The 115,368-nt window shown below is 39.8% G+C and overlaps 3 protein-coding genes, 1 long non-coding RNA gene and 1 pseudogene across 4 annotated transcripts; 4 read left to right on the forward strand and 1 right to left on the reverse strand.

Annotated features, from left to right (window-relative positions):
- Positions 1-20,072: 20,072 nt before the first annotated feature.
- Positions 20,073-24,200, forward strand: LOC105488794 (NLR family pyrin domain containing 10). The gene is made up of 2 exons (XM_011753225.2): positions 20,073-20,609; positions 22,177-24,200. Exons 1-2 carry the CDS (start codon positions 20,321-20,323, stop codon positions 23,928-23,930), a joined length of 2,043 nt encoding a protein of 680 aa, XP_011751527.2. The 5' UTR covers positions 20,073-20,320; the 3' UTR covers positions 23,931-24,200.
- Positions 24,201-51,478: 27,278 nt separating this feature from the next.
- LOC105488726 (olfactory receptor 10A3) lies at positions 51,479-52,423 on the forward strand. The gene is given in 1 exon segment (XM_011753068.2): positions 51,479-52,423. A coding segment is annotated over 1 exon segment (945 nt).
- Positions 52,424-59,769: 7,346 nt separating this feature from the next.
- LOC105488728 (uncharacterized) lies at positions 59,770-101,662 on the reverse strand. The gene is made up of 3 exons (XR_011610324.1): positions 101,423-101,662; positions 86,626-86,802; positions 59,770-60,134 (listed from the first exon to the last, which is right to left on the reverse strand). It is a non-coding gene; the product is annotated as an uncharacterized lncRNA (long non-coding RNA).
- LOC105488727 (olfactory receptor 10A6) lies at positions 73,994-74,938 on the forward strand. Its single transcript, XM_011753069.2, has one exon. The coding sequence runs from the start codon at positions 73,994-73,996 to the stop codon at positions 74,936-74,938; it is 945 nt and encodes a 314-aa protein (XP_011751371.2).
- A 10,549-nt stretch (positions 101,663-112,211) lies between the features above and the next one.
- Positions 112,212-112,308, forward strand: LOC112427878 (U6 spliceosomal RNA; annotated as a pseudogene).
- The last annotated feature ends 3,060 nt before the right edge of the window (positions 112,309-115,368 follow it).

Raw genomic sequence — 115,368 nt, forward strand, 5'->3', positions numbered from 1 at the left:
AAATGATATAATGAACATACATTACTAACTAAACTAAGAACTATAACCCTTGTTCATTTAAAAAATAATGAACAGAACCTACTACCCAAACCAAGGACTAGAACACTAGCAACAGCTTACATTCAGTGGTATGCTAGTAAATGTTTAACAACTAGCCTCTTGGTTCCAGTATTCGCCAATTTCCATGGGTAAATACTCCCACCATAGCTGATTTCAAGCTACCAGTGGTTTAACAATGGGCTCTCAAAAGTCCTAAAAATTTAACAATTGGCTTTTGAGACAATATGAGTTATAACCACCAATATTTCACTGCCTTACTGCCCCACCCTTAGAAATAAGTACTCACCTGAATTTTGTATCTATCATTTGCATAAAGTGATAGTTTTATTTCAAATATATATGTATGACTAAACAATACATTGTTGAATTTTGCTAGTTTTTGAGCTCAATATAAAGCATATCATACTGAAAGTTGTAATCTTTTGAACTTACTGATGTGTATTCATGTTGTTGCATAGAACTGCAGCTCATTCTTCATTTTCACTGATGTATGACAGTATTTTGTATAAGTATACCAAAATTTATTTTCTATTTTATTGTTGGTGGACATGTGGCTTGCTTAAATTTGTTGATATTATGAAAATTGGTGCTTTAAACATCCTTTTATGTATGTGTTCTTGGGCACCTGGGAGTCAGTGGTATGGGCTGAATTTTGTCTCCTTAAAATTCTGTGTTGAGTTCTAACCCCCAATATGACTATATCTGAGATAGGGTCTTAGGAGGTAATTAAGGTTAAATGAGGTTGTTAAGAGTGGGGCCCTAATCCAATAAGCCTGTGGCCTTATACAAAGAGTCTTTCTCTGTGTCTCATGTGAGGACACAACGAGAAGGTGTCCATGTGCAAGGCAGGAACAGAGCCCTCACCAAACCTGACCATGCTGTTACCTGCTGTCAGACTTCCAACTTCCAGAACTGTGGGAAAATAAACTTCTGTTGTTTAAACCACCCAGTCAGTGATATTTTGTGTCTCATTTCAATGTGTGGGTCTGAACAGACTAAGACAGCTGGGTTGTAAGATATGTGAATATTCATACTTACAAGATAACGCAAACTTGTTTTCCAAAAAGGCTGTTCCAATTTACACGTTTTTCTAACAGTATATAAAAGTTCCCATTGATGAATAAACTGTCATGTTTTAGTTTTTCCCTCAACTGGGAAAAATGGATGGATAGTTAATGGTATCTATTTGTGTGTTTAATTTCCATTTTCCTGATTACTAATTAGGTTGAAATCTCTTCATATGTTTAGTGGCCATATATATTTGAATCCTATTTAAAAAATCTCTCTGTATGCTTTACTATTAGGTTGTTTTCTACTAGGTTCTATAAGTTGTTTTCTATTTATTATTTATTTTTGAGAGGGAATTCTTTATTTTTTTTTAAAAGGACTTCAGTACATATTTTTATACTAATCCCTTATCAGTCATAAATGTTACAAATATGTCCTCTAACTTTTCAGCTTTTCCTTTCACATTCCTTAAGGTGTCTTTTGAAGAACAGATCTTAATTTTAATATAGTTAAATTTATCAATACTTTATCTTATGGCTAGGACTTTTTTGAGTCTGGTTTAAGAAATTCTTCCTATTTGAATATCAGAGACAGGCATTTTGTCTACATATTTTTGATGTTTTTTAAAGTATTGTTTTAATCCTTCAACCTATGTGGGATTTTTAAATTCTGTTTTTTGGAATGCCCTTCCTTTCCCTATTCATCTACTGTGCCATTAAAAGAGAAATACAATTGTTCACCACATAGTGATGTTTAGGTCAATGATGGACCACATATAGACAGTGGTCCCACAAGATTATACTGGAGCTGAAAAATTCCTATTTCCCAGTGGTGTTGTAGTCATGGTAACATCGTGATGCAATACATTACTCACATGTTCGTGGTGATGCTAGTGTAAACAAATGTACTGTGCTGTGAGTTACATAAAAGCATAGCACATCCAGTTAGGTATAGTACATAACACTTGATAATAATAATAAACAACTATGTTTCTAGTTTATGTATTTACTCTACTATACTTTTTATCATTATTTTTTACAGAATATGCCTTTTACTTATATATAATAAATTTAACTGTAAAACAGCCTCAGGCAGGTCCTTCAGGAGGTGTTCCAGAAGATGGGATTGTTATCCAAGGAGATGACAGCTCCATGCACGTTACTGCCCCGAAGTCCTTCCAGAGGGACAGAATGTGGAGGTGGAAGGCAGTGATACTGAGGATCCTAACCCTGAGTAGGCCTAGGTTAATGTGTTTGTGTCTTAAACCAAAAAGTTTAAAAAGTTAAAAAAAAATTAAAAATTTAAAAATAGAAAAGAGCTTATTGAATAAGGAGATAAAGAAAATATTTTTGTGTAGTTGTACATCGTGTGTTTTAAGCTAGGTGTTTTTATGAAAGAGTCAAAAAGTTAAAAAAATTATTAAAAAGTTTATAAAGTAAAAAAGTTATAGTAAGCTAAAACCTAATTTATTATTGAAGAAAAAAATAAAAAAAAAAATAGTGTGGCCTAAGTGACCAGTGTTTATAAAGTCTACAGTAGCATACAATAATGTCCCAGGCCTTTACATTCACTTACCACTCACTCACTGACTCACCCTGAGCAACTTCCAGTCCTGCAAGCTTCATTCATGGTAAATGCCCTATACATTTGCACCATTTTAAAAAACTTTTATACCATGTTTTTATTGTACCTTTTCTATGTTTAGGTACACAAATACCATTGTGTTATAATTGCCTGCAGTATTCAGTACAGTAACATGCCGTACAGGTTTGTAGCGTGGCAGCAATAGGCTATGCCACAAAGTCTAGGTGTGTGGTAGGCTATACCATCTAGGTTTGCGAAAGTACTCTATGATGTTCACACATCAACAAAATTATCTAGCAATATCTCAGAATGTGTCGCCATCTCTAGTTTTAGAATTAATTTTGAAACCCGGTAGAGCAGGTCCAATATTATGTTATCTTAATTACTTTAGTTTTAGAATATATCCAGGGCAGCCTCTCCCTTTTGTCTGCCATCTTTTTCTTCAAGTATTTTGGTTAGGCCGGGCGGTGGCTCACACCTGTAATCCCAACACTTTCGGAGGCCAAGTAGGGTGGATCACAAGGTCAGGAGATCGAGACCATCCTGGCTAACACAGTGAAACCCCGTCTGTACTAAAAATACAAAAAATTAGCCGGGCGTGGTGGCGGGCGCCTGTAGTCCCAGCTACTTAGGAGGCTGAGGCAGGAGAATGGCGTGAACCCGGGAGGAAGAGCTTGCAGTGAGCTGAGATCGTGCCACTGTACTCCAGCCTGGATGACAGAGCAAGACTCTGTCTCAAAAAAAAAAAAAAAGTCTTGGTTATTCTTTACCCTTTGCTCTTTCCTGTACATTTTAGGATAAGTTTGTGAAACCTGATGGATTAGATTGCATTGACGCTAAAGACTTACTGAGCTGAACTGATATTTTTGTGATACTCAGTTTTCTATTCATAAACAAAAGCTATAATTCATCTTTCTTTATCTTTTTATTAATAACTTCCAATTTAATTTTGGTTTTTTTTCAGAGAATATATCTATACAATACCTATTTTTAAAAATTAATTGTGTCTTACTTTATAGCCAAGTGTGTTATCAAGTGGTCCAGGTGTACCTTAGAAGAATGTTTATCATTTAAATTTAGGACACAGAACTCTATAAGTCTGTTATGTAAAGCTTGCTAATTCTGATCTTTAGCCTATATATAATTGATCTTTTTTATTTGTTTGACCTAGCAACAATTGAGAGAGGAAGGTTAGTATCTTCTCAATGTAATGATGGAGTTGTTAGTTTCTCTCTGTAACTTTGTCAATTTTTTTTTTTACCACATATTGAGTACTTTGAATCTAATTAGGTTATTATATGCTTAGAATTGTTAAAATTTTCTAGTGAATTGGACCTTTACCATTACGTATTGATTGTCTTCAACCCTAATGATGCTTTTGTCTTTTTTTTTTTGAGAGGGAGTCTTGCTTCGTCACCCAGGCTGGAGTGCAGTGGCACGATCTCGGCTCACTGCAACATCTGCCTCTCGGATTCAAGCAATTCTCCTGCCTCAGCCTCCCGAGTAGCTGGGATTACAGGCGCGTGCCACCACGCCTGGCTAATTTTTTGTCTTTTTAGTAGAGATGGGGTTTCACGGTGTTAGCCAGGATGGTCTCGATCTCCTGACCTCGTGATCTGCCCCGCCTCGGCCTCCCAAAATGCTGGGATTACAGGCATGAGCCATTGCGCCCGGCCGATACTTTTGTCTTAAAGTCTATTTTGCTGAAATTAATATAGCTACATCATAGTCACATGTAGTAGTGTGTACCTGTAGACCCAGCTACTCAGAGGCTGAGATGGAAGGAGGGCTTGAGCCTAGGTGTTTGAGGCTGCAGTGAGCTATGATTGCACCACTGCACTCCAGCCTGGGCAACAGGGTTAGCCTGCCTTGAAAAATAGATAAAAATAGACTGGTTATATTTCAGGACTATACTTTCTTCCTAAAATGTGAATTTCCTCTTTTGTCTGCTTCTAAAGTGGGATAAATGATCTGTTTCTTTGTTTGTTATCCTTACTAAACTCTACATCTTTTCAGGCAAGGATCACGTTGTTTTCATATTTGACCTTCTAGTACCTACCTCATAGTTTATTTATTTAAAAATAAATAAATAAAAATATATATAGCTACACTAGATTCCCTTTGATTAGAATTTCCTCACATATATTTTCCTCATTTTTTTGCTTTCAACCATTCCATATCTTTATGCTTGAGGTGTAACTCTTATAAACACATATAACTAAATATTTAAACTATTTGATCTGTTTCTCTCTTTGCTTTGGCAAGTCTAGTCCATTTGCATTTCCTATGTTGAGTATTTGGACTAATTTCTTACATTTAATTTTTTTTTTTTTTTTTGAGACAGAATCTCGATCTGTAGCCCAGGCTGGAGTGTAGTGGCGTGATCTTGGCTCACTGCAAGCTCTGCCTCCCGGGTTCACGCTATTCTCCTGGCTCAGCCTCCCAAGTAGCTGGGACTACAGGCGCCCACCACCACACCCAGCTAATTTTTTGTATTTTTAGTAGAGACGGGGTTTAACTGTGTTAGCCAGGATGGTCTCGATCTCCTGACCTCGTGATCTGCCCATCTCGGCCTCCCAAAGTGCTAGGATTACAGGTGTGAGCCACCGCGCCTGGCCAGAAAAACTCACTCATTTAATTTTTGATTTTTATTTGGTTCACTTTTCTGTGTTCTCTCTTATTTTTTATTTTTGTATTTTTAGTAGAGACATGGTTTCACCATGTTGTCCAGGCTGGTCTTGAACTCCCGACCCCAAGTGATCCACCCAACTTGGCCTCCCAAAATGCTGGGATTACAGATGTGAGCCACTGTGCCCAGCCTCTGTGTTGTCTTCATTCCTTATATTTGGCCTTTAAATGGGGTTATTGGTTCATTGCATTTTCTTATTCTTCCTGTTTACTACTTAGGAAGCACGTATTCCAATTTTAGTGTTTTAATTATAGCTCTTGACTGTATCATGCATTTTTTCATATTTGTTAATTGTTTATTTGTCAAAACAAACTATTCATTTGCCCACATATTCATGTTTCACAGTTCATGAACATAGGCTAGTGACAAACTCCCATGGAACACAATCCACAGAAATTCTTTACATTCCAATATCACTTTGCATTCTGAAAGATACCAGCCTTTTTCATCTCTTCAAAATCGTTCGTAGAATTACAATTTCTGCAGAAATCTGTATATGCCTTATTTCATCGTTTAGCCACAACAAACTTATGATAGTTGCAACTCCTAGGACACAACAAATGCTGCAACAATATGAAATGGCAGATGCTTGGCCAAAAGGCCAAAAACCTTGAGGTTTCATCAAGGCACTGGAAGCTATGATAGTCACGGTGTTGCATCATCCTCTACAAGTTCTTTCCAGACGATAGAGAAATAGGCATTGCTATTGCACCAGCTGCATGCAGGTGCAGAAGTTATTATGCATTTTTAATGCATTAACTCTGTTTAAAGGACTGCACCAATTATGTTACAAGGGCTTTAACATGCTTTCACTTTGGTATTTCCCATTCTGATTTATACGCTGTTGTTCATTATTTCCCCTGGGTGGAGGAACTAGCCACATGATGTAAACACTATTACTATTCTTTTTATAAGGCTAACACCCAGTGTGTTTCAATCTGCTTACATGTTTACCACTTTCTCTGTACACTGTTTCTTCTTGTCTTTCCAGGACAAGACTTTATTCTAAGACTTTTTTTTTTTTTTTTTGAGATGGAGTCTCACCCTGTCACTAGGCTGGAGTGGAGTGGTGTGATCTCGGCTCACTGCAACCTCAGTCTTCTGGGTTCAAGCCATTCTCATGCCTCAGCCTCCTGAGTAGCTGGGACTGCAGGTGCACACCACCATGCTCAGCTAATTTGTTTTTTAAAATTGTTTTAGTAGAGACGGGGTTTCACCATGTTGACCAGGATAGTCTCAATCTCCTGACCTCATGATCTGCCCACCTCAGCCTCCCAAAGTGCTGGGATTACAGGTGTGAGCCACCACGTACGGCCTGTTCTAAGACTTTCTTCTGAAATGTTTTCACCTACTTGAAGTACAGCTTTTTGTATTTTCTTTAGAGCAGTTCCCTTGGTAGTCCACAGTTTTAAAAACTGTGAATGTGGTTTGCTTTCATTCATTCATTCAGTTTTGTTTTTTTTTAAGGACAAGTTTTCGCTGTATTGCCTGGGCTCAAGGGAACCTTCCACCCCAGCCTCCTGAGTAGCTGGAATTGCAGGCACATGCCAACGTGCCTGGCTTGATTTCATTTTTGAAAAATAGTTTTCCTGGATATACAATTCTAAATTAGCAGTTGTAATATCTTAGTACTTTCAAAACATTCTGCCATCTCTGGCTTCTTTTTTGCCTTGTTGTTTCTTGGTGGTCCTTTCTTTCTGGATGCTTCAAGATCTCTTAGTCTTTAGAGTCTACAGTTCCATTGTGATGTATTTTAAGGTGGCTTTCTTTCTATGTATTCTGCTTGGGATAAATTGTTCTTTCTGGATCTGTAGGTTTATGGGTTTTTTTTTTTTTTTTTTTTTTTTTTTTTGTGAGACAGAGTTTCTGTTGCCCAGGCTGGAGTACAGTGGTACGATCTTGGCTCACTGCAACCTCCGCCCCCTGGGTTCAAGCTAGTCTCCCACCTCAGTCTCCCGAGTAGCTGGGATTACAGACATGCGCCACCATGCCTGGCTAATTTTTGTACTTTTAGTAGAGACAGGGTTTAGCCATGTTGGCCAAGCTGGTCTCGAACTTCTGACCTCGGGTGATCCGCCCACCTTGGCCTCCCAGAGTGCTGGGATTACAGGCATCAGCCATTGCACCCGGCCCATTTGCTCTTAATATTGCCTGTCCTGACCTTATTCTCCATGTCTTTTAAGCTTTCATATTTTCAATCTCCTATCCATTTATGCTGCTGTCTGGATAAATTCTTTGGCCATAGCTTCAGCTCTCTAATTCTGACTTCAGCTGCTATCTATTCTGTATATTGAATTTTAGATTTCAATAATTATATTCTTCATCTGTAGAAGTTCTATTTTATGTTTTTTGTTTTTATATAAAAGGATTTTTTAAAAAAAATCTTTCTATTTTTTCTTGTTTCTTATAAGCTTATTTTCGTAATTACATCCTTAAATTTTAAAAACATTTTCATGTAACATCTATAATTCTTAGTGGTCTGAATCTGTGTCTCTTCTTTCTTTTTTTTTTTTGAGACAGGGTTTCACTCTTGCCCAGGCTGGAGTGCAGTGGCATGATCTCAGCTCACTGTAGCCTGGACCTCCCAGGCTCAAGTGACCTTCTCACCTCAGCCTCCCGAGTAGCTGAGACTACAGGCATGTGTCATCACGCCTGGCTAATTTTTGTAGAGATGAGGCTTTACCATGTTGCCCAGGCTGGTCTTGAACTCCTGAGCTTAAGCAATCCACCTGCTTTGGCCTCCCAAAATGCTGGGATTACAGGCATGAGCCACCTTGCCTGGCCTGAATCTATGTTTCTTGTTTTTAGGTATTTTTACTCAGATTTTCAAGGCTATGAGTTCATTGCTTGGTTTATGAGTGGTAGTTGTTGAGGCCTAAATTGGGGAGGCTTTCCCCCAGAGACAGTTTGCTTCTCTTTCTTCTCTTGGATGGAGTCACTTTAGACTTTTTAGAAGACTTTGACTAAGAAAGGGTGGTCATGTAGCTTTACCACCTCTCTGCAGTTCTGAAGTTCTGATACTCACATCAGTGTTACTAGAGAACTCTGGCCTCAGGCACACCTCTTCTCTCCCTTCTTCCCTCCCTGCAAAGCTGGCTGCCTGCTACCCGTTTTTCAGCCCCCAGGTGCCCCCTCTGCAGGCTCAGCTCCTGGCCACCTCACCCTGGCAATGACATTCCTTCCCAGGCTCCTTTGTGGTCCCTCCCTGATTCCTATCCATAAAGAAGTGTGTCTCCTCCCTACTGGCCTTGGACATTCCGGGACTAGCTCACAATGATCTGTTTGGTTGCTGGAGTAAGTGGTCCTTGCAGACTTCTCTTAGGTTTGTAAGATTAACAGTTTAGTTATCAGAGCTCATTCTTTTTTTAATTAATCAACATTACTGAGGTATAATTTATAATACAACAAACTGCCTCCATTTAAAGTGTATAGTTCAGCCCGGGTGTGGTGGTTTACGCCTGTAATCCCAGCACTTTGGGAGGCCAAGGCAGGCAGATTACCTGAGGTCAGGAATTTGAGACCAGCCTGGCCAACATGGTGAAACCCTGTCTCTACTAAAAATACAAAAATTTAGTCGGGTGTGGTGGCACATGCCTATAATCCTAGCTACTTGGGAGGCTGAGGCAGGAGAATCACTTCAACCTGGGAGATGAAGGTTGCAGTGAGCCGAGATTGTGCCATTGTACTCCAACTTGGGTGACAGAGTGAGACTCTGTCTCAAAAAAAAAAGAAAAAGGAAAAAAAGTGTATGTTTAGTGAGTTTTGAGAAAGTCTTGGCCTATGTATCCACCACCACAGTCAAGACATGGAACATTTCCTCACTTCAAAAGTGCCATGGGCCCTTTTGTAGTACTCCATGTCATATCTGGCCATGGGCAACCACTGCTCTGCATTATGACAGACTAGTTTTCGTATCGTAGAATTTCATATAAATGGAATAACAAAATCTGAATTCTTTTTTTTTATTTTTTATTTTTTTTACAACCAGTAGCTAAGAAACAACTTGAATTCTTTGTGTCTGCTCCTTTCACACAGTACAATTGTAAAATTTATCAATGCATTGTGTCTATCAATTGTTCATCACTGAGTAATATTTTATTGTATGAATGTACTATAACTTGTTTATCCAGTCACTTGTTGATGGATACTTGATTTGTTTCAGATTTTTGACTATTGTGAATAATGTTCTTTGGAACATTTGTGTAGAAGTCTTTGTGAAGACATGTTTTCTTTCTTCTGAGGTAAATACCTAGGAGTGGAATGGCTAAGTCATAGGATAGGGAGTGCTTAACTTTGCAAGAAACTGTCAGATCAATTAGCTCAGTGTGATGGTGCATGCCTGTAGTTTCAGCTACTTGGGAAGCTGAAGCAGGAATATGGCTTGAGCCCAGGAGCTGGAAGCTGCAGTGAGCTATGATTGCACCACTGCACTCCACCCCGGGCAACAGAACAAGACTCTGTCTTTAAAATAATAATAATAATAATAAACTGGTTGTCATATTTTTACATTCTCACCAAAAGTGAATGAGAGTTCTGTATAGAACTCATTCTTGAGATTGAAAGGCATCTGAACATGCCACACCAAAATATGCCACTTAAGCATGCTGATTACTTTGATCTGAAGGGAACTGAAAAACAGCAGATTCAGAAAGGGTTGTCTGCTCTTCCCATTTCTACCTAAAAGCAGGGCATAAATTTCCCATGAGAAAGGTTTTCCTAGGAAGTAGAGAACATTCTTATCACTGGAGATGGGAAGTCAATGCTGAGATATGTTTGCCAAGCAATCCTTCCTGAAGTAACCCTTATTTTTCATTAGTTTTCCCCATATACTCGCTAGTTACTTTCCCACAACTTGCTACCCCTAGAATTCCATACATTTTCCTTTGCCTTGTCACTTCTCCAAACATTTACAGCCCTTGGTTAAAATGGTATATAAGCCTTTGGGTCTAACCACTTCTTTGGAGTTTTCACTTCTTGTCTGTGAAGTCTTTGATGCTATGTAAAATTGTTAACATCAAAGAAAATTTGTATGATTTCTCCTGTTAATCTGTTTTTTGTCAATTTGATTTGTAGGTCTTAGTTAAAGAACCTAAGAGGGTAGAGGAGAAGTTTTCCTTTCCCTACAAGGTAAAAAAATAAAAAAAGTTTAGAGAATGATGGCTTTTGCCATGATTGCCACAAGGAGAATGCTGGGCTGGAGAGATGATACGGTGTCTGGAATCACAGTGCTGTATAGTATTCCTTTATCTCTCTCTCCTGCTGGGCAACCCCCAAGATTTAATTACCACGGGGCTTCTTGCTCATGTGTACTGTGCACTTGGATGCAATAAACCATTCACTTACAACCTTACATCACAATGTGGCTCTGATGGATCCTGGCCAACACTTCCTAATCTCTGCTTTCTATCCCTGGGGAAACTGACTTCTTTTCCTCCAACTTCAATTCCATTTCTCATTTATAGATGTTGCCTTTCATGTCAGAATCTTGCTCTAACTTCCAACCTCTCTGACCAGATTTCATGGTCCTCTTCCTCTATTTGGCTTCTTTGGGTAATCCCTCCCTGGTTTCATCTCACCATAGGCCCTTTTATTGCAGTGCAGGCTGCACCCTCATCAAATTTCCCTCAGTCCTGTGATCAAGCCCTAGGAAAGCAGTCCCAAGCAGGCCACAGCACCACCCTCCAGCCTGAACACTGAGATGGATCTGAGGGCCGAAGCCTTATCTTTCACCCCAGGGACTTAGGAACATGCTATAGAAAGCAGCCATCAGAACTGTCCAGATGACCACTGTAATTTTTTTATGTGCTTTGCTAGCCTGCCTGTTCTCCTTACTGCCATCTTGCTAGCACTGGCTATGCCACTGGGGGAGTTTGAAGGCCTCCTTCTTCTTGAAGGTGTGAAAGGAAAATAAAGGTATTAGAAAACTGCATTCAAGAACACCTGTCAGAGTCCTATAGCTGATTATAAAAAACATCTTTTGAAAAGGATAAAAGTAAAACAACTGTGGATGACAAGTCTTAGAACAGTCATAAAGACACAATTGACAAGGAAATTTGGTTGCTTTGGTGGCATACAACAATTTTACATAATAGTCATAATTGCTACTGATAACGTATGCTAAGACATATCAGAATCACAGGAATTTCATACAATTCAGGAACACATACTAATAACATGTTTATATAAATATATTTCTAATAACTTTGGAGACGCTAGAATAGAGGGAAAACTTCCAAGACTCCCATGGGGAGCTTAAATGTTCATGAGTATCAAACAGAATAGGAGTTAACTCCATGGACTGAACTAATAGAAGACTAAAATAATCCTTTTATGACATTTTGTTTAAAACGTTGCTGATTCTTTGTTTTTCAGCACCAAGAAACTTTTCTTTTGCACTTTTTACAGCTTTTAACAATTGAGTAAACTCCTATAAACAAAATTTGGACATATTTGTCCCTACCTGATTTCTCAAAAATTTGGAAACTACTTGTGAATATTTTTAACTTATGGCAATATAGTCATTTGCGTAAGTGCAATAAGAATCTGTTTTCTTTTGTAACAGGACAAAATTGGAGACACAGGTTATTTTACCAAGGTTTTGACTGGAATGGTATGCTTTCAGATACAGATGCCTTTAAGGAATCAAAGTTGACTTACAGAGCCAATGAGAGCCCCTTGGGAAACTGGCCCCATACCTTGTCTACACAACCCCTGTACAGGTTCATAACCTTTTGAAACCACCTTTGCAAAAGTTGTGTCAGTGAGAAAAGTATAACGGTAAGCTAAGCTAACCCAACCCCCATCTTACCTTTCCCTTAATTATTCCTGGGCTATTGGGCCAAGCTAACTTTGGAAGACATTTAGGCTATAGTTACATGGTAATAGGCCTTGCCCCAAACTCAACTGCTTTTGTAACACTAATGAGATGCCGTCAGGCTGGGAGAAGGAGAGGAACCTAAGTCCTGCTAAGGTGCAGACATAAATGATTGTTAGCCATTATTCTGGAAGTTATAAGATATGCTACTTCTCCAGTTACTGCTGCAGATAACACCATTATTGTAGATTGGCCTTTTGAGATACGTTTCCAGATTTTTTTGCATGTCTGATAACCATGGCTCCACCTGGACCAACAAACTCACTCCTGTGGCTGCACCCAGAAGCAATTTGGTGGGCAGGAGGACAGCTTTGACCTCTTGTGATTTTGTCTCCACCCCAACAAATCAGCAGCAAGTACCTGTTACCTGGCCACCCCCACCCCTTCTCCAAAACTGCTTTTGAAAAACCTGTAACCTTACAAGCTTTGAATGAGATGATTTGAGTACAAACTTCATCTCCCACCTGGTGTGGCTGGCCTTGTGTCTGTTAAACTCTTTTTTTACTACAGTGCCATGGTCTGTCTTTATACAGTGGGCAGGAAGAACCCCTAGGCAGTTATACTGTGGTAAGCAAAGAATATCACTTTCTGATAGTCCCAGGAGCCCCAAGTTTTCTTGGGAACTCAAGGTGAGGAATTCACCCAATTAATACAGGTATTTGCAGGCAGAGGCTAGACTTAAGCCATTAAAGTCGAATCTGATATTCCTTATGGAATAAAGTTCCAGCAATGCCAATTAAAAAAAGAGGAGCCCATATGGCAAATAATTAGTCTTTCTGACTTTATGAAAATATCCCAGCCGAGTGTGGTAAGATTAAAACTTATTTTGCAAATGAATTTGTCTTATGACTTGTCTTTAGTGAAAATAGGACTGGAGAGAGAAAAATTATGTTTCAAAATAAACTATAGTACACCTGTTAGAGTCTAGTCTTGCCTAACTTTTTTTGATTTTTATTATTTTCTACAGTTTGGACTGAATTTTAAAATTTTCCTGGCTACAAGTCTCCAAAACAATGTTTTCAATATTTTTTCTCCTTTTTTTTCCCTTTCCCCCCATTTTTCCTGATTTGAAATCACTAAAAATTAAGCCGTGCTTTCTTAGAGCTCTGTGAACAACTTCAGAAGAAAATAATGGCAGCCTATTTACATACCTAAACCACTTTCATACCTGCCTACTGATGTATGGCCTTCAGAGTAATATGGCCTATATCAATTTTTGAGGATTGTTCTTCACTGTTTGTTTGTTGTTGTTTTTCTTCTTTCCTCCCCCTATTTTCTCTTTGTAGGATGTGTGACTTTACAACCTGCTTGTTTCACATATCCATGTGAAGAGATCACCAAACAGGCTTTGTGTGAGCAACATGGCTGTTTATTTCACCTGGGTGCAGGCGGGCATGAGCCCGAAAAAGGAGGCAGCAAAGGGTGGTGGGATTGTCATTGGTTCTTATAGGTTTTGGGATAGGTGGTGAAGTTAAGAGCAATGTTTTGGGGGCAGGGGGTGGATCACACAAAGTACATTCTCAAGGGTGGGGAGAATTATAAAGAACCTTCTTAAGGGTGGGGGAGATTACAAAGTTCATTGATCAGTTAGGGCAGGGCAGAGACAAATCACAATGGTGGAATGTCATCAGTTAAGGCTATTTTCACTTTTGTGGATCTTCAGTTGCTTCAGGCCATCTGGATGTACACATGCAGGTCACTGGGGATATGATGGCTTAGCTTGGGCTCAGAGGCCTGACATTCCTGTCTTATTATATTAATAAGAAAAATAAAACAAAATAGTGGTAAAGTGTTGGGGCAGCAAAAATTTTTGGGGGTGGTGTGGAGAGATAATGGGCAATGTTTCTCAGGGCTGCTTCGAGTGGGATTAGGGGTGGCGTGGGAATCTAGAGTGGGAGAGATTCAACTGAAGAAAGATTTGGGTGATATTGTGGAGTTGTTAGAAGGAGGATTTTTCATATGGAATTATTGGTGATGGCCTGGATGCAGTTTTGTATGAATTGAGAGACTAAATGAAAGACACAAGGTCTGAATAAGAGAAGGAGAAAAACAGGTATTAAAGGACTAAGAATTGGGAGTACCCAGGACATCCAATTACAGAGTGTCAAAGGGGGTTCAGTGTAATTATTTACTTGGTTGGTGAGTTTTTGGGCTCTATCCTTGAGTTGTTTTTTATGTTGTCGTATACCTGGACAGATTGATTTAGGTAAAAACAACATTCTTCGTTTAAAAATAAACAGATTCTTCCCCCCCTTTTTTTTCTTTTTCTTTAAAAAAAATTTTTTTTTAAAGCAGAGAGTAAGTCAGGGCCTCCTTGAATTTGGAGGAAAGAGAAATGCAAAGCCAGCAATTGTTTGTTAAAGAAGGATTAGAAATGGCTAGGAGAGAGTGAGTGAGATTGATAGTGTGGTGGAGATAGCTGGGGAGAGGTAGAGGGAACGAGAATAAGAGTAAATATAAAAGTAAAGAATAGGACTTCATCAGGGTGAAAGTATTGGAGTGTACTTTGTCACTGAAGATCTTCTATCCACTTAAAGAGAGACTTAAGGGTGGCAGTTTGAGGTAAAACCAGGAGCCACTAAATACCAAGAGCCTGAGAAACTGCTTGGGTGATTTGACTAATAAAGGCTGGTCCATTATCAGACTGTATAGAGGTGGGAAGACCAAACTGAGGAATTATGTCTGACGGAAGGGAAGAAATGACCGTGGTGGCCTTTTCAGACCCTGTGGGAAATGTCTCTACCCTTCCGGTGAAAGTGTCTACCCAGACATGTTTCCTGACTGAGGCATGTAAATAAAGTCAATTTGCCAGTCCTGGGCAGGGTCAAATCTCTGAGCTTGATGTGTAGGGAAGGGAGGGGGCCTGAACAATCCCTGAGGAGTAGTAGAATAGCAGATGGAACACTGAGAAGTGATTTCCTTAAGGATAGATTTCCACAATGGAAAGGAAATGAGAGGTTCTAAGAGGTGGGCTAGCAGCTTGTAACCTACATGGAAGAGGTTATGAAATGACAATAGAATAGAATGGGCCTGTGAGGCTGGAAGGAGATATTTTCGTTGGTCCAAGAACCATTTGCCTTGTGTGGGAAGAGATTGAAAGGTGGAAGTTTCAGTGGAAGAGTAAGCGGGAGTGACCGATGAGAAGGAGAAAAACTGACCGTGAGGGATAGAAGTTGGAACGCTAGCTGCTTCTCTAGCTACCTTATCAGCATAAGCATTGTCCTGACCAATGGGATCTGATGCCTTTCGATGGCCCTTGCAGTGAATGATTCCAGCTTCCTTTGGAAGTAAAGCGGCTTTGAGAACAGTTTTTATTAAAGAGGCATTAATGATGGAAGACCCTTGTGTGGTGAGGAAACCTTTCAGCTCATAAAACAGCATGGTGGTGAAGGATATGGGGTCAGTATAAATATTGACACATAGTCCCTTTACAAGAGTGAGGGCCTGAATTAAGGCAATGAGTTCGGCTTGCTGAGAGGTAGCAGAGGGGGGCAGAGCAGTAGCCTCAATGATAGATGTGGAAGATACTATAGCATAGCCTGCCTTTGCTGGTGTGTGGCGATTAGGCCTGGTGGAACTGCCATCAATAAACCAAGTGTGAAAAGGGTGAGGAACAGGAAAGAAGGAAATATGGGGAAATGGGGTGAATGTCAGGTGAATCAGAGAGATACAGTCATGGTGTGACTTTCTATTTTGTTGTCTCATTTTTCTGATACCTCTCTGTATCTCTTCTCTGACTCTTTACTCTTTTGATCTCTTGCTATTCCCACCCTTGGTTTCTCTTTCTTTCATCTCCTCCCCTTCCCTTTTTTGGGACTCAGTTGCTCAGTTGCAATTGTCAGTGTTGTCTGCAGCCAGGCCAGGGGGGACAGGCAGGGAGGACTCATTTCATTTCTTGCCTCCACCCTCCAGTTATAGTTGGTTCCATGCATCTCATTCCTTCTTCCTTCAGGTGTGATTCTGAATCTGGCACAGTGGTCTCCAAACCTGGTGCCTTCGCAATAAGTGGCCTTTCTGCTCTCTGTCACCCCTGCTACATAACTGTGTCTCACTCTTTTATCTTCCCATCTTTGTCTCTGGTCCTGGTTCTTGGCAGTCTTGTTTTTGTTGCTAGCCTTAGCTTGGTCAAGGCACTGGGAAAGGCCAGTCCCATTCCTGCCTGTTCCCCTGGACTCTGGGGTACTCCCTGAGCAATGGGCACAGGAGGCCTTGGAGGAGGAGGAGAGGTGCCCAGGAGGGAAGGCTTGCAGTGGCCTCCTCAAGGCATTTCCCCTCCTCAACCACCCCTGCCCTCTCACTCATGGGAGATGCTCTTACACGTACTTCACAGAGCATATTGAGACTCAGACATGACCACGCTTATCTTCTGACCACAAAACCCACACACCTGGCTTTCTCTGCCAAACAACCTCTCTCACTTTCCTCAGGAATGAATGGATGTTGTTCCTTCCAGCCTCCTGTCAAAGGCCGATCTTTTGCCTTTGCTTCGAATCCTGCCCCAATCCCCATTCTCCATTCCCTCCTCTGGTGCTTGCCTTTCTCTTCTGCATCTCTAACCTGACCGCTCTATGGGAGGCTTTGTGTCAGCATCCAGGTACATTCCGCCCTTTCCCATGTTAAAGCAAACAAAACCTTCTCTGGACTTCTCATTTTCCATTTTACCTCAGGACCTTTCTCATCACTTTTGTTACCAAGCTTCCAGAGAGATTTGTCCATGCATGTTAACTCCATGTCTTTACCTCTTACTGTTTCTTTGCTAAGTTAATTTTTATCTTGTCAAAGTAATACATGATTATGGCTTCTAAAATCAACAGGCACTAAAAAGCTTATGCCCTGGAACAGTAGTCCATTCCTCTCCTGATGCCCAGTCTCTTTTCCCTGAAACAATTATTAATACATTAGATTTTAACTATTTCTTCTTATATCTCTGCATTTTGAAGTAATACATGTACTGTATATCACTACCTTTTGATTCAACATTTTAGGCATTATCTATTGACTTCCTCTTCTAGTACATTCCATGGACCACCATCCTTTCAATATAATTATATTTTAAATTTTAGTTGGAGCAATGTTCAGTGATTACACTATGATTTCTATGCAAACATTATTCACACTTGAGTGTTGTAGTTTACTGTTATATTTCCAATTTTATTTTTTTGTTTCTCCTCTTGCTAGCAATTTCCTTATTTTACTTTCATTTATCTGGTTTTCTTGGAAGTTACTGCTAGCTTTTTCCACCTTCTAATAGCCTCCAAGTAGGCTCTTTTAGAAAGCCAGTAGCATCGCTAATCTAGCAAGTCTTTTTTCTTTTTTCTTGGAGACATTGTTTTTGGAGAAACCTGTTCTCTTTCTGCCAGGACTTTCGGGGATCCTCAGCTCTCTAGGTCAGAGAACCAGCTGCCTTCTGGGAATTTGTTTTTCTCCTTTTCTTTTTTTCTTTTTTTTTTTTTGAGACGAACTCTCACTTTGTTGCCCAGGTTGGAGTGCAGTGGTGCAATCTCAGCTCACTGCAACCTCTGCCTCCTGGGTTCAAGCAATTCTCCTGCCTCACCTTCCCGAGTAGCTGAGATTACAGGCGTGCATCACGATTCCCAGCTAATTGTGTATTTTTAGTAGAGACAGGGTTTCACCACGTTGATCAAGCTGGTCTCAAACTCCTGACATCAAATGATCCACCCACCTCAGCCTCCGAAAGTGCTGGGATTACAGGCATGAGTCACTGTTCCTGGCCTGTTTTTCTCCTTGTTTGAATTCCTATTTCATGGAGCTCCTATCTTCTTCCTTTTTCATTCTCCAGTGATTTCAACAACTTAGAGAAATGGTGACAGTGCTTCAATTCTTTTGTCTCTCTGGTCAAACTGCACCAGCCTAGGCTGGGGTTAAGTGGTAGAGGAGGGGTGTGGGTTTCAGGGAGGGACGTGGGAAGTCTCCTGGGCTCTTTTTCTCTTGGTGACAGAATAGTTCATGCCTTCCACCTCTCCCTTGTTTCTCAACTTCAACATTTGAAAAAATGAGGCCAAGTTTTCCACTGGTGAGCAATTGCCCGTCCCATTGACAGTCATCCCACTGACAGTCAGTGGGTGGTTCTGCTTCACAGAGGCTTGGGGCAGGTGTGGAGGGGCCCTTCTGTTTCAGGCCTACATATACTAGGAACTGTTAGGTATCGAGCTGTAGCTGGTAGGTACCAGCACCACCAAACAGAAGTTAACTAGTGAGTATGGGTTAAGAGAGCCCAGACTTGGACCTGTAGAGCTGTCTGACCAGGAAAGGGGATCTGTTTCATCTCAGTCCCCAGGCTTTGCTTACTGGGCTCCTGGATCAGGGAGCTGAGTTCTCCCTGCCTCACCTCCAGCTCCCCAAGTCTGAACTGTGGTGAGCAGCCTAGACTAGTCATCTTCTTGGCAGGTCTAGTGTTGTCTTTTCTTTCCTGAATTATTAAATAGCTTTACCAACATCAGAAATTTGCAGGGAAGCCCTGAGTCTTACCATGCAGCCTGAAGCTTTGCTGTAAATTAATACTGCTTTCACAGGCCTGCTTTTCCAAACTGGCCTATGACAACCAAAGTCCCATGTATCCTAACATGTTCCAAACATTTTCTTTCTCTGTCGGAATGTAGTCAAAATGTTGGTATTTGAATCGCAACAACTCTCTGTGTTCCCAAATTCTCTTTTGAACACTCTCAATGATGAACGTGACATTGTACTACTGAGATGGGTTCACTATGGGCCTTAGGTCACAGGTGTATTTCTGGATTCTGAAGGCTTTCTATTAATTGTTGCTTTTCTTTTCCAAAGACTGCCACCTGGACTACATTTTAGTTCTGCATTAGAAACACAACTCAAAATCCTGCTTGCCCTTCCCTGCTACTTTAGTATTTACATATGTCTCCAGTTTCTGGTAACATTTAGCCTAACTTCCTGGTTCCTGATTCTGTCTTCTATGTCTTTATCTTTTGAGTTTTTTCTGTCTCTCTCTTCCACCCAGGGCATAGATCACAGTTTAAATCCTGCCTCTTTGCCCAGTGGCCTAGCTCTGGAAAACTCTGAAAATACATTTTTCTCTGACTGCCAAATTTCTCATGTGGATTAGTACCTGAGATGATTTCTGAGATGATCAAAAAGGATATGTAAATCACCTGGCACAAAGTGATTTACATGTGACGGTTCCTCTTCGTATCATTATCTGGATTTGTTTCCTTATCTGAATTAGGAGACTTCTAGCTTTGCAATCCATGTGTGATTGAGGCCAGCAGGCTGACGTGTGAGCCTTTGAGCCATTGAGTGTAGATTTTTTTTTACCTTCTTGCCGTACCACAGCACTTCCAGCAAATGTGCTCCAGCTCTCTATAGATTCACACAGCCAGGGACAGGCTCACTTTTAAAACTTAAAACTTGGCCAGGCACAGTAGCTCATCCAAGGTGGGTGGATCACCTGAGGTCAGGAGTTTGAGACTAGCCTGGCCCACATGGTGAAACCCCATCTCTACTAAAAATATAAAAATGAGCTGGGCGTGGTGGTGGGCGCCTGTAATTCCAGCTACTTGGGAGCCTGAGGCAGGAGAATTGCTTGAACGCGGGATATGGAGGTTGCAGTGAGCCGAGGTCATGTCACTACTCCCTAGCCTGGGCAACAGAAGGAGACTCTGTCTCCAAAAAAATAAAATAAATAAAAACTTAAAGTTTTTTTTTCTTAATCCATCTATCTAAGGAGGCATACAGAGCCTAATAAAGAATGTGTGTGAGAAGGAAAGAGGAAGGGAGCGGGGACAGAGAGAGAGAGAGACAGAGCGTCTGAGAAAGAGAGAGAGAGAGAGATTGAGAGATTAACACACCCACATACCTTCCTACCCATTTGCCAACACAGTCACGTGTCATCTGACAAAAAGGCAGTGGGGAATGACTAGGAAAATTCCCGTGCTCTTTCATCTGCTTGTCTTTCTTGGAGCTTTGCACATGTATCTCGTCTCTCCCTGGCCTCCGCTCTGCAGCTTGCCAAGCCCCCAGAAAGCAAGGTGGGCCTCTCAGCAGTGGACCTCTCCTTTTGCCTCCTTCTCCAGGTGACTGGTCTGCTGGTCTGGACTTGATCTTTTCCCCAGATCACCATGGCCATGACCAAGGCCAGAAACCCCCGGGAGGCATTGCTCTGGGCCTTGAGTGACCTTGAGGAGAATGATTTCAAGAAGTTAAAGTTCTACTTACGGGATATGACCCTGTCTGAGGGCCAGCCCCGACTGGCCAGAGGGGAGTTGGAGGGCCTGATTCCAGTGGACCTGGCAGAATTACTGATTTCAAAGTATGGAGAAAAGGAGGCTGTGAAAGTTGTCCTCAAGGGCTTGAGGGTCATGAACCTGTTGGAACTTGTGGACCAGCTCAGCCACGTTTGTCTGCATGGTGAGTGTGGACCGGGGAAGGGGAGGGCAGGATGGCACTGGGACTCCCCTCCCCCCATGGCATTTGCAGAGCTGCCTGTAGCCTGTAACTTATGCCTTCTGTCACCTTGCCCTCTAGTCCCCAGTGCCCCAGAGTCCTTGGTGGTCTCCACCTGAGGGTTCCAACAACTGTCAGGAGGGGGATTGAGCCAAAGCTGGGGATTTAAGAAAATACTAGTCTTTCTTCCCCACCGCCTACCTCCAGTTGCAGTGGCAGAGAAGGAGAGTCTGAAGAAAGGGGCTTAGAGACTGGGAGGGTGTTGGTAAAGGGATTTCCACTAACCAGAAGAAATAGCATCAGGATGTAGGAGTCAGACCTGTCCCTAGCTGCTTCCTGGCAAGCAGCTCAGGCTGCTTCTAAGTCTTCTGTGCCCCTGATCTCTCAAGGAACCACACTACAGAATGGGTGGGTGTGGCACCTCATGGCCTCCTGGTTCTTCCTGTGGGTGCCTGGGGGGAGGGAGGGATCTTTTGGTGCCTGTGCTCCCTCCCATAGGCTCCTTTCATGCCTGAAAGCTCCTCTGCTACATACAAATGGGAGGGTTTCATGGACCCAGAGTCATGGCTCTTGCTGAGAAGCTGGTTTATCTTTAGTATTTGGCTTGTCCTTTCCCAAGAACAGGCTTATTTTAGTCCCTTTTGTGTTGCTATAAAGCAATACATGAGACTGGGTAATTTATAAAGAAAAGAGATTTATTTGGCTTATGGTTTGGCAGGTGGTACAAGAGGCATATTGTCAACATTGGCTTCTGGTGACGCCTCAGGAAGCTTTCAGTTATGGAAGAAGGCAAGGTCAGAGCTGGTGTGTCACATGGCAAGAGAGGGAGGAAGAGAGAGGGGAGGAGGTGCCAGGCCCTTTTAAACCACCAGCTCTTGTGTAACTAATAGAGCAAGAACTCACTCATTACTGTGGGGAGAGCCCCAAGACATTCATGAGGGATTTGCCCCTATGACAAAAACAACTCCCACTAGGCCCTACCTCCAACATTGGGGATCACATTTCAACCTGAAATTTGGAGGGGACAAACATCCAAACTATATCAAGTCTCCTATCACTTCACCATCCTCAGACATCCCTTTCCTTTCCCCTCTCTTTGTCCTCACCTCTTCACATGGAGACATTTCACATGAACACTCAGACATTCATGCATTCTCACACAGGCATTTTGCACTTACATGTATTCTTACACACACTTGCTGATGCACACTGACATACCTTCCCTGCACAACAGTACATGAAGGTCCATGAACACATTCCATGAGCACATGTGGATACCAGCATTCATGCACAAATATCTACACACAGAACACACCCTTGCACACTCAGATGTGTATGTGCATACTATGCCTGCACACACACACTCATGCACACATACAGTGGCCCTTCCCCATGAAGCCAGAACTATAATCTCAGGGAGATCCAAGTTGGAGACATAGAAGAAGACTAATGAGCAGAGTCAGTTTGGAGGGGCCATTCTGCCTTTTAAAATTCCCATTTCACCACCTAACATCCCATTTGTTTGGCTCAGATTACAGAGAAATATACCGAGAGCATGTGCGCTGCCTAGAGGAGTGGCAGGAAGCAGGAGTCAATGGCAGATTCAATCAGGTGCTCCTGGTGGCCAAGTCCAGCTCAGAGAGCCCAGAATCACCTGCTCACCCTATCCCGGAGCAGGAGCTGGACTCTGTCATGGTGGAGGCTCTATTTGATTCAGGGGAAAAGCCCTCCCTGGCCCCATCCTTAGTTGTGCTACAGGGGTCTGCTGGCACTGGAAAGACCACTCTCGCCAGAAAAATGGTGTTGGACTGGGCCACTGGTAGTCTGTACCCAGGCCGGTTTGATTATGTCTTTTATGTAAGCTGCAAAGAAGTGGTCCTGCTGCTGGAGAGCAAACTGGAGCAGCTCCTTTTCTGGTGCTGCGGGGACAATCAAGCCCCTGTCACAGAGATTCTGAGGCAGCCAGAGCGGCTCCTTTTCATCCTGGATGGCTTTGATGAGCTGCAGAGGCCCTTTGAAGAAAAGTTAAAGAAGAGGGGTTTGAGTCCCAAGGAGAGCCTGCTGCACCTTCTAATTAGGAGACATACACTCCCCACGTGCTCCCTTCTCATCACCACCCGGCCCCTGGCTTTGAGGAATCTGGAGCCCTTGCTGAAACAAGTACGCCATGTCCATATCTTAGGCTTCTCTGAGGAGGAGAGGGCGAGGTACTTCAGCTCCTATTTCACGGATGAGAAGAAAGCTGACAGTGCCTTCGACATTGTACAGAAAAATGACATTCTCTACAAAGCGTGTCAGGTTCCAGGCATTTGCTGGGTGGTCTGCTCCTGGCTGAAGGGGCAGATGGAGAGAGGCAAAGCTGTCTTAGAGACACCTAGAAACAGCACTGACATCTTCATGGCTTACGTCTCCACCTTCCTGCCGCCCGTTGATGATGGGGGCTGCTCCGAGTTTTCCCGGCACAGGGTCCTGAGGAGTCTGTGCTCCCTGGCCGCTGAAGGGATTCAGAACCAGAGGTTCCTATTTGAAGAAGCTGAGCTCAGGAAACATAATTTAGATGGCCCCAGGCTTGCCGCTTTCCTGAGTAGTAACGACTACCAATTGGGACTTGCCATCAAGAAGTTCTACAGCTTCCGTCACATCAGCTTCCAGGACTTTTTCCATGCCATGTCCTACCTGGTGAAAGAGGACCAAAGCCGGCTGGGGAAAGAGTCCCGCAGAGAAGTGCAAAGGCTGCTGGAGACAAAGGAGCAGGAAGGGAATGATGAGATGACCCTCACTATGCAGTTTTTGTTGGACATATTGAAAAAAGACAGCTTCTTGAACTTGGAGCTCAAGTTCTGCTTCAGAATTTCTCCCTGTTTAGCGCAGGATCTGAAGCATTTTAAAGAACAGATGGAATCTATGAAGCACAACAGGACTTGGGATTTGGAATTCTCCCTCTATGAAGCTAAAATAAAGAATCTGGTAAAAGGTATTCAGATGAACGATGTATCATTCAAGATAAAACATTCAAATGAAAAGAAATCCCAGAGCCAGAATTCATTTTCTGTCAAAAGCAGCTTGAGTCATGGACCTAAGGAGAAGCAAAAACATCCTTCTGTCCATGGACAGAAGGAGGGCAAAGATAACATAGCAGGAACACACAAGGAGGCTTCTACTGGAAAAGGCAGAGGGACAGAGGAAACAGACGAGGAAGTTAGGTGCAGTGGGATGGGAAGCAGAGAAATGGCGACAATCACGCTGAAGGATTGGAGGAATGAAGGGGTGAAGGGACAGACATGAATATGGGGAAAGACAGAGTTAAAAAGGATGGAGAGAAGAGAACAAGACTAATGGGTACTAGAAGGAGTGAAGGACAAAGGAATGATTAGAAAAGAGAATTAGATTCGAGAAGATCAGAAGATATAAACATAGGACCTGGGCAAATGTGTAATGAGTCCTTAGGAACAGCCCCACGCACCACCAAGGTCTCTAGTACCCTCCCCAGAGGCTGTTTATAACTTCCTACAGTATAGTGTACAGTTTCCATAGCTCCTCTTATATATTAAAGTTGATGACCAAGCATTTGATTCTGACATTTGACTCTTTCCTAGACAATAAACTATTTCCTGCTTATTTCAGAGAAGGCTTCTGGAAACATTTCCAGGAATTATTTTTACAGCCTAAAGCTATAGGGATACAGACATGTAAGAAAGGCAAGGATTATACATTTCGAATTCATCATGCTGTGTCCAGACCTGTGCAAAATCCTGGCATAGAATAGTGTGTAGTAAAGGTTTATTGAACGTATGTCTAGGGATCTCTTTGTCCTTAATCTGAAATTAAGATAAGTTTATATAATTAAAGATTTTGATACATGGATGTTGGTATTTGGGAGAAGGAAAGGATAAATTTGGAGTTACATACCAAGGCTCCACCAGATGAAAATAGTGCCTGACTGTGGGTTTCACAGGCAACAAAAGCAAATGTAACACAAGAACTTATATTGGTGCTATAAGCATGTCAAAATTATGCAAGAGATAATATAACATTTATGGGCTAGAAATAATAAATATAAATTACTTACAGTCATTATTGCTAGTTGAATATGCATATAATATCATTGATGTGAGAATCAGTGTGTTTTACTGGAAAGATTAGGAACACTGGTTCTAATAAACCTGGTTCTAAATATTGGATCTAAATACTGGATCTGCCATTTTCCAGTTATGTACCTTTGCTCAATTACTTATCTTTTCCAAGCATCAGTTTTTAAAAATTTATAAAATAAGAATTGTAATATTTATAATTTGGGAAAATATAAGGTTTAGACCTACTGCTGCTACTGCTACTAGAGTAGCAGAAACAATGATGATAATAAAAGCACATTTTAGAGCTCTTCTTGTGTGCCAGGCTTTGGGCAAGCATTTACATACACATACAGTTTAGTTTTCTCCCATTTTAAAAATGTACATAAATGTTCTATTGTGTCTTGGCCTCTTTCTCTCAACGTCTAGTTTTTTTTTTTTTTTTTGAGACGGAGTCTTGCTCTGTCGCCCAGGCTGGGGTGCAGTGGCCGGATCTCAGCTCACTGCAAGCTCCGCCTCCCAGGTTTACGCCATTCTCCTACCTCAGCCTCCTGAGTAGCTGGGACTACAGGCACCCGCCAACCCGCCCGGCTAGTTTTTTTGCATTTTTTAGTAGAGACGGGGTTTCACCGTGTTAGCGAGGATGGTCTCGATCTCCTGACCTTGTGATCCACCCGTCTCGGCCTCCCAAAGTGCTGGGATTACAGGCTTAAGCCACCGCGCCTGGCCTCAACGTCTAGTTTTTATATGTTACATATAATGTTTCCATAATCATTTTGAATGTCTTTTTCTGCACATATATATTCATTTGTGTTGGATATACCTAGAACTGGAATTTCTGGGTCAAAGGATATGTATGTCTTTGGCTATAGAAGATAAAAGTGAACAATTTTTCAAAGTGATTGTATTAATCTTCTTTAATAAATAGTGTGTAAGAGTTACCACTATTCCAAATCCTTGTCAACACTTAGTATTGTCAATCTTTTCATTTTAGCTATTCTTGTGGTTATGTAATGGCCTCTAACCATGACTTTAATTTGCATTTTTCCTATGAGTAATGAGGTTGTCTATGCAAACCTTTATTGGCTATTTAGATATACCCTTTGGTGAAATGACTATTAATGTTTTTTATTCATTTAAAAATGTTAACAATATCTTTCATGAGCATATATGCAAAAATCCTCAGCCAAATATAAGCAAATTGAATCCAACAGTGTATAAAAAGAATTACATATTATGACCAAGTGAGATTTATTTCAGGTATATAAGGCTAGATCAGTATTTTAAAATTAATGTAATTTATCACATCAACAGGCTAAAGAAGTAAAATCATATGATCATATCAATAGATGCAGAAAAACATTTCCAACATCTATTCATGATAAAAATTCTCAACAAATTAGGAATAGAGGGGAACTTCTTCAGTTTGATAAACAACATCTACGAAAGCCCTATGGCTAAAATCATACTTAATTGTGAGAAAGTAGATGCTTTCTCCATAAGATTGGGAACAAGGCAAAGATGCCTTTTCTCACTGCTCCTATTCAACTTTGTGCTGGACATCCTAGCAATGCAATGAAAGAAGAAAAGGATGCAGCCATAAAAAGGAATGAGATCATGTCCTTTGCAGGGACATGAATAGAGCTGGAGGCCATTATCTGTGGCAAATTAATGCAGGAATAGGCAACCAAATACCACATGTTCTCACTTATAAGTGGGGGTTAAATGATGAGAACACATGGACACATAGAGGGGAACAACACACATTGGGGCCTATTGAAGGCTGAAGTTTGGGAGGATCAGGAAAAATAACTAATGGGTAGTAGGCTCAATACCTGGCTGATGAAATAATGTGTACAACAAACCCCCGACACAAGTTTACCTATGTAACAAACCTGCACATGTGCCCCTGAACTTAAAATAAAAGTTAAAAAAAGAAGAAAAGGAAATAGAAGATATAGTGATTGGGAGGGAAGAAATAACCTGTCTTTGTTCACAGATGACAAAATTGCCTATGTAGAAAATGTCAAAGAATTTATCTTTTTAAACCCTCTGGAACTAATAAGTAATTATAGTAAGATTGAAGGATACAAGGCTAATATGCAAAATTCTATTGCTTTCTTAAATACCAGCAATGAACACAACACCATCTACCTTAGCACCAAAAAATACTTACATATACACCTAATTAAATATGTGCAAGATATCTATGAGGAAAATGACAACACTCTGAGGAAAGAAATCAAAGAAGCTGTAAATGAATGGGAAGATTTTCCATGTTCATGGATAGAAAGACTCAATATTGTTAAGATGTCAGTTTTCCCCAACTTGATCTGTAGATTCAATGCAATCCCTATCAAAATTCCAGCAAATAACTTTGTGGACACTGATAAGCTGATTCTAATGTTTATGTGCAAAGGCAAAAGACTCAGAACAGCCAATAAAATATTGAAGAAGAACAAAGTTGGAGGAGTGCTGCTATCCAACTTCTTCCTACTATAAAGCTACAGTAATCAAGACAGTATGGTATTGTTAAAATAATAGAGAAATCAGTGGAGTGGAATAGAGAACCAGAAACAAACCTACACAAAAATAGTCAATCGATCTTAGACAAAGGAGCAAAAGCAATTTAATGGAGAAAGTTTACTCTTTTCAACAAATGGTGCTGAAACAACTGGACATCCACATGTAAAAAAATGAATCTAGATGTAAAATACAAAAGTACTAATATAAACTGCTAGAAGACAATATGGGAGAAAATATAGGTGACCTTGGGTTTGATGATGCCTTTTAAGATATAAGACCAAAAGCATGAATCATTAAAAAAAGAATTAGTTGGCTTCATTAAAATTAAAAACTTTTGCTCTGTGAAAGACACTGTTAAGAGAATGAAAAGATAAGCCAAAGACTGGGAGAAAATACTTGCAAACACATATCTGATAAAAGACTGTGTAAAAAAATATGCAAATAGCTCTTAAAACTCAATAATAAACAGTCTACTTAAAAAGTAAGAGGCTGAGGCTGGTGGATCACGAGGTCAAGAGATTGAGACCATCCTGGTCAACATGGTGAAACCCCATCTTTACTAAAAATCCAAAAATTAGCCAGGCGTGGTGGTGCGCACCTGTGGTTCCAGCTACTCGGGAGGCTGAGGCAGGAGAATTGCTTGAATCCAGGAGGCGGAGGTTGCAGTGAGCCAAGATTGCACCACTGCACTCCAGCCTGGCAATAGAGTGAGACTCTGTCTCAAGAAAAAAAAAAAAAGTGAGTAAAAAGATTGGAACAGATAGCTTATTAAAGAAGATACACAGATGGCAAATAAATATTTGAAAAGATGCTCAACATCATATGTCATTAGGGAATTGCAAACTAAAACCACGATAAGATACCATGACACCCCTGTTAGAATGGCTAACATCCCAAATCCTGGCTACACTAAATGCTTTTTAGGATGTGGAGTAATGGGAGCTTTATTCATTGCTGCTCAGAATGCGAAATGGTACAGCCATTTTGAAAGACAGTTTGGCAGTTTCCTACAAAGCTAAACATAGTTTTACCATATGTAAGATCTAGCAATTATGCTCCTAGATATTTACCCAAGTGAGTTGGAAATGTATGTCCACATAAAAACCTGCAGATGAATATTTATAGCAGCTTTATTCATAATTACCCAAATTTGGAAGCAACCAAGATGTCCTTCAATAGGTGATGGATAAGCAAACTGTGATACATGAACATAATGGAATAGTATTCAGTGATAAAAAATAAATGAGCAATTAAGGCATGAAAAGATATGGAGGAGCCTTAAATGCAACTACTAAGTGAAAGAAGCCAGTCTGAAAAGGCTATGTACTGTATAATTCCAAATATATGATCTTATGAAAAATGAAAAACTATGGAGACAATAAAAAAATCAGTGGTTGCCAGGGGTTCAAAGAGAGTCAGGGAGAGATAAGTAGGTGGAGGCACAGGCACTTTAGGATAGTAAAACTACTCTGTGTGATATTGTAATGATGGAGTCATGACATAAATTTTTCAAAACCCATAGAGCTGTACAATACAAAGAACGAATCCTAATGTAAACTATGGCTTGTAGTTAATAATAGTGTGTCAAAATTGGTTCATCAATGATCACAAATGTGTCACACTAATGCAAGATGTTAATAAGAGAAACTTTGTGAGGGAGTGGTGGTGGTGGAGAGGGTATATAGGAACTTTCTGTACTAAAAACAAGTTTTATTGAAGTATAATTGGTTTAATACAATATATTGTGCATATTTAATGCATAAAATCTGACGAATTTGTACATACACATATATCTGTGAAACCATGACTATAATCAAGGTAAAAGACATAACAATCACCTCCAAAAATTTTCCCGTGTCCTTTTTTCTTTTTTTTGTGTTAAAAACACAATAAGAAATTTACCCTCGTATACATTTTTAAGCACATAATACAGCACTGTTGACTATATGTGGGAATTCTGTACTTTCTGCTCAATTTTTCTTTAAGCCTAAATTGCTCTTAAAAAACTAAGGAAATCGGGGCGGGGCGCAGTGGCTCACGCCTGTAATCCCAGCACTTTGGGAGGCCGAGGCGGGGCAGATCACGAGGTCAGGAGATAGAGACCATTCTGGCCAACACGGTGAAACCCGGTCTCTACTAAAAATACAAAAAATTAGCCGGGCGTGGTGGCGGGCGCCTGTAGTCCCAGCTACTCGGGAAGCTGAGGCAGGAGAATGGCGGGAACCTGGGAGGCGGAGCTTGCAGTGAGCCGAGTTCTCACCACTGCACTCCAGCCTGGGCAACACAGCGAGACTCTGTCTCAAAGAAAAAAAAAAAAACAAAAAACAACAAACAAACTAAGGAAATCGGAATAAAGTATGGACTTTAGTTAACAAAAATGTGGTTAACTTTACTGATATATAGGATATTAAAAAATATTCTAGGTATTAGGTCATTTATCAGTTAATATGTGTTACACATATCTCTTCTTATTTTTTTGGCTTGTTTTTTCAGTCTCTTGATGCCTTTCGATAAAGGAGTTCTTAATTTACTCATTTTTTCTTTTGTGATTAATAATTTTATTTTCTGTTTAAGACATTTCCTATCCTGAGAATATAAAATAATCTCCAATATAAATTCCCAGAAACTTTATTGCTTTACTTAACATATTTAGTCTCGTAAACCACTAGGAAGTAATTTTTGTGTATGGTGTGAGATAAGTTTTATTTTTTCCCAGTGATGATAATCAGGTGACCTAATACTATTTATTCAAGAGATCAACCTTTCTCCACAGATCTGCAGTATCATCTTCATCATAAATCAAGTGTACATAAATCTCTTCTAATCTCTCTATTCTTTTCCATTGATCTATCTGTAGATTCTCATGGCAAACACCAAGCAGTTTTTATTATGGTAGCTTTGTAATAAGTCTTGCCACCTGGTAGTGGAAGAACAACAACTTTTCTTCTGGATTTTTGTGGCTATTTTAGGTCCTTTGCATCTATGCTTAAATTTTAGAAGCAATTTATCAATTTCTAAGAAAAACATTAGGATTTTAGGGTTTTGATCGACATTGCACGCAATCTATAGATCAAATTTGGGAGGACGGACAATTTTATAATATTGATCCTTCTAATCCATGTACATTGATTGCATATAGCTCTACTTTTTATATACATTTGATGTCTCACAGCAATATTTTGTAGTTCATATCTTTCGATGGAATTTAATACAATTCTAAGTATGATTCTTAAATTTTTATTTTCTAATTGTTTTTACAATTAGCTTTTTATCAATCTAACTTTTTTGTACATTGATCTTGTATACCATCATTTTCCCAAATTTACTTATTTTTTAATAGTTTAAGAGCAGACTTTTTGGACCTTATATTGACACATTATGTTGTCTGCAAATAATGACAGTTTAATTTCTTCATTTCTAATCACTGTACCTTTAACTTATTTTTGGTGCAAATTTTGTTTATCTGTAGATTCTGGTCTTATTTCATTAGACTTTTCTTGAAATTTTTTTTTTTTTTTTTGAGACAGAGTTTTGCTCTTGTCACCCAGGCTGGAGTGCAGTGGCGTGATCTCGGCTCACTGCAACCTCTGCCTCCCAGGTTCAAACAATTCTCCTGCCTCAGCCTCCTGAGTAGCTGGGATTACAGGCAACTGCCACCATGCCCAGCTCATTTTTGTATTTTTTAGAAGAGATGGGATTTCACCATGTTGGTCAGGCTGGTCTTGAACTCCTGAGTTCAGGTGATCCACCCGCCTTGGCCTCCCAAAGTGCTGGGATTACAGATGTGAGCCACCACGCTCGGCCTTCTTGAATTTTAAAAAATAATTTTGCTGGGTGTGGTGGCACACACCTGTAATCCCAGCACTCTGGAGGCTAAAGTGGGAGGATTACCTGAGTTTAGGAGTTGGAAGACAGCCTGAGCAACATAGCAAGAGCCTGTCTTTAAAAAATAAATGTATACATACATGTATAATTCTGTATTTCTTCTTTAAAGAGATCAATTATATACATTGGATTTTCTTGGTTTGCTTTCCAAGTCTAAAACTTTTTTGTAGTCATTTAAACCTTTTATTTTCTGTTTTATTTTTCTTGATTCTATTTTCTATTTATTGCTATGTTTTGGCAAAGAGAAGTTATCACTAAAATGGTGTCCCTATTAGAACGATTAAAGAGGAGTATGCAGGAAACGTAGGTAGGACATCTGTTTCAACCTGTGCATTGGTGACCAGTCTCTGAGTTGTGCGTTTGTATCGCCCCTGTATTTGTGTACTTTAACAATTGTGTAAATAATAACTTCATAATGTCTTCTAAAAAAAAGTCTGTTTTCCTCTTTAATGGTTCTGATAGGGGCAGCATTGTAGTAATAATTTCATTTGTTATTCAATATCCTTTATGAACTCTGGTAGCTAGTATTTTATAACTTTCATTTTTTAAACTATATATTTCCTTAATGCTTATATTTGTGCTTTGTACTCTTGTTTTAGAGGAGCAGTTTCTTCATAAGTATTTAAAATTATTGGCTTTTCTTTTTGGCCACAATTTTTATTGGCTTCATAGCAACATTTTTATAGTCAGTGTTCTTAATATGCTATTTCCTCCCTGAAACTTTTTTTTCTTATAGTTTCTGCTTCAATATCATGCTGTTTCTCTTTTGATTATTTCTCACATTTGAACAAGTTAAGTTCTTTCTGTACTTTTTTTTGCAAAAAGGTTTTCTGGAGGAAGGGCTAGGGTCATTCAAACCAGCAGGGATTCTCTTGGTTAACACTAAAGTTCTTTAGAAGTTTGCTACTCAATATGTGGTTTGTGGCCCAGCCGCCCTGGCATCATCTGGGGGCCTGCTAAAAATGCAGACTCTCAAGGCCCACTCCAGATCTACTGAATTTGAATCTTCATTTTCAAAAGATCCTCTGGTGATTCACAGGCTCATTGAAGTGTGAGAAGAAAGAGGGCTTTCTTTTTTGTCCTTAATAATTCTTAATCTTAGGTGAATGCTATGACTTTGAGTCTCAGGAGTGAGGCCTTTTCAGTGATTTTACTTCTCTCCTACCAACAGATTTCTTTTGCTTATTACTTGGTGTTTCTTAGACTGATTGGGGGTGGGAAAAAGGCTTTTTTGGTTGTTTTTATGCATTATTAGTCTTAGGCAGGTGTTATCACCCTGAGTCTCAGGAGTAGGGGTTACCTTGACCCTGCCCTAAGAATAGGAGACATCTAATAGTATTGGTATGTGATCCTGGGCCCAGAACTTTTTCCTTCCCCTATTCCAGGGGATAGAAGATATTTTTTCTTTTACCCTTCCTTGGACTGCAATGTATCTTTACTTGTGCCCTAGGGTGACAGTTATATATAGTAATACATATAAATGGCTATTACTAAAAAGTTAAAACACAACAGATGCTGGCAAGGCTGTAATGAAAAAGGAACACGTATATGCTGTTGGTGGGAATGTAAATTGGTTTAGCCCCAGTGGAAAGCAGTTTATAGATTTGTCAAAGAAATAAAAATGAACTACCATTCCACCCAGAAATCTCATTTCTGGGTATGTACCCAAAGGAAAAGAAATCATTCTACCAAAAAGACACCTGTACTCATATGTTTATTGCAGCACTATTCCAATATCAAGACATGGAAACAACCTAGGTACCCATCAATGATGCATTGATAAAGAAAATGTGGTACATATACACCATGGAATACTACACAGCCATAAAAAGAATAAAATCATGTTTTTGGCAACAAAATGAATGCAACTGGAGGCCATTATCCTAAGTAAATTAATGCAGAAACAGAAAACCAAATATTGCATGTTCTCACTTATAAGCGGGAGCTAAACCCTGGATGCACACGGACACAAAGATGGGAACAACACACACTGGGACTCCAAAAAGACGAAAGGAGAGAGGGGGGCCAGGGCCGAAAAACTTCCTATAAGGTGCTATGCTCACTATCTGGGTGACAGGATCAATAGAAGCTGAAACTTCAGCATCACGCAATATACTCTTATAACAAATTTGCATGCATTTCCCCTGAATCTAAAATAAAAATTAAAATGAAAAAGAAATGTATGAGAGTTCTAGTTGTTCCACATCTTTCCTAAAAGATGGCAAGATAAGTGTCTAGGGAACATACTCTGCTTCCACTATCCCAACTTGCATCACTCTAGTATATATTTGGGGTGGGAAGAAGAATTTGAATAAGGTATTAGGTTGGATTTTTTTTTTTTTAATTTAATTTGAAATGGAGTCTTACTCTGTCACCCAGGCTGGAGTGCAGTGGCGTGATCTCAGCTCACTGCAAGCTCCGCCTCCCAGGTTCATGCCATTCTCCTGCCTCAGCCTCCCGAGAAGCTGGGATTACAGGCACATGCCACCACGCCTGGCTAATTTTTTTCTATTTTGAGTAGAGACAAGGTTTCACCGTGTTAGCAGGATGGTCTTGATCTCCTGACCTCGTGATCTGCCTGCCTCCGCCTCCCAAAGGGCTGGGATTACAGGCGTGAACCACTGCACCCGGTCAAGGTTGGATTTTTAAAGAGATTAAATTCTTAATAGTAGAATGAAACTAGTCTAACAACTAACTAGCTGAAAATATACATAAGTCTGCCCAAGATGTCATCAAGAGAAATACTATGCAATGAGAAAAGGATTTTTTAAATGATCTAGTTGGTAATAGTTATTGGAAGAAACAAAACCACCTCATGCTCCAACAAGTTAGAATTTCTTGGTAAAAATTGCCTGTAGTTGTTGAGTCTTCTAGTTTTTAAGTCTTGCATTTTTTTTTCTAATAGTTTCTTTGTCTTTCTGTGTTGCATTTTGGGGATACAAACTTAATTTTTGCTATTGTGGCTGTAATGAAATTAACGGTCCTTATTGTGAAATCTCACCAATGCCAGAGCTTATATACATGAAATCTTCATTTATGGGCATCATTCTAAATCTTGTGATTTTTTTCTTGCTAAAATTCTTATCATATAATTGTCTTGTATGGGTACAACCAATATCACTTATTACAAGTGAAATCTGGCTACTCCTTAGAAAATAAGAAACTTAAATCTCTGGCCTACTTTCTGCTCATATCTCTGCTGAATCTGTTGAACCACAGCTTGAGATCTAAAGGGTACTTAGGAAACTGGAGAAGAAAGTGGTTTTACACACACTGTGGTGTTATTTGGTTGTAGGCCACTGCACACAATTTGAATTTGTAAAGATAGAAAGGACTGTGTATTTTGGCAATACCATATATCATAGACATTTCTCCAGGTTAGATCATTTGGTCTAGTTCATCCTTTTAAGTCACTGTGTAATACTGGGTATCACACTATTTATACAACAACACAGTATTTGTTGGCTATCAGTTTCAATTTTTTTGCCACAACAAACTATGATGCAATAAACAGCTGTATGCATATATGTCCCAAGGGGTAGAGCTGGATCAAGGAGTAAATATACTTTTAATTTTAACAGATATAGTATTAATTTTAACAGATATATAATTCTACATTACTTTCTGAAAAGTTTCTACTTTACATAAGCCTGAAGATATACTCAATGCCACCGTCTTGGGAAAGCACCCAGATACTGCTAAATAGAGACACAGGATTTTCATTTCTGTAGCTAGAAACTTATCTGTGGATGAGTTGGGAAAATTGGTTCAAATTTGGGAGGGCCAAACTGGGAACCATCAGATTCTAAACTCCAAATGGGAATACACTCAGCCATTTAAGGGAATAATTCAATTTGCTTTGTATAACCTGAGAATATGTTAAAAAAGAAAATTTTATGGGACATCTTTTTGTTGTCAATACACTGGATGCTCACTGGAGATCCATTTCACATGATGCTAAGTCACATAGACTCAAATTAATTCAAATCAATTAATTGTGCTTTTTGTTGTTGTTCATTTATATCTCTGTTCAATTAATAAATCTACTAACTGCCTAATTACCTTCCACCAACACAAGATAGGCATAGGGGCTTCAAAACTGAATAACCCCTGCCCTTGAGGGACTCACAGTCTGTTGTAATCACGGGATCTAAATGGCCACTGAATCCAAAGTTTTACATGTATCTACTTTTACCTGTATCTAAGACCAGGCTGATAAAAATAAGTTTGAGCTGTCAACATATGCTTGACTATGGGATGATTTAACAGGTGTATTGATCCATTCAGTCTGTAGCCAGTCCAAATGGAATGAATTTATGACTTTGCCCGATTGCCTGGGCAGGTGGATAGTGTTCTTGACCAGATTGGCTCTAATCACACCTTTGCTCATTAGACCCACTTTTTTGTTGAAACAGCTTGAAGTCAATTTTCCTTCATTTTGAAGATGACATTATCATTTCCATAGGAGTAGGGATAATTATGAGACATTTATTTCAATCAAAATCAATTCATTTTAACACCTAGCACAATAAAAAGAGTAGTAATTTTGAAACACAACTCTGACAGTTTTATCTGTGGAAAATATTTAAAAACCTATTATAATTGGGGAAAAAATCCTAATGAACCTACCAGGCTTGCATGCACACCTCTCCTAATCATCTCTGTCACTCTCTTCCTCACTCTTTGCTCTTTGGTTTTTGTAACGCATTAAGCCCTTTCTTCTTCATGTTATTTTATCTCTCTTGTTCTCTTTCTTTTGTTATTATCATAATGAACAGAAAAATGAAATAGAATAGCATTCTAGAAGTGGATACGAGCCTAAAGAGTGTTAATCTAATTTGTCTGCTTTTGTAGACAAGGGAACTAAGGCACAGGAACTTCAGCTGTACTTCAAGGTGCTATCTTTGGTGAGAGAGGTGCTTCCGGGGTTTCAGCGGTTATGTTTAAAGCAAAGGTGCAGAGTCCCACAAACCCCCTATGCAGGGGCTTCAGTGCCTGCTGGTGTTGCCGGGAGCCAAGCATTCATATTTTTTTAACTGTTGTAGATTAGGTTCTGCAGGAAACACTGCAATAGAGATTAGTGTGCAATAGGATCAACAACTGTGGAAGAGAAGGAAAGAAGGGCAGGATTTAGCAAAGAAAGAAGCTGAGTTGTGAGGCAGACTCCCTGAAGGCTTCAATGGACTGAAGGCGGGGATGACCCTTCAGAGATGTCCTGACCTTCAGAGTGGGGGCCAAGCCCTTATCCTCTGCCACTGATCAGTTAGTAGATACAGCTGCCCCAGGTGAAGCAGTCCTTTTAGGGGCTAACAGCTCAGGGCTTTCTGGCAACAGCACTCCCAAAATCTTCATTCCTGAAAATTCTTCATTCTTGAAGGTAGATCTGGACAGCTTAACACATAGGTCACCAAACTGAGGTTTTCTTAGAAACTCTACATCCCCAGGGATGTTAGAGATGACCTCTCCTTCACAAATTGATTTGCCTGTTCTTTGAAGGCAGTCCCTTATCTTAAGATTCTGCCATTAAGCCTCCTTAAGATGAGGACACAGATTATGCTCAGAATCTCAGTCTTACTGCCGTGGCCCTGTTCCCATCTTCCCACATATTCTGGCTCCTCACTATTCTCAATTTTCAAAGCTTTAGCCTTCTGTTTTCTTCTTTCAGGACTACTTTTTCCCCTGAAGTCTCCTCTGTCCTTCAAATAAGTTGTTTCTGAATGTATCAGCTCTAGCAGCTGTCAGTGATTCCCAGACTGGTCTGAATACAAAGGTGAACCAGGCTTAGAACCATCAAAATGTACTGCTTTACTCTGCCTTCTCTCCTGTCACCACAGATGAGATCTTTGCACTTCTGTTCAAGACAGAAGAGCTCCAGATCTTATCCCTTTATACCTACTCAATCTATTCCCTTCCTTTCTTTTTGTTATTTTCCAGCTTTATTGTGGTGTGATTGATGAATAAAAATTGTGAGGGTAGTATATCCTGCTGCCTACTGGACTTTTCTACTTGGTTGACCTCAAACTCACATGTTTCAGATTGAACTCATCATCCAATCCTCCATTTTGTCTTTCAAATTTTGCTCAGTTGCTTATGCCAAAACTTAGTTGTCACTCTTGCCTTATTCTCTTCTCCCAGATTTCCATCAATCACCAATCCAATTGCCTATACCACTTAATTTTTCCGAAGCTTACCCACTGATCACCTGGTTAACTTTAACAGCCTCCTCAAATCCATTCTCCCTACTGCTTCCACAGTCAAGTTCCTAAAAGACAAATTTGAGGAAGGAATGAAAGAAACTCTGCCCTAAGCATGAAGTTTTGCAATACCAGGCTGACGCTTAGAGATTACTGGGGGTTGGTTCTCTGGGGAGAGGTCCCTTAGGGTCCCTATGGTTTTAGGGATGCTACCTTAGGGACCCTCAATTGTGATGTTCCTGGAGGATTTTATAACAGAAATTTACATTCTTCTTGGCAGTGATAGATATATTTATATTTCCATGCAAAAGAAAAGAGGGACTCTGTCAGAGAATATAAAGCATAAGCTTCTTTCTCTACCCTGGGGGATAGGAAATATTTAAAGGACATGTATAACTATAGAGACTTTCATGTCTAAAATATTAACTGTTTATGTATTATACTACTCCTGTGATGACCCTTACCATCCTGCTCTCCAAAGTATAAATCATATTACAGTGTCCGAAGGGAATCCTGAAAGGCAAGAGCATTGGGTATGCCTCTTCCTGGTAGAATACTTCATCAATTGTATTTTTAAAAATATTATATATATTTGGATTTTGATGACAGCAAGATAGCCCTCTAGAAGTCCATAGTGCTTGTCCTCCCCATCCCCCACAAAGACAGCCAAAGCAATAATTAAACCACTATAAACCACTATATTTTGATAAAAATAACTAAAGGAGAGCACCAAAGTTTATCAAAGGAGCCACAGAAACCCTGGGTGGGCACAGAAACTCAGGAGAGCCACACAGAGAACAGAAGGAAACACCTGGCCCCCATCACCCCATTCGCCAGCTGGGATCAGCTTGGAACCAGTAAGGACTTCTCCTTGCAGGGAAAAGGCAAGCAAGGTCACCTCAAAAGCCCTCATCAACACCTTGGACACCTATAGTCCTCACTGTTGCAGACCCCTGCAGTCCTCACAGGCACTAAGCCCAGCTAAGAGAGCTGCCTGGAGTCTATAGCTATACCTGTGCTCCCCTCTGTCACCAGTGGAGTTGACACTGTGCCCTGTGTCCCAGCCCCTGTCTCAGCCCCTGACTATGGCGCATGCAGCTACGCATTACAATGCTGTGTTGAACCTGGGAATACTGCTGGAGTGTGTTTTGCTTTGGGGGTGAGTGACCACAGCATCCATTAACCTCTGGGGCTCCAAACTACCCCTACCCAGTGGCCCAACCTCTCTAACTGGTGAGCAGCTGTACCTACCCTTCCCGTTTGCTGCTACACCTCACCCCTTCAGGCTGGAGTTGAAGCTGCATACTCCTCCCCACGGAAACAGTGCTTTGGCAGACCTGCTCTATCTACTCTTCCCAGTCGCTGCTGCACCTTCCCCCTAGGAGCCTGAGCTAAAGCTGCTCGCTCACTCCTGAGGAAACGTTGCCTCTACAGAGCTGCTCCAAAAACCTCTCCAGTTACTGTCTTGCTCTGCTCCACAGGACTTGAGCTGAAGCTATGTACTACCTCCCAGGGAAACAGTGCTTTGGTGAAGTCGTTCCATATACCCTTCCCAGTTGCTGCTGTGCTCTGCCCCTCTGTGTGTGAGCTGAAGCAGTAACCTGCTTCCTGGAAAAACAGTACCTTGACTGCTCAGAGCAGTCATGCCTCTCTGGAGCCTAAGCAGAAGCATGCCCTGCATCACAGGGAAATGGTGCCTGGACCACCCAGAGTGGTCAAGCCCCCCATTCCTTAGTTGAAATGACACATTGCCCCTGAGGAATTGGTGCCTAGGCTGAGTAGCTGTACATATCAAGGCTTAGCTATATTAGTACCCTGCATCCCAGGGGAACAGAGCAGTGCCTGAGCTTAGACACTATGTTCTAGAGACCAAACAACTCAAGTACCCTGCTTCCCTGGAGCTGGACTAGCCTCCTAGGGCATGAGCTGCTGAGACACCCCTCATTCCCAGGAAGTTGAGTCATCACTGTGCTGCTCCCTATCTGCCAGGTCAACAGCTGTGATCCACCATTCTGGAGTCTGTGCTGTCACTACACCTGCCTCACAGAGTCTGGGATACTCCCACCTTTCCAAGGTCTAGAATCACCACCACATGATTTCTCATCCCTTGGGACCTGAGTTGCCACTGAACCTTATTGGTTCTGGTTCCCAAATTGCAGCTGGACCTTGTTCCCTGGACCAAAACCTCTGAAGCACCCCTTCTTCCCCAGAACTAAGCCAGTGTTATGTCCTAATCTCCAGAGTCAGAGTCATAGATACAACCTGGCTTTCTAGGCCTGAGCTGCTAGGGGGTGCTTCAGAGTCACAGATACTGTTGGTAGTCTATATCCAACCCCACTACAGAGGGTGAACCTGCACACCAAAACCCGAGTTGGTCGCACAATAGATTCCTGAGACCCTGAGCTTAGTACTCCAGCTCCACAGATGCTCTGAGCACATGCAACTGGAACCGAGCACTGCTACAGCTGCTTGTAGGCCATGTCAGACCTGACACCAGGAGGAGATACTTCAGCTACCTCTCCCCATTATGGGAAAAATGAGAAAAGGAGGCCCTCCAAAGCCCTTGATACAGAGTACCTTAGGTGCTTAAGTAAGTAACCCATGCCACCATTGCCACTGCCACAAGCTTCTACAGGCCACATCACTGAGGCACCCACAGTTATTGCTGATGTTGATTGCAGTTGAACAAATTGCACAGAGACTACACCACCTACATTTACTCAGAACCAGAGTCACCACACCTTTCTCAATAGCCACACAAAGACACAACTGCAGGTGAAAGTCCTTTTCTATGAAAGCCCCTCTATAAAGTTTGGAAGATGCAATTTTTCCACCAGATACAGAGACACAAAAGACATGAAAAAATAAGGAAATATGAGACCACCAAAGGAACACAATAACTTTTTAATAACAGGCCTCACAGGAAAAAAGATCTATGAGTTGCCAGAAAAGGAATTCAAAATAATGATCTTAAGGAAACTCAGTGAAATACAAGAGAATACATATAGAAGATTCAACAAAATCAAGAAAACAATTCATGATATGAATGAGAAATTTAATACAGTGACAGATATCATAAACAGAAATCCTGCAGCTGATGGATTCAATGAATGAAATAAAAAGTACAACAGAGAACTTCAATAGCCAGACTAGATCAAACAGGAGATTGAATATTGAACTCGAAGATCAGTTATTTGAAATTTCTCAGTGAGTGAAAATAAAAATAAAAAAATAAAAAAGAATGAAAAAGGCCTATAGGACTTATGTGACACCATTAAGCAAACAGACATTTATATTATGAGAGATCTGAAAGAGATGGGAAAATGCATAGAAAACCTATTTAACAAAATAACAGTTAAAAGCTTTTGAAGTCTTGGGAGAGATATGAAGACCCAGATCCAGTAAGCTCAATTGCCCAAACATATTTAACCCCAAAAGATCCTTCCTGAGGCACATTATAGTCAAACTGTTAAAAGTCAAAGATAAAAAGAGAATTATAAAAACATCAAGAGAAAAGCATCAAGTCACACATAAGGGAATCCTCATTAGACTTACAGCAGGTTTCTCTGCAGACACTCTACGAGCAAAGAGACAGTCATATTTTCACAGTGCTGAAAGAAAATAATTGGTGGCCAAGAATACTCTACCAAGAAAAGCTATCCTTCAGAAGTGAAGGAGAAATAAAGTTTTTCCAGACAAGCAAAAACTGAGGGAATTCATCACCACCAGACTGACCTTTCAAGAAATGCTCAAGGGAATCCTACAAACATTGATAGGTCCAACAATACCACCATCATAACACCCTCCCCCCTCCCCCCCACCAAATCGTTGCTGACAAATTGTTGCTGATCCCATTGCCTGCTGATGACACTTACTCTGTTGCTTTGCTTCTTAGGTAACAGACTCATAGGAAAAAAGATAATTTCTGTATATCACACTTTCCATTTCCCACTTCAAGGGTTTCAGTGGATGTTTATTTTTCTTTTTTGCATGACTCAGGGGACTGGGACGTCTGTGTAGGCTTATAACAATGCCTTTACAGTCAGGTTCTCAGCTTGTTCAATGAAGGGATTGTCAGTTCTGAGAAGACTTATTCATTAATAGAGTGTGTGACTATTTACTCCTTGACTTATTTTAAGAGGGTAAGTATATCCCTTTTCCCCTCACTCTTGGACTCAGGAATCAGTTCCAAAGGTATGCAAAGCCCTTGAAGTGATTTATTTATGGACTTCCCTGTCCATGTTTCTATTTATTCATCCTCTCTTTCACAAACATTTGAAATCCTGTCTCATTTATGTGACACATTCATGTCCAGGACTATATATAACTATTTATCCTCTACAATATTTATGATTTTGCTCCATTCATTACATCCTAGTTCTACTTCTGTCCAGTCCATCTTGCAAAAATAAGTAATGTAACTTTGTTGTTTCTCAGCTTTCATCTCACCTCCTTGTATTCATATAATAATTTAAAGTATAGCATGCTTTATGTATAGAGCATTTGTGTGTTGAATCACCATCATTCTTTGACCTCCTTCTCCTATAAATAGTACCTTCATTTCCCTTGGGGAATTTTTTTTAATTAAACATTTTCAGGTATGCATAGTTAGAATTGATGCTGTACCTGCTTATAGTATAGGATGCCATGAAAATTGCATATTAGGTAGCATTTCTCATCTCATTCACAGCCACAGTGTCTGGTTTATAGGTAGATACTCATGTAATCCCACCATAGTAAATGATATAGGAGGGGTTCTTGGATTAGTTTTTGCAAATGAAAACCCTTTCCTCAGGATAACTGGTACATTGCCCACTGGATACAGAGAAGATCTATTCCTAAGTGTTGTTAGCAGCCTTATTGCCACTAAGGGGAAAATATTCATTGAGAATAGAACCTACTCTAGGAAAGCAGAGATGAGAAATATAGAAATAAAGAAATCCAGGTCCTGGCAACATTATCTGAGTTCTGGATAAAGCCAAGCCTGCAGATTCATTCATCCCTATACTTTGCTGGAACTGAGCTAATAGTTTTATTGATTGCTCAAATCAGTGTGAACTTAACTCTGAGTCCTCTGATTGTTACATATACCTTGTGAAGTTAATAACATTATCTTGATTTTATTAAAAAATAGAGCCAGAGAAGAGACATGATGCTCAAAGTCATATTAGTTCAGATGTTTTGACTTCAAGTTAAAAAGTTTCAACTATAAAATTATCTGAAAGACTTTCCCCCCAAATTTAGTATTTCTATATTACTACTAGAAAATTTAAGTTTTGGTATCTCCAGACTTTCCACAAAGTAACTTCATTTTACTTGCCACAACACATTTCCTACCATTGTGCAAGCTGTCTGTCTTGTCCAATCAGATTCTCTGTCCAAATCACTCTGCCTTTACTCACGCTCACATTCTTTTCTCCCTTCTCAATTTGTGCCTATTTATTAACATTTATTCAGTCTCTGCTTTCATTTCTTAATGGGGAAGATCTTGGTGGAATTGGGTCTCTCGTGTGAAGAGGTGTTAATTCCCAATGGAAATCTGGAAGAGCCGTATTCCAAGTTTGTGCAGTGGAGCTTCCTTATCCCCATACAAGAGAGTCTGTATAAATTGTGTGTAAGTTCTCCAGAGAAGATTTCTCTCAGGGCATACAATTTAATGCAGTATAATCTAAAATCAATGCATTGAATCACTAAGTTGTATTTATGGAAGTGCTTTTTAATTGAAGAGGTAACACATAAATGGGATGAAAATCAGGGACAGTGAATAGAAAAGGATCTGAAGATTCTGCTTTGGTACTTGTTGGTGAGTTTGCCATCTGTAGTTATCCTCACTGTTAATTGGAGGTACTTATCAAGTGATAACTCAATGCTCAGGTAAGAAAGTCAATTGCTGTGGCCTTCATATTCACATAAAAGTTTGGACAGTAATTAGATCTATAAATGGTTTGCTTGCACAAATCATCAATTCTTAAAGGTATGTAGTTGAGGGAGTGGGGTGAAGGTGGTCAGAAATAAGTCTAATTGGGTAGAAAGACGAAACCCTGATGAGGGAGTTATTTGCCCAAGATCATACAGAAAGTTAATGCCAGAGCCAGTAGAACATGTCAGTGAGGTAGCTAAATTAGCATTATGTTGTTTTATGTTAAAGGGAAAAGATGGAGCATTTCAGCTCAGCTTAAAAAAATTACTCATGAAGGTAGTAATTAAAATTTGTTTTTTTTATTTTTTTATTTTTATTTTTTTTACATTTTTTTAAAATTTATTTATTATTATTATACTTTAAGTTGTAGGCTACATGTGCATAACGTGCAGGTTTGTTACATATGTATACTTGTGCCATGTTGGTGTGCTGCACCCATCAACTCGTCATTTACATCAAGTATAATTCCCAATGCAATCCCTCCCCCCTCCCCCCTCCACATGATAGGCCCCTGTGTGTGATGTTCCCCTTCCTGAGTCCAAGTGATCTCATTGTTCAGTTCCCACCTATGAGTGAGAGCATGCAGTGTTTGGTTTTCTGTTCTTGTGATAATTTGCTAAGAATGATGGTTTCCAGCTGCATCCATGTCCCTACAAAGGACACAAACTCATCCTTTTTTATGGCTGCATAGTATTCCATGGTGTATATGTGCCACATTTTCTTAATCCAATCTGTCACTGATGGACATTTGGGTTGATTCCAAGTCTTTGCTATTGTGAATAGTGCTGCAATAAACATACGTGTGCATGTGTCTTTATAGCAGCATAATTTATAGTCCTTTGGGTATATACCCAGTAATGGGATGGCTGGGTCATATGGTACATCTAGTTCTAGATCCTTGAGGAATTGCCATACTGTTTTCCATAATGGTTGAACTAGTTTACAATCCCACCAACAGTGTAAAAGTGTTCCTATTTCTCCACATCCTCTCCAGCACCTGTTGTTTCCTGACTTTTTAATGATCGCCATTCTAACTGGTGTGAGATGGTATCTCATTGTGGTTTTGATTTGCATTTCTCTGATGGCCAGTGATGATGAGCATTTTTTCATGTGTCTGTTGGCTGTATGAATGTCTTCTTTTGAGAAATGTCTGTTCATATCCTTTGCCCACTTTTTGATGGGATTGTTTGTTTTTTTCTTGTAAATTTGTTTGAGTTCTTTGTAGGTTCTGGATATTAGCCCTTTGTCAGATGAGTAGATTGCAAAAATTTTCTCCCATTCTGTAGGTTGCCTGTTCACTCTGATGGTAGTTTCTTTTGCTGTGCAGAAGCTCTTTAGTTTAATGAGATCCCATTTGTCAATTTTGGCTTTTGTTGCTGTTGCTTTTGGTGTTTTAGACATGAAGTCTTTGCCCATGCCTATGTCCTGAATGGTACTACCTAGGTTTTCCTCTAGGATTTTTATGGTATTAGGTCTAACATTTAAGTCTCTAATCCATCTTGAATTAATTTTCGTATAAGGAGTAAGGAAAGGATCCAGTTTCAGCTTTCTACTTATGGCTAGCCAATTTTCCCAGCACCATTTATTAAATAGGGAATCCTTTCCCCATTTCTTGTTTCTCTCAGGTTTGTCAAAGATCAAATGGCTGTAGATGTGTGGTATTATTTCTGAGGACTCTGTTCTGTTCCATTGGTCTATATCTCTGTTTTGGTACCAGTACCATGCCGTTTTGGTTACTGTAGCCTTGTAGTATAGTTTGAAGTCAGGTAGCGTGATGCCTCCAGCTTTGTTCTTTTGACTTAGGATTGTCTTGGAGATGCGGGCTCTTTTTTGGTTCCATATGAACTTTAAAGCAGTTTTTTCCAATTCTGTGAAGAAACTCATTGGTAGCTTGATGGGGATGGCATTGAATCTGTAAATTACCTTGGGCAGTATGGCCATTTTCACGATACTAATTCTTCCTATCCATGAGCATGGTATGTTCTTCCATTTGTTTGTGTCCTCTTTTATTTCACTGAGCAGTGGTTTGTAGTTCTCCTTGAAGAGGTCGTTTACATCCCTTGTAAGTTGGATTCCTAGATATTTTATTCTCTTTGAAGCAATTGTGAATGGAAGTTCATTCATGATTTGGCTCTCTGTTTGTCTGTTACTGGTGTATAAGAATGCTTGTGATTTTTGCACATTAATTTTGTATCCTGAGACTTTGCTGAAGTTGCTTATCAGCTTAAGGAGATTTTGGGCTGAGACAATGGGGTTTTCTAAATATACAATCATGTCATCTGCAAAGAGGGACAATTTGACTTCTTCTTTTCCTAACTGAATACCCTTGATTTCTTTCTCTTGCCTAATTGCCCTAGCCAGAACTTCCAACACTATGTTGAATAGGAGTGGTGAGAGAGGGCATCCCTGTCTTGTGCCAGTTTTCAAAGGGAATTTTTCCAGTTTTTGCCCATTCAGTATGATATTGGCTGTGGGTTTGTCATAAATAGCTCTTATTATTTTGAGGTACGTTCCATCAATACCGAATTTATTGAGCGTTTTTAGCATGAAGGGCTGTTGAATTTTGTCAAAAGCCTTTTCTGCATCTATTGAGATAATCATGTGGTTCTTGTCTTTGGTTCTGTTTATATGCTGGATTATGTTTATTGATTTGCGAATGTTGAACCAGCCTTGCATCCCAGGGATGAAGCCCACTTGATCATGGTGGATAAGCTTTTTGATGTGTTGCTGAATCCGATTTGCCAGTATTTTATTGAGGATTTTTGCATCGATGTTCATCAGGGATATTGGTCTAAAATTCTCTTTTTTTGTTGTGTCTCTGCCAGGCTTTGGTATCAGGATGATGTTGGCCTCATAAAATGAGTTAGGGAGGAGTCCCTCTTTTTCTATTGATTGGAATAGTTTCAGAAGGAATGGTACCAACTCCTCCTTGTACCTCTGGTAGAATTCAGCTGTGAATCCATCTGGTCCTGGACTTTTTTTGGTTGGTAGGCTATTAATTATTGCCTCAATTTCAGAGCCTGCTATTGGTCTATTCAGGGATTCAACTTCTTCCTGGTTTAGTCTTGGAAGAGTGTAAGTGTCCAGGAAATTATCCATTTCTTCTAGATTTTCCAGTTTATTTGCGTAGAGGTGTTTATAGTATTCTCTGATGGTAGTTTGTATTTCTGTGGGGTCGGTGGTGATATCTCCTTTATCATTTTTAATTGCGTCGATTTGATTCTTCTCTCTTTTCTTCTTGGGTCTGTCAATTTTGTTGATCTTTTCAAAAAACCAACTCCTGGATTCATTGATTTTTTGGAGGGTTTTTTTGTGTCTCTATCTCCTTCAGTTCTGCTCTGATCTTAGTGATTTCTTGCCTTCTGCTAGCTTTCGAATGTGTTTGCTCTTGCTTCTCTAGTTCTTTTAATTGCAATGTTAGAGTGTCAATTTTAGATCTTTCCTGCTTTCTCTTGTGGGCATTTAGTGCTATAAATTTCCCTCTACCCACTGGTTTAAATGTGTCCCAGAGATTCTGGTATGTTGTATCTTTGTTCTCATTGGTTTCAAAGAACATCTTTATTTCCGCCTTCATTTCGTTATGTACCCAGTAGTGATTCAGGAGCAGGTTGTTCAGTTTCCATGTAGTTGAGTGGTTTTGATTGATTTTCTTAGTCCTGAGTTCTAGTTTGATTGCACTGTGGTCTGAGAGACAGTTTGTTATAATTTCTGTTCTTGTACATTTGCTGAGGAGTGCTTTACCTCCAATTACATGGTCAATTTTGGAGTAAGTACGATGTGGTGCTGAGTAGAATGTATATTCTGTTGATTTGGGGTGGAGAGTTCTATAGATGTCTATTAGGTGTGCTTGCTGCAGAGATGAGTTCAATTCCTGGATATCCTTGTTAACTTTCTGTCTCGTTGATCTGTCTAATGTTGACAGTGGAGTGTTGAAGTCTCCCATTATTATTGTATGGGAGTCTAAGTCTCTTTGTAAGTCTCTAAGGACTTGCTTTATGAATCTGGGTGCTCCTGTATTGGGTGCATATATATTTAGGATAGTTAGCTCTTCCTGTTGAATTGATCCCTTTACCATTATGTAATGGCCTTCTTTGTCTCTTTTGATCTTTGATGGTTTAAAGTCTGTTTTATCAGAGACTAGTATTGCAACCCCCGCTTTTTTTTGTTCTCCATTTGCTTGGTAAATCTTCCTCCATCCCTTTATTTTGAGCCTATGTATGTCTCTGCATGTGAGATGGGTCTCCTGAATACAGCAGACTGATGGGTCTTGACTCTTTATCCAGTTTGCCAGTCTGTGTCTTTTAATTGGAGCATTTAGTCCATTTACATTTGAGGTTAAGATTGTTATGTGTGAACTTGATCCTGCCATTATGATATTAACTGGTTATTTTGCTCGTTAGTTGATGCAGTTTATTCCTAGCCTTGATGGTCTTTACATTTTGGCATGTTTTTGTAAGGGCTGGTACCGGTTGTTCCTTTCCATGTTTATTGCTTCCCTCAGGGTCTCTTGTAAGGCAGACCTAGTGGTGACAAAATCTCTAAGCATTTGCTTATCTGTAAAGGATTTTATTTCTCCTTCACTTATGAAACTTAGTTTGGCTGGATATGAAATTCTGGGTTGAAAATTCTTTTCTTTAAGAATGTTGAATATTGGCCCCCACTCTCTTCTGGCTTGGAGAGTTTCTGCCGAGATATCTGCTGTTAGTCTGATGGGCTTCCCTTTGTAGGTAACCCGACCTTTCTCTCTGGCTGCCCTTAAGATTTTTTCCTTCATTTCAACTTTGGTGAATCTGGCAATTATGTGTCTTGGAGTTGCTCTTCTCGAGGAGTATCTTTGTGGCGTTCTCTGTATTTCCTGGATTTGAATGTTGGCCTGCCCTACTAGGTTGGGGAATTTCTCCTGGATGATATCCTGAAGAGTGTTTTCCAACTTGGTTCCATTTTCCCCCTCACTTTCAGGCACCCCAATCGGACGTAGATTTGGTCTTTTTACATAATCCCATACTTCTTGCAGGCTTTGTTCATTTCTTTTTCTTCTTTTTTCTTTTGGTTTCTCTTCTCGCTTCATTTCATTCATTTGATCCTCAATCGCTGATACTCTTTCTTCCAGTTGATCGAGTCGGTTACTGAAGCTTGTGCATTTGTCATGTATTTCTCGTGTCATGGTTTTCATCTCTTTCATTTTGTTTATGACCTTCTCTGCATTAATTATTCTAGCCATCAATTCTTCCACTTTTTTTTCAAGATTTTTAGTTTCTTTGCGCTGGGTACGTAATTCCTCCTTCAGCTCTGAGAAATTTGATGGACTGAAGCCTTCTTCTCTCATCTCGTCAAAGTCAGTCTCTGTGCAGCTTTGATCCGTTGCTGGTGATGAGCTGCGCTCCTTTGCCGGGGGAGATGCGCTCTTATTTTTTGAATTTCCAGCTTTTCTGCCCTGCTTTTTCCCCATCTTTGTGGTTTTATCTGCCTCTGGTCTTTGATGACGGTGATGTACTGATGGGGTTTTGGTGTAGGTGTCCTTCCTGTTTGATAGTTTTCCTTCTAACAGTCAGGACCCTCAGCTGTAGGTCTGTTGGAGATTGCTTGAGGTCCACTCCAGACCCTGTTTGCCTCGGTATCAGCAGCAGAGGCTGCAGAAGATAGAATATTTCTGAACAGCGAGTGTATCTGTCTGATTCTTGCTTTGGAAGCTTCCTCTCAGGGCTGTACTGCACCCTGTGAGGTGTGGGGTGTCAGACTGCCCCTAGTGGGGGATGTCTCCCAGTTAGGCTACTCAGGGGTCAGGGACCCACCTGAGCAGGCAGTCTGTCCCTTCTCAGATCTCAAGCTGCGTGTTGGGAGATCCACTGCTCTCTTCAAAGCTGTCAGACAGAGTCGTTTGCGTCTGCAGAGGTTTCTGCTGCGTTTGTTATTGTTTACTGTGCCCTGTCCCCAGAGGTGGAGTCTACAGAGACAGGCAGGTTTCCTTGAGCTGCTGTGAGCTCCACGGTGTTCGAGCTTCCCAGCAGCTTTGTTTACCTACTTAAGCCTCAGCAATGGCGGGCGCCCCTCCCCCAGCTTCGCTGCTGCCCTGCGGGTAGATCACAGACTGCTGTGCTAGCAATGAGGGAGGCTCCGTGGGTGTGGGACCCTCCCGGCCAGGTGTGGGATATGATCTCCTGGTGTGCCTGTTTGCTTAAAGCGCAGTATTGTGGTGGGAGTTACCCGATTTTCCAGGTGTTGTGTGTCTCAGTTCCCCTGGCTAGGAAAAGGGATTCCCTTCCCCCTTGCGCTTCCCAGGTGAGGCAATGCCTCGCCCTGCTTCAGCTCTCGCTGGTCGGGCTGCAGCAGCTGCCCAGCACCAATTGTCCGGCACTCCCCAGTGAGATGAACCCAGTACCTCAGTTGAAAATGCAGAAATCACCGGTCTTCTGTGTCGCTCGCGCTGGGAGTTGGAGACTGGAGCTGTTCCTATTCGGCCATCTTGCTCCGCCCCCATCTAAAATTTATTTTAATATATAACTGTGCTTTATCAGCTCCTTAAAAGTTGTCTATGTTTAGTAGGATATTCTAAATTTTCTCATTTTACAAACATACTTGGTTTTATAGGCCTGGAGCTGAAAATGTAGTTTTGTCTATTAAAATGATACTTAGGTGCTTTTTTTTTTTTCTGCCAAGTCTATTTTAGGAGGTTTCTTATATCCAAAATACTTTGTTATAGTTAATACATATATTTGGTTTTTAATATCACTATGGTCAGACTCAGTAAATCAATTGCCTTTTCCTCTCTGCGAATGTCCTAATAACATGAAATCAAGATGTCTTCAACTCGCTGTGTCCTTCTCTCCTCCTGGTTTCCTCTTGTCCCATAGTAAAATGCTGCTGATTTTCGAAGCATCACACGAAGGCCAGTTTAGAGCTCCATTCTAATACTAAGGTGTCATTGAATATCTTCTATTTGAGCAAGGAAGACTTCCTTATGCTTTTTCTCCTCTGCCTAATGGACCTTCCACCCCTGCCATCTTGTGATTATGGTTTCCCACCCTCACTGTCCATTCAGAAGTAATGTTTCCCTCATTTACATTCCTAAAGCAATTGTTATCACTCTAGTTCCCCTTAAATGTCGGCCTGAGAAGTGGGCGTTATATTCTACTGATAAGGGGAGACCCTGAAGGTTCTGGGAGGGAAGGTGATATTATTTTGTCAGAAATTTGAGGTACAGATTGGAGGAAGGGGTATAAGACATGGAATAGCCAGTTAGTTTCCGTTTAATGGTAGAGGAGGTGAAGGGAGAGGAAAAGAGGCAGTGAGGTGGAGCAGTGTCAGTGGGAATGGACTTGTGAAGCCAGGAGGACTCTAGATTTTAAAGACATGTGGGCCCTGACAGTGAAGGGAATACTGGGAGACAAGGATTTTTGATCTGGTTGAGAGAAGATAGAATGAAGTTGCTTTGCCCTGAGAGGGGTTCTGGAGGGGCAGTTGGATTGGGAAGAAAATGGTCATCTCTGCATGGGACTGGCAGGCCCAAAGTGACTCAGGCAGCATGTGTGCTGCCTCTGTGCCCACCACCACTATTCCATGTTCCCTTCAGCCCAGCTCCCATCTGATTGGAGTTGAGGCCTTGCAGCCTGCAGTTTGCAGCCTGCAGTTTTCTATCAACAAATGAAGGAAACACCTATGTCGGAGCCAGCAGGGATCATTCTCCTGCTTCCAACCCATACAGATGGGAACCCAAGTGCAGGAGAGGCAGAGACCCATCTTGGAGACAGTGGCAGAGTTAGGACTGCAGTCAAGTTCCAGACTAGCTCGCAATCCAGGTGTAACCAAAACGCAGGTTCAGTTGCTCTTTGCTTGCAGAATCCAATTAAGGGAAGAGGTATAGGCTCCTGTCTTTAAGGACACTGCTTCACTCTTTGGGGAGAAAGCAGGGGCTTTTAAAGGGGGACCTGGCATTAAGAGAGGGGAGAGAGAGCAACCTACATAACAAAGATGTAGCCAGATAACATTTACTGCTATTTTGTACTTTAAAAAACAAGATTTCTAAACCAAAATACTTAACTTCTTTATTTGTATTTTAAAGATTCACTATTACAAGCCATTGGCCATTCTTCATAAGAACCAACCTGAAGTTCTGTCAAAATGAGCTTGTCATTACATCTGCCGTTAAGAATTCCAGACTCAAACTCACAGCTATGGGATTGTGACTTCATACTCGATATACCAGGTCCATAAAAACAATATTAAGGTTCAACTACTGAAATGAAAAGACAAAATCAAAGCTGTGTGGTTGAATTCATCCTCCTGGGCTTTTCTAACTTTCCTGAGCTCCAGGTGCAGCTCTTTGGGATTTTCCTAGTTATTTATGTGGTGACCTTGATAGGAAATGCCATCATTATAGTCGTCATCTCCTTAAACCAGAGCCTCCACGTTCCCATGTACCTGTTCCTCCTAAATTTATCTGTGGTGGAGGTGAGTTTCAGTGCAGTCATTATGCCTGAAATGCTGGTGGTGCTCTCTACTGAGAAAACTACGGTTTCTTTTGGGGGCTGTTTTGCACAGATGTATTTCATCCTTATTTTTGGTGGGACTGAATGTTTTCTCCTGGGAGCAATGGCTTATGACCGGTTTGCTACAATTTGCCATCCTCTGAACTACCAAGTGATTATGAACAGAGGGGTTTTTATGAAATTAGTAATGTTCTCATGGATCTCAGGGATCATGGTGGCTACTGTGCAGACCACTTGGGTATTTAGTTTTCTGTTTTATGGCCCCAATGAAATTAATCATCTGTCTTGTGAAACCGCAGCAGTACTAGAGCTTGTGTGTGCAGACACCTTCTTATTTGAAATCTTTGCCTTCACAGGCACCATTTTGATTGTTATGGTTCCTTTCTTGTTGATCCTCTTGTCTTACACTTGAGTTCTGTTTGCCATCCTGAAGATGCCATCAACTACAGGGAGACAAAAGGCCTTTTCCACCTGTGCCTCTCACCTCACATCTGTGACCCTGTTCTATGGCACAGCCAATATGACTTATTTACAGCCCAAATCTGGCTACTCACCAGAAACCAAGACACTGATGTCACTGTCTTACTCACTGCTTACCCCTCTCCTGAATCCACTCATTTACACCTTGCGAAACAGTGACATGAAAAGGGCTTTGATAAAATTATGTCAAAGAAACGTGGTTTTACACACAGTCTGATTGCATGAGAAGTCATGTGATATTTGGCTACTACCCTATTACACTTTATTTAAATTTAATAAAGGGTGAAAACAGATTGCATTTCTTGGTATGAATACATTAAATTCGTTTTTTTATTTTTATTTTTATTTTAAGACATGGTCTTACTCTGTCACCCAGGCTGGAGTGCAGTGATGCAATCTCTCCTCACTGCAACCTCCACCTCCTGGGTTCAAGTGATCCTCCCACTTCACCCTCCCGAATAGCTGGGCCTACAGGCATGCACCACCATGCCCGGCTAATTTTTGTATTTTTTGTAGAGAAGGGGTTTTGCTATGTTGCCTAGGCCAGTCTTTAACTCCTGGGCTCAAACAATCTGCCTGCCTTGGCCTCTCAAAGTGCTAGGATTACAGGTGTGAGCCACTGCACCCAGCCAATTTGTTCAATTTTTAACATTTGAAAATGTATCAGGGAATCTCTCTCTTTCAATAAAGAACTGGTGTCACTTGTTTTTAATAGATACATATGTTTTCATAACATGTGATACAACGGTTTATTCATCCATTTCTCTATTGTGAACATCCAGGTAGCTACTGGATTATTGTCATTAAGACAATGCTTTAAACACCTTGTTCCATATGCTTACATGTACTGATGTCTATATATCTGTTTGTTAGATTTAAGTGGGACTGATGGGATGAGGAGTGGGTGTGCTTGTAAATTTTACCAGCTGTTGCAAAATTACTTTTCAAAATGATTATAGTTCTTCAGACTGGCCTGAAGGCCCACTGTACTTTGGTAACAGGGTAGAGCTTTAAGAGACCAACAATAGATTGGTGAGGTTTTTATTTTTGGACTGAAAATTTGTTCCATGGATGAGTAAAAAAAAGTGCATCTATTTTGGGGGACCCAGATGGTTCTATACTTGATAGACTCACTGAGCTTATAATCCAAAAGTAAATTTCTCATGATAGTTTTCCAAATATTTATCCAATATTGGTCACTAGAGATCTACCTGGGAAGTTTTCAGAGTTCTTACTTGATAGTATCATTTTTACTTGCAGAATACTGTTTTCAGAGACTTTTGTTAAATTTCCATTTGTGGGAAATGGGAAATGGGAAATGTCCTACAAAATTTCCTACAAAGCCCCCAGACACTTTGTTTAGAAACAATGACTCATGCATTTTTTTGTTGTTGTTGTTCATTGTGGAAATCCAATGCAATTAATTAACTAATTGTGCTTATTTTATATCATATGTGAACTATATTACTAAGTGTGTGGCCTTTCTCAGAATGTATAATTTCACATTGCAACCTTTGGAATATTTCATGCTTATAGAATAGAACGGAGGGAGAATGAAGACAAGCACCTAAATTGAAGTAGGACCTTGTGGGAGAGAGTCCAGTGAGTTCCCCTGCCAGTGAAGGAGTTGGCCATGGAGTGTTTCTTGACTCTAAGCTCAAGACCTCATGCACATGGCTTAGAAACACGAAAGGAGCTGCTGCTGAGTCTTCCCCTCTTTGAACTGTGTGTCAGTTTGAAATATAGAACTTGAGACTAAAATAAAAGACTGTGCTGATTGTTTTGTGACTGCATTTATATTTGCCTTGTTAGTATTAGCTACACTTTGTAGATCCCAATCTCTCCCTGTTTCATATAGGCAGCTTATTACCTTAAGCTTTCCTCATATATTTTAATATGTGATCTGTTTAATGTTTGATTGCCATATTTCATAATAAGCCCTAGGAGGACAGGAACTATATTAATTTGTTCACCACTGTGCATCATCTGCCTAACACTGTGCCAGGGACAGAGTAGGTGCTTTAGAAAAACTTTTTAATTAATAATGAGAAGACAATCAGAGGCAAGATGTTAGCTTCAAGATTTGGAGCAGATTCAGGGTGGGTTAGGCATAAGACTGAAACAGAGAGAACTGGTAATGGAATAGTGCTCATGTGGAAGCCTCAGGAGGGTTCTGAAAATAAGTGGGTGGAAGTGGTGGTTTAATTGATTCCTTCTTGTGTGTATGCCTAAGTTACCTTAGTGCTCTGTTTGTTGCATGCACCCTTCAGATTATCTGCCCAGTCTCAATAAGTGGTTTGACCAGTTAGATTCCAAGACCTTGGGCACTTCTTTACATGTTGGTGTAGTCAGTTACAAGGGATGTTCCCTTTTTTGTGAGTCCAAATATGATATATTCATAATGAATTTCCAGTATCTCAGGGTTAGCAGTAAAGGTAGTAGTATTTCAGGGAACATCTAATATCTGATTCTTCCTGTAAGATACACAGTAACTGGCAGTTTAAAATCTTGTTGAATTCTCCAGATGGGAGGTCTCTGGCTTTTCAGGTAGTCCTAAGCACCACTTCCCAAAGTCAGGAATGCTGTCCACATTCTCTTTTACTTTATTATTTTATTTTATTTTATATTATTTTGAGCAAAGTCTTGTTCTGTCGCCCAGGCTGGAGTGCAGTGGCACGATCTCGGCTCACTGCAAACTCTGTCTCCTGGGTTCAAGACATTCTGATGCCTCAGCCTCCCGAGCAGCTGGGATTACAGGCATGTGCCACCATGCCTGGCTAATTTTTGTATTTTAGTAGAGATGGAGTTTTGCCGTGTTGACCAGGCTGGTCTCTAACTTCTGGCCTCAAGTGATCCACCTGCCTTGGCCTCACAAAACGTTGGGATTACAGGCGTGAGCCACCACACCCGGCTCACATTCTCTTTGCATTTGAAGTGAAGTAATGATCCGTAGTCCTTGGATAGTCCCTGGGCTGATAGTCAACTGAAAATATGAGATCAGTGACTTTTGAGAAAGAAACTTGTTATTCTGCGGATCTCTTTAGCCATATCTCTCTATCTATATGCATATCTTACCTCTCTGTATCTACCTATATCTATCTATATCTATAAATAGATGAAGATATATACAATTTCATTCAATCTAAATATAATGTAAACAATTTTTTGTTTGTCAAACTTCTAGGTCTTAAAACCATACGTTTGTGACACAACACTACATCTAACTCCTGGGCTGAATGATGGTGGTGGGCTTATTGTGGCTTGGGTTGTTGGTGGTGGTTCTAGTTTTTAAAATTGTTTGTGCTATTTACTTTCCAAATATGGGCAAGTAGATGACTTAGAGTTAATTTTTGAGGGATATCACCTTGTTCATTAAGAGGTTTATGACTGGGTGTGGTGGCTCACACTTGTATTCCCAGCATTTTGGGAGCCTGAGACCGGTGGATCACCTGAGGTCAGGGGCTCAAGACTAGCCTGGCCAACATGGTGAATCCTTGTCTCTACTAAAAATACAAAAATTAGCCAGCTGTGGTGGCATGTGCCTATAATCCCAGCTACTTAGGAGGCTGAGGCAGGAGAATCACTTGACCCTGGGAGGTGGAGGTTGCAGTGAGCTGAGATCGTGCTATTGCACTCCAAACTGGGCAACAGAGCAAGACTCTGTCTCAAAAGAAGAGGTTTATTGGCAAAGTAGGGATTCTGTGTTTTTTTGTCCTTTAAGTTTTGGTCATACTTTATTGTCCAACCTAGTTTGGGAAGGAACATCACTGATTCATTTTAAGACTTTAACAATCATTTTGAGTAGGAAAACTGGTGGGAACAAATTTTAATTAAGTTTTTATATTATTGTTCAGCAAGGGAATTATTGCAATTTTTCTGACAGCTTCAAAAAATATTTTGAGTAAAAGATAGTGTGATATTAATTAAGATTAGGTATATATATTCTGCTAAATGTAAGGGAGGTCTTATAATTTTTGTATATTATTTAGGAATATGCCATACATGCATATAACCTTGTGATAATGAGACTTAAAAAATATTTTGTGATGGTTTAACACACACCAGCTTATTTTTTTTCCTGAGTCTTTATTACATATTAAATTTGGCTTAAACGCTTGAATCACTTATTGTATTAGATTCATATCAAATAAATTGATTTTATGTTTAATAAATTAAGAAATAAGATTATGTTAATTCTAAATGTGTATAGCTGTATTTGTATTTTGGCTATTCATCGATTTGTAATGTCTTTTGAGGACACAGAGAAACATTATATTTCAGGAATGGTGACTTGGAATTATGTGCCATGGAGGGAAATGCAGTGGCCAATGCAATTATTCATGAATTGAAATGTCCAGGAGCAATGAGGGGTGATAGTCATAAGGAAAATAGAATTATATTGGTGCTACTAAATTGCATTGATCTTCAGATAGATAACAAAAGATGTGTGCAATTTACAAACCATTGAAAACAAAATGGTGAAAGCCAGAGTCTTTCAGTAATTCATGAAGAGATCCTCATCTCTCACAATGGGCAAGCTGAAGAACAGTTAGAGTTCAGTAAGTCACAGTGGCTGAACTTCAGTGACACCTGCATGTTTACTCAAGGCAGGTATGTTAAGCCAAAGCTGGAGCCAGAGTTGGAAAAATCTGCACTCCATCTGCATCGGATCTGTCTGTGTTTGTGTCTCTGTTTAGTGTTATTCCTCCCTCCAAGGGTGCATTTGGCATGGCCTCCATCAAAGACCAGGTCCGTCTTACTGTCAGAAGCCTGCAAGATAAACTGCTCCCCTCCTGCTAAGGGAGAAATGGTTTTCAACATTATGGTCCCTGATTTTGTCATCCTCTTTGGGATTCTAGAGTATTTCCCATACTTGTGTCAAGCTTTATGGGGGAAGAAAGCATGCGAATTCTTTTGTAGACTATCTGGGACTCCAGCTGGTTACATATGATGGCCCATTTTGGTGCACATTTTAAACGGATGGGCAAATTACAGTAAGGAAAATTCAGAGCTCAAGTGGTTAAGCTGCAATTATAAAGTTCAGCAGAGTCTTCTAAAGCTGTCTCTATATTTCTCTCTTTTCTTTTCTGCTTGCTTTGAATCTGCTGTTATTAAGCTACTGGTGTTGAGTTAAAACTGACTATTTAAAGGTGACGTAAAGATTTTTAAAATAAGTTTAGTCAGTTCTGGCTAAAATAGGAACATTAGAAACTAATTTGAAACTGAAGGAAAAAAAAAGGTAGAGGTCTTTAAAATAAAAACTGCTAGAAAAACTACTCAAATTCTGGCCCTCAGCTTTCTGTGAATTATCTATTGGGGCAAACAAAGTTTAGCCGTGTAAACAAGTTCCAATATCATCAGACATAACTTGGATCCAGCTATCTTTTATAGATTGGTGAATTTGTATTACTATCTTACGGCTAGAGTTCTGAGGGAAAAGCTATTGGATCTTCATTTGTGCATGTGTTTAAGCATGTTTAGATATGTTTGTGTGATGTATGTGTATTATCTTCCATGTTGTGTTGGCATGCTACCAAATTTACTTATAAGTAAATGAGTACACATAAATTAAATCCAAATGCTTTTAAAATTCAAATAAATCTTTAATAAATAAACTGGTTTAAAAATCAGTGGTAAAATAAAAACAAAAATGTCTTCAGAATCATCAGTACACATTTGTGTCTGGGTAAATGAGTTTTATATCTGCCTCTGCTAGATTTTTTAAGGTGTCAGAGTCAGGCACAGAGGTTATGAGACTGTAAACCCAGCCCAAAGCTGAGTAATCTTTATTTGTGTGATTCTTTTTTTTTTGACAAATAAGACTAATTTAAGATTGTTGGTTCATTGAAAACAGCTGAATCTTGTGAGTTATTAGCAAAATGACCTTGTGTTTAAGGTTCTTACTTAGGTATTCACCTAATATTCAGACTTAAAAAATGACTAATGTGGAAATAACTTTAAATAATGATTAGCTTTGTATAATGTCTCAGTTTTCAAAAGTAAAAGATAAATTGCTAAAAATAAAAAATTGAATACATGTAAATGAGGTAAGTGCTTGTAAGTGGACTTTTCATGTGATTTAAAATCTTAAAATTATTTTAAATTGAATAATTGATACTCATTGGGTGTCTGGGTCATTTCCAATTAAAAAAAGATTATGACATGTGAAAACATGTTTCCAAAATTGTGCAATAGTTTTATTTATAAAATGCTAACATCTGATATAGAGTTCAAGATTTCTTGTTTCCTAGGTTTTCACTAAAATGTAAGGTAACTAAGAATAATAATTCTAATTAGTGTATAATTCTGTAAGTTATTTTCTTATTGAGAACAAAACAATTTTATGCAATTTGGAGGTTATTTGCAAGCTATTTATTTAAAAAGTAAAAAATCAGTAAGTAGGGAAGAATGATGTGAAAAAAGTTATGAATATGAAGATATATTTTTGGTAAGGAAATTTATAGAGAAATGATAATAATTTTATGTGAAAAAGGATCTTGTATGATAAATTTTTGTCCTAAAGTAAAATGACTGACTACTTAGAAAAGAAGGAAGTACACCACTAGTCAGAAAGTCCAAGCATGATAAAGTTCATGAAGGGGACTTTAAGAAGTTTGTATGTGATGACTATAATTAAAATGAAATTATTTATAGTAGTCTTTCTAGGATTGATCTCCTATGTTAAAATAAGATTTTTAAGATACTTGTTTGTTCTTAATGATATTCCAAGAAATTTTGTTTTTAATTCTGTAATGTTTCTTTTGAAAACTTCTCAGATTCACATCTCAGAAGATCAACTTTTATTGTGTCTTGACACTTTCAGCTTTTTCTCCCTTGGAAAAGGCCTGAGATAATAACTCTCCTTCAGCTTTTTCATCAGCTCCTATAACCTTTTCCTACAGTTCTAACAGTTGTTATGGCCTAATGCTGATATGTTTTATCTTGAAGGTTAAAAAAAAAAAAAATCAATGTTTTCTTCCAGTATGACTTGATTCTGTATTCTTGGTTTTTCTTGACATGTCTAAAATGTTAAATGTAATCAGGAAATTTCTTAGGCTGGTCCTAAGAGTCATATATTCCCCTGCCATACTTATAACCTTGAATACACTCTTCCTGTGTCCGATTGCTGCAGGAGAGGCAAGTCCCCAAAAACTGGGGCTTAGCCCAAGAGGGTTCTTGGCTTCACCCAGGAAAGAAATCAAGGGTAAGTCAGTGTCATTAGACAGCAATCTTTTATCAAACGGCACTGCTCCTTGTGGAGCAGGGCTAACTCACAGATAGTGTGCCCAGAGTGGTCAATGTATGAGCTCTTAGAAACTGTATTTATACTCACTTATACCCACTTTCAATTACATGCAAATTAAGGAGTAGGTCCATGCAAATTGAGGTGTGGATTATTTATACCTATCTATGAAAGGGGTGGTAACTTCCGGGTCATTGCCAGGGAAAGGGGTGGTAACTTCCATATTGTTGTCATGGAAAGGGGTGGTAGCTTTTGTGTCATTGCTATGGAATTTGTAAGGTGTCATGGTGCTGGTGGAAGTGTCTTATGTCAGTGAACAATGAGGGGATCTAGGGATTGTTTTTGTCACCATCTGCTGGTTCCTCTTGTTTTATCACTTTATCCTGCCTGGACCAGATCCTGTTTTGGTCAGCAGGTTTGTGACCAGAAAACAAGTCCTACCTGTCTTCTATCTTATTTCCACCTCAGAGATTATATACTCTTCCTTTATCTCAAGGGGGCTGAAGAAGGGCAGAAGTCCATTGTTTCTTGCTGATTTTATGGGCATAGGCCTTGCATAGCATTGGAGGAGTAAAAACTTCTGGTTACATGATTTAAGAAGCCCAATGACAGGATGTCTTTAATTTTTGGGTCAGAAGACAGGATGGGTTGGAAGCCTTGTGCCAGCATTGTCTTTATGTAGAATCTAAAAGATATAAACATTACTAGGAGGAAAAATTACAATTAGGAGGAATAGAATAATTCATGTTCTTATTCCCATCCACAGCATCATGTTATTTATCTATGTATTTGGCAAATAATAGCTTAAAGTCCTTTAGGGGTTTATAAGTATCTCTGTGCTCTTTCAGAGACCCCCAGTAAACTTGAACTGTCAAGTCCAAATGAGCCAGGTTGTTCACCAGGGCTACTGAAAGAAGGATAGCTCTAGTATTGATGGGGAGCTTTTCCATTTCTCACTGGAGACAGGACATTCTCATTGTCAGTGGCCCTTTTGCTTATAGTAGGCATACTGATTCTCCCCAGGGCCAGTAAGTTGGGGGCTCTTGTCTGAGCATCCTGGATACTGATTTTGCAACACTTTCTCAGGATGGGTAATCCTGAGGGGACAGGGGACTTAAAGCATTCACTAATGGGCTCTTGGCAATTGTATTTATACTCATGTAAACCCAATTTTAATTGCATACAAATTAAGGAATAATGTAAATTTAAGGGTTGGTTATTTAGAACTTTTTAGGAAAGAGATGGCAACTTCTGGGTCACTGCCATGGGAAGGGATGGTAACTCTTGGGTAATTGACATGGCATTTATAAACTATCATGGTGCTCATGTAAGTGTCTTATGCCAATGAACAATAAAGGCAGTTAGGAATCATTTTCATCTTTGCTAATTTCTTCACTTTATCCTGTCTGGACAAGATCCTGTTTTGGTCAGTAGGGCTGCGACCAGAAGAGAAGTCCTTCTGGTCTCCTATCTTGTTATTTAATTAAAGCACTTTTTAAACCAAATTTAACTCCCAGGTTATCTCAATAGGTTTCTTATAAGGAGATGCAGTCACACTGCAGAAGGTTTCTCTTTGTCTTTTTGGTAACCAGTTTAAGATACAACATTTTACATTTTATCAAGATAATTCTTATGTTGTCTTTATCAGGTTTTCGATTGCTTAGAAAAATTGAACTTTAAAAGAGTTAAGGTTTTTACATCCATGTAACTCTCAGTATTGGTTTTAAAGTCTTAATCATCACTTTGGTTAAATAAGTAACTATTATTTTTACAAAGACTGTTCTGAACTAAAGTTTAGAAACTTTCAGCATCTTTGACAAACATCCTTAAAATTGAATCCTAAATTAAGTTCCTGACTTATTTCTGGGGTGTATCAAAGCTATAAAAATTAATCACCATAAGGTTATAAAATATTTTACAGCTTCTACTCAGGTCATGGACTCCACTAACACTACCTCCAGCCCCTTAAAAAAGTTCTTATTGGGTACTGTTAATTAATCCTTGTGCTGTTAAATTGTAGGGCTTTGACTCTGGGCTACACATATCACATCTAAAGAAGGCACCAATTCCTGCCAGTATTTGTCACCAAACTCAAGTTAAACCAAAGCCTTGTCTTTAGATGTGGGCAAAGATGACAGATAAAGTAAACTGCTTTCATGAGACATAGGGACAGGCCTGTATTCAAAAATATTAAGATTCATTTAATAATTTTGCCTCTATCTGAATTAATAGAATTTATTTTATGTGTTTATATTAAATAATTTAAATAGTTAACTATTTGTGAGCTTATTTTTCTTTCATTCTCAAAATTAGGCAGGGCACTGGAAGTATTGCATGAGATTGTAAGGGCTGGTTTTGAGGAATACAACTACTCAGACCCTCCAAATCAAGGATGGGTAGACAGATGCCTCAACAGCTAAACAAAATGCTTGTGTTTTATATAGCTAATTGATACAAGCCAAGATTATAGCAGCTCAGTGCATAGAATGTATAGATAAGTCAATTTTGTAACCTTGTCTTTTGGCTTTGGTTTTTGGCTCTTTTATTACTTAAAGGGGGTTTTAAGGGTCAGTGAGTGCCTGGTCACCTCCATTCCAATCTGACCTAAAATGTTTAATTGGCTATAAGTTCTTTGACTTTATGACACTTAGCCACAGGGGTCCCACTGAGGGACATGATGGACCCAGTACAGGTAGCATACCACCTCAGCATTGATATGGAACAAAATAAAACCTTGGCCATCAATACTGTCTCTGGCTTACTTTGACAAAAAGCGGGGACTATAGACTAAAATATGAAATTTGAAGTCCCCCAACAGACTGAATGAATACCCCTCTTGGCCAAAGGGAATTAAAAGAAAACCTGAGAAACAAGTTCAGTCCATAATGGGAAAGCAGGGAGGTCAGACACACCTCACTATACTGTTCCTTTCTTTGGAATTTAGGCGCAACTGACCAGCATTAACATTGAAATAGAGATCATAAGACAGACAGAACAGACTCTTTACAGCAATAAGTTACCAAATTATAAACAGGACCCAAGACCATGCTAAGCAAGAGTTGTCTCCACCCCAAGGTAAACAGAACCATATTTTACATGCATGTTTGTTTAATATACATGTGTCAAGATCACTTCATAAATATTCATAGTCCCCCCTATAGCTAGTTAAATATGCACGTTTAGTCATCCTGTTGTCACATCCCTACAGGAACCTTTGGTACAATCGACAGTGGGGAATAACCTAATTGATTTCTTAGTTGATGCTAGGGCTACTCATTCAGTCCTTTAGTACTCCAAAACCAAAGAATACTAAAATGACTGTACCCATGACAGAGGTTGCAAATGGAATGCAGCAAAATGTGTTTTTTTGTTGTTGTTGTTTCGTTTTGTTTACAACTTTAGGAATGTCAGCTGGGGGACTTGGGATTAAGACACAATTTTCTCTATATGCCAGAATGTCTCATTTCTCTGTTCGAATGAGACTTGCTTTGCCAGCCAAAAGAAGAAAAGGAAAAACTCTTCCCTCTGAGAGTTTATGAATGATTTTCTCTTTCCAGGTCCTCATACCCCGTGGAATGAGCCCCTTCACCCTTTCTATCCAGGAGATAAGGTGCTATTAAAGTCCTGGAGAAACCAAGGGCTGGACCAAGAGCTAACCAAAAAGTAGACAGGACCTCATGATGTGCTGCTAACCATACATTCATCTGTCAAATTGACTGGACTTAGGCCCTGGAAACGTCACACTTGGGTGAAGGCAGCCCCTCCCAACCTGATACCTTGGGTGAGCAGACAGTTTGGTCATATAAATCGAGAGAGGATCTAAAGCTCTTATTAAAGAAAAATTATATTGATAAGTAATACTCTTCTGTTAACATTAATTTCTTAATGAACTTTACAGACATAAGTACCTTCTTTATTTTTGCTAAAAATAACCTTTTTGTTGAATGTGCAAAGTTGGAGGCTTCCTTCCAAAATAAAACAGACTGTTGGGTTTGAGAGGAACTACCCCTTTCTTCTACTGCAGACTTGCCCTGGTGCATACAACTGCTAACCTGAGCACTTGGAGTCATTCTTATACTTGGGATGAGAGTACTCAGTCATTTCTTTTCTATGATTATAGTACCATTCACAGTGAGTTCCTCACGTTTGAGGAAATCCAGAAGCATATTGTCTATCAGGTTTATTAGCAGGTTAATGCCATCCCTGCATAGGATATGCCATAAGTGATGGGATAGAATGGTTGATGGTGGAGAAAATCCAGGTAATGGGTCAAGCACCTCTATGCATCAAAAACCAGAAAACAGTATACTCCACACTATCACTCATGATATGGAATGGTTACCTCTTCAACAATATGGCCAAACCCTTTGGCTGACTGATAATATGTGGATAGGAAGACACAATCAGATTATCCTCCGTAGCAGAACCTACCCTTCCTACTGGGGTTAGTTATGGGCCTGTGACACTCATCATTGGCCTTACTTACCTTATAATCAGATTAGAAGATGTACCTTGGGGCTCCCTTACCTACCAGGATGTATCCTGTTCCATCTAGACTCTCTCCCTGACAACTGGGAAAACATAAAGGCTTGAAATCACTGTTAAAAACAGGCATCATGGTGGTTTTATCCTCTAGCCAGTTTTTACCTCCCAGGCAGCAGCCAAAGATCAAGAATTACAAGTACAGGCTTTGGCTAAACATATGGCCACCACCAGGCACCTGTAGTCCCAGCTACTCAGGACGCTGAGGCAGGAGAATGGCGTGAACCTGGGAGGTGGAGCTTGCAGTGAGCTGAGATGGCGCCACTGCACTCTAGCCTGGGTGACAAAGCGAGACTCCATCTTAAAGAAAAAAAAATGTGGCCATCACCTTTAATAACAGCCATCATGCCATCATCCTTCTCACTGAAGAAACCTTGCAGATTAGATAAGTGACTCTACAGAACTGTATGACCTTAGATATCCTGACTGAAGCCCAAGGTGGCCTTGTGCAAAATACGGAATGTTGTGTATATCTACCAGATTATTCTCACAGTATAACCCAAGCTATGCATGCATTGGACACCCATATTTCTGCTATAGATACCCTTTCCCAGGACCCTGTAACAGGGTCAACTTCCTAATACGTCATATACAGTATGATTGATATTCAGCTCATTATTCTCTTTGGCTCTTGTGGACTTCATTATTACTGTTATACCCTTTGTATAGGATGCAGGACAGACTTTCTCAAAAGCATTTATTTTTGCACCACAATGCTTCAGCAAGTTCCTGTTGTGAGTATGAATTCAGGAATATTTCCATTTCCAGGTAAATAGATTCCATTCTGATACCCCCTAACTATACCCCTTGTTAGTGGGAAGTAGCCAAATGGACTGTTTTGCCCACTTTCCATAGTAGTAGAATGTAACTTGACAGTGGGGAATTGTAACCAAGTATCCCAGCCTCCAAATGCATTTTAAAACTTTTTTTTCCTTTCTTACTTTCAGCCTTGAGACATACTTTGAAACTCTGTTTCTCCCTCTCCCACCAAGCACTTCTGTGACTTGTGCTCTCTTATCTAATTATGTGCTTGCTTAGAAATTCCAGGGGCCAATTTTGAAATCACCCAGGCAGAGAGACCCAGTTGCAGAACTCTCGCACTTAGGGGGCGTTACAAACAGTCCACCAGTACCTGGCCGCAGTCAGGGTGATGCAAACCGGACCTCTGGATGGACGACTATTCAAGATAATCATGGGAATAAGACATGTAGACCTGGGCCCTCCTGTGCCACTCCCATGTATTTCTCACACCTTTTCATTAAATCTCTTCGCTCAGCTCAAAAGGAGATGGCTTCTTTGAGGCAGAAGCCTAGCCATCTTCCATCTGCCAGCACTTGATCAGTAAAGTTGTTTTCCTTTCACCACACCTTGCTTCTCATGTTTTCAGCCTCCGAGCAGGGAGGAGCTGGACTTGAACTAATTATACTAGCAGCATTGAATTTTCTTTTTCCATGCTTCCAACATAACATCATATTTGTGATTTTTTTCCACTCACTATCTTCCCCAAACTCTGCCAGTTATAGTTTTTTAGAAAGTTTCTTTTGTTTTGCCATGTCTTCCCTGAACATATGTTGTTTTTTTCCTCTGTGCTTTTCTTCTATAGAGGCAGTTACTTCATGAATTTAAAAACTTCTTCTGGAAGGGTGTGGGGGCTCACGCCTGTAATCCCAGCACTTTGGGAGGCCAAGAAGGGTGGATCACCAGGTCAGGAGTTCAAGACCAGCTTGGCCAACATGGTGAAGCCCTGTCTCTAATAAAAATACAAAAATTAGCTGGGCTTGGTAGCACGTACCTGTAATCACAGCTACTCGGGAGGCTGAGGCAGGAGAATTACTTGACCCCAGGAGGCAGAAGTTACAATGAGCTGAGATCATGCCACTGTACTCCAGCCTGGGATACAGAGCAAGACCCTGTCTCAGAAAAACAAAACTAAACTAAAACGTCTTCTGATATTTTTGGTCATAATATTTATCTGCTCTATGACATGGTTCTAGGCCATGTCTCAAGTCAGTAGGTATGACCCAGTAATATTTGTTATAAACTTGCTATTCATCTGTGGACCTGACACATAGGCTTTTTGTGGTAGGTTAAAAGTATAGAATCTCAGGTCTCAACCTGAGCTTAGTGAATTTCAATTTGCCTTTTAATAAGATCCCCAGGTGGCTTGAATATACTTAAAAGTTTGAGAAGCATTGCTGTACAGTGCAGCTTAATCTACACCATGAAGATGAGTTATTTTTCCTGTACTGCTGTCTTGCCATCAGAAGACTGGAGCTCACGTTACCTCAGATTCTTCTACTCACAGATAGCTTTGTGAAACGATGGCACATTTGAGTGACCCTTTCTCATCCATGCCTATCTGTTTCTCCCCGTGTGAAAGCAGGTCCAGGGAAGCCTTTACCACCAGCCAACCCATCCAGTTCTCCCCACTGCAAACAAGAAGATTGTGGGTTTTCTTTCCAGGGTGTGCCACTTGCAATCATTCTAAAAGTTTAATGTGTGCCTGAAACCTGTACAGATAATTAAAACACATATTGTTGAGCTCCACACAAAGATTGTCCATTTCAGTAGATCTGTGGAGGAGCCTAATAATTTTCATTTCTAGGAATTTCCCTGGTGGTTCTGATGCTGCTGATCCAGGGACAACACACTGGGAGCCACAGCTCTAGATGAAGCTCTAGATGAAGCTTTGCTTCATCTGAACTGCCCCTGCCTCATCCCCTCTGAGTCAACAAACATCTTCTTTTAACCTCACTGTATTTGGCAGTCCTTTTCCCATAACCTAATTTAGGTTAACATATGTCTGTATTAGTGCATTCTTATATTGCTATTAGGAAATACCTGAGACTGGGTAATTTATAAGAAAAGAGGTTTAATTGACTCGCAGTTCCACAAGGCTTGGAAGGATTCAGGAAACTTATAATCGTGGCAGAAGGCAAAGGGGAAGAAAGGCACCTTCTTAACAGTGCAGCAGGAAGGAGAAGGCGTGCCAGCAGGGAAATGTCAGATGCTTATAAAACCATCAGATCTCATGAGACTCACTCACTATCATGAGAAGAGCATGGGGGAAACTGCCCCCATTATCCAATTACCTCCACCTGGTCCTGCCCTCGACATGTGGACATTATGAGGATTACAGTTCAAGGTGAGATTTGGGTGGGGACACAGAACCAAACTATATCATTCTGCCCCTGGACCCTCCCAAATCTCATATCCTTATATTTCAAAACACAATCATGCCCTTTGAACAGCCCCCCAAAGTCTTATCTCATTCCAGCTTTAACCCAAAAGTCTAAGTCCAAAGTCTCATTTGAGGCAAGTCAAGTCCCTTTCACCTATGAGACTGTAAAATCGAAATCAAGTTAGTTACTTCCTACATACAATGGGGATACAGGTGTTGGGTAAAAACACCCATTTCAAATGGGAGAAATTGGCCAAAACAAAGGGCTATAGGCTCCATGCAAGTCCAAAATCCAATAGGGCAGTCATTAAACCTTAAAGTTCCAAAATCATCTCTTTTGACTCCATGTCTCACATCCAGGTCACACTGATGCAAAAGGTGGGCTCCCAAGGCCTTGGGCAGCTCCACCCCTGTGACTTTGCAGGGTATAACCCTGCTTTCATGGGCTGGCATTGAATGTCTGCAGCTTTTCCAGGTACACATTGCAAGCTATCAGTGGATCTACCATTCTGGGGTCTGGAGGATGGTGGCCGTTTTCTCACAGCTCCACTAGATAGCACCCTGGTGGTGACTATATGTGGGGGCTCCCACCCCACATTTCCCTTCTGCACTGCCCTAGCAGAGGTTCTCCATGAGGGCCCCACCCCTGCAGCAAACTTCTGCCTGGACATCCAGGCATCTCTATACATCCTCTGAAATCTAGGTGGAGGTTCCCAAACCTCAATTTTTGACTTCTGTGCACCCATAAGCTCAATACCATGTGGAAGCTGCCAAGGCTTGGGGTTTGCACCCTCTGAAGTCATGGCCCAAGCTGGACCTTGGCCCTTTTAGACATGGCTAGAGTGGCTGGGATGCAGGGCACCAAGTCCCTAGACTGCATACAGCAGAGGGTTCCTGGGCCCAGCCCACAAAACCATTTTTTCCTCCTAGGTCTTCATGCCTGTGATGGGAAGGGCTGCCACAAAAGTCTCTGACATGTGTTGGAGACATTTTCCCCATTGCATTGGCGATTAACATTTGGCTCCTTGTTACTTATGTAAATTTCTAAAGCTGGCTTGAATTTCTCCTCAGAAAATGGGTTTGTTTTTTGCATATGAAGTTTAGGTTTACGTTTCTCATTAGTTTTATCTTTTTGGTGTAATTTCTATGAGGACAATGCCATCTTTACCTTGCAATTTAAAAATCTGAATTTCCCCTTCCTTCTGCTAATTTTGGGTTTGGTTTGTTCTTGCTTTTCTACTTCTTTAAGGTATATGGTTAGGTTGTTATCTGAAGTCTTTAACAATAATTTATTGTATATTTCTTTTTATTTGAGACAGAGCCTCACTCTGTTCCCCTTTGATCAACATCTCCCCTTTACATCTTCCCTCCATGCACCCCTTTCAATCTCTAATAACAACCTTTCTACTCTGTTTCTATGAGATCAAATTTTTTAGTTTCTACATGTAAATGAGATCATACAGTATTTGTCTTTCTGTGCCTGGATTATTGTACTTAACATAATCTCCTCCAGGTTCATCCATGTCATCACAAATGACAGGATTTCCTTCTTTTTAAAGGCCATATTGTATTTCATTGTGTATACATATATATTGTGTATACATTGTATGTGCGTATGTATACATTGTGTAGTCTCCCATTATCTGCAGTTTTGTTTTCTGAGGTTTCAGTTACCTGTGGTGAGCCAGTCTGCATGTAATGAACGGAAAATTCCAGAAATAAATAATTTATAAGTTTTAAATTGAGTGCTATTCTGAGTAGCATGATAAAATCTTGCACCTTCCTGCTCCATCATTTCATCTCATCACATAGGCATTTTATCATCTCACCTCATCACTAGAAGAAGGGGGAATACAGTACAATAAGATATTTTGAGAGAGAGACCATATTCACACAACTTTCATTATAGTATATTGTTATAATTTCTCTATTTATTATTAGTTTTTGTTGTTAGTCTCTACTGTGCCCAATTTATAAATTAAACTTTATCATAGATATATATGTATAGGATAAAATAGTATATATATGGTTTGGTACTATCTATGGTTTCAGGCATTTACTGAGGTCTTAGAATGTATACCCATTAGATAAGAGGGGACTACTGTATCACATTTTTCTTTATCCATTCATCTATTGATAGACACACGTTGCTTTCTTTTTTTTTTTTTTTTTTTTGAGACAGAGTCTGGCTCTGTCGCCCAGGCTGGAGTGCAGTGGCCGGATCTCAGCTCACTGTAAGCTCCGCCTCCTGGGTTTACGCCCTTCTCCTGCCTCAGCCTCCCAAGTAGCTGGGACTACAGGCGCCTGCCACCTCGCCCGGCTAGTTTTTTTGTATTTTTTTAGTAGAGACGGGGTTTCACCGTGTTAGCCAGGATGGTCTCGATCTCCTGACCTCGTGATCCGCCCGCCTCGGCCTCCCAAAGTGCTGGGATTACAAGCTTGAGCCACCACGCCCGGCCACACGTTGCTTTCATGTCTTGCCTATCATAAATAATACTACAATGATCTATGAACGAACATGGGAATATAGATATCTGTATATTCTTCAAAGAGATATGTAGATATCTCTTTGATATACTGATTTTAATTCTTTTTTATATATATAGCCATGCCAGATCACATGGTACTTATACTTTTTGTTTTCTGTGAAATCCTCATACTATTTTCTAAAATGGCTGTACTAACTTACATTCCCACTAACAGTGTACAAGTTTCATTTTCTCCATATCCTCACCAACACTTGTTATTATTGTCTTTTTGATAACAGCCATTCTAATAGGTACCAGGTGATATCTCACTGTGGTTTTAATTTGCATTTCCCTGATGATTAGAGATGCTGCACATCGTTTTCATATATCTATTGGCCACTCATATGTCTTCAGAAATGTGTGTTCAGGTCATTTGACCATTTTAAAATCAGGTCATTTGTTATTTTGGCTAAATTGTTTTATTTCTTTACATATTTTGGATATTAGTCCCTTGTCAGACATATGGTTTCCAAGTATTTTTCATAGAAATCTAAAATACGTAAAATGTACAAATCATGACTCTACATCTTTACGACTTTTCACAAACTATGCATTACCTGTGACACAATCACTGACATCACCACATAGAACCAACCAGTACAACAGAAGCCTCCATGGGATGTCATGAGGTAGCACATGTTAGGCAGCTTTTCCCATCTCTGGGCCACAGGGCTGATTCATGAATGGACATGCAATCCCACCATGGTGACTGATATGGGAGAAGTTCTTGGATTAGATTTTGTGAATGAGACACTCCTTTCCTCAGGATTGCTGGGACATTTCCCACTGGACATGGATTGGGGAGAATGTATCCCTCAGTCTTGTTGGCAGCTTTATTGCTGCCAGGAAGAGCAAGCTTTCTTGAGAACAGAACCTACTCTGTGAAAGCAGAGATGAGAAGAAGAAGAGGAGCCTCCATTTGAGTGCATATTCTGGAAAAAGCCAAGCCTGTAGATTCATTCCTCCATTTTCTCTGCTATGACAGAGCCTACAGTCTTTTTCATTGTTTAAACTGTTTAGACTGAGCTCTGAGTCTCCTGCTTCTCACATACACCCTATGAGATTAATATCATTATCTTTATTTTACAGAGAAAGTAATAGATCCAGAAAGTTGAGTGATGTGCTCAAAATTATACAAGCCATTCAGGAAATATTGACTCCAAGTTAAAAAGCTCCATGTATGAAATTAACTGTAATGACTTTTTTTCTTCAAAAATTTCAGTGACTCTATACTTTTTCTCAAAAAGATAAAAGTTCTTGGGTTGGGGGTGGCATCCAGGCTTTCTACAAAGCACCTTTAATCTACTTGTTGTGTCTCCCATGGTTGCACAAACTGAGCATCATGTCCACGCAAATCCTCTAGCCCTAATTCACCTGCCTTTGCTCACACCCTCACTCCACCCCTCCCTTCTTTCCCTATTGACAACATTCATTCAGCCTCTCCTCTCACTTCCTACTGGGAGGTGTCAGAGTGGAATTGAGTCTCTTGTGGGAAGAGGTGCTCATTCCCCATAGACATATGAAGGAGTGCTGCTCCACATTTGTGCTCTTGAGCTTTCTCACCTGAGGGGGCAAGTTTAAGCCTCTTTAGTTATCACACAAAAATACAGGAAGGTCTCTATGAAGTGACTGCATATTCTCCAGGGAGGAATTCTCCAGGCCATATAATTCTATACCATATAACATTATGGAATCAATACGCTGAATCACTCAGTTGTGTTTATGAATAGGTGGCTTTTGACTACAGGTGAATCTTCTGATAAAGTAGTATGAAAATTAAAGAGACAGAGTCAACAGGTAAGAAAATGCAGATTCTGCTCCTGTGCGTTTTGGTGGGACTTCTGTTTATAGTTGTCCTCTTTGATAGTTGGAGATGCTGTTGAAGTGATGTCTCAGTGCTCAGGAGTCACTAGGCTCAGCTCAAACATTTGAATTAGTAGACTTTTTGGTTTGATGCTAGTCAATTTCTTTTTCCTTTCAGAGAAAAGTTCAGGCAATAAGTAGAAGTGTAATTGCTTTGTGTGCATAAATCATCATATTCTGGAGTTTGCAACTAGAAGAGAACTTGGTCAGTAAGTCCAACACTTACCTCTATCCATTGGCAGGCCAAAGCCTTGGGAAGGGAATGATCTGCATAAGTATTACTTGTCATTGATCTATCCAAGACACCATGAAGGTCTTCTAAGGTATAAAGATTTTCTATTTTTTATAGCATTCTATAAATTTTCTAATTTTAAAAACCAATCTACTTTTACATAGTTGGAACTGAATACATGTTCTTTTTTTTGCCATTAGAAATGTATTTTAAATGTTTGGTCTCACGGAGTCTGGTTTTAATAATTGCAGGAGCTTTCTTGACTTGCAAAATACAGTACAATTTTTGTGGTTAAATATAGTCATTTGATTTTAATACATGACTATGGACAAATTCAGAAATAAAGTAATTTGTCTTCTCCTGTCTGCTAATGTCCTACAGGTCTGCACTCAAGACAACACTGTATGCTTTCAACTTGATGTGTCCATCTGTCTTCCTCATTTCTCACAGTGAATTTCTTTTGGTTTTCAAAACATCACACAAAAGGCAGTGGGTCTCCATTGTAGTTTGATGGTGTCATCAAGTGCCTCCTGACTTGAGCAAGTCAGTCTTCCTCCTCCCACCACCCTCCTCCCACCTAATGGCTTTCCATTCATGACATCCTGTGATTGTGCTTGTTCATCCTCCCTCCCCTTTCAAATGTCATCATCCCTCACTTAAATTTCTACAGCACGTGTTATTAATTCTCAATTGTGTTGTGTGCTGACTTCTCGTAGGCACTCTATTCCTTAAAAATAGAGTCTATATTTGTCTTATTTTAAAATTCATTTATTCAAAAATGTTGGTTTAACACCTATTATGAGCCAGGGAGTGTTGTAGGCACTGCGTGTAGAGCTAAGAAGCAAACAAAATCTTTGCCCTTTGGGAGCTAAGCTCTAGTGAGGGATTTTATACACACACACACACACACACACACACACACACACACACCTCGCTAGAGCTTATATATATATAAAATATATAAAATAATCCATTCATGTTTATATAAATATATACATTTTACACATATTTATTTAAAAAAGATATATAGAGAATATATTCTATGCCATATAATGTTATAAAATCAATGCACTGAATCACGCAGTTGTGTATATATGTGTGTGTGTGTGTGTATATATATATATATATGGAGAGAGAGAGAGAGAGAGAGAGAGAAAGAGAAAGTCGTGGGGTATGTGGTACGGGGAGTTAATAGTTTATGCAGCATACTGGTTAAGGGGTTAGAAGCTATTTTATGTAGTGTGCTTAGCTCTCTGTTGAGCTCTGGATTCACATGTATTCCTGAGGGTGCAGAGCCTAGAAAATGGTAGCTAGTTAATCAGTGCTTGCTGAATAATTAATGATTAAATGAATTTTTTGATGACGACTATACTGGGAAGAGAGAAGAGAGAAAAGGAGAGAGAGAGTGAAATCTTTTAAATTACACAATGATACCCCAAATGGATTTTTCTTAAGTCATCATGGTCACAGGATAGACCTTAGACATGTGGCCCCCAAAATTTCACATCCAGGTAAATCCCAATATAATTGGCCAGATCCAGGATGGGCAGAAATCTGTAAGCTTGAAGCTAATTCACAGAGTCTATAGGTCACCTAATATGGCTGTGTTGAAAATGCAAATCCCCTTTGTTTCCACGGAATGTTGTTTTCTTTACCCAAGTCATATACAGGCACTTTGAAACTAATTAATATTTTAAATAAGTTTATATCAAATTTGCTATAACATTGGATTATTAGGTTATTATCAAACTTGTTGGGATATCTTTTTCAATCTACCTACTTTTTTATATTTTATTTTTTGTGGTCTTAAGTTTTGCATTTACGTAAAATTCAGTTAAATAAAGAACACTTGCAGCAATGTTATGGGATTGGAACCTAAGGTATAAAGTATTTCTATTTCCTTTAAGGCTATGTTTAATTTTCAAATAATATCAAATAAATTTGATGTTATTTCATGCTTTTCAGACAAGATCTCTGAGCCAGAGTTCTTCATTTCTCTTTTTTACATTTGGAATATAATCCAAGTATTTGGTCATTGTCTAAAATTGCCAAAGAAAATTTCTGTCAGGATAGGCTCCTCTTTTCATCTTCTGCCAGAATTTCTGGGGTGAATGCAGACTGGAACTCTTAGCTAATGGACTGACTTTATTCTTTATATACTATGTTCATAAAATCAATGCATGACTTCATTACTGAAAATGAAAAGACAAAATCAAAGCTCTGTGGTTGAATTCATCCTCTTGGGTTTTTCTAACTTTCCTGAGCTCCAGGGGCAGCTCTTTGGGGTTTTCCTGGTTATTTATCTGGCGACCCTGATAGGAAATGCCATCATTATAGTCATCATCTCCCTAGACCAGAACCTCCATGTTCCCATGTACCTGTTCCTCCTGAACTTATCTGTGGTGGACCTGAGTTTCAGTACAGTTATTATGCCTGAAATGCTGGTGGTCCTCTCTACTGAAAAAACTACAATTTCTTTTGGGGGCTGTTTTGCACAGATGTATTTCATCCTTCTTTTTGGTGGGGCTGAATGTTTTCTCCTGGGAGCAATGGCTTATGACCGATTTGCTGCAATTTGTCATCCTCTCAACTACCAAATGATTATGAATAAAGGAGTTTTTATGAAACTAGTTATATTTTCATGGGCCTTAGGTTTTATGTTAGGTACTGTGCAAACGTCATGGGTATCTAGTTTTCCCTTTTGTGGCCTTAATGAAATTAACCATATATCTTGTGAAACCCCAGCAGTGTTAGAACTTGCATGTGCAGACACGTTTTTGTTTGAAATCTATGCATTCACAGGCACCTTTTTGATTATTTTGGTTCCTTTCTTGTTGATACTCCTGTCTTACATTCGAATTCTTTTTGCCATCCTGAAGATTCCATCAACTACTGGGAGACAAAAGGCCTTTTCAACCTGTGCCTCTCACCTCACATCTGTGACCCTGTTCTACGGCACAGCCAATATGACTTATTTACAGCCCAAATCTGGCTACTCACCAGAAACCAAGAAACTGATGTCACTGTCTTATTCACTTCTGACACCTCTGCTGAATCCACTTATCTACAGTCTGCAAAACAGTGAGATGAAGAGGGCTTTGATGAAACTATGGCGAAGGCGAGTGGTTTTACACACAATCTGACTGTGTTGAGAAGCCATGTAAGATTTAGTCACTGCCTGAATGTACTCAATCTAAATTTAATAAATGGTGAAAAAGTTTGCATTTTTTGGCATGAGGATGATTAATTTCTTGAGTTCTCCAAGTTTGATTGTATATCAGGAGCATCTTTATATGTTAACGTTTTTAGTTTTTTTCACCAATGCATAATATTCCTTAATATTGAATATAACACAATTTCAACAATTTGTTTAGCAATAGCACTACTAATGGTTATTTTTTTGGTCACAATAGATAATACTAAAACAACCTGTTTTTATATATTCATAAATTCTGGTGCTTTAATTTTTACAGAATAGCTTTCACAAAGTAGGTTCGAAGGGTCAAAACAAATGTGAGTTTGCAAGTTTTCATAGGTATTACCGAGTTACTTTTCTAAATGATTTTAACGACTTCAGACTGACCTGAGCACCCATCCTACCCCACTGTCTATGTTGAATGCCAAGAAGCCTACAATAACGAGATGAGATTTTTTGCTTCTGTAGTGAAAATTCGTTCCATAAATAAGTAGGAAAGGGCAGTTATTTATTGAGAGGGACACAATGTCTCTACTCAGGGACTCAGAGAGGCTATAATTCAAAACTAGTTTTCTTCTGGTTATTTTAGAATATATATTCATCCAGTGTTTTGAGTAGAGAACATCATGTGATCATTTTTGAAGGTCATTTAAAGTATGGCTGTCCTTTCCACTTATAAACTATATTTTTTGAAACTTGATCAAATTTCTTCCATAAGGCAAAAATGCACCTTATACAGGCCAAACAATGTATAATTGCATTTTTTTCTTGTGGGACATAAATATGATTACCTCATTGTGCCGATTTTTCTATTATCCTTGAGTCACATCAATATTCATGTGCATCTTTCCAACATAAAATAATCATATAATAGTCTTTCTAGTTATACATAAAGATGAATAATTAGACATATTGCAACATTGAAATGTAACATTTCATTCTTGCTTCCTATTTTAATATTGCTATAATAAATAGAAAGGGTTCTACTCATTAAATCTATATCAAAGGAGTTGACAACACCCTTCATTTCTGCTCTGGGGGTGGAGGTGGGGTAATAAAGCAGTTAGAACACTTCTACGAAGTAATCATTCATTTGATGGAAAACCCTCTTTTTCTTCACATTTACTTCTGCCAAAAATAAAGATGAAGGTGCAAATACATTGGAATTTCAAAAAAAAAAAAAAAAAGGAGAGAGAAATTTCATGAGAAGAAGGCTGAAACCTTGTAGGTGGTGATGCAGGACTTTTCTTCTCAGTCACTTTGGAAGCTGGAGACCCCTGGCTGGCAACACCCAACCTGGGCCTTGCTCAGCCATGCTGGCATGCCCCAGCTCGCCCGTGTTATAGCTTGTACCTGCATTCAGCAGTTCCCAAGCTGTTTTTATCACACCCAAGAAGAATGAGGATATGCTGGACATTGAAGGGTAAGGATGGGGGAGAATAATTTTACTGAAGGACAGAACAACTGTCAGCAGAGAGGGGATGTGCCGGGTGGTTCCCCTACTCGAAGGCAGGAAAGTTCCACCATGGTGGCTGGGTCCAGGGCCTTTTAGGGACTCAAAATGGGAAGTGCATGCTGGTTTGTGAGTATGCAAAAAAGTTAAAGTGAAGACACCACTCAAAAGTGGGCACGACAGTGTAGGAAAACCAATTAGGAAAGGGTAGGTATATGTAAAATAGGTGAAGAGTGGGGACCAATCAGAGGAAAGTATGTGAAATGGGAAGATAAGTCCTCAATCAGGTCCTAGGGTTTAACCTGTAGCTTGGCTTTCAGGCTTTAAACTGTCTTCCACTTAGAGGTGGGTTTCACTGGGACCCACCCCATCTGCCTAGGCATTTGGCTGCCTCCTGTCACTATCAGTAATATCTGAATGTTATATAATATTGTTTTCATTTGGGCATCAAATAGCCATCAGCAAAAGCGTTTGATTGGATCCCATCTCTTGATATACTGAAATTTCCTTCTGATAGCTTTTAAAAGAACCAATTAAGTAAGGCTTATGTAAAATGAACAAATCAACAAAGAAGCAAAGGAAGCCAAATACAGAAAGTCTTTTTAGCCATTCTTCAGTTCATTTTGTAAACCAATTTTTCTTAAAAAAATTATTTATAGGCCGGGCACGGTGGCTCATGCCTGTAATCCCAGCACTTTGGGAGACTGAGGCGGGTGGATCATGAGGTCAGGAGATTGAGACCATCCTGGCTAACACGGTGAAACCCTGTCTATACTGAAAACACAAAAAATTAGCCGGGCATGGTGGCGGGAACCTGCAGTCCCAGCTACTAGGGAGGCTGAGGCAGGAGAATGGCGTGAACCTGGGAGGCGGAGCTTGCAGTGAGCCGAGATCACGCCGCTGCACTCCAATCTGGGTGAAAGAGCGAGACGCCATCTCAAAAAAAAAAAAAATTCTTTATAAAAATGTCTTAAGAGCACTAAATCTCATGAAATAGTCTCTGCTCTTGAAGGATTTACAATGTATTGGTCATTAGATGCTGGAAGCTCACTATATTCAACCCTTTCCTCTTTCATTGCCTTTGTGATAAATAAAAGCCTGCATTGGCAAGATGTTTATGAAATTACAATAAGAAATTAGTTCACTCTAATTCTAAATTTGTACGTGTGTGTGTGTGTGTGTGTGTGTGTGTATGAATCCAAGTATATGCTGGGAATTCATACATTTGTCATGTTATGTGAGGAGATAGAAATAATCACTAGTAAATTTAGTCATAGTTTAAAATTTTTATGTTATTCTGATGAATAGAAATTGTTAGTATGCTTCACACATAATAGCCTAATCATATCATTTCTGCATACTATTCTTCATGGTGATTTTTAGTTATAGTCACTGTGGCTACTACTGCTGCTGGTTTCCTAGTTTATGCCCATTCTCCTTTTTCTTTAATAGAAAAAATCCCATTTTTGTTCTTTAAGTAGAAATAAAACCAAGTCTCTTAAGGGCAGTAATGTATCCAGTTAATAACCAATTTCCCAGTTTCTCTTTTGAACAAGGGTGGTTTGTGACACAGTTCTGACTAGTGATATGTAGGTGGACATCCTTGAGTAGGGTGTCTATGAAAACTCTTTAAAAATGTGACTTAGTTAGTAAGGACTTTTTGCTCTTCAACCTCCTCCTTCCTTCTACCTGAAACAAGCCATGAGGCTAGAGATAGAGCAGTTATCTTGCAGCGAAAGTTAAAGCATGACTAGAAAAGCCAGGCCCTACAGAGGCCAAGTGGAAAGCTAGAGGGCCCCTCGGTCTATGATGGCATTGTGTAGCGACCTGAACATTCCTCTCCTGCCTATTTCTTTACTGACTGTTACTTCAGAGAAATAAACCTTGTCTTTGTTTAATCTAGTATTTGCTAGGTTTTCTGTTATAGCACAACCCTATCCAGACTATTATTGTTACAAAAAAAAAAAAAAAGAAATTTAAGAAAACTTAACATGTAGTGGATAATTTGGCATTTTTCTCCACAACATATTTAAGCTTAAGGTTAGAAAATTTTAAATTATATTTTTTTCTGTTTAGATCTGAAAAAGAAATTATGGAACTGTAATACTGGTAGGCATGAATAAAGTTTGACAAGAAAAATGATATCCTAGAAGTGAAATAGAGTTATGGTTCTCTTCCAGAAAATCCAGGCAAACAGCAACCAATAATATGGACAGAGATAAAGGTTTTACAACCCCCTTCGCCAAAGAGGCTTAGAGGTGGCTGATGTCCCAAGTAAACTTGAAACAGAAAGCAAATCACGCAAGCTTGCTTCAAATATAAAAGTTAATACTTTTTTCCAATATATGCTTCTCAAAGAAAATAAGCAGAAAAGAAAAAAATGTTTCTACCATGAAAAGCTGAACATAATTTTGTTGAGTTCCAAGTGTTTTTTTTCTTGAAGATATATCTTGCTTTTTATATAACTTGGATCATAGGATTATTCAAGTGTGTGTTTTATTTGTTTTATTTATTTACACATTGTTTATGTTATCACAAAATTTTCATAAACATAATTTTTCATCAGAACATGGAAAATAATTTATTTGCTCATTCCCTATTTTTGGATGTTTAAAGTGTTTTGAATTTTATCAAGTCATAAAAAGCACTGCTATTTATATGCACAGCATTTTTTGCTACAAAAAGAATTATTTAAAAATTTTTCTGCAGTAAAATTATTTAACTGTTTAAAATTAATTCCTTTAGACTAGATTTTGGAAAAAGGATTGTTGGGTTGAAGGTTTTGAACATTGTTTAGATGCTTGATGCATGTTGTCAAATTGCCAGTAAGGAAGGTTGTATTGTTTGACCTACTCTACCATAGCATTCCAGAGTGTCTGTTTTGTTTTGTGACCTGTGATCTAGTATTATTTGTTTTTTATTTTTTTAAATTTGCACTTTTTTTGTTTTTCACTAATCAAAAGAAAGTTAGAAATATTATTTATTTTTAAAGAAAATATTGCTAATTATGTATTTTTAAATGCTATTATGCTGTATTACTTTATTAATTTTAATTTACTTTAAATATTTATGATAAGTTTTAATCACAAAAGTAATACATGCTTATTTTAAAATTTTACATAAATACAGAAGTAAGTAAAATAACTTTTTTTCCGAACACCAGCCTTCAGTGCAATCAAAAGCCTAAACAATATTCAAAACTGTTTAATGCATGGCACACAGAGGTAAGTAAACAAGAAGGCATTTGGGGACATCTTTATGATGAAAAAAGTATTTTATTTTATATGCCATAATTATAAGAAAGATTAGCAAAGTGTTAGATAAGACATTAAATATTAAATTTGTATACTTCTAATAAAGTGTTTTCAGAAATTAGGAGAAGGAATTTGAGGTTGTTTCCACAAGTAAAGTTTTCTAATATCAGTTTCTATGCTTGAAACTGCAACTTGCAATTTCTGATCAAGACATCTTAGGGATGTTCCCTTCACATTTTGCTAGTTGTCATTGATACAAAACTGGCCAGGCATGGTGGCTCATGCCTGTAATCCCAGCACTTTGAGAGGCTGGGCTGGGAGGGTCACTTAAGCCAAGGAGTGTGAGACCAGCCTAGGCAACATAGGGAGACCCTGTTTCTACAGAAATAAAAATGAAAACTAGCCAGGCATGGTGGCATGTCCCTGTGGTCCCAGCTACTTGGGAGGCTGAGGCAGGAGGATCACTTGAGCCTGGGAGGCCAAGGCAGTGGGTGAGCTGTGATCATGCCACTGTACTCCAGCTTGGGTGACAGAGTGAGACCCTGTCTCTGAAACAAAACAAAACAAACCATTCTGAGAAGGTAGTTGATAAAATTTGTTGATGAAAAAGTCAAACTCTGTAAAATATTTGCAGAGATTTATTGTGAGCCAAATGTGATGACCATGACCCATAACATAGCCCCAGGAGATCCTGAGAACATGTGTCCAAGGTAGTTAGGTTATGGCTGGATTTTATACATTAAAGTTACAGGCAAACATCAATCAATATGTGTAAAGTGTACAGTGTTTCTCTCCAGAAACATGGGATAACATGAAGTGGGAGCTTCCAGGTCACAGGTGGATTCAAAGATTTTCTGATTAGCAATTGATTGAAAGAGTTATTATCTAAAGACCTGGAATCAATCGAAAGGGGTGTTCAGGTTAAGATAAGAAGTTGTGGAGATCAAGATTTTTATTATGTAGATGAAGCCCCCAGGTAGCAGGCTTCAGAGCTCTTATCAGACCTAAAAAGGTTCCATACTTTTAGCTAATTCTCTTCTGGATCAGAGAAAAGATATGGAAAGGGAAGAGGATCCTCTACAGAATGTGGATTTTCCACACGAAAGATAGCTTTGCAGGGCCATACCATTTAAGAACATGTCAAAGAAATATATTTTGGGGAAAAAAAATTTCGATTTCTTTCAGGACCTACTATCTGTCACGAATTACCATACTAGAGTCAGGTTTGAATTTGGTATCTTACTGTTACAAAGAGTCTATTTCTGTCTTAAGATCTCTATTTTAATGGTAGTGCTGGCCAGTTGTGTCCGAATTCCAAAGGGAGGAAGTTATAATGACATGTCTAACCTACCCCTTCCCGTCATGGTCTGAACTAGTTTTTCAGGTTTACTTTGGAATGCCAGTGGCTGAGAGGGGAGTCCATCAGTAGGTTGGGGGCCTTAGAATTTTATTTTTGGTTTATGAATCTTAAAAATCTAACACTTTCTTTTTTTTTCATTGGCAAGTGTAATGTTACAATTTATTATGATAATGAGAATGGATTTCATAACTATTTCAATTTTTTTCATGTTGAATATTTCAAAATGATAATGCTAAAAGAATCTAATTGGCAGGCCATTACAACAAGGTGGCTTTGGCACTCTAAATTCCTATGTGAACCAACCACAGTCCAGTCTAATCAGTAAATCGAAACTAGAAACAGCACCAATCAGAAACCACCAACTAATTTCTAACCAATCAAAATTATTTTCTTTGTCTTGCTTTTGCAAAATCTTTATAAAGTTTCCCTTCTTGCCTTTCCTGATGGAGTGAGAGCCCCTTGTGGTCTGGTGCTGCCCCAATTCTTGAAAATCTGAATGCTCAGAAAAACTCTTTAAAATGGAAATGTACTTAAGTTTCTCTTTCATCACAAGGAAGTGCTATTCTGTAGCACGCACAGGCAAAGCAAGAGCAGTTACTACCAGGTAGTTAAGATGGAAATGAGCATAAGACTATGTAAGGGCAGAGATTTGGGGCACCTTGTAGAGCTGTGCCCACCAGAGGCCCCTACTGGATAATTGCCCACTCTGATTCTCTGAATGAGCTACATTATTGCGTGTATGCTGCACTCCATTGGGCACCTGGAAACTCTTAGCCACCAAGGCAGCAGCACATTGTTTAAAGCATCTCCTAGGCTTCACTCAGTGGCTTCCAGCAGAGTGCTCCAGACAGTGCTCACTGTCTGTGGGGAACACAGGGTCCCATCAGACACACATCCATTTCAGCCAGTTTCTGAGAAGCCCACAAAGAGGCCAGTGACAATGTTTTGGTACTCTGGTTGCTTCAGGTATTGCCTGGGCTCTCAGAAGTCTAAGATCAATATCTCCTGATAAACTTTTAATGCATTTGAAATATACCAGTTCATCTTAGCACATTAACTGAGAAGAGGTGTGCTTCTTAAATTTTAGGGTGCAAAAGCATCACCTGGAGAGCTGATTAAAACACAGATTCATGGACACCTCCCCAGAGATTTGGATTCAGTTGGTCTGAGGTGGGGCCCAGAAACTTGCATTTCTAACAAGCTCTTAGGTCTTGCTGATCCAGAATTACACTTGCAGTAGCCATGCCCTACAGGATAGTTTAAATATTTGAGACTTATTAAAGGAGTTATTTAACAATAAATGTAAAGTGCTTAGAGCTATGCTTGGCATGTGATAATCACTTAAATGTTGAGTTTGAACATTTGCTATTTTGTGGTTCATCTGGGTTGGAGAGCAGAACCTTAATGTAATTCCTTTAATTGGTAAGGCTTTAAGCAAGCATTTTCTTGTTTTCCCAGCTATCATTCCCAGGTTTGTGAAAATAATCAGATATTTTAGTATAATACTGTTGTGATTTTTTTCCTATTATACTTCTTTTCATAGCCTTTCATTTATTATTACATTATATGTTGTTATACTTGACCAAAATTATTTTAAAATTGAACTATAAGATTTTCTGATTTAAAAATGGCTTATCATTTTTGTATCCTACATGTTACCTTTTCTTAAGCTGTTTTTTTCAGATGAACTTTTATTTGGTTTCAGTTTCTCCAACGTTATTTTTTTCAAACATTGTATAATTGTTATACATCCTGCATCCTTGCATGTCTAAAACAGTTTTCCATTTGCCTTTGTTAAATAAAATTTACAGGAGGCTATTGATTTAGACTGAGCTCCTGCATTGTGCCCCAGTAGATTAAACCAAAAGGGAGTTGTCAGAGGCATTTAAACCAGAGAGACTCCATCTTGTATGGAGGCTGGGTAAAGTAAGGATGGAACTTACTGAGCTGCATTCCCAGGAGGTTAAGGCATTCTTAGTCACAGCATGAGATAAGAGATTGGCAGGAGATACAGGTCATAAAGACCTGGCAGATAAAATAGGTTACAGTAAAGAAGTTGGCCAAAACTCACCAAAACCACAATGGCAACAAGAGTGACTTCTGGGCATCCTCACAGCTCATTATATGCTACTTATAATTCATTAGCATGTGGAAAGACACTCCCACCAGTGCCATAAAAGTTTACAAATGCCAAGGCAATGTCAGGAAATTACCCTATTTGGTCTAAAAAGGGGAGGAACCCTTAGTTCCAGGAATTGTCCACTCCTTTCCTGGAAAACTCATGAGTAATCCACCCCTTATTTAGCATATAATCAAGAAATAACCATAAAAATGGGCAACCAGTAGTCGTCTCTGAAGGTTTGCTGAAAATCAACTCACAAGGCAAATCAACAGGAAAAAAGGCATGCAAAATTTTATTTTAAGTGTATAGCCTGGGGGAATTGCAGGAGAATGATTATCCAATAACCCAATGGGACACAGAAACTTATATACCCTTTTCATAGGGGAGGAAGGAGATGGGGAATGTAGACAATTCTTTTGAGGGGTAGCAAATGATTATTAGGGGAAGCAAACGGACAGAAATTAACTTGTAAATGATTCTCTTTGGAATTTGAATGAACCTGAGAGACGGTCATTTTCTTGTGAAAAAGTCCTTCCAGGTGAGGTTGGATTCCTGTCTTCTTTTTTTGTGATACATAATGAGATTTCAGGAAGGAGAAGAAAGGCAATTGCATTATTTTTAGAAAGAAGCTTTCCGGGACAGATAAGAAAATCCCAGAGACAGCCCCTTCCTGCACTGCAGGTGTGTGTCTAGGGGTAAGACAAGGTTAGAGGGACCTTGATTCTGAGGCAGCTTCTAGGCCTCTCAGCATATCAAAGTGCCAGTCTTTGGGGCAACACTTCCTGAGCCCCAATACCTGATTCATGATATTGTTCTTTGCTCAGATAAATTCTGTTACATTTATTTTGTCTAAAGCTTTTATTTTAAAATAATTTTTCTATATGCCACAGGTTTGGTTGGCTATATAATTCCTGGGTTTCAATAGTTATGCTTTAAGAAATTCTAAACAGGCTGGGATCGGTGGCTCACGCCTGTAATCCCAGCACTTTGGGAGGCCGAGGTGGGTGGATCACCTGAGGTCAGGAGTTCCAGACCAGCCTGGCCAACATTGTGAAACCCCATCTCTACTAAAAATACCAAAATTAGCTGGGTGTGGTGGCAGGTACCTGTAATCCCAGCTACTCAGGGGGTCGAGGCAGGAGAATCACTTGAACCCAGGAGGCAGAGGTTGCAGTGAGCCAAGATCGTGCCATCGCACTCCAGCTTGGGGGACAAGAGGGGGACAAGAGGGAGACTTTGTCTCAAAAAACAAAAACAAAAACAAAAAAACTCTAAACATTATTTCACTGTTTTCTAGTTCCAGGGTAGCAAAAAAGAGATTTGCTTTTATTTCTGCTTTTTTAAATTTTTGGGTATAGATTCCATCCTACTTCTGCTTTCTTAATCTAAACTCCTGAGTATTGGAGCCATCAGATCAATTCTCCACATCTCCTATCTTTTTCATGACAATTTTTACTTCTCATTAATTTTATGTGAATTTCAATCAAATTCATTCTGTGAATTCTAACTCATCATTCAGTGTTATCTATTTTGTTACTCCATTTCTCCATACAGTTATTTTTAAAACCATTTTACGATTTCCCCTATATTGTTTTAAAATTGATCTTTTTTTTGAGAATATGCTTTTTAAAAAATCATTGAGTCTCTCTACAATGATAATGCATATTTTCAAGTTTTCTTCTCTTTCTTGCATTTAATCTGTTTCAGTCTACGAACATTTGCTCTGGTCCCTTGCATTGATATGTTGACTGAAAGAAGAAAAAAAATCGAGGCAAACAATGTAAGTAGAGAGTTCATTTGGACCAGGCTTGAACACTGCAACTCAGGAGCATAGATGCAAGTTACCCTGAATATACACCCCTATTAGTTACAAGTGGGTTTTTAAATGAAACAAAGAGGCAGTTCCCAAGTTGTTTACCAAGAATTTACATTAAAATAACAGAATCTAGCCGGGCGTGGTGGCTCAAGCCTGTAATCCCAGCACTTTGGGAGGCTGAGATGGGCGGATCACAAGGTCAGGAGATCGAGACCATCCTGGCTAACCCGGTAAAACCCCGTCTCTACAAAAAAATACAAAAAACTAGCCAGGCGAGGTGGCGGGTGCCTGTAGTCCCAGCTACTCGGGAGGCTGAGGCAGGAGAATGGCGTGAACCCGGGAGGCGGAGCTTGCAGTGAGCTGAGATCCGGCCACTGCACTCCAGTCTGGGCGACAGTGTGAGACTCCGTCTCAAAACAACAACAACAACAACAACAACAAAAACCCAGAATCTATTGATTGGTTATACATTATTCTTTGTATCACAAACTCTAGGAACATGAAGATAATGGGCAAAGTAGCTAGTCAGGAACAAAATGTCTTTAAACAGTTGCCCCTGAGTATGGGTGTGAGAGGTGTGATTGAGGTCCCATAGCCATACTATGTCTCTCTGGGACTGACAAATTTTGCATGCTTCACATAACTTAGATGGCTCTGAGCAATTTTTTTTCTCATTTCCCACCTGTTGATCAAAAATCTTTCCAGGGAAGCAGTAATGATCAATTTCTGCTTAGGTTAGAGTGATAAATATCCTTCCTCCTTCAGTCTGAGAAGGCTCATGAAGGTGATGTCTCACATGGGAAGGAGAGGTGAGTAAATGTTTCAATGAGGAATTTTAAGAGTGTCAAAAGCCAAATTGAGATGGATCACAGGTGGCAAAAATGGCACCTCAAAGCCAAATTGAGATGGTATCACAGGTGGCAAAAATGGCACCTCAGTCAAGTACGTAGTTGCTGTTGCTTGTTGAATCATTGTTAGTTTTCAGAATATCATGATTTTAGTCTTCGTGGAAGAAGTAAAACAAGAGATATATGTAATGCACATAGGAATTATAATTAAAAAAAGAATTTGTGTACCAGAAGAACAACAACAAAACCTATTCTATTGGGGAGTCAACTAAAAATATCATGAAGGAAATTAAATCCAATTTCTTCTTTAGAGGATTGTTAGACCTGGGAAATTATTCAGAATTCAGTCTAAATTGTAGAAAAATAGTAAAAACTAAAAAACAATGGTCAGGGCTAGAATTTTATAAGATGGATGGTATAGTTTCCTTCTAAAACAATTTTTTCTCCCCCCAGTTCCCCATTCCTACCAAATATAAGTGTTAGTAGGACCAATTTGTTGGCTAAATAAGTTTTGGTATTATACTTGGTCTGATTATTTGCAAAATGTGCAACAATAAGAATGGTTAGCCATATAGGCTCTTTTACATTGACTTTGCAGAACTTTTTCATAAGAAATCTCAGATTACACTTTTGAACGCTCTCAAGATTAGTAAGCCAAGCCAGGGATTCACCATGGGACTGCTTGTAACATATGTATAAATTGAGTGAATTCCTATCTTCTCAATGACCCAAAATATCTTGTGGTTCCTGGGTGCATCAGAAAATGACAGTCTTTACTTACTGCAAGCTGAGGAACCTTGTAAGGGAACCATGTGGGCAAGGCATGAGGCCAGTCTTTCCCATGTCTATTGGCTTTATAAAGTCAGCCTCAATTCCTCAAAGCAGTATGGTCACATTCAAAAATGTAACATTCCAGCCAAAGCCTTGGTAAAATAGCCAGTGTATCCAATGTGTTCTGCTACAAAAGAAAACAGACTCTTACTGATTACACGCAAATAACCATATTGCCACAAAATACAAATACTCATGAATAGTTTCCAAATTTTAGAGAAATCAGATAGAGAGAAAGGCAGATGTTTTAATTTTGCTCACAAAAGGTTACCCAGTCGCTGTAAGCTATAATTAGCTAAAAAGAGACATTTTCTTAACTCTGGAAAACCGAACATAGAAGAATCAGCAATGTTTCGAACAGAAAAGTTAAAGAAAGCATTTCCATCCTCCGTCAGGCTAGCCCCATGTATTTAATTATTATTCAGCTGGATGTTAGGTTAGTAATCTTCATGAATGCATTCATTTTTAAAATTAGACTTCTGAATGTTTTAACTCAGTCCAATGATATGATGGGTGGAATCTAGCCACTGGGAGCATTTCCTTTCTGTGTGTGCTGCCAGTAGATGGAAGTGCAACTAAAGCCTGGCTGCCTCCTTGCACCCCCGGCAGAGATGCCTGGGCTTCTGAGTGTAAAAAGTAAAGTAGAGGTTCCTCTTCAAAGAGACTTTCCTCCCCATCTAATTAGGAATAAATAGTAACTTCTTTGAGAAACAAAATATATTCAAAGACCTGTGCTAACATTCTTAGATATCTGCTATCTGTAATACAGAAATCAATGTACTTTGTGTTCTTAGCTCCCACAATTTAGCCTAAATATTTGCCCTGGCATGCTTACACTGGTCCAAGCAAGCATTAAGTCATGGTCTGTTCCTCTTCCTTATTTGGAGGTGTTTTTACCTTTCTCAGCATTCCACAAGTTACTTCCTCCTTTGTTTGTTCTTCTTTGCCTTTGCCTCTTTTAAAAAGTTCTAAGTTGCTAGCCAATCAGGACAAATACAGAATGTTAGGTACAGGGAGCTGAAGGCCTGTGGGATGTGACCAACTCAGCATTTCGTTGGAAGCTATATGATCAAACAGCAAACTGTATATCATGAATGCAGGATGCGGGCAAACTCACACTGCCCTGCCACGAAAAGGTTTGCTGAGGGCCTCGCTCCCTGGCACTGGGCTCCTTGAAGTTGTCTATTGAGAAATCTAGAGCCTAAGGATGCAGTCTTGCAAGCGTGCTGTGAATCAAGCTGCTGACCAACAACCATTCCCCCCTTCTCGCTCTCTCTATTGCCTAATAAATATGGAGGGCAGTGTAAAGCTCAGGGCCCTTGTCCACTAGAGACAAGGTGCCCTCTGACCCCTTCTTCCAAATATACTCTTTGGTCTCTTGTCTTTTATTCCCATGTTTGCCCCCTTTATTCAGTCCCCCTAGGTCCATGTGGGTTACATAGTGGTGCCCTGAACAGTGACAGAATTGGGCCCTCAACAAGTGGGACCCAGAACAGGGACTCCAAGGATGCCAACAAGTGGTGTCCAAACACGGCACTTCGAGGACATGAACAAAAAGGTCTGCTGGAGCAGAGAAACTGAAATTGACAAGGCAAACAGGGACCCCAGGATGGGTCTGCCGGCAGCATATATAAGGTCAGTGCCCTAAAGAGGCACTGGGAACAGTGCTTTAAAGAAGTACCGGGAATGAGAAGCTTTCTGAATCAGGGTAACAAGGGTAATAATTTGTCTGTTGAAAAAAAACATTATGTGCAGTTGCTTAAAGTTCTGTTGAGACAGTCTGGAGCTCAGGTTAATTTGCAGACACTCACTAACCTCCTGCAGAAGTCACAAAAAGTTATTATGCATAACTTATGGTTTCCACAGGCAGGCACTCTTGTGGAAAATTGGGATAGAGCAGGAGAAGGATTAAAACAGGCTCATCAAAAAAGGTTTTAAAGTTAAGTCTTCTGTTTTCTCCACTTGGAGTTTAGTTCATACTGTACTTCTGCCATTATCTCATTATTCTGTGGGACAACAGGCTGAACATAAAAATCTGAAAGAATCTCTTGTTCCACCCATAGCTCCAGTTGAAAATAAAAAACAGGAGAGGGAGGATAAAAATTGGCCTATACTGCCTTCTCCAGTTGCAGAAACATCTGTACTGCCTCCTTTGGTGGCAACAATAGAGACCCCCATACAAAGAATTTTACACTCTGCTGCCATAGCTGGAGAGCCCTTAGGACCTCGTGCTTTTCCTATTTCCGTAAGACCCAATCCTAAAAATGCACAGTAGGTTATTCATGAACACACTTCACTAGATTTTAACTTGTTAAAGGAATTAAAAGTGAGTGTGGTAAATAATGGCGTACAAAGTCCATTCACCTTAGGATTGCTGGAATCTGTGTTTGGTGCTATGTGTCTTTTACTCTTTAATGTGAAACACTTGGCGTGAACTTGCTTGTTGGCTAGTGCATACCTGACATGGAATTTAAATTGGCAAGAAATGTGTGCAGACCAGCCTAGGCAGAACCGTGCTGCTGGAAACAGACATTACAGAGGATATGCTATTAGGTAATGGCCCTTATTCAGAGTTGGAACCTCAAATGGTACTCCCAGACGCTACTTATTGGCAATGTGCACAGGCCACTAAATGCACCTGGGCCACAATTCCTGAAGAAGGAGTCCCAGTACAATCGTTTTTATATATCATGCAAGGGTCACAGGAACCCTATGCACAATTTCTTGAACCATTACAAGAGGCAGTGAAGCATCAGATTCCTCACACCGCGGCTGCAGAAATGCTAACCTTAACTCTAGCTTTTGATAATGCAAACGCGGATTGTAAATGTGCACTGGCACTGGTGATGTGTACAAAAAACTTAGGAAGTTTTCTCAGAGCTTGTCAAGATGTAGGAACTGAGCTTCATCACTCTGCAATGTTAGCACAAGCAATAGCTAATTTATCAATTGACAAATCTAAAAGGAGCCAAGGGTCAAACCCCAAAATGGGAAAGTATTATAATTGTGGGAAAACTGGACATTTTAAAAAGGAATGCTGCCAGATCTCAGGACAGAAAGGACCTTACAGTGCAGTGCCCCACTCAGTGGAAAAAACACCAGGACTTTGTCCTCACTGTAACAAAGAAAATCACTGGGCTAATCAGTGCCACTCAAAATTTCATCAGAATGGCAGCACCCTGCTGGGAAATGAGACGCGGCCCTGGCTCGGGGCCCCACAAACAATAAGGGCATTCCCAGTCCAGACCTCAACCCATTTCAGGGGTGGGTTCCCAGAGGCACATTGATTCCCTCACCCCAGGAACACTAGGAAGTACAGGATTAGATCTACCCGCCAAAGAATCATGTTAGTTGGTGGAGACAAACCTATCAAAGTTCCCACTGGCATTTGGGGACCTTTACCAGCAGGATATATGAGACTAATTTTAGGCAAAAGTCACCTTAACTTGCAAGGCATTACTGTAGTGATTAGCTCCGATTATGAAGGAGAAATTCAAGTAGTTTTAGTGTCACAAGATCTTTGGGTTTTTGAATTGGGTGAATATATTGTTCAATTATTGCTTATCCCCTGCAAATTAAATCCTTCTCCACAAAAGGAGAAATGAGGAAATAAAGGGTTTGGGAGCACAACTACATGGGAAATCTATCTATCCCAACCCATAGCCTCTAATAGACCCACCTGTGTAGTACAAATTAAAGGACAGACATTTTATGGGCTTATGGATATGGGAGCTGATGTATCAGCAATATGTAAAGACAATTGGCCCCCATCCTGGCCTTTGCAATTAATTTCTATGTCCCTAGTGGGAGCAGGAAGAGCTGAAAGTGTTCAACAGTGTGCTGAGATTTTATCTTGTCTTGGTCCAAATGGGCAGTCATGTACTTTTCAGCTTTATGTTGCAACTTATGGGGTCAAGACTTACAGCATGAAATATGAGACATACAAAGGAAACCTTTGATAATCCAGAATTTAAAATGTTAAAGATCATGGGATATCAGAAGGGAAAAGGTTTAGGAAAATTTCTTCAGGGAAATCCTAACCCAATATCAGTAACTATGAAAACAGGTAGCAAAGGGCTAGAGCATCAGGATTTCTGATGGGGGTCATTGATATTTCTCCTCTGCCCACTGCCTTACCATGAGAATGGCTCAGTGACAAACCCATATGGGTGGATCAATGGCCCCTATCTCAGGAGAAGCTGACACAACTTCAACAGCTAGTAAAAGAACAGTAGGACTCCAGACACACAGAGGAGTCAGTTAGTCCCTGGAATTCTCCAGTGTTTGTTATTCCAAAAAAGTACAGAAGATGGTGACTGCTACATGATTTAAGAGGTATTAATACACATATAAAATGGATAGGTGCCTTACAGAAAGGTTTACCATCTCCAGTGGCTATTCCAAGAGACTGACCTTTTGTAGTAATAGATCTTAAGGATTGTTTCTTTACTATACCCTTATACCAGGATAGCCTTGATTCACCTCTGTGCCTTCTATTAACCAAAGAGAACCTGTTTCTCATTATCAATGGAGAGTTTTACCCCAAGGCATGCTTAACAGTCCTACACTGTCAACATTTTATAGGACAGGCATTAAAGGATCCTCAGAATATGTTTCCTACTGTTTACATCATTCATTTTTGGATGATATTCTTTTGGCCGCTCCTACAGATCAAATCCTACATCAGTTATTCAGAGAAACGAAGCAAGCTTTGACTAAATGGAATCTCAAATAGCTCCAGAAAAGGTACAAAGAACTTCCCTATACCAATACTTAGGAATTATTGTTACAGAGAGAAGTGTACGTCCTCAGAAAGTAGTTCTCTGTAAAGACAGGTTACAGACTTTACATGATTTTCAACAATTATTAGGAGATATTAATTGACTACGGCCGATGTTAGGTATTGCTACCTATCAGCTTACATATCTTTACCAAACCCTGCAAGGAGATTCTACTTTAAATTCCCCACGGCAACTAACTAAAGAGGCAGAAGCCGGCTTCTAGAGCAAATGTTACAGCAGAGACATGCCTCACAGCTACAACTGCAAAAACCTTTGCTCTTGTTTATTCTTCCTACCCTCTACTCTCCAACAGGACTTTTGGGCCAGTTCATGACAAGTCTGCAACAGTAATAGAATGGCTCTTTCTACCTAATCAAACAGTCAACACCTTGCAAGTTTATCTTTCTTTAATTACACAAATTGTGACTCTGGGCAGGAATAGGTCAAAAATGCTTACGGGATATGACCCTGACAAAATTATTGTTCCTTTAGACTCCAAGCAACAAGCAGCTTGGGAAATGTTGACTGCTTGGCAAATGGCTTTTGCAGATTTCATGGGTGCTATAGATAACCACTACCCCTCAGACAAAATTTTACAGTTTTATAAAATCCATTCTTTCACTCTTTCTGTGATTACTCATCACAAGCCTATTCCATGTGGACAGACTTATTTTACTGATGGCTCTTCCAGAGGTTGTGCTGCTATCTATGGACCTAAACATACTCAAAAAATAATGACCTCTGGGGCTTCAGCTCAACGCTCAGAGCTAATTGCAGTCACTCAGGTTTTACAGCTCACAACTTCAGATCCTATCAACATTGTCTGTGGTTCAGCTTACATTGTAAATGTAGCCAGTAGCATAGAAACTGCTACAATTAAAAATACACTAGACCCAGAACTGTTTATTTTTAAGATTTCAACAAGTTATTCATTCTCATGCAACTTCTTTTCATATTTCTCATATTCATTCTCATACACAACTTCCTGGACCATTTTCCCTAGGGAATGATAAAACAGAGAAATTGATTGGTTCTGTGTTTCAGCAAGCTCAAACATCTCATGTGCTTCTGCACCAAAATACTTCCACCCTTACTTGCATGTCCCATTTATCTTGAAGCCAAGCTAGGGCTACAATACAAGCCTGTCCTACTTGCCAGCATGTCCCTGGAGCCACACCTGTAGAAGTCTGTAACTCACGAGGTATGGCTCCAAATGAAATTTGGCAAATGGATGTTACACACATAGCTACCTTTGGTAAGCTTAGCTATGTTCATGTGACTATAGATGCTGCATGCTACATACCAAATAGGTGAGATAGCTGGTCATGTACAGTGACATTGTCATCATTTGCTCATATGGGGATAACTAAACAATTAAAAACTGATAATGGACTTGCTTATACTAGTCATGCTTTTTAAAATTTCTTACAGCTTTGGGCTATAACCCATAAAACAGGAATTCCTTATAATGCTAGAGGACAAGGCATTATAGAGTGGGCACATCAAACATTACAATGCATGTTGAAAAAGAAAAAAGGGGGTATAAGAGGCCAACTACCACCTTGATCAAAACTACATTTGACCTTATTTACTTTAAATTTTTTGACTCCTCGTATGGATGGTAAGACTCTAGTAGAAAGACATTGGCAAGTGTTAGAGGAAAAGAGGAAAGTTTATCTGAAAGTGTTATGGAAATCCCTGGAAGAAGGACAATGGAAAGGTCTGGTGGATTTACTGACATGCGGAAGAGGATACACTAGTGTTTTTACAGGAGATGGACAAACCCTGTGGGGGCCCTCAAGATGTGTACGATCATGGAATGGGAGACTGGAGGAACCCAGGATGGCCAATCATGGGTCTTGTCCTTCTGGTATGAACCACGAGCTGGCTAAGCCTGAGTCCAAAGACAGAGAGAAGGCTGGCCAGAGTCATGACACTGTTCTAATGCTACGTTTTCTGTAAAATTGGATGGACTGCCAATCAGAGAATGAGAGCTACCCAGTCTGGTCTTACATTCTTTCAATTAATACATAAACAAAAAGGTGGATATGCAGGGAGCTGAAGACCCATGGGACATGACCAATTTAGTATTCCACTGGAGGCTATATAATCAAACAGCAAACTGTTTATCATGAATACAGGATGTGGGCAAACTCACACTGCCCTGCCACCAAAAGGTTTGCTGAGGGCCTCACTTCCTGGTGCCAGGCTCCCTGAAGTTATCTATTGAGAGATCTAGCACCTATTGTTCTAAGAATGAAGTCTTGCCAGTCTGCTGTGAATCAAGATGCCAGCCAACAAACATTCCCTGCTTCTCCCTATCTCTATTGCCTAATAAATACGGAGGGCTATGTAAAGCTCAGGGCCCTTGTCACAGGCAAGGTGCCCTCTAATCCCTTCTTCCAAAATACTCTTTCATCTCTTGTCTTTTATTGCAGTGCTTGCCCCCTTTGTTCAGTTCCCCTAGGTCCGTGTGGGTTACAGTGAGGTCCCATTCCAGCCAATGGAAACCGGACACAGCAGTAGGGTGGATGTGTCAGGTTATAAATTACCCTGTCTCCTTTGTTCGGTGTACTCTCATGGCAAAACTGCTGGCGAGTGTACCCTTTCTGCAGAGAACAAAAATGGGCCTTGCTGAGAAAATTAAATTTATGTTCAAGTGCTATTTCTTTGTGGCACTGGGGAACAAGCATTTCAAACATGAGTGACAGGCAAGTCTCACTTTTAGTCATGTTCTGCATTATGGGCTGAACTGTGTCTCCTGACATTCATATGTTAAAGTCCTAACTTTCAGAATGTGACTATATTTAGAGCTAGCATCTTTAAAGTGGTAATTAAGATAAAATAAGGTCACTAGGGCTGGCCTTAATCCAAAAAATCTGGTGTCCTTATAAGAAGAGGAGATTAGAACACAGACAATACGCAGACTGAAGGACGGCCATGTAAGGACACAGTGAGAAGATGGCCATTTGCTAGCTGAGAAAAGTAGCTCATAGCAGTCTGAAGAATGGGATGTATGCAGAGTTTATCAGGCCCAGACAGACATGAGTGAGTCTTCAGTCATATCCCTCACACCCAAGTCCAGAGTTAATAATTTAAAGGCAGAGTTATCATCAATAGCAATAAATGTCTTTGCCGCACTGCTATTAATTATAGATGAGGAAACAGGGTCAGTCAAATTAAGTAAATTCTTCAGGGCCACAATTATTATTATTTTTTTTGGAGATGGAGTCTCACTCTGTCGACCAGGCTAGAGTGCAGTGGTGCAATCTTGGCTCACTGCAAGCTCTGCCTCCTAGGTTCATGCCATTCTCCTGCCTCAGCCTCCCCAGTAGCTGGGACTACAGGTGCCCGCCACCACACCTGGCTAATTTTTAATATTTTTTAGTAGAGGCGGGTGTCATTGTGTTAGCCAGGATGGTCTCGATCTCCTGACTTCATGATCTGCCCGCCTTGGCCTCCCAAAGTGCTGGGATTACAGGCGTGAGCCACAACGCCTGGCCCAGAGCCACATAATTTATTAAATGTATGTGAAATTTATCGTCTGTTATAATTATTTCCAAAGAATATAATAAAAAGCCTATACTTTGAATGTCTCATGTGGTAAAAAGCCAGCAAAGATGTCTCAAATGCTTATCCTAATGAAATGTAACCAGAATGGAGGATTAACAAGCTGGCTCCCAAGAACTTGTTAAGAAGGGAAAGACTGTCATTTGAGAGTTTAACTAATTAAATCCATACTTTGTGGATTAATAACTTGACCATAGAGTATACATTGGTGTGATTTTCACTGCCACTGACCCAACATCTCTATCAAAGCCCCCCACCCTTTCCTGTGCCTATGATTACACTCTGTAGGTCATGTCTTTATTTTTATTTTGAAAATATAGCACACATACAAAAACGTATATGGAAACATGTATGTATAACTTAACATGAGTAATTAATATTCATGTACCTACTAATGAGCCAAGTGTTTGAACTTATATACCTCAGAATCCCTGGATACATTCTTGCTGGATTGCATGCCAATCATTCATTTCCAGAAGAAATTACTATCTGGAACTTGTGTTAATAACTCCCTTAGTTTTCTTTATTGTTTTTACCACCTAGTAACATGTCCCTAAATAATAGAGTGCTAAGTTTTGCCTGTTTTTAATCTTTATATAAAGGGATTTATTCTGCATATGCTCTTCCTTGGCTTGAAATTCATCCATATGGATGTATGTAGCTGTAGTTTAATTTTCATTGCTTTGTAGTATTCCATTTTATGAATGTACCATAAGTTATTAATAAATTCTACCCTGAGGGAAAAAAAAGGCAGGGTTATATGCTCATCAATGAAATAACCCCAGAGGAGTGACTGAGAATGTCAACACAAGTTGTACAATGTGACCCTCACCCATTATCTTCATGTTTCTGGAATTTGTGATGTAAAGAACAATGTATAGTCAATTAGTAGCTTATATTATTTTAACACAAATTTTTAGTGAACAACTTAGTAATTGCCCCTTCTTTTTTCCTTTAAAACCCCTTGTATAGGGCTAGGCACAGTGACTCATGCCTGTAATCCCAGCACTTTGGCAGACCAAAGTGGGAGGATCCCTTCAGGCCAAGAGTTTGAGATGAGACTGGGTAACATAGGGAGACCTCATTTCTACAAAAACAAACAAGAAGCAAACCAACAAAAAACTCCACATATGACTGCTGTTAACCAGAGCACATATACAGCGAAACTTGAATCTGTGTTTTCTGGGTTGCAGTCCTCAAACTTGGCCCCAAATAAACTCTCTGCTTATATTTACTTTGCCTCAGTTTCTTCTTTTTGGTCAACAAAGCCAATGAGAAAGGCCTCAGGAGAAACAAAATCTATTGATACTTTAATCTTGGGCTTCTAGCATCCAGAACTGTGAGAAATACATTTCTGTCTAAGCCACCAGTCTGTGATATCTTGCTATGGTAGCCATAGCAAACTAATATAGCCTGTGACATGCGAAGGCTGGGGTCAAATTCTGCAGCCAACTTCTTCACACAAGGAGCCTTTTGGGTTTCTGAAGTCCCTTCATTTGCTCACTGCTAACAGCTCACAGGCCTGTCCTTTCCCTTGCATAGTTACAACTGGCCATGCTCCCAGTATCTATTTTCTTTTTCTTTTTTTCTGAGACAGAGTCTGACCCTGTTGCCCAGGCTGGAGTGCAGTGGCACCATCCCAACTCACTGCAGACTTGACCTCCCAGGCTCAAGCAATCCTCCTACATAACTGGAATTACAGGTGTGCATCACCACACCCAGCTGAATTTTTAATTTTTTGTACAGACAGAGTCTCTCTATGTTGCCCAAGTTGGTCTTGAACTCCTGGGCTTAAGCAATCCTCCCACCTTGGCTTCCTAAAGTGCTAGGATTATAGGTGGGTGTGAGCCACCATGCCTGGCCCTAGTATCTATTACTATACTTTTATATCTTCTTAGGAAAAGGAGCATCTGAAAGAGGTCAGAATTAATTAAGTGAAGGCATTACCTGACATTTCTTCACTGGGCTGTTTCCACCTATTTCCCAATTCAAATTACATATAGACACATTATTCAAATTAACTCACCAAAAGCTTGTGCAATAAGGACAACAGCACAATGTAGCCCAAATAATGCAGTGCAGAAATAGAGAAATTCCTTCAATTTAAATATCAGGAAAGCTTTGATCAAGATGGCCTTCAACATTCCCCTCAGCTTGAGTAAACTTAAGACAGGTTTTTTTTTTTTTTTTTTTTTTTTTTTCTTCCTGACTATAGGTCCCTGACCTCCCTTTTCTTAAATCACTTGAGAAAACTTGTAATTGCAATTTTTTTCTCTGCCTCCTTTGAAATGTATGTAAATCTGCTTAGAAGCCTCTTACTAGTTTTAAATGTAAACATCAAAAGAAATAGCTCCTTATCTTACAGTCTCCATGGGAGGATAGGAGCCTAACTTCAGTAGACATTTTGCTCCAAGTTACCTCCTGTTATAAGCAGAGAAAGTTTGCTTTGGGTAAGGCCAATTAGTGAACACCATTGTCTTATGATTCCCTCTACTCCACCTGTTAAAGGCCTTTGTTTTAGCTGAGTTGAGTTTAATTTCTCTCCCTTGTTGCAATAGTCTTGAATAAAGTATCTCTTGCCTGTTCAACTTTGCCCAGTGCAACTTTTATTTTGACTGTTCTTTTAATATTAATTCGTATAGAACGAAAACTGTAGGGACCCAAACTACCAAACCCATATAACTTACCATCTACATTAAGATTACTTTATCATTTCATTGTTTTCATTAACATAACTTTGCTATTCCAGGAGACCCCTGACCAGGCTTGAGGCAAATAACTTAGTTGTTCATTACAGTAATGAACTGTTGAGAAGACCTAGCAAGTCTTTAGTAGGGATCATCAACAGAAAATTTACACACAAACTCTCCCAACCCCTCCTTTTAAAAATGACACATACTGTGGTGAGTGTTTGAATATTCTGGAGGCTGCCAGGGACTCAAGGTCTGATCCAAGAAATTGGAGCAATGTCAGTTCCACAGTATTCTGTTGATCAGGCAAAAAATTTTTTTGATTTAACAAAAAAGGTAAAATTTTTTGATTTAACAAAAAAGATGGAGTTCTTTTTTGTTAAAGGTTTTTCTAAGGTTTTAATAAAGGGTCAAACTCCCTGAATTTGATCTTTGCCCCCAAACCATTTCTTTCTTTTAAAATCATTCACTGGAAGAGACTGGGAATGAAGGACATATTTATTTTGAATATAGCAAGTTCTGGATCCTTTATATTTTCTCTATACTCTTTTAAAAAACTTAACAGTTTGTTCTTTAGCTTATTTTTCTCTCCTAGTATTTTATTATATGCAGCTAAAAGAAATCAGCACTTATGATATTCTGCCTGGGAATATCCTTAGGCAGATTTGCCATTTTATTGGTATATTTTTTATTTTATACATGGGTGCAGTGATGATTTTGTTAACTGTTTGGCCAAGGCATCTTTTGGGTATCCTTTAATCCAGCATCTGATAACATTTTCCTCACTGCAAGTTCTACATCAACAATCTCCTCGAAGCTCTTCAAACTTTCATCAGCAATATCCTCAAGATGCTTCCTGATTCTGCCCTTTCTCCCATCCCAAAGACAATGTCTATTTTTAGTTTTTTTCTTATGGTTGCATTGTTGATGTGATATTTGAATTAAGTAGTGAAGGATATGAGTGTTATTTGTATAGAGACTATATTTGTGTGTATGTCTCTCTCTCTCTCTATATATATATATATGTGTGTGTGTGTGTGTATTGGACTGTTACTTTCTAGCAGTTTCTTCCAAGACACTGTGAAAGTGAGAATGGTCAGTTTGAGAGAAAAAAAGCCATTTAATCTTTAACCAACAATGTTTGTTGAACAATTTTTATGTACTAGGCACTGTGCCAGGTGCTGGGAATACAAAGATAAGCAAGCTAGTCTAATGAAAGAGACGATTATTAGATAAATACATAATAAAACATAATTATAATTGTGATAACTGTTATAAAGAAAAAACACAAAATACCTTGAGATTATAATAGGAAGACCTTATCTAACCTGGAGGGGTGGCAGGGAGAGGAGTGGTGCTGGTAAAAGGGAAGGCCTCCCTGAGAAAGTAACACTTAAATGGAGTCTTAAAGGATGATGGGAGTTAGCCAGGCCCACCTGTGGAGGAGGCAGCAGTTTGTCTGGAAGAAATAAAGTGTTTGAAGGCATGAATGTCAAGGAGCTTGATGCCACTTCAGGAACGGGAGAAGGCTGGAGAGGGAGAGGGAGGAGTAGGATGTAGCGATAAGCTGAAGGCAGACTGTGCAAAGCCTTGTAGGTACAGTAAGAACTTCGAACTTCACCTACTAGCAATAGGTGGCCAGGGAATGGTTTAACATTGAGTAGTCACATGGCCATATTTGCATTTTAAAACATCATTCTGGCTGCTGAGAAGATAATAGGCAAGGCAGTGGCAATTGCTGTGGCCCAGCTGAGAGTGGGACTTTCACCTTAGCTTAGCTTGAACTAAGCCTTCCCTTCCAGTGTTCCTTACCTTGACAAACGGAACCGCCATCCACTCTGTGCTCCAACCAGAAAGGTGGGCTTGTCCCTAACACCTCTGCAGTGGAAAGGCAGCAATGTGAATGTTTCCACCCATATTTAAGAAACCAAATTGACAGGACTTGGTAAGGATTTTATGTGGGGAGAGGGTAGGAGAGAGAGGTGTCAGAGATAAGCCTACCTTTCTGGTTGGGGGAGAGAGTGGATGGGGGTTCCATTTGTTGAGATATGGATCACTGGAAGGGAAGGCTTTTTGGGGTGAAATCCAGTTTTGAATAAGTAAGGTGTCAGATGCCTGTATGAAATCAGTCAATAGGTGGGGTATATAGGTCAGGCTCAAAATGGAGTCTGAATTGTGGGGACAGAGTTACAAAGCAATACCTAGAGAGGGCTGCCTGGTCCAGGGAGGATCTTCTTAAGCTAGAGAGACTTCAGAATGTTTGAAGTCTCATGAAAAAAAATCCAATAGAAGAGAGAGATTGAATCATTGTGGCACAGGCCTGTGCTGATGTGGTTTGTATCTGAGGAAGAGACAGACACAAATGGATGAAGTAGGATGTGTAAAACAGAGGGAAGGGTAGAGACCCATGATGTTACAGGGCTTCCAGGGACCAAGCAGTTCAAATTAAGAGCCCAGAGGACAGGGTGGCAAGGACAAAGGAAGTGGATCTAAGAAGAAGCTTGAGGGTGAAGCCTCCAAGCCCTAGACGAATAAAAGCTCCAGGAAGTTGTTGGTTCTTTATGCTAAAAGACAGACTAAATTCTTACTGCCATCTAATGGCTAAAGTGTGTAATTGTTGTACTCTCACTGCTGAAAATCCAGGGAATTAAACTTGCTTATGGTTTACCAACGTTTATCTCATATCAGCTCACAAAAAGCAATAGTATCAATCACATCAATTCTGGGAACAACAAATTTGGGTAGGTAATAAATGTAGTGGAAAATTTCATGTCCCTAATTGGTGTAGCTGTATCTTTTCCTAGGCTTAGGAGCAGAAGGGCTGATGTGCATCCTCAGTTCCCTTCCCTCTGTCCCAGTATTGCTTTTTTTTTTTTTTAACCACCTCTATCACCATCACCACCACCACTACCACCACTATCACCACCACCTCCACCACCAGGATTGCCACTGCTACCACTATTACCACCACTATCACCATCACTACCACCATAATCATAATAGCCACTATCACCACCACCACTATCACCATTATTACCATCACCACCACCATAATTATAACTGCCACCATCACTACCACCATCACCGCCATCATTAACATCACCATTACCTCCATTGCCATCACCACCATCATCACCACCACCATAATCATAACTGCCACCATCACCACCACCACCACATCACCACTACCATCACTACCACCATCAACACCACCACCACCATCACTACCAGCAGCAGCACCACCATCACCACTACTATCACCACCACCACCAGTACCACCATCACCACCACTACTACCACCACCAACACCACCCATATCACGACCATGATCATAATTATAAATCCTAAACCCCACATAGTACACATTCACAATAATGGATTATGTCTGTTATCTAATTTGAGTATGTGTTCATAAGTTGAAAACCACTTATAGGGTGCCTACCATGTGCTGGTTGCTGTGCTAGATGTTAGGCACAAAGATCAGGCACAATCACTCATTTCTAGGAGCTTACAATTGAATGCCTGAAGTAGATACCGAAAGTATTACAACGCATTGTGTTGAGTGTTAAAACTGTCATTAACACTTGTGTTATGAGACTTCCCAAATCGATCACTTAAGGGTAGGAGTCAAAAGAATTTGGGGATAGGAGGCAGGATTAGTTTGCAGCTCCCACTGAGACAGACAGAGCAGCATGTGGAGACTCACCTTGTGAACTTTTGCTCCAAGAACTACCACAGGACATACCAGGAAAGCTGAGAAAATCCACAGATGCTTTGAAGGAACTGGATGGGTCCTGCAGGCTCCCTGAGATATCAGAAAACTCTGAGTCAGCTTGCTTCCTCAGTAGGGAGGCTGGTGGTCTGGGGCACTAGCTGCCTGGAAATAGGCTTGGTGCTGTTGGGGGGCATGAGGGAGTGAGACTAGCCTTTAGGACTGTGGGCTGCATGGGAGCAGGGCTAGGCCTGTGACTGCTGGCCTTCCCCAACTTCCCTGGCAACCTGTATGACTTAGCAGAGGCAGTCATAATCCCCATGGGAACACAGCTTCATTGACCTGGGAACCATACCCCTATGACCCACAGCAGCCAAAGCAAGCCCCACCGAAGGAGAGGCTGAGCTCAGACACACCTATCTCTGCTCCCACCAGGTGGTCTTTCTCTACTTACCCTGGTTGCCAAAGACAAAGGACATATCTCTTGGGAGCTTTATGGCCCTGCCCATGGCTTGAGAAATCTGAGTACTTAACCATGTGACCCAAGGGCAAGTTTGCATCCTTCCCGTAGTACTGCAGCTGATGCGTTCTTGAAAGTGCCACCTCCTGGCTGGAGGTCAAGCAACACAAAACCAGCACACTAAACAAAAATACAAGCAAGGACCCTCACAAAGTCCACTTCGCTCCCTTTCTACCTCCACTGCAGCAGGTGCTGGTATCCATGGCTGCAAGACCTGAAGATGGATCACATCAGAGGACTCTGCAGACACTCCCCAGTACCAGCCTGCAGCCCAGTAACTCTGCTGGTGGCTAGACCCAGAAGAGCAAAAACAATCACTGCAGTTTGGCTTTTAGGAAGCCCCATCCCTAGGGGAAGTGGGGGAGCACCCCATGGACAAAAGAATCTGAAAGCAGCCCTTGAGTCCCAGATCTTCCTTTTGACATAGTCTACCAGAATGAGAAGGAACCAGAAAAAACATTCTGGTAATATGACAAAACAAGGTTCTTTAACACCCCCAAAAGATCACACCAGCTTACCAGCAATGAATCCAAACCAAGGTGAAATATTCTGAATTGCCAGAAAAAGAATTTGGAAGGTTATTAAGCTAATCAAGGAGGCACCAGAGAAAGGTGAAATCCAACTTAAAGAAATAAAAAAACATGATAAAGGATATGAAAAGAAAAATCCTCAGTGAAATAGCATAAATAAAAAAAAATCACAACTTCTGGAAATGAAGGACACACTTAGAGAAATGCAAAATGCACTGGAAAGTCTCAGCAATATAATCAAACAAGCAGATGAAAGAACTTCAGAGCTCAAAGACAAGATTTTTCAAATTAATCCCATTCATCAAAGACAAAGAAGAAAGAATTTAAAAAAAATGAACAAAGCATCCAAGAAGTTCGGTACTATGTTAAGTGTCCAAACCTAAGAATAATTGGTGTTCCCAAGGAAGAAAAGAAATCTAAAAGTTCGGCAAACATATTTGAGAGAATAATTGAGGCAAACTTCACTGGCCTTGCTAGAGGTCTAGATATTGAAAGAGAAGCTCAAAGAACACCTGGAAAATTCATTGCAAAAATATCGTCGCCTAGGCACATATTCACCAGGTTATCTAAAGTCAAGATGAAGGAAAGAATCTTAAGCGCAGTTAGGCAAAAGCATCAGGTAACCTATAAAGGAAAGCCTATCAGAGTAACAGCAAATTTCTCAGCAGAAACCCTACAGGCTAGAAGGCATTGGGGTCCTAGTTTTAGCCTCCTTAAGCTAAATAATTATCAGCTAAGACTTTTGTATCCAGTGAAACTAAGTTTCATAAATGAAGGAAAGAAACAGTCTTTTTCAGACAAACAAATGCTGAGAGAATTCACCACTACCAAGCAAGAATTACAAGAACTTGTAAAAGGAGCCCTAAATCTTGAAACAAATCCTTGAAATACACCCAAATAGAACCTCCTTAAAGCATAAATCTCACAGGACAATATATAACAAGAACACAGTGAAAAAAAACCAAGGTATTCAGGCAACAAACAGCATGATAAATAGAATAACACCTCACATCTCAATACTAACATTCAATGTAAATGACCTAAATGCTCCACTTAAAATATACAGAATGGCGGCTGGGCACGGTGGCTCACGTCTGTAATCCCAGCACTTTGGGAGGCTGAGGCAGGTGGATCATGAGGTCAGAAGATCAAGACCATCCTGGGTAACACGGTGAAACCCATCTCTACTGAAAATACAAAAAATTAGCCAGGTGTGGTGGCAAGCGCCTGTAGTCCCAGCTACTCGGGAGGCTGAGGCAGGAGAATGGCATGAACCCGGGAGGCAGAGTTTGCAGTGAGCCGAGATCACGCCACTGCACTCCAACCTGGGCAACAGAATGAGACTCCAACTCAAAAAAAAAAAAAAAAAAAAAAAAAAAAAGAGATACAGTATGGCAGAATGAACAAGAATTCACCAATCAAGTTTCTACTGTCTTTGGGAGACTCACCTAACACATAAGGACTCACATAAACTTAAGGTAAAGGGGTGGAAAAAGATATTCCATGCAAATGGACACCGAAAGTGAGCAGGAGTAGCTACTCTTATATCAGATAAAATAAACTTTAAAGCATCAGCTGTTAAAAAAGACAAAGAGGGAGTCCAACAGGAAAATATCACAATTCTAAATATATTTGCACCTAAAATTGGAGCTCCTGAATTTATAAAACAATTACCACTAGATCTAAGAAATGAGATAGATGGCAACACAATAATAGTGGGAGATTTTAATACTCCACTGACAGCACTAGACAGGTCATCAAGACAGAAAATCAACAAAGAAAGGATGTGCTTAAAATATACCCTGCAACTCAAACTATACCCTGCAATAAATGGACTTAACAAATATTTTACTTACAGAACATTACAGTACTTACAGGTAATGTATTTACAGAACATTCTACCCAGCAACTACAGAATATACATTCTATTAATCAGCACATGGAACATTCTCCAAGATAGAACATATAATAGGTCACAAGACAAGTTTCAGTAAATTTAAGAAAACTGAAATTATATCAAGTACTCTCTCAGGCCACGGTGGAATAAAACTGGAAATCAACTCCAAAAGAAACCCTCAAAACCATGCAAATATATGGAAATTAAATAACCTGCTCCTGAATGATCATTGGGTCAACAACGAAATCAAGATGGAAATTAAAAAATTATTTGAACTGAATGATAATAGTGACACAACCTACCAAAACTTCTGCAATACAGCAAAAGCACTGCTAAGAGGAAAGTTCATAGCATTAAATACTTCCATCAAAAAGTGTGAAAGAGCACAAATAGACAATCTAAGGTTATCTCTCATGGAACTGGAAAAGCAAGAACATGCCAAATCCAAACCCAGCAGAAGAAAAGAAATAATGAAGATCAGAGCAGAACTAAATGAAATTAAAATAAAAAAATACAAAAGATAAATGAAACAAAAAGCTAGTTCTTTGTAAAGATAAATAAAATTAATAGACCATTAGTGAAATTAACCAAGAAAAGAAGAGAGAAGATCCAAATAAGCTCAATTAGAAATGAAACAGGAGATATTACTACTGATACTACAGAAATACAAAAGATTATTCAAAGCTACTTTGAACACCTTTATGTGCATAAATTACAAAACCTTGAGGAGATGGATAAATTCCTGGAAATATACAACCTGCCTAGTTAAACCAGGAAGATATAGAAACTCTGAACAGGCCAATAACAAGCAGAGAGATTGAAATAGTAATTAAAAAATTGGCAACAAAAAAAAGTCCAGGACTAGATAGATTCACAGCTGAATTCTATCAGACATTCAAAGAATTGGTAGGAATCCTATTGATGCTCTTCCACAGGACAGAGAGAGAGGGAATCCTCCCTAAATCATTCTATGAAGCCAGTATCACCCTAATACCAAAACCAGAGAAGGACATAACAAAAAAAGAAAACAACAGACCAATATCCCTGAAGAACATACATGCAAAAATCCTCGAAAAAAATACCAGCTAGCCAAATCCAACAGCATATTAAAAAAAATCCACCATGATCAAGTGGGTTTCATACCAGGGATGCATGGATTGTTTAACATCTGCAAGTCAATAAATGTGATACACCACATAAACAGAATTAAAAACAAAAATTACATGATCATCTCAATAGATGCAGAAAAAGCATTTGACAAAATCCAGTAACCCTTTATAATTAAAACCCTCGGCAAAATTGGCATAGAAGGGACATACGTTAAGGTAATAAAAGCCATCTGTAACAAACCCACGGCCAATACTGAGTGGGGAAAAGTTGAAGACATTCCCCCTGAGAACTGGAACAAGACAAGGATGTCCACTTTCACCATATCTATTCAACATGGTACTGGAAGTCCTAGCCAGAGCAATCAGACAAGAGAAAGAAATAAAGGGCATCCAAATCAGTAAAGAGAAAATCAGACTGTTGCTGTTTGCTGATAATATGATTATATATCTAGAAAACCCTAAAGACTCAGCCTAAAACCTCCTAGAACTGGTAAATGAATTCAGCAAAGTGTCAGGATACAAAATTAATGTACACAAATCAGTAGTTCTGCTATACACCAGCAGCGACCAAGCTGATAATCAAATAGAGAACCCCTTTTACAAGAACTGCAAAAAATATATTTAGGAATATACCTAACAAGTTGGGAAAAGACTTCTACAAGGAGAACTACAAAACACTGCTGAAAGACATCATATATGACACAAACAAATGGGAAAATAGCTCATGTTCATGGACGGGAAGAAGTAATATGTGAAAATGATCATATTGCCGAAAGCAATCTACAAATTCAATGCAATTCCCATCAAAATATCACCATCATTTTTCTAGAAAAAACAACTAGAAAAAACAATCCTCAAATTCATATGGAACCAAAAAATAGCATGCATAGCCAAAGCAAGACTAAGCAAAAAGAACAAATCTGGAGGCATCACATTACATGACTTAGAACTATACTGTAAGGCCATAGTCACCAAAACAGCATGGTACCAGTATAAAGATAGGCTCATAGACCAATGAAACAGAACGGAGAACCCAGAAATAAAGTCTAACACTTACAGTCAACTGATTTTCAACAAAGGAAACAAAAATTTGAAGTGGGGAAAGGAAACCCCATTCAACAAATGGTGCTGTGATAACTGGCAAGCCACATGTAGAAGAGGGAAACTGGATCCTGATCTCTCATCTTATACAAAAATCAACTCAAGATGAATCAAAGACTTAAATCTAAGACCTAAAACCATAAAATTCTAGAAGATAACATCAGAAAAGTCCTTCTAGACACTGGCTTAGGCAAAGACTTCATAACCAAAAGCAAATGTAACAGAAACAAAGATAAATAGATGAGACTTAGTTAAACTAAAAAGTTTCTGCACAGCAAAGACATAATCAGTAGAGTTAACAGACAATACACAGAGTGGGAGAAAAGTATTCATAATCTATACATCTGGCAAAGGATTAATATTCAGATTCTACAAAGAACTCAAATCAGCAAGATAAAAACAATCAATCCCATCAAAAAGAGGGTTAAGGACATGAATAGACAATTCTTAAAAGAAGATACACAAATGGCCAACAAATATATTAAAAAATGCTCAACATTACTAATGATCAGGGCAATAAAAATCAAAACCACAATGTAATACCACCTTACTCGTGCAAGAATGACCTTAATAAAAAAAAAATGGATGTTGGCATGGATGTGGTGAAAAGGGAATACTTTTATACTGTTGGTGGGAATGTAAACTAGTACAACCACTACAAAAAACAGTGTGGGAGATTCTTTAAATAATGAAAAGTAGACCTACCATTTGATCCAGCAATATCACTACTAGGTATCTTCCTAGAGGAAAAACAATCATTATATGAAAAAGTTACTTGCACATGCATGTTTATAGCAGTGCAATTTGCAAATGCAATTACAAAAATTTGGAACCAGCACAAATGCCCATCAGTCAATGAGTGGATAAAGAAAATGTGGTATATATATACCATGGAATACTACTTAGCCATAAAAAGGACAAAACAATGGTATTCGCAGCAACCTGGATGGAACTGGCGACTATTATTCTAAGCAAAGTAACTCAGGAATGGAAAACCAAACATTGTATGTTCTCACTCATAAGAGGGAGCTAAGCTATGAGGATGCAAAGGCATAGGAAGGATACAGTGGACACTGGCGACTCGGGGGAGAGGGTGGAGAAGGGTGAGGACTAAAAGACTACACACTGGGTACAGTGTATACTGCATGGGTGATGGGTGCACCAAAATCTCAGAAGTCGCCATTAAAGAATGTATTCATGTAACCAAACACCACCCATTCCCTCCAAAATCTATTGAAATATAAAATAATGCCGGGCGCAGTGGCTCACGCCTGTAATCCCAGCACTTTGGGAGGCCGAGGCAGGTGGATCACGAGGTCAGGAGATCGAGACCATCCTGGCTAACACGGTGAAACCCCGTCTCTACTGAAAATACAAAAAATCATATGGGCGTGGTGGCGGGCGCCTGTAATCCCAGCTACTCAGGAGGCTGAGGCAGGAGAATGGCGTGAACCCGGGAGGTGGAGCTTGCAGTGAGCTGAGATCGCGCCACTGTACTCCAGCCTGGGTGACAGAGCGAGACTCCGTCTCAAAAAAAAAAAAAAAAAAAGAAAGAAATATAAAATAAATTTTAAAAATTGAAAAAAAAAGCATTTGTCCAAAATAATAAAAAAAAAGGCAAGGGTCAGGAAAGGCTTCATGATAGGGATAATTATGGTCGTGTTTTATAAGACGAGTAACAGTTAGTTATATGGGAAAAACAAGAAAGAGGACTCTACATCTATGTTAAGGCTGGTGTTTGGAAAGCATGAGGAAGTTTAAGGTCTCTGAGTAGAACTGTGTGACATCTGCATACAACGCTGGTAGTGGTGGTGGCATCAGGAAGTGATGCCACACCATAAAAATGTTATGACTTAAGAAAAAGAGATTCAACTCAATTTAAAAAGGTATGGGGAGTCACTGAAGAAAGTAACACACGGGCAAAACAAAATAAAATTTGTATTTTAATAATAGCTAGTATAGGCTGTGCATGGTGGCTCATGCCTATGATCCCAGCACTTTTGGAGGCTGAGGCCGGAGGATCTCTTGAGCCCGGGAGTTCCAGACCAGCACGGGCAACATAAGGATTCCCCGTCCCTTAAAAAAATAGCTAGTATTTATTGAATACTCTATATCTTACTAAGTGTCTTACATGTATGAACTCATTTAATCTTCACAACAATACCATTTGACAAAGGAGCTGAAAGATACTAAATAATTTGTCCAAATATTCAAAATTATTTTGTGACAGGGTAGGACTAGAACACAGGTTTCTTGGACTTCAGAGTTTGTGCTTTTGACTAGTAGGTGTATTCTACTGCCTCTCATGTGATAAAAGAACAGGAACTGAAAGTACCCTCACGTTGGGCTTTAGTGCCCCAGGCATTGCGTTAGTGGCTGTGCACTAAGATCTTGTCTCCAATGTGTAGCCCAGGCTCAAACAGCCTTACAGAGGTGGCCAGATTGGGTAGAACTGTATGGCTGGAATAATAGGTCTTAAGCAGAGACCTATTATGTAGGTCAGAGTTGTTCAAATCAATACTGGCTATTCTTGGAGGTCTGACACACCACTCGAGATCATCATGTGTCCTTGTGCAACTCTTTTGGCATCCAAAGAATCCCATCAGTATATGCAATTTGGGCATAAGATATAGTCAATTTTGGGAAGTACATAAGGGCAATTCTTTTTAGAAAGTTCGTGTTTCCCATATCTTTTGGCTTCTCAGACAGGCCTTTATAAAGGTGGGGAAAACCAGGCGTTTATTACAAATGAAAATTCGTTCAGTCTCTGTGATTATTGCTGCCAAATATTACCTGCTTTTTCCTAACATTGTAGCCTTTGCTTAAAAACTCTATGGACTGCTGATACTTGGCAGTTTATAGAATTTCAAGTCACTGTTTCAAAAGAAAATTGCAGCAAACCTATGTTTGGTGTTAGGGCCAGATGTCATTATAAGGATGTCTGGACAGGAGGTTGGAAGTTCCTGTAGGTCAGGATGGCCAAAAGTAGCAGAAATATGAAGAGCAGAGCACAGATGCTCCCACCTTCATAATTGAAAACTTGTCTCTCGGTCAATTGCTTTGCTTTGTGTTTCATTCAGATAAAGCTATCAATGACCATCTTTTAGTGCAGCTTTGTTTAGAATAGTGGCCCTCAAAGTTGGTTTTGGAGCCTCTGGGAAATGAGTGCTGTGAGATCAAAATTATTTTCATAGTAATTTAAAAATGTTATTTGCCTTTTCTCTCTCATTTGCCCAAGAATGTACAGTAGAGTTTTCCAGAAGCTACATGATGCATTATATCACAACAGATTTGAATGCAGAAACAGAGAATTCAGTTGTGTTCTAAGCCAGATATTAAAGAGATTTGCGAAAAGTAAAACAATAACATCTTTTAAATATTTTTGATCAAAATTGTTATTTCTGTGTCAACATGTAACAGAGTTATTATTTTTGAATGAGTTAAATGTTTTTAAAAGTCTTAGTTTTAATATTGAATATAGTAAATATGAATTGCTATAATCTACATAAACAAAAATTCTTTGGGGTTTCCTAGAAATTGTAGAAGTATAAGGAGTCTTGAGACCAAAAATTTCAGAATGTTGGCTTGGAGAATTCACAATAGTCGATTTCTCAATGACTTTGAGAGGGAGGATGTATGTCCTGATTCCCCCCACCTCAGGAAACAAGAGGTGGCAGGAAATACATGTATTTACAGGTCCCTGGTCTCCTTGTGTCAAACATCGCTCTCTGCACTGTTGATCTGTTTCCTTGGTAACCTAACTGTAGCTGCCACTTGTGGCCTATTAACAGCCTCCCCTGGCCAGTTGGATTCTACAGGGCAATGACGGGGGATAATTAGGAAACTTGGTAAGGAAGGTTCCTTGAGCAGGAAATTGGTTTCTCTGGAACTTGTTAGGCATTAACTCTACAGCCAAGACCATGAAAACATTTACTGAAATTAGCGATAGTGTGCAGATCCTCAGGGAGCACTTCTTCAGGGAAACTAGAGTCAGGAATCAGGGACTATGAGTTTATTCTTAAAGGCTTAGGTGTCCCTTTTAAGCTATAAGAGAGCAATTAGGTTAAAATGACTCCTGAGTTTCAAACGGAGTCACAGTTTTAAGCTTCTCCCTGGGGTTAAACATTGGTCTAGAGCAGGGGTGTGAGATGTAATTAAAGTTTACTTTAAATCCAGACATTTCCCTTCACGAGCCCCTTTGCCACCACAGACTTTAGTAATAGTTACAAAATCTTGCCGAACCTAGAGAAGTTGACCAAATTTAAGACAGCCTCAGCCAGGCGTGGATTTTTGATAGCTTGATCAGTCTCAACTCAATAAAAAGCAATACATTTTTCCTTGGATAACACGTGGAGGCTTTAAGATTTGTCCAATATAAGCACATGAATCTGAAGTAAAAATAAAACAAAACAAATCTACGAGAAAAACACAGTCATGTTTTCCCTGAAGAAAAATAAAAACCAAGGATTCAACAGAGCAAAAGGAAAAACAAGGGGCCCAGCCCAGAGGTCTCTATGTCGGGTGGGTTCCCTGCAGCCTGTGGAACCCCAGGTCTGTGCCAGGCTAACCCAGCCCCTCACAGAGAGTGACACATCTGACAGATTAATGGCAGCGCCATCATCTCCTCCTCCTATCGTTCAAATGCTCTACAGATGGCCTGAAATGGAAAGCAGTTTCAGTTCGACACAAAAGATCAACACATTACAATCAGAAGAGCATAAGCAGAGAGGGGGAACATGCCAGTGTGAAAATTTTGTAACAAAAGAAGAAAAATACAGACGTATGAAAATATAATGAATAATGATTTGAGTGTCTACTATGAGCCGGGTACGCTGCTGAGCTTTCTCATTTAATGCTGTTAATGGTCCTATAGCAGGGGTACTACTATTACCTTCATTTTACTCATGAAGAAACCTAGCTGGGAAGGCTTAACTGCATTGTCCAAAGCTAAGTGGCAGAAGAGGCAATGGAATACCTTTCCCTTTAACTCCAGGTTCTAAGTTTTGACCAGATCCTAGGCACAGCATGTCCCTTTTTTTCTTCATTCAACTCACACGCACATTGTCCAAAGCTAAGTGGCAGGAGAGGCAATAGAATACCTTTCCCTTTAACTCCAGGTTCTGAGTTTTGACCATATCCTAGGCACAGCATGTCCCTTTTCTTCTTCATTCAATTCACACTTACCAAGGGGTCACTCCATGCTAGACTTGAAAATAAGGAACCGAAACAGACATTGTTCCTGCCCATATGGGGCCTATAGTAAATGGCAAAATACATACATAAAATAATTTCATAAATCAGCACATTCTCACAAGCCAATAGGTGTTTGGAGGAATATGTAATGCAAACCAATAAGACCATCTATCTATCAATCATCTCTCTATTGATCTATCTATCTTGACCTAGGCTGGATAGGTTAAGAAAGACATCTCCAAGAAAGTGATATTTACATTTAAATCTGAAGTTTAAATAGGAATTAACCAGGGAGTTTATAGAGAGTAGGTGGCAGAGAGAGCCATGGGCAGAAACAACAAAAGCTCTGTGGCAAAAAGAAATCTCAAAGAACTCAAAGAAGTATGAGAAGTATTAATATCATAACTGAGGAGGTCTTAGGTTTAGACATATAGTGCTCGCTTTGGGAGCACATGTACTAGAATTGGATACAGAGAAGATTAGCATGGCCCATGAGCAAGGATTGGACATAGGAAACTTCAATACTTCATTAAGGATGCAATTGAAAAATCTCTGTTGCTATGTTTTGATTTTGATTTTTTGTTTGTTTTGAACTTTTGGCTGTTTTTCTCATGTGAGAAATGTTTCATATATAGATGACAGAGACTAATGTAATAAATATTCATGTAACTACTACGAACTTAAATGGAATACGATAATTGGATAATGCTTTTAAATAATATGACCTCGATTATAATCGAAGTCTCTTGTATATACCTAATGACATCAAAAAGTTTTAAGCCAAGAGCAGACATGAACAGATTTGCATTTTGAGAAGATCTTTGAGAAGTTGCAGTGTAGGCAATGGGAAACAGACATTGATACAGGGATTCCAGTTGGCTGACTATTGAGGCTGTCCAGGTAAGAGGTGTGATGGGCTGAACTGTGGTGGTTTCAAAAGAGACAGATAGACTGGGGAGGTATTGGGATGAAACTGGCATGCCCATTAGTGATGGACTGGTTAAGGCGAGTGAGAGGGTGCCATAGGGGCTGAAGATAACTTTTGAAATAATCTCTCATGAAGTGAAACAGTATTTCTAGGGGTAAAAGTATCTATCCTTAGTGATTGTCTCAAGAATTAAGAACAAAGTACAACCAAATTAAAATAGAAACACAATTTTAAAGAATTTTAAAATTACAATTAAGGAATTTTAATTTTTTTTTTTTTTGAGATGGACTCTCCTTCTGTTGCCCAGGCTGGAGTGTTGTGGCGCGATCTTGGCTCACTGCAAGCTTTGCCTTCACTGCAAGCTCCGCCTTCCGGGTTCATGCCATTCTCCTGCCTCAGCCTCCCAAGTAGCTGGGACTACAGGTGCTCGCCACCAAGCCTGGCTAATTTTTTGTATTTTTAGTACAGACGGGGTTTCACTGTGTTAGCCAGGATAGTCTGTATCTCCTGACCTCATTATCTGCCTGCCTTGGCCTCCCAAAGTGCTGAGATTACAGGAGTGAGCCACTGCACCCGGCCAAGGAATTTTAATTTTAAGAATTTTGATTTTTAAATATTTTAGGTTGATTTATATAATTAGTCAATATATCTATTCACTATATCCTTTTCCCTAAGCAAGATTAAAACTTCAGGTCAGGCACGGTGGCTCACGCCTGTAATCCCAACATTTTGGAAGGCCAAGATGGGCAGATCACCTGAGACAAGGAGTTCGAGATCAGCCTGGCCAACATGCTGAAACCCCGTCTCTACTAAAAATACAAAAATTAACTGGGTGTGGTGGCTCGTGCCTGTAGTCCCAGCTACTTGGGAGGCTGAGGCATGGGAATTGCTTGAACTCAGGAGGTGGGGGTTGCAGTGAACTGCAGTCCAGCCTGGGCAACAGAGTGAGACGCAGTCTCAAAAAAAAAAAAAAGGTAAAACTTCAGTACACTTTTACTTTCTTCTCCCCCAAACCCACTCTCTTGCCTTGTATTATTATCTCTCATGCTGACACTGAGATTTCTTTCCAAACTCATTTTTTTTGCAGCCTGCATCAATAATTATTTGAGTTTAATTATATGATTTCCTTGAGTTTTACATCATCACTTGTGTGTGTGTGTGTGTGTGTGTGTGTGTGTGAGATTTCCCTGTGACCTGAATTCATTTTTCTTTCTTTTTTTTTTTTTTTTTTGCTGGAATAGATCCTTGAATAGTTCTTTCAGAGAGAACCTGAGAGCAATAAACTTCCTGAAATCTTGCATGTTTGAAATGCTTTGTTTTGTACTTCATCTCAATGCTAGTTTGACTAGATGTAGTTAAGGTTCAAAATAAACTTTTCTTAGAACTTTGAGGAAATTCTATTGCATTCTATCACAAAGTGTTGCTAAAGAAAATCATGGGATTAGTCTTTTTATTTCTTTAGAGTCAAATTATGTTCTCCCCCTGTGCCCCAAATCTGTAATATTACACCCCATTCTTGATGCTCTGAAACTTACCATGGGAGGAATCTGGATTTGTGCCTCTGTAACATTCACCATGCTTGTCACTCAATGGGACTTTTAAATCTGAAGACTTTTGTGTTTCTTAAGCTGTGTGAAATGTTCTTAAAGTCATCTTTGTTTTCTCTCCTCCATTCTTTCTATTTTCTCCTTTTGGAACTCTATTTAAATAAATAGGGGTTGAGTTTCTGAATATATCTTTTGCATGTCCACTTTTCTCTTTTATTTTCCAAATCTTTCCTTTCTGTTCTGCTTTTAGGTGGTAAAAACAAAGTTTAGTTTTCTAGCCCATCAGTCCCTTCTTCAATCATGTCTATTCCCTTTTTAAGCCCATTTTTTATCTAATAAGTTTCAAGGGGGCGGAGCAAGATGGCCGAATAGGAACAGCTCCAGTCTCCAACTCCCAGCGCGAGCAACACAGAAGACAGGTGATTTCTGCATTTTCAACTGAGGTACCGGGTTTATCTCACTAGGGAGTGCCTGACAATCAGTGCTGGTCAGCCGCTACAGCCCGACCAGCAAGAGCTGAAGCAGGGCGAGGCATTGCCTCCCCTGGGAAGTGCAAGGGAGAAGGGAATCCCTTTTCCTAGCCAGGGGAACTGAGACACACAACACCTGGAAAATTGGGTAACTCCCACCCCAATACTGTGTTTTACCAAGGATCTTAGCAAACGGGCACACCAGGAGACTATATCCCACACCTGGCCGGGAGGGTCCCACGCCCACGGAGCATCTTTCATTGCTAGCACAGCAGTCTGCGATCTCCTGGCAAGGCAGCAGTGAGGCTGGGGCGGGGGGGGGGCGCCCGCCATTGCTGAGGCTTAAGTAGATAAACAAAGAGGCTGGGAAGCTCGAACTGGGTGGAGCTCACAGCAGCTCAAGCAGTCCTGCCTGTCTCTGTAGACTCCACCTCTGGGGACAGGGCACAGCTAAACAACAACAACAACAACAAAAAGCAGCTTAAACCTCTGCAGACTCAAACGACTCTGTCTGACAGCTTTGAAGAGAGCAGTGGATCTCCCAACACGGAGCTTGAGATCTGAGAACGGACAGACTGCCTGCTCAAGTGGGTCCCTGACCCCTGAGTAGCCTAACTGGGAGACATCCCCCACTAGGGGCAGACC

This window comes from Macaca nemestrina, chromosome 12, assembly GCF_043159975.1.
Source record: "Macaca nemestrina isolate mMacNem1 chromosome 12, mMacNem.hap1, whole genome shotgun sequence".
In the NCBI taxonomy this organism is placed as follows: domain Eukaryota; kingdom Metazoa; phylum Chordata; class Mammalia; order Primates; family Cercopithecidae; genus Macaca; species Macaca nemestrina.

What these genes read in the sequence shown, in the direction of transcription:
- LOC105488794 (XM_011753225.2), top strand. Translation starts at nt 20,321, where the DNA reads ATGGCCATGACCAAGGCCAGAAACCCCCGGGAGGCATTGCTCTGGGCC. An exon ending in CAGCCACGTTTGTCTGCATG is followed by an intron (nt 20,610 to 22,176) that starts GTGAGTGTGGAC and finishes TGTTTGGCTCAG; the next exon opens with ATTACAGAGAAATATACCGA.
- LOC105488727 (XM_011753069.2), top strand. Translation starts at nt 73,994, where the DNA reads ATGAAAAGACAAAATCAAAGCTCTGTGGTTGAATTCATCCTCTTGGGT.